Below are 121,354 nucleotides of genomic sequence, written 5' to 3'. Positions count from 1 at the left end.
AACTTTTTGTTTCTTCGCCTCCTTCCTCAGAATTTTCTTCTCCGCCCTCCAATACACAAAGTATGCTTCTACTGCTCCGCCCCCGGACCCTTGCCCGCGGGGCGATATTCCCACTTTGGGAAACGCTGTCACCGATGGATTTGTTTTTAAGGCTCATGTTATCAACTCAATCAGCCGCGATCCCTAGTTAATTGGCAAGCATTGAAATTTCCAGACGAGAAAAAATTTTGGGGCTTATATTAAGCAAATGAGGAACACTGGATGCTGTTATATGGCAAAAAAAAAAAATTACTGTCGCTATTCAAAAAATATATAGAACGTTGTACTTCAAGGAACACACTGTATTTATGATTTGCAACATAATACTCGTGTGCCTTCCCCCCCCCCCCCTCCCAGACGAAAAAAAAATATTTTTCATGTAAAAAACATTTTTAAAAATTTTAAATTTCGAAAGAAAATACCTTTATATGCTATTGTAATCGATTTCTGTTAATTCCAATGCTATTTGAAGAACTCAAAATTTCTCTTTAAGAAATTCATTGCGACCCACCCTTTAAGCCATATATGGTAAACCCTTGACCCGCGGACCAAATGTGGTCCTGAAGGTTATCTTGATGTGACTTTCCCCCCCCCCCCAAACCCAATTTTGTAAAAATGAACTACGCGGCACGTTTACAGATCTCTTAAATGACCCGTGGCGCATTTTCAGATCACTGAAGTAGGCCTCAAAGATCACTTTCACATTCAAAGGTCACTTAAGTTACCAGCGACACAGTTCCAAAAGACTTAAACGATCCGTGGCACATTTGGAGAAAACTTGAGTGACATGTGGCGCAGTTTTAGAGCACTTAAGCGGCCCCCAGTGCGGTTCTACGTATCTTTCAAGTTACCCGCGGAACATTCCGAGATTACTTAAGTGATCCGTTTCATAATTAAGAATCACTTGAGTGATGTGTGGCACAGTTCCACAGCACTTAAGCGGCCCGGACAGATTTCCAGAGCATCTAAGCTAGGCCCGGAAACATTTCCACAGCACTTAAGCGGCACGGACACATTTCCTGAGCAGTTGAAGGATCCTTGAAACATTTAGAGATTGCTGAAGTGGCTCTGCAAGGGACTTATCAATAGGTAGAATGTTAGTTCAGGTGCCCGCAAAATAGCGAAAGGTTTTCTCGTTTTTGGAGCACCGAGTAAGATGCCATCAAGAATATTTCCATATTTTCATAAAGGGAAAGGATATTTTCATAAAGGAAAGGTTGATGACGTAAGCATCATCCAAACCCCCCCCCCGCCCTTGTCATCAAAAGTCAGCAAATTGGAACCCCCCCCCCCCCATCGATGCTGACGTAATGCTTGAATGACTCCATATTACACAAAACCACAGCGAAGATAGGAAGCCGAAAACATGGCAGAGGTTCGCGGAGGATAGTGATCTAAGATGTGACTTTTCTCGCGCTCGTGTGTGTGTGTTGTTGTTGTTGTGGTTGTGATAAGTTATTATCGTTTTTTACGGAAACCTCACACACCCCCGACCATTCGCCCTTAGCACATTTCGCCTGCCGTGACCATATGAGTGACCAAGTGAGTGACATCCCACCCTGACATTTCGCCTGCCCTGACTGTATGAGTGATCGCATGAGTCAGCAAGTGACTTCCCTTCAAACCAAGTACAACTCCGGTCTGTCGCCATGGGCAATTTACTACGGATTGCGTTTTGGCGGAAGTGTGAGTATGTGTACCTAACAGTCTGAGTGCGTATATGGTGATGTGTGTGAATTTTTTGGGGATGTCATCTATACTACAAATTATTAAGTGAAGTGGGATGTTTGAATATTCCTACTGTTACTCTCTGTGGCGAGACTTTATAACGGGGAGATCGGCTCTCTCGCATTCGCGCCTCGAAGTTGGGAGCCACAGAAAACCAACTTCAGCTGACCACCACTCGACCATCACAGCATTTTTTTTCAACTTTAATATACGTTATTAGCGCTGGAATTGTCGCGGCTGCTGGCACCAGACTTGCCCTAAAATAGTCATTCACTCAACAATGCAGTCACTCACACTCACATACTCGTACGGTCAACCACTTGGTCATTCATACGGTCGCTCACTTTGTCATTCATAGGGTCCCTCACTCTGTCATTCATGCGGTCAATCACTTGGTCACTCTTCCGATAATTCGTTTAATCATTATACAGAACGGACCGAGCACGACCAGTACACTCGTACAGTTAATCGCACATTCACTTGATCACTCGCAGTCACTCACCCACTTATATGGTCACTCACTTGTTCACTCATACAGTCAGTCACTCATACGGTCATGGCAGGAGAAATTTCTGGGGACGAAAGGACCCCGGGACGAAATTTCCGGATCCCGTTATAACGCGGTGCTTTAAAGCTCCGTTTACATGTGGGAAATAAAATATCCCGGAAAGTTACTGGTAATAGGGATTTTTTTTTTTTCGCTACAACATGGCGTTTAGTTTATGCCGGTATTCCTTCTCCCCCGCCTCTTTACGGAAGTCGTCACGTGGGTTGAACGGAAGTGGTTGGCTCAAGATGGGCGACGAAGGAGCCAATAGCAGTTTTCGTGGCACAAAGGATTATGGGAGAGCAGGTCCGAGTCACCCGCCATTACGCCGCAGTAAACATGGGACTCTTTTGACGAATTTCATTCCCTCCCCTATTTTTTCCCCCATGAGGGAAAAAAAATGCCATGCAGGTAATAATAATAATAAGGCGACCTTATTCTAGTGGCTATAGATTAATCGAGTCTGATATCACACACACATCAGGCTCACCGAAACCGTCCATCCCTTTGGGAAAGTGACCATTCTTCCTTTGGGATGGTTTGCGCTCGATGGTCTCTCTGGACGGTCAACGGTCCTGTCTGTCTGCCTCTCACGCTGTTTTGAGCCTATTTCAAACGGGGGGAAATCCAGCTCCTAGTTTTTTCGACATGCTGACTTGTGTTCTGAAGATGTTTAACTCCGGTTGTGAAAAATCATGATTGTGTGCGTAGAAATACGAATAATGATTTCTCGAGTTTTTTTTTTCCAGCGTCGGCGGGAGCATCTGCACTCAGTCCAGGGCCTCAAGTGCCCAGTGAACACGCGTGGGGACCGTGGCACAAAGTGAGCCAATGCAGGACGTCTTGCCTTCACAACGGAAAAGGATTCCAGTTGGTTTCGAGAGAGTGCAATTCAGTGTAAGTGCAAATATATATAGATCATTCAGATACGTAAAATACGGCAATTTTCATGATTAATTGCATAACCTGCTGTATCATGTCTAGGGCTTCACGTTTTAGAGTTGGGAGCCCCTAGACTGAGGGACCTTTAGTGGCCATTCAGAACAAGATTGGTTATAACAGGTTATTTGCAATTCTTTAAAATGAAATTTTCGTTCGCCCGCAGTGCAATTAAAATTCGTAACCGGTGTCTGAAACGAGAAAAATTGAAAATTCTAGTTATCCAACTCACAATGATTTTTCAACGGTATATCGTGAGATTACTGAGATGATAACTGAACCAGATGCACCCAAGTTCCCACCTCTTATACGATTTCGAAACCCACAGATGCACCACAAGATGCAATAAAGTTATATATTGAATGTGGATAAAATCTGAGATTGCCTACCAGTATGCGTCATAGCAATTTAGGGTGCCACAAATTTAAAAAGTTATATGGCATCACTTTCTAAATCTCTAGGTCTTATAGTTTTGTAGGTTGTATGATAGACGATAGAAGTTAGGGCACAACATTCCATCCCGTGGAATGGCTCAAGATAAGGAAAGGCCTAAAAAATTTTCTGAGAAGCAGAACCGTAAGACAAGCCAAGTCCCACCACGAGGTCCACCCCCCCCCCCCCAAAAAAAAATGTTATAAATGTCTGATTATTATGAAATTATATAGTTAACTCTATTGTTCTGTCATTTTGGTTCCTCCTCCCTCAAAAAAAATCTCTCGTTGGCTATCCCAGGGCTGTATAATAAGGGTTGTTTCATGACGAGCCGGAATCGGTACCAGCTGACATCATTGCTCTGACAGAACCGAGTGCGGTGCGCCCGCTTTGCTATAGCTGTTATTACGTACCTTGTTAAATACGGTAGTTTGCACAATCACTGTACTGCCAATTTTACTGATACTTTCCAAAATTCTCTTTCCGATTATTGTCATTAGTATTTGTATATTCACTGGCGTTTACTCCGTTCAATCATTTAAATATTTAACACTAGAAAGGCCTTACCATACGTTATACCTAGAAGGGCCGCTGGCAGTCATTTCACTGCTGCTTCTTTTTTAATGCAATATATTTAATCATACTAAAAAAATTTCACAGTAAAAAATAACAAACATTAATCCCACATGGTTAATTTGTTAATTTTGAAGAAATTTTCGTTTCCTTAAGCATACAGGGCGACCATAAAGTGACTTTCCAACTACAAATATGAAAAAAATTAGAAGGCAGCTGTGGATTAGATTTACCATGAAAAAGATAGATGAACATTGCATCTACATCACATCGTTCATTGCTCCATTTTGGTGATGTACGCATTTTTATATGCGTATCACGATCTTTTTTATTCACTTAATTTAGTTAGCTTCGATGCATGTTGATAACATATACTATTATGCCACTGTAAATTCGAACTATCGAGGAAAAACTAGGGCATGATTAAAATTCCATACTACAAATTAACTTATGAAGAATATACAATTTTAAAAAAATACACACACATCTTTGTCTTTCTTTTTCGTTGGTATTATGTGATTCAGACCTAGTCACTTCCGGAATCACTACTTTCTGGTAGATATAGCATAAATCGTGATTTTCGTTGTCAGAGTTTGCATCGTAAGTCTCCTCAGCCTCCGATTTATTTTCCGAAATGTCATTCAGCACTGCTAAAATTAGACTATTTTGTTCTAATACATCCTTTTTCTAAGAGCCATTTCTACACACTGTGAATGAACTTGTGTGTTTCCTAGGAAGCTTTAAAGCAGACGGTGGCATGATGAGTTATGAAATGTCAAATCAAAATAAAAACTGAGCTTGCCATATGAACGATCGAAGAAAAAGTTTTCCCAACTTTGATAACAGAGGCTATAGCTCAATGAGATATAGAGTTTTCATTATGGATACATACTGTCCGTGTCAATAGACTCCTTAGATTGCCCAGTAACATGATGCAACGAATAGCACTATTTTATATTTCTTATCGGTGTGCAACACGTGAATATATGTGTTGTTGTGTGTGCCATCAGGGAATGATAGGGAATAAAACTAAAAGCAAAAGTACGAGTCAAGGCTCACCTCAAGGAGAAAACATATATAATTTATATACAGCAGTCAAAATGAGCTAGGAAAACCTTCAATGTCTTCAAATTTTTTGTACACAGAGATAAGTGCAGAAATAATAAAAATGAAGTATGTACGTCAAATATTGTCCAGAATAAGAAATAAGAAATTACGCATTTGTGTTTATGAGGTAACTTCCACTAAGAATATTTTTCTCGGATCTATTTCAGTTGAATCACGGACGTTTGTTAACTTTTCTTGGGTTGATTGAAAGCCAATTCGAGGCAGATAATTTCAGTTATCTTTTGAACTTTCTAGAATTTTTAGTTACCTTTTTGTTTTTATTTGAATCGGATGTAGCTTTTAAAAACGTCGGCAACATAGAAAAATGAAAAGCAAACACTGTATAAAAAAAAAATCCCAATATACAATGTTGGAAATTGTTATAATTATTATTTTGAATGCAGATATCAAAAGTCATTATAACTTTTCAACTATTTCTTAGATTTAATCCATTTCTTAGCTTAGAGATTATGAAAATACCGCACGCGCCTTACAGTGACACTAAAGCAATACTAAAGTATAATGAGAAATTTCTCAATTAAAACAGTAAAGTAAGCAACTGAAATTTAAAATAAAGCCGCATCAATACAGCAAGTTTTGTGTACTGATGTCATCTGCTAAAAAAGATTATCAGGGCCGCGACGTCACACAGCAGCTCCTAAACCACACCTACTCAACTAAGGCAGCAAGCGCGACTTCAAAGTGATTAAACAGCCCTAACTATACAGCCCTGCTGAATACAGCCCAGGGGTGGTCAACACCTCATCTATCAGACCGATACTTTTATCCTCTTTCCCTTAGGAGTGGCTGCAGTGGACAAAAGGATACTTTCAGGCTCTGTGACGCGCCAAGATCGGTAAGAAGCCAACGAAATACAATTTATTGCTCCAACACTGATTATTTTTGCCATAAATTTTTTCCCGGTATTACAGCGGTGTTGCTTATATTTCAGGCTTGCGGGACAATGAAGACGGTAGAGCAATACGCCGTGGACGTCTGTCAGAGGTATCGAACCAAATACCCGACCGTCCTCAGCGGGAAAGGGAGACAACTCAATCCGCAACCAGGTAAATCAACGGGTTGTTTTTTTTTGGAAACATTAAAAGGGGAAATGCAACACTGCAAAGGAGTGCATGAAATACATTAAGCGCAATTTGAAAAGCAGATTGAGGATTATATCGTTTTTGACTGAGCTAAGACAGCTTATGGTTGCACGACCTATACAATCACATCACTGACGCCCCAGAGTAACACCCCCTAAAGAAGAAAGCCTCCTCATCAAAGTTCTTTAGGGGGTGTCGGCCAGAGCCTGTCACAATATCTTACCTTCGGACCATACTAGTTTTCAACAAGATATTGTTCAAGACAGTACAAAATGCCCCCTCTCCCCACTAAAAATTACAATACCCAGACCCCTTGTTTAAATTACTATTTGTACGCAGGGCCGCAACTAGATGCTTGGTCAGTCGGGGTTAAGATGCATTTTGTTTCCCTTGTAATGTTGGAGGAGATGTTAAAGGGTGAAATTTGCGCTCCCTCTGGTCCGGCGCTCGGGACCCCGTACCCCCCCCCCCTCCCCCCGCGGAGTTGTGACCCTATTTGTTCGACACAATTCGTTACTGAATAAATGTTGTTCCCCGAATAGGCACCGGAACCAAAAGGTTCCGCTCAGCCTACTCAAGCTTTCCAGTCTTTCCCTGCGTACGCCCTTGAATGGGCGTCTAACAAACCTGACCCCAGGTTTCATTTTTATCACCAATTTTCGCTTTCTTATTCACAAAAACCAAGAAGTCCAGGGGAGTGGAATTTCAGGAATTGTTTCGGTGAGCAATACTTTTTCCTGCCACCAAAATCGGGAAGGACTGGATGAATAAATGAATGAACGCCGAAACTCTGTCGCCGGACCTATCCAGCCGCCGATATTTCTTCCAACACAGCTGCGATGAGTCTGGACCACTCTGTGCGGGATGAACTGTATAATCGCAATATATGGTCAGTACATTCTTTGATGGTATTGCATTTTCTCTTTTAATAAGTGTTCAATTAATTAAGACAGAGTAGCAGCCATTCTATAACAAGTGTTCAGCTTTTATAACAAGTGTATATTCGTCCTTTTTGATTCCAGGCAATCCTCACTCTGCGTGTATAGTCGCTTGTCAAGACAGAGTCTGGCCAGACACGCATTACCAGATGGACATATACGAGGACGGCAAATTCCCGTTCGGTACAGACTGCAGCGTCGACCGTCATTCCAAAGCATTCTGTCTGAACGGGAGGTGTCTGGTAAATCTTTACAATTTTTTTTTCCTACAATACTAATAACAGTAACCAAAAGCCAATAGTATTGACCTACAATATACCAATAACAAGTTTCTGGTCAGAATTTACCGGATTGAAATGGATTTCACGTAAAGCTCTATCAACCAGTACCAGAAGCTCAACTCGAGAAATATACAGGATGATTCTAATCCTTTGACCCATGGATTTAGAATCATCTTGTACAGTGATACCGTACAACAAGATACCGTACTCTATGTTGAAAGAAATGCCCGGACACACACCTGATGAATTATAGGAATTCGAGATTTGACTAGTGGCCTCGGTGGCTGGTAGCGCAAATACCGAAGGTTTACCTGGTCCTTTTGGACAAGTCACTGTTATCCACAACGTTCCAGTAGTCCACTATGGAGTAAGGCCATACTTACTAACATGATAAAGAGCTCTATCATACCGCCCGATCGGTTGCGGAATGCTATCAAAAACATGACAAGGAGAATAAAGAATGTATATGCAGTGAAAGATGGCCCTTGATCGTGCTGATTTTAAGCAAAATGCTCTCAAACACTCAAGTGTCTGAAGAATTCTCTCAACATAACGGCTACAATTTTGTATGTTTAATGTCGTCCAACATGATTTGCGTGATGTAATCACGTTGTAATTGCCTTTTCTCTGGTAATTTCAGAAATTCGATGATGATGACATACCAGTCACTTCAGGTACGTATACATGATTTTATACCTACGGTCATATTGCATGATTATTAGTTCTCGTATGCATTGATTCTTCTTTTTGCCATCAGTGATGAGGCGGCGCATAGTCTAAGATCACTCTGTGTGGGAAAAAGAAGGAAGTTACAGCTTCGACTCGCGCATACGACTAGTGTTCTGGTGTACGGTCGGTCTTTGTGGTCGTATGAACTGCAAGGGTCCCGGAGCAGGGATTTCAATTCTTCTATATCTTATTGCTTACATGATTCTTCCCTTAACCACGGGAAATGGGACATAGCACTGTTACCTCAGCTTGATTACGGCCTGTTTCGATCCCCACCAACGCATTGTGATGGCGTACTTAAGTTTGTTTTCAAACTTCGAGGCAGACAATACTGGACGCGTACTACTCCCTCCCCCTCCTCCGGACACCACCACTAGACCAGAACATGGCCACCACTTTATTCCTCCAAGGGAATTTGAGTAGTTGGATAGACCATGCTGGGAGAACTTTTCAGTATCAGTACGGCCAGGAATTCCTGCAGGCAAATTACATCACGACTCAAGGAACTAAACTGAGCGGGGAAATCTAAAAGAAATCCTTTAAAAAAAAAAAAAGAGATGAAAAATTCAAAGGCGTGATAAAGAACATTCATAAGAAGGTGCCCACCATTAACAACGATGTTCCTGTCCATTGTAGAGTTGAAACATAACATTGCGGTGGAAATCTTATAAACTTCGCTATTCGTATGCGATATGGAATGAATAGAAAAGCAATTGAGAGAGAATATGACAATATAGAAGTAAAGAATAAAAGAATGGTAAATTACACAGAAATTTTGAACATCGCCATTCAGTTTCAACTACCAACAATATAGCAGAAACCCTCAACATCACTGCTCGTTGAGAATATGTATCACATACAATAAAAATATGCAGTAAGTAATACAGTCGAATCCCGTTTTAACGAATAGCATTATAACGAAAATCTCGTTTTAACGAACACTTTTCTAATCCCCCAAATAAGTTTACATAGGAACAATGCTAGGTAACCTGGAATTCCTTTATAACGAAATTTCGTTTCAACGAAGTGATTCCTCCGGTTTCTTGGCGTTCGTTATAACGGAATTCGACCGTACATGAACTAAGGTATTCATCATATGAAGGTATAGTCAACACACTGAACATTGGACTTCACTGCCCAATAAATCGTATGCAAAGTTAACAGTTGCAAAAAAGAACATCACTGTTGATGGAATTTTAGGTATATTATGTGTGCAGAGTATGAAAAATCTGGCATCTGTTAAATTCAAATAAAAAATAAATTCAATGAGATGATATAGCAAACTAACGAGATGTCCACTATATTTGTAACAGGAATCTGAATGCAGCGGGAATCTGAACCTCACCTGTCCATTTTCGGGTTTAAACGAAACATACAGCGGAAAGCTCATGAACTTCACTGTTCAGAAATATGTGAAAATGAATAACAACAATGCAACTGAAATACAGGGTGTTCTGTTAATAGACCGACAAACTCAGGGGGTTGTTATCAAGAGGAACAAAAATTGCAATGAAACATGACGTCGCAAACCACGTTGACAGGGTGAAAATCGCGAAAAACGCATGCGGGCTTCAACGTCACGCTGGAACGACAAAAATTACAATTATTACAAGAGTTGTTGGAAGTGGAGGCCGCTGACGTCATTGTACAGTCTACAACGACGTAAAAAACGATTTCCCCCCCCCCTCGTCTCCCGTAGTAGTCGATCGGTCGTGGCGAAGGTAGTATGGTGAGGACAACGCCTCATCGGATGTTGCTGTTGGTACATCCGCTGTGCTAAGCGTCCATTGCCATCTGCTCGACTGTAAATCAGATGCATATCAGCGTATTCCTCGTTCGTGTTGTCAGCCATCACGATACTCATTGAAACAGACAACTAACTGCTACACGTGCTTACTACCGCAATAACGCTAATTTACGTCGTCCGCAGCGCGTGATCCTACCCCAGCGCATGCGTTTCGTGACCCTGCTTATATCAGATATGGTAAGCGAACCCACGAACGCATTCAGCGATCAACTTTAAGACCAGACATGACCCAAGCTCTGTCCCTTAGGGGATATAAGCCAGTTACCCCGAGAGGTTGGGCCGTGCTGGAGAGAACCAATTGCGCCTTGACACAAGCCCCGTGGCCCGGCGTCCCCGACCCTCAGTCCCTACGATTGGGGCTCCGGGCTGAATGGCCCGGGCACCCTACCCCCCCATTTTCCGGAGCAACCCGCAGCCCCCACTCAGAACAGGCCATGGGGGTCACAAACCCGAACAGACCCCGAGAGATGCCCCCAGCTACCGCCCCAGAGGCCCTACCCCAAAAATCCCCTGGATGCTTTATTTGAACACGTAAATAAAATCACATTCAGCGATCAACTGACATCCACCTTTCTTCTTCTCTGGACAAGGAGCCTGCATTGAGTTTTTTGTGATTTTTCACCCTCTCAACCTGGTTTGCGACACAATGTTCCATTGCAATTTTTGTTCCTCTTGATGCCTATCAACAACCCTCTGTCGGTCCATTAACAGAACACCCTGTATAACGATGTAGTGGAAATCAAATAGAACTTCCCTTTTCACTGTAAAATATGTCCTTCACCTCCCCTCCCTCCCCCCTCCCGACCGAATAATTTGACGCAATTTGTCTTTCAGGATGCAAAATGGTAGCAAATTGACTACTAGTTAGTGAATGATAAGGCATAGAGCTTATCTGCTCGCTCCGATCGGAGTCATACGGAGTTTTCTAAATCTACCGTTGCGACCTCAATTCCGATCCGTACTCATCAATCTTAATATTGCAATTAGAACGAACAATTACCATCCAAGACTGTAACTTTGAATAACAACGAAATTCTTAAAATTATACCGAAACGATAAGTCATGAATTTTAGTGAATGATAACCAATATATTCGTGTAATTTACTTTTCCAGAAAGTGGGCACATGTTCGAAGTACGCAGGTACGTCAGCCACGTCAGGCGGAGGGACACGTCCGGGGCAAACCACGTTATGAATCAAATAAAAAGCAACGGCGTGCCTTTGTACAAGAAGTGGGGCCCTTTTGTTTTCGCTCATTTTGGTGCTTTGAAGAGTCTCGTCCAGAAGAAGAACCCGATGGCGGATATCGAGAAACTACAGTACGGTTGGTCAGTAGAGATGTCCGAGTGTACCGTCCCGTGTGGAGGAGGTAAGCCATTCCTCTTGAGATATTTTACTGGTGAACCGTTTATTCTAGACACATATTTCCAGTGCAGAAAAGTACCCAAATAACGTGCATAACTCAGATATACGTCATTCATGCTGCACAGCTATCAAAATATAAAAATTAACTTTGTTCCGCTTAAGCCTCAATATTAAACCCCTTCCCCGTTTGAAATTAGGCTAAAGAAGGCCCACGAAAATTAGTTGAGATGGCCCTCGTGCCTATGATTCAATTGAGGACCATCCGGGTTTGGAATAAAATGAATTCGAACAATTTTTCCTTCGCGTTAAGACATTCTCTCTCCCCCGTTTATTCAATTCAAATATTTATCACGTTAATTGACTAATTACTCTACAATAACGATATTTTTCTGTATTTTGACATTAAAAGGCTTGAAAAACATCACAGTTGTGTGTCAAACGGGAGATACGATCGTTGATGACGGCTTCTGTGCAAACATCAACAAACCGGGTCAAACTGGCATCTGGCCTTGCAACATACATCCTTGTACCGGAAGGTATGTATGCAGTTATTTAAATTGAATTTATATGTCTTCAGCAAAGTAACCAATTCAATGTTGGGTTGACATTTCATCGTCCATCAGTCTGGATTTCAAATGAAAAGAACTGATACAGTGAAGTTAATTTTTTTGTTTGGCAGGTGGCAAGAAAGTGTTTGGAGCGCTTGTTCGGTGACCTGCGGAGATGGGGTCCGGACCAGGGACGTCGTTTGCCTACAGCAAGTTGCGCACAACATATTCTCTATGGTTCCCGAAAGTTACTGCCGTAGCCCTGCCCCACCGAAAAAGGAAATCTGTTTGAATTTACCGTGCAGTGAAATAACGTGAGTATTAAGTATCTCAATTTCGTCGGTGAAATTTTCATTAGAACCAAGATGTAGAGATGTGTTTCAGTCATGGGTATTATCAACTGCGTGAGGGGTGATCAGGTTTACCAAATTACGTAGTTCTGAACCTGGAACCTGTAAAGACGAAGTCTACGAGAAATAATTTGCGGTTAATTTAAATTAACTTTTCACGGTGTCCAAAAATTGGCCACATTTTCAATGAGAATAAGAAAGGCAATTTTTATTGATGAGCCATCAAGTTTTTTGAATTTTACTGACTTTCCACATTAGTTTTAACTTTCGCCAATAGATAGCGTTGCAGTAAACAAAACTAAATTACAAATACATGTATGAATATTAGAATTCGCAGATACCTGTGATAATGTGTCGCGACCAAAATGACCGCATGTACATTTTGGTGGCAAGTTCGATGATAGTTTGATGTTTTTTTGGTAGACCTGATGCCTAAGAAAGACGTAATAATTGGTCCTTACAGGAAATAATTACGTTGATGCAGATGCGTTAAATACGGGAGCCAAATTTCATTCCAGATTTCCTGTAGAATCATTAATCGACAAATTAGAGACTAATTTTAAAATTCCTCACGCTTTACTAAGATTTTCTTTTTTTTAATCTTAAAATATTCACTTTTCAAACATCCTGTACATTTACATCCCAAAATTTATATTCATAAGCACGAGAAATAATACAGTGTATGAACAGTTTTGCAAATCTTGCAACCTTAATTCATTTTTTCATTATAGGAACTTCATATGAATAGCATTTACAGGCGACCTACAGTAACTGCGTTACCCTCGATGCAAAGATCATCAAGAATCTTCAGATGACGCGCGACCTATCTATCTATCAGCCCACCTTCAACCAGCGGATGTGATTGGTGCAGCAAAACAAGTTGGATTCTCTGTCGAGAGTAAAAATTCCGATCGCTGATCATCGACCACTCTCTGGACACTCCTCTCTCCATGAAACAAAGTTGTGAATCAATCAGAATTCTAAGAATCTCTCTACTTTTAGTACTCGTACATTTTCTTCGCATATTGTACCGTATTGAGATGTTATAATGAGATTCCTCGGCAGGGTTTATAACCTATAATCGGTATAATTGAGTTATTACCGTTCGGTTGGAGACAACAAGAAGTGAGACTTGATGTCTAACAAGGAAAAGGTGTCAAGGTGTCCTAAAAAAATTATGAAAAAATTCAAGTACATTCATCTCACCTAGAAACAAATACAAAAATATCAGCGACGGAATGCAATTATTAAAGCCGCAAAAATTAGTAAAAATGACAACAGTTGGCCACTCATCGCTTCTCGCTCTTCTTGTCGATGTCTATAAAATACTGCTTTTCACTTTATTTTCGTTCCTTCCCTCTAGCTTCTCTGTGTTCTAGGGGGGGAAAATCTAGTTATTTTTCTTTTTCTTTTCTCTTTCCTTGCCTGTATTGGGTGCCCGACATGATTATACCTGACGATGCGTTGTTTGAATGACGTCACTCTAATACTCTAGGGTTGCAGGGTTTTAAATTCTTGGCCTCTATATATATTGGCATTCGAAATATTAATATTTACAATTTTTTGAGTGGCCATAATAATTCCACCGCATTTTTTTTATATACTTAGCACATTTAAAGGAGTAGAATCAGTTGTTAATATTTTCAAATTTTTTCGAAGACATCGCCTTGGGACCTTTTCCTTGTAAGAGCGATACAGTTCCTACCGAAACATCGCATCAAGGTATACGAGGCCAACATGTGCAAATGAATTACATAATCGGACTCTTAATAGCAACGCGTACCTTCATCATGTGTTAGGCCCACTTTTCTGTCAATAGCGTATAAATTTCAGCTGTACCATGTGTTTTATCTTTCTAGAAAGAGGAGGAGGTGGAGAGCCTTGCTCACGGATCATGTCGAAATATTTTACATGTACCACGCAATGTTTGCATGTTACAAGACTGTGATCATGATATATCTCTGGGTATATACATACATGTCAGGTTCAAGTTTTCTTCCGCCTTAATTTATTTACAGCAATATATATATATTATACATATGTACAAATAGTGTAAATAAATATTTTTGTTTTCAAATTGCAATTTTCGTGAACGTTTTTCTTGAAATCCTTGTGAAATATCTGTTCATGTTGTGTGTCATGAGACTGATAGGGACCGTAGAGTATCGACCAACATCCCTCAGCTGAAGGTGATTTCTAGGGAACTATGCCGAGCAGACAAGTGCAAGTGGTAAATTACGATAACCAATGCCAAACATGCCATGTGGTAGAAAGCTTGATAACAGTGGAGCCATCGCATGTAGGGACTGACAGATCTCAGAATCTACATTCATAATGGCATTACATAGCCGTACCATGTAACTATAATCACGTTACTATTGGTATTTCGTTGGTCGAACATGAAATTCTGATACATTGAATCTGGGTACGGTGCCCCAAATGGTATTAAAGGGCAGAGGCTGGATGATGGGGACTCGCTTGGCAAATTGGTTTTAATGAAGGAAACTATGAAAACACAGGCATATCTCGTGATGTTTCGGGCAATTCCACGCTGCTCTCATTTTCCACGAATAAGATGTGTCCCAAAATGGAAAACCCACATGCAATAATTGTTTCTGTTATTTATGTGTGCTGTACGAAATAATCCTATACGACCTCGAAAAGAAAGAAATACCCTTTCTCCCACTGCGCTCCTAATCCACAACCAGCTCACCCTTGTAATGTATAATGAACCAGCTCACCGTGTCTGTGGACCTGCTGCACTCTGCCGTAGCTGGATTTGTGACTCGTGGTGGTGGTCATGTGGAACACATACTGCTGTAATAAACGATTTGGAGGCATTCTATGGGTTATTTGACCTTAGCGATGCTAACCCTGAAAACCGTTTTTTATTTCGGCTATTTTTCCGGTTTTATTTAAATTCCGGAATTTTTAAAGTTTCTACGGACTCTTATCCCTAACCCCCTGTATAACTACTCAATTCCTTATGCCACAAAAAAAAATGGATCGTACAGTGGAATCACAAGTCCGTCCCAAAATGATGAAGTCATTTGGGGGGGGGGGGGTCTCCCACTTTTAACATGGTGAAAACTATGCCCTAGTGAAAAATATCATGAAAAATATTAATTAAGCATGATTTATTTCAAATTAGGTTCACATATTTTCGATTGTGCGTATGCCATCCTATGCCAGCACAAAATTTTACATATCTCTAAAACTTGTATATATTTTTGCAAAATTTAAAGAAGAAAGAATTGATAGCTTTTGTGCGCATAAATTAGTTTGACATCAATGTATTTGAATAAAAATCGATTCAAAATGAAGAAAGCTGTTCAGTTCACAAAATAATGGAAAAGATTCGAGATCCATTCACATATAAGTACTTGGGTTCTCAAAAAGTTCTATATTTATTTTTTCTCATTTTTAAATTTCAAATAAGATTGAATCAACGTTTGGCGACGTATTTACAGTTCGCCGTAGTACAGTTCCGCAGCACTTGAGTGCCCGACGGCGGTAAAGTTCCACATCGCTCAAGTGGCCAACGGTACATTCACAGATAGATCACTTGGGCGACCGACCTAACATTGAACAGGGCCGTAGCACACACATTTCCAAAACACTTACCCCGCACTATCTTGAAAAGTTGATCTCCCTTGTGCTAAATAGATGAGGCTTAACAAGACCAAGTCAAATAACATTCAGCAACACGTGAAGAAAAAAAATGTTCTTTTTTATTTTTCGCGGCAATTTTCTCATACATGTAATAAAGACATCAGCAAAAATGTTTCTAAATTAAACTCGTAATGCAACGATAGAAAAAACAAAACACATGAGATCTGACTAAAAGTTCTATAATGAATTCTCACCATCAAATATATATAAACTTGATTAAAAAAACAACTAAATTCATCTATAAAATATAACACGCGGAAGAAATGTTTTGGGAAAAGCAACCAAAAGAAGAAAATCATCGCGGCTACGAAAAAGAAGAGAAAACGCCTGAATTATGATGAATTCACTTCAAAATGCGACGGATCTTTTCGGGCGCCCATTCCCTTAAAATAAGCCTGATTCTTATTGTGTTTTTATGTAACTGTGATGCGACTTTAGATCCGAATCAGCGGTCGTCGCGTGAATCATCCGTTACAATGTTATCAATAGTTCAGTTTACAAAGATACTCACAACCAGTGGTGAGTACATTGGAAACAGTCTATATAGTCATGAGTAGAGCCCGGATTATATGCAATTATATTTTGGCCTTCTTTAGCATTAATGCATATAAATGCATAAAATCAAAGTATTTTCAGAATAAGTGCATATTTTTTTGAAGGTTTATTTTTAAGCTCGATCACTTTTTTTAAAAATAATTATACAAATACAACGCCACAACAGGCGAAATGCCCAACGAGGTGGCTGATAAGAATTGCTCAGAATATTTTCATAACATTTTTAGTTTTTTTCGCAGGTGGGATTTAGTGAATTTATAGAGATATGTTTGTATATACAAACAGTACTGTAATAAAAACTTGTAACCGATACGTTTATTGGTTGTATTTTCAAGTTTGATGAAAGTACTTTTTATCAAATTTTTATATTGTGATTCCCGCCTAAGGCTATTCCTAGAGATATGCCAAAAAGTGTTAAATTTTTTCAGAAAAATTCTTGAAATTGTTTTGTCGCTGGTATTTCGTTACCGAGCAGCTACAGCAAAGAAATAAAAAATATGTAGAGTTATTTGCATATGCAGTTATATATACTGTACATAAGTAGGTATATATTTTTTAAATGAATATGCACTAAGAAATGGAAAATATTCATTTTTAAAAACATATCTCCTTTCTTGCATGATTTTTAATGCATATATTTTCTCAGTTTTGATACATAACCTGGAATTTTTTTTCAATTTTCCGAATATGCTTTTTATGCACGTTTTGGGTTTTCTCCGCATTTTTTGCGGTTTTCATTGCATATTCTGGCATTTTTAGTGCATATTTTGACAGTTTTAAGTGCATATTTGCATATTTTTAGAGCATATTTCGCCACTATTTTAGTGCATATAATCCGGGCTCTAGTCATAAGTAAGTCAGTGTTTACTTTGGAGTTTAGAATCTTTTCTCCAATGTTTTTTTCGAATTTGTATAAAATACTTGCCGAATCGTTCTGTAATTTCGGACATGAAAACTCAATACTTGAACTCACACTTTTCAGCGAAGATTTGGACACGAGTGTTTTTAGGGGACCAAAAAAAAAAAATTAAGGAAAAAAATGTTTTTCATCAACCCTGTATTATAAAAAGCTGCAAATTGTTTGTCACTTCCTCAGAATATTTTTGAATTGCTTTGTTCAATGTTTGAATACATTTTCGTGAAAGTAGCGCGTATATTCACGAAGATACAAATGTTCTTTCCAAAAATTAAGATTTTCATCGCATGTTTTTTTTTTCCTTTTGCTTATAACATGCAGAGAGAGAAGTTTTAACCAATTTTTACAAAACTTACAGAAAATTTCACAGCATACTTGATACACACCGTAGAGGAGTTTTGAAATGAAAAAAATCGAATATTTTTTGATGAGATATTAGCATTTTAAGAAAAGGATTTTCACGTTCGCATGCGCAGAAAATTTCAATTTTATTTTTCCATAAATTAGTTGCCAGATATATATGGCAACTTACATGAAAATTTCAGTTGCATGTCGTGAAAATTTAGAAAGGTGTCGGTGTGAGCAGTAATTTGAGTTACTTGCTGAAAATAGCTGGATGATTTTTCCACAAATTGGTACTTTGATTTGATCATTTCGAGAATAAGCCTCCAGAATTATGCTAAAACGCGTGACTAACACTATATGAGAAATGCTAAAGCTCAACAGACGTGCTTGTTGCCAAAATGAACAAACTGGGGGAATATTCAAGTGACAGAAAATAATCAAATTACTTGTGGAAAATCCCTCAACACGCAGCTGCTTTCAGTGTAAATAACTTAAATTACAGCTCGCTATATTGTCGACACGCTTTGGAATTCCCACGATATTTAATTGCAATTTTCATATAAGTTGTCATATATATTTGGCAACTCGTAATTGTGCAAGAAAATTAAATTTTCTGCGCATGCGTACTTGAAAATCATTTTCTTGAAATGGTCAAATCTCATCGAAAATATTCTTTTTTTTTCAAGTGTCTATCATGTATGTGGTAAAAATTTCTGTAAGTTTCGTTAAAATTGTGGTTACATAAAAACTTTGCATTTAAAAAAAAGAAGCACGTGTGGAAAATTGGAATTTTTTTGGAAGGAACATTCATCTCTTGTGAATATACACGTATTATTTTCACGAAAATGCATACAAGTATCACACAAAGCACAATGGAAATATTCCGGGAAAGTGACAAATCATTTGCAGCTTTTTATAATACAGTGTGTTGATCAATTTTTTTCCCCTTTTATCATTTTCTCAATTCCCTAAAAACACTCGTGACCAAATCTTATTGCTTATCAACATCGTAAGTATTATGTTTATACACACATGCCCAAAATTACAAAAAACAGTTCACCCAGTATTTTTTTAGAAATTTAAAAACATGCCCGAACTGCAAATTGAACACTGACTCATGGCTATATAGTGCATAAGGTTGGTGATCATAACCCCAGGTGGTCATCGAATGACCGTCATACACTACAGAGATGCACGAAAGATATCCTTCCCCAGAAGCCCGCTGCGAAGTATACATCTCCTCGAAGCCTTCAGACGCATTCCTCTACAGTGAGATATAGATATAGCGTGTTATCATTACATTTTACTTAATTTAATTCTTTCTCATCCTGATTCTACTCCCAACCATGATGCAGCCGTTATCGGCTATTATTGAGATGGTGCATGGAGAAATGGTTGCTTGCCAAGCGGAGCAAAATGATAAATCAACCGAAAGACTTACAGAACAATAGAAATAACATCACTCGATGAAATCCGATACGATTCAAGTAGTTATGTTACTGCCCTTTTTATTTTCTGCAATCGGATGATACTGTATTGAATATCTCTCACCGCAGAGGAAAAAACATGCATAGCAATGGCACCATTTGACGAAGAAAAAAAATATCCAGTAAACTTGACAACCTTCCAGATTAGATGAGTCAAAATTCGAAGCTGGTACGAATGAGCTTAAGCCAACTTGTTCATTCGAATAGCGAACGACTTTCGACTCACCCGATACATGTAATCACAACTCTTCATGTACATATATTATGCATATATACACACACACACTTACAAATCACATGGCTTTTCTCCGGCACTTCCACAATCACATTTCAAACACAGTCCAGTTTTCTTTTATTAAGCACTGAAAAATATATGTAATATATAAACAGTATACTTTTTTTTTAGACGCACATCGATACACATATTTTTTCATTCGATCACTTTCACAAATATCACAAGCGGTGCTCACTCCGTACAATGCAAAATAAGAAAATCCACACACTTTACAAACACCAACACGCAACACACCACGTTGCTTTTTTCTAAACAGTCATTATTAACCGGGTTCAATTCATCACTGAGTCAAAAAAAATGACACTTCGGATTTGTGGCATTTTTGGGTGAACCCCCATGTATAGCAAACCTTATCTTTCTAACAGGTAGTACATAGTGTTTATTGTTTTATAATCCCTCAAAAACCGTCCAGATACGTCGCACTCACAGAACTAGAGACGCTTGTCTAGTGTTAGAAGAATCGACTATTGTTACAAGGTGATTCTAAATTCACGGGACAAACATCAAGAGGTGTGATATAAGACTCCTAAACAAGCATTCTTGGTCATACACAATGTATGGTCGAATAGCAATATCATAGACGGTAGAGAGTGCTCAAACAGCACTTCGCCGAAAACAAATATCCTATTTTTTCTGACGGATTTGCGTGTTATGTGCTATCAAACATTCGAAGGTACACACACGCACCTTTGGATTGGATTGGAGTTTGTATTTTATTGGTGCAAGGACCATAAGGATATGTTGTGCCAAACAATGTTCAAAGGGTATAATGATTTGTAATAGAATTTGCGCAGAAATTAGATGTTTGAACCCGGAATTGCACTATGAAAGTTTCGTAAAAGATATTTAAAAAAACTTGGAGAAAACAACCAATAAGCCTATTGATTACATTCGTAACCATATGTTGTGCCAAACTAAAACGTAACGGTTACATAATGATTATTAAAGGAGTTTTCATTCAACTTTTATAGCGTAATCCCGCCTGAGACATTTCGCAAACTATACTAACGGCACGAAACGACAATCGAATCGTCACAAGTTTTATCAAATACCCCGCTTTATGGGATGGTATGTACTGGAACCGTTGATATCTCTCTCCTTTTATAAGGGGCCGATGTATTTTAGTTGAATGGTTTCGACGGTCAGTTCGAGCTAAAGCTCGAAATCGTAGAGGTGAGCAGAAAAATATGATAATGAAGTAAGATAAGATAAAGGATGCACATCACATGAGGGGCCACCTTCCGGGCCACGTCAACAACCGAAAGAAAAATTTTCTTCTCATACGATACATACATTAAAATATAACAGAAACTATAATATAGACCCAAAATAGCACACGTACACACACAAAAAGCAAGAATGTTTCTCAACACGCGATTTTTCAAAATGCCCTATTACAAGTGTAATCAATTTTTTTCTCATAGATTTTCGTACATTCATTGGTAGAACTGGAAAAATTTTGATACGAAAAAAAAAATATACAGGGTATATATAGTAAGGAAAGGGCCACACTTTTACTGGCGAACCGTTGATCGTAAATGCATACTTCCATTTCCATGCTGTCCACAAAAACCAAATTAGACTGTTGCGGCGCTGAGATATTAAAGTTATAAAATTTGGGAAAGAACTTTCCTTATTTATATGTCATCCATTTCGTTTATTTGAAAACGTGTCGCGGGTCACTTAAATGATCTGGAACCGCGCCACGGGTCACTTGAGTAATCTGCGAATGTGCTACGGGCCACTTGAGTGATTTGAAACTGCATCGCACCGCGTAACATTGAAGTGGTCTCTGTAAACATACCACGGATCACTCAATAGATCTCTAAATATGCCGCGGGTCCCTTAAGTGATCTTTGAATGTGTATGCTACTAAGTTCATTTTTACAAAATTAGGTGCGAATTCAAGGGCCACATTTGGTCCGTGGACCATAGATTAAGCGAGCACGGTCTACGCGTTAGTTGGATCCTTTTTCTAATTATAAGTATACCTCTAGGTTCAACAGTTCGCCAGTAAAATGTGGCCTAGGGACATTCTCCTGAATATTCTGTATAATCAATAAACAAAACAAAAAATGGTGTTTTCGAATATTTTTGATTATTTAATAAAACTGGAAATTTTTTCAATTTTTTAGACCATGTCTTAGTCCCAATCTGAAAAACCAGGAAGTTTCATTCCACGGAATACAGATGGCAGGCGCATTTCCTCAACGACATTTAATTCGATATCAGCGCTAATGAATTACAAAAATGCTCCGTTTCCATCGACACAACATTGATAAACTATTTACACAGATTCCTAACATTTCGGAAAATTTTCTCATCCTCCCCAATCTCTCTTTTAATATACTCTCGATACTCTCAAGGCACGTTTCTGAAAAGAAAATTTAAATTTTCAGTAGTGATTATTCACTTTGTTGAGGAGAAAAGGTGGGTACAAATTTCATTTTAATATTAAAATGACAGTCGAACTCGGTTATAACAACATCGGAGATTCTGCGAGATTTTGTCGTTATAACCTAGCTATCGTTTTACCGAGGCTGACGTTTTCAAAACCATTTTTGATGAAAAATATATGATCAGATGCGATCAAATACCGAAGCATGAAGTCATTACGCTGACCATGATTGATCTAGAAAAGTGCGGGAAAAAAATTGGGATCTCCCATAAATACGAGACATCACCATTTCTTGCTAAAAATAATTTCCAAATGTAAATGAAGTCGCCAAATATTACTTATAAACAACCTTTGGCGAAAATACGGCGCAAATTTTCAGTGATTTTGAATGTTTTTACCGGGGAAAAAATTGAACATGTTAAACGTGGGAGAGATGAATGTTTATTATAGTCATATTCATTGTCTCATAATTTATAGATTATGCAAATCACCTTCGCCCGAGATCACAGGTGTATACGAAATAATCTGATCTCGAGGAAAGTGGGGAGGGAGGCCCTTTTGCGTACTCCAATATCTCCGATTCAAGTAAAGATTGAACATTAAAGTAGTAAAAGCACCGTTGAAAAAAAAAAAACGGAAAAATGGGGCATTTGTAGAGGAAAAGTCGGGAAGGACAAAATATCACGAGAAAATACAGTAAAATGTTCCGTGTATACGGTTCATATCAATGAGAGCAAGTCCGACCATCAAACACGTAATGGATCGGGTTTTTTTTCCAACATTAACAGGACAGCAGCCAAACATTGCCTTAATGTGGATGAGCTCTAATCCTAGAAATTTCTCGCAGAAAACCCATAAAAACAAAAGCAAGAGCGAAGAGAAATGTGTCGTTATATATGAGGTCGTTGCAATTTCATCGACATCATATATAAGCAAGGCTACTTTTAACATTATTCTCTATGGGAATCATCCCATACCATCAATAATTGACGTTACAACCGAGGTCGTTATAACCGAGTTTGACTGTGTTAATGGAATTTAGTTTCTGGGGAATGCATGTGTTTCGGCCGAAGCCCAGAATTAGCCGATTAGCTGAAGATCGCTGGAAAATAGACATCGATCTCCTCTAAGATATCGATATTCCGATTCGTTTTATCGTCAAGGTTGCACACAGCTAACCATATTTATAAATGGCCACAATTATCACAATGAAATACGCCAACTTGGAGATGACTCGAAATCACGCCTTTTCTTTGGCCAACGATCTCCAGGCCACTTCTCGAACACGCTGGCCAAAGCCCGAATTTCGGACATTAGTCGGGTCAATTGGCCGATTTCGAGCTTTGGCAGTAACACATCCGGTTTAATTCCCTGGTAGTTTATTCGGTTTCAATATCGGACAGGAGGAGATAATCATACTACAGATAATTTAGAAAACATACTAATGGCGCGTAAGTCCAAGCATAGCTTAACTATTCTTTCATTAAAAAAAATTTTTTCAATGTAATTATTTTTCAAACAATCACGGGAAAAGTTATTCAATCACAGAGAATTTTTTGATTCAATTTCAATCATTTTTTGTCTCGATCAGAAGATTCATACCAAGTATTTTATGGCAATTCGATAGTTAACGTGAACTGGATATTGAATTCAATAACAAAAAAATAGCTCCTAATAACTAAATATCTACATAATTCTATAGTAAATACCCTTGATTATTTTTCCTTACAGTTGAACGTTCACGTTCACACATTGATGCCATTATACAGAACAAATCGCTCTGTTGGGATATATAAGTACATATACATTCAATATTACAAACGATGTACATGAAGATACAGAATCAGAGAGAGGGGGAAATCTATACGAAAAAGCCTTGGATTTTGCCACGCGGATTCTAATTCTTAAGAACGAACGGGAAAGATAATAGGAAGCTTTAAATACGAATACATATTGGTTTTATAGCATTTATAAGAAAAGTTCTAGGACTGATGTTGCACAAAAATAGTGTATTTCACTTAATGCTTCTTGGTCAAATCCAGGGCTATACAATAAGAGACGTCTCATCCTTTTGAAGTTGCGCTTGCCGCCTTGGCTCCATTGGGCATGGTCTCTGAACGCGCCCGAATGGTGCAGTGGTAGGATGGTTGACTTCCACTATCAATGCTACTGTCAGGGTACATGTGTTTGAATCCGGGTGAAGAACATCGAAAACAAACCCTGGGTCAAATCAGGGTAGTCGTTCAATGTTCACAGCTACCAGCATTTAAGGCCAAACAGGAAAAGCTTCTTCTGGGCTGCTTCTCAGGATTTTCAATTACTGTGTTATAGCTCAGTACAATGGAGGATCTAGAAGTGTTCACATGTTGATCAGATATTCCAATAAGAAACAGTGGTATCCCCACCCCCCACATTGTCATGCAAGAAGAACAGTTGTCCAGATAAAAACAATTCTGGTTACCTAACAAACGTTTCCGTCTTCAGGGCAGAACTTTGTCCTTTCGTCAAAAACAACGTCTTTTCTGATGGATTCGTTTGCACTTTCTGAGAGACTAATGACCATAGGAAGTCATGCCAAACTTCTACCAAGTAACATCATTTTTACCTTTTCTTAAAATCCATAACATTTTTAAATTCCCTTGGAGCAGGAGTCTTTACGTTGCGGGCCAAATGTAGCCCTCAGATCTTTTTGCCGTGGCTCGCCGACCATTTTGAGGAAAATAGCTACTCCACATAGAAAAACGATTAAATTACGAAAAAAAAAAAAATTCGTTGAAAAGAGCGCTAATCACTAAAATCTATAATGCTGTGTTTAGAAGTGTGAAATACACTCTACAGATTCAATAGTAATGCTGTGCATTTGATACTTTAAAAGGGTCGCCTGACGAATTCGGGTGACATGGTACCAAAAATGTTTTTGGAACCAATGATTCCATATACATATTTCGAAAGGCAAAGTTCGGTATCTAAAACGAATACATTATTACGGAATTCACGGAAAGGCTTAAAACACCTCAATGAAAGAAGTAATTCCATAACTGTGATGAAAATTTGTAATTAATAAAACAAAATAGTTAAAAAATTGCTGAATGAAAGACTGTATACCACGGTATGGCTGGGAGCCCGTCGGGTCAATGGTAGGTTTTCATTTGACCCACAATATCTGGAAGGTGAAAGATACTGCGCCTTGGATGAATGTTTACGAAGTGCATGTACACTTGAGAAGCAAATAACATTGCGAATGTTCTGGTCATGTTAGAGATAGTGGCAAGGGCGTGTGACGAGGTTGTGACAGAGTCGTTAAGGCGGTGGACTGCTAATCCATCGGGCTCTGCCCGCGTGGGTTCGAATCCCATCCTCGTCGTGTGGAAAGTGGTGTTTTTTTTCGTAGCGCTTGAGTGGCGTGGTGGTAAGATGCTCGTCTACCACCGTGACGGTTGCTGTCACGGTCTCAAACCTGAGGGAGGATAAAGATAAGATGTTTTTTCATAACGAGTTTGAAGCGACCACTGATAGACAGCGCCTTCACTTTCATCTCATTAATGGCAGTAAATTGCAATATAGCGACGTGAGAATTGGTGTTTGGTGAAGTAGTAGCAAGAGGCATTCAGGAAAGGAGGCAGCTGCGTATAAAATAACAAAGGTAACTAACTACTTTGACAGGACCATGAATCGTTATTCCATTTATAAGTTAAATATATTACTTTTGAGACTACATCAGTCTTGGAGTAGGATTTACTCGTATTTATCCTGGATTCAAAAGGTTCGACGTTATCCTCAGTAAACCGCAAAGTAAGAGCTCGTCAGAATTATCACAGCGCGGTAAAACGCACGAAAGAGGATCATAATAACATCAAAAATAGCATATATTTCGCATTACAAGCTTCCTATTAGCATTCAATCAAAATATAAAGAGCGTCCATCTACTGTAATCAAGTTGAAATTATTAGACGCAAGTTCTTTGACTTAATATCGCACTAAGGAATGGTGGATACACACATACATGGAATTTCACGAGAGGAAAAATATGTAATAGTAATTGTCGTGGAAAGAGGGGGGAAAAATGAACAAGGAACGCAAAACTGAATTATATGTTTCAAAAAAGAAGAAAACTATACTCTAGGTATTCGAAAAAAAACACTCGAGCTGTTCGTCCGGTAAATTGTAGAACACTTGACTTATGCTGAAGGACTTCCTGATGGCCAACAGATCTTCGATGCCCCCGATAGGATTCGCTTTCGTCGACCAGACGCACAACGCACTGTTCGGAACTTGGAACATCAGTCTCTGCATCTCCGGAATGGAATATTTCAATATGGAGGCGTGCACAGGGAACATAACCGGTTGCATCAGGGTGTACTCCTTGACCAAGGCGACCATTCTGTCGACCAGTTCTCTAGTATACCTTGGAAATGATACAATTTTCAACTGGTCAGAACCATAACAAATAACATTGAATTTTTACGGAGCACTTTAAAAAAGAAAACTTTAGACACGAGTTGATCATATTTGTTCGAGATCAATACTGGACATTGAGGAAGGGGCATCGGCAACTGTTAGCAAGATCATTTGAAAAGTTGCAATTACCTGGTAAAATGCCAATGTATTGCTAAAATTGCCTATGCGTTTAAAATGAAGAGCTAATGCAAAAATCTGCAGTGAAAAGATGAACTGTGAAAATAAGGGATAGTGTATGTTAGATTGTCATTCATTGTCATTATTATCGCACTTGGAAACTTGGAATTTTTGTGATTGCCTCAGGAGAGACGGGGCTACGAGGAAATAATTCTAATTTCAAATTAAAAATTGTATACATAAAAATTAATTTTTATAATGATTTTAAAAATTCCTCATATTATAAAAAAAGTCTAGCTTCGACTCTAGATTTCCGATATTTGCACAAAAATTCTTCCCTACGCAAACAATTGAATTCAAATCTAACGTTTCTACATGTTAATAGATGACAGCACCTCTTTTCCCCCGATCAAATTCTAAGAATAACAAAAAAAAAATACTTAGATTTTTCAATAAAATATTACTTCTGATTGGTGTGATTGTTGCTGTCAGAGAATCTATAAACTCTTCAGCTATTTATATTTAAAGGCATAAAGTTCAAAATATAGGGTTACCAGAGGTGCACATTTTCGAGGTCTGTTCTGGTCCGTATCATCTTACAAATACAAATACAACGCCACAACAGGCAAATTGCCCAACGAGGCGGCTGACTTAAGAACATCATGGATCCCCTAGCCCCTACCTACTACTGCTACACCACACATCCACCCCCCCCCCCCGCGGAACCCCCCAACGAATCGGTATATGCGGCAATGTGCGTGTACGTGTAGTGCAACCTGACGTAAAGTTTGTTTCTGTGTAATGCTTGTTATGTGTAGTGCTGTCATCTGCCCCCAGTTTTACTAACTATGAGTGAAGTGTTATGGTTGAATGATTTACCGTTGTAGGACTGTTGCTCTCTGTGGCGAGACTTTTTAACGGGGAGATCGGCTCGCATTTGCGCCTTGAAGTTGGGAACCACAGAAAACCAACTTCAGCCGACCACCGCTGTGGGGTTCGAACCCGGATCCTCGCATCACGAGTCCGGCACTATAACCACTCGACCACCACAGCGGCCCTTATATATAAATGTGAAAGTATGTATGTATGTATGTATGTATGTATGTATGTATGTATGTATGTATGTATGTATGTATGTATGTATGTATGTATGTATGTATGTATGTATGTATGTATGTATGTATGTATGTATGTATGTATGCTCTTTATACAAATCTACAGTTTTAGACCGATTGTCGCCAGATTTTGCATATATACCAAACAGGTCCGGGATTGAGCCGTAGGCTGCTTTAAAACTTCGTCAGAGCTGGGCAAATGCCCGAAATGGGCAAAAAACTGTCGGGCAACAATGGTATTGGGGCCTCAACAATTACTTTCTCGGAACGTTTACTTTTGTTACCGTGGTTTCCAACAATGCGTTTCAGACGTGAATATATGCCTTTACAATGGTTTGTCACACCTTTAATTCTGTTATTATAACAGTTTATTCTTTTATAACGGTTTGTCACTTTTCCAATTTAATTGCAGAAAACCCGGGAAGCGCCGGGTATTTCTGCTAGCCTATATACAGGTTGTTCTGTAATCCTGTAAGTGATAATGCGGCCTTTATCTCATCAACCGCCCATCGTATAGGTATAGTTTCAATTTAAAAAATGCGTAAAAGGCGTTTGAATAATATTCGCTGCACAAGCTGGACGTATGACGTCGCTAACAACAGAGAACAACAACTACGACGACAAAACTCAGAATAAAAATGTTCAACGCCAGCTGATGAACTCAATTCTTGCCTCAAATCATCAGCACTCTGGCACGAAGTTAAAAAATTATCATTATCCACCAACATGCGAGTTCAACTGCAAAATGACTCAACACTGCTATCATTTTCACATCAGTTGACCAACCAGTAGACCCAAGCATTGGACCGATTACGTTCCCAAATGGATTTTGCCAGTTGTTAAACTCAGTTCAAGAACTTGCAGACAAAGTCTTCCCAAAAATTCAACAAAATGACCAAAACCATGAGTGGCTTTCTGAGAGCGATTCTGGCACCGAAAAATGACAGCGTGAACAAGATCAACGAAAAAATCCTAAAAATTATTCCAGGAGACTCCACATCTTACAAATCGGTTGACACTGTCACAGACACGGCACAGACATTTAGTTCTATATCCTGCAGAATTTCTGAACTCCTTTGGATATTCCGGGTGTGCCACCACACAATTTGACCCTCAAAGTCGGAGCACCTATAATGCTTTTAAGAAATTTGGACACACCGAGACTCTGCAATGGCACCAGACTCTGCGTGAAGAAACTGCACAATTGCATCATTGAAGCGACGATTCTAACTGGATGTGCCAAAGGAGAGAAGACGTCTTCGTTCCACGTATCCCAATTATCACCGAAGAAATGCCATTCACTTTCAAGCGATCACAGTTCCCGATTCATTTAGCTTTTGCCATGACAATCAACAAAGCGCAAGGCCAGTCGTTAGCGGTGGCAGGTATAAACTTACTTGAGCCCTGTTTTTCACACGGACACCTTTTCGTCACCTGTTCACGTGTTGATAATAGCAAAAATTTGTACATCTACACACCAGATGGACAAACAAAAATATTGTGTATCCACAAGCGATTGCCTGAAGATTTTCATTAGATTTTTGAGTAAGAAATAATTAATAAGCTATACATATATAAATTTTTTACGGGGCGGGCAACGTCGCCGGGTATCAGCTAGTCTTATATATAAATGTGAAAGTATGTATGTATGTATGTATGCTCTTTATACAAATCTACAGTTTTAGGCCGATCGTCGCCAGATTTTGCATATATACCAAACAGGTCCGGGATTGAACCGTAGGCTACTTTAAAAGTTCGTCAGAGCTGGGCAAATGCCCGAAATGGGCAAAAAACCGTCGGGCAACAATGGTTTTGGGGGCCTAACAATCACTTTCGGAACGTTTACTTTGGTTACCGTGGTTTCCAACAATGCGTTTCAGACGTGTATATATGCCTTTACAATGGTTTTTCACACCTTTAATTCTGTTATTATAACAGTTTATTCCTTTGTAGCGGTTTGTCACTTTTCCAATCCTCCCAGTAATTGAAGAAAACCCGGGAAGCGCCGGGTATTTCTGCTAGCCTATATACAGGGTGTCCTGTAAGTGATAATGCGCCCTTTATCTCATCAACCGCCCATCGTATAGGTATAGTTTCAATTTAAAAAATGCGTAAAAGGCGTTTGAATAATATTCGCTGCACAAGCTGGACGTATGACGTCGCTAACAACAGAGAACAACAACTACGCTGACAAAACTGGGAATAAAAATGTTCAAAAACGCCAACTGATGAACTCAATGCTTGCCTCGAATCATCAACACTCTAGCACGAAGTTAAAAAATTATCATTATCCACCAACATGCGAGTTCAACTGCAAAATGACTCAGCACTGCTATCATTTTCACATCAGTTGACCAACCAGTAGACCTAAGCACTGGACCGATTACGTTCCCAAATGGATTTTACCAGTTGTTAAACTCAGTTCAAGAACTTGCAGACAAAGTCTTCCCAAAAATTCAACAAAATGACCAAAACCATGAGTGGCTTTCTGAGAGCGATTCTGGCACCGAAAAATGACAGTGTTAACATGATCAACGAAAAAATCCTAAAAATTATTCCAGGAGACTCCACATCTTACAAATCAGTTGACACTGTCACAGACACAGCGCAGACAGTTCTGTATCCTGCAGAATTTCTGAACTCCTTTGGATATTCCGGGTGTGCCACCACACAATTTGACCCTCAAAGTCGGAGCACCTATAATGCTTTTAAGAAATTTGGACACACCGAGACTCTGCAATGGCACCAGACTCTGCGTGAAAAAATTGCACAATTGCATCATTGAAGCGACGATTCTAACTGGATGTGCCAAAGGAGAGAAGACGTCTTCGTTCCACGTATCCCAATTATCACCGAAGAAATGCCATTCACTTTCAAGCGATCACAGTTCCCGATTCATTTAGCTTTTGCCATGACAATCAACAAAGCGCAAGGCCAGTCGTTAGCGGTGGCAGGTATAAACTTACTTGAGCCCTGTTTTTCACACGGACACCTTTTCGTCACCTGTTCACGTGTTGGTAATAGCAAAAATTTTTACATCTACACACCAAATGGACAAACAAAAATATTGTGTATCCACAAGCGATTGCCTGAAGATTTTAATTAAAATATTTAAAAATAAATAAAAGTAATTTTTTCTTACTTGATGCAGAAATTTTTTTGAGTAAGAAATAATTAATAAGCTATACATATATACATTTTTTACGGGGCGGGAAACGTCGCCGGGTATCAGCTAGTCTTATATATAAATGTGAAAGTATGTATGTATGTATGTATGCTCTTTATACAAATCTACAGTTTTAGACCGATCGTCGCCAGATTTTGCATATATACCAAACAGGTCCGGGATTGAACCGTAGGCTACTTTAAAAGTTCGTTAGAGCTGGGCAAATGCCCGAAATGGGCGAAAAACTGCCGGGCAACAATGGTTTTGGGGCCTCAACAATCACTTTCGGAACGTTTACTTTGGTTACCGTGGTTCCCAACAATGCGTTTCAGACGTGAATATATGCCTTTACAATAGTTTGTCACACCTTCAATTCTGTTATTATAACAGTTTATTCCTTTATAACGGTTTGTCACTTTTCCAATCCTCCCAGTAATTGAAGAAAACCCGGGAAGAGCGCCGGGTATTTCTGCTTGCATGTATACAGGGTGTCCTGTAAGTGCTAATGTGGCCTTTATCTCATCAACCACCCATCGTTGAGGTATAGTTTCAATTTAAAAAATGCTTAAAAGGAGTTTGAATAATATTCGCTGCAGAAGCTGGACATCTGACGTCACTAACAACAGAGAACAACAACTACGACGATAAAACAGGGAATAAAAATGTTCTACGCCAGCTGATGAACTCAATGCTTGCCTCAAATCATCAGCACTCTACTTCACCAAACACCATCTCTGGCCATATCGCTACATTGCAATTTACTGCCATTAGTGAGATGGGTTGGAAGTGAAGGTTCTGTCTATCGGTGGTCGCCTCGAGTTTGTTAGGACATCAACACTCTGGCACGAAGCTAAAAAATTATCATTATCCACCAACATGCGAGTTCAACTGCAAAATGACTCAGCACTGCTATCATTTTCGCATCAGTTGATCAAACTTGGCAATGGAAGAATTCCCGTAGACCCAAGCACTGGACTGATAACGTTCCCAAATGGATTTTGCCAGTTATTATATATATAAACTCAGTTTAAGAACTTGCAGACAAAGTCTTCCCAAAAATTCAACAAAATCACCGAAACCATGAGTGACTTTGTGAGAGTGCGATTCTGGCACCGAAAAATGAGTGTGAACAAGATCAACGGAAAAATCCTAAAAATTATTCCGGGAGACTCCACATCTTACAAATCGGTTGACACTGTCACAGACACAGCGCAGACAGTTCTGTATCCTGCAGAATTTTTGAACTCTTTGGATATTCCGGGTGTGCCACCACACAATTTGACCCTCAAAGTCGGAGCACCTATAATGCTTTTAAGAAATTTGGACACACCGAGACTCTGCAATGGCACCAGACTCTGCGTGAAGAAACTGCACAATTGCATCATTGAAGCGACGATTCTAACTGGATGTGCCAAAGGAGAGAAGACGTGTTCGTTCCACGTATCCCAATTATCACCGAAGAAATGCCATTCACTTTCAAGCGATCACAGTTCCCGATTCATTTAGCTTTTGCCATGACAATCAACAAAGCGCAAGGCCAGTCGTTAGCAGTGGCAGGTATCAACTTACTTGAGCCCTATTTTTCACACCTTTTCGTCACCTGTTCGCGTGTTGGTAATAGCAAAAATTTGTACATCTACACACCAGATGGAAAAAGAAAAAAATATTGTGTATCCACAAGCGATTGCCTGAAGATTTTAATTAAAATATTTAAATATAAAAGTAATTTTCTCTTACTTGATGCAGAAATTTTTTTGATTAAGAAGTAATTAATAAGCTATATATATATATAAATTTTTTACGGGGCGGGCAACGTCGCCGGGTATCAGCTAGTACTTTTATAAAATGAGGATATGTCCGAATTTTTCATAGCTTCATGAACATGATAGATTTCAAATGAGAAAAAACATCAATTGTCGTATAAGTACATTATATAGCGCATAGGGGCTTGGCGCTAGTTATGACCTAGCTGGCCATACATCCAGTTTTCACCCTGAATCACCTACGTTTTGTGGCAATGACAGAAAATTATAAAAATTTCCGTGACAATTAGCTTGATGCCCACTTGGGATTTCGATAGTCAGCTAAAGGAGCCCGGATTAATTAATCAATAATTCTAGAATAATTCTGTTTCATTAATTCTAAAATATTTTTTTCATTAATTACAGAATTAATCGTCTTTCAATGTTTTCAACCATTATCGTAGAAAGAAAAAAAAAAAGAGTGCTTTATATCTTTTCTTTTAACACTTTCAAAAACTTTTGATGTTGCTGCCATCTTCTGGTAGAAATTTGAAAGTTTAGTTTTGAAATTATCATTTTGCCGTGAGATGGCAGCACATTACCACAGAATTAATTGTTTTATTATACGCAATAGTTAAATACGGGTATCCCTCGCTTTATGCAATTTCGGCTATAACGCGATTTTTAAGAGTTGATGTTAGGAATTCCAACCTGTGAAATTGCAGTCTGAAGATATGTACATATGACATAGTTAAATCCTCTGACGATGAAATACGTTGGATTTGATGATACAGCTGAGACAAAATATGAGCAAAATTCTTAGATACAACTCACCAGATCTCATTGATGAACAGTTGATAATACATTGACTATGCCGTGAGAAATTCGATTGAAAAAAAGCAGTTCCACCGAGACTAGTATTTTCATATTAAAGCAAGTTATGCAGAATTCTCTCTGGCTGTGCTACTAAAGTTTTCTAAGGAGACGAAAAATGCTGCTGTCAGCCGCATCTCGAGTGTTTCATTGAAAAAAATTATCAGCCCAGTCTCATCTTAAACACCTGTTGTTCGCGAGCACCACGGTGTTCCCTGAAGCATCTTGAGTGTTCGATGCTTGTGTCCGATTTCGTGCTCGCGAGCACATGGTCAACGTTTCAATTTAACCACCTTACGCAAATTGCATTCAAGAATTGAAATCATCCTGATTTTTTTCATGTACATTCGTACGTCAAACTTTCCGTAAGGGTGCCCTTCTTTTGATGATGGGTGCAGGCAGTTCTCGCGACTAGCAGAAGACTTCTGTATCAGAGCCTGTCTCATATTCAGAAAAGAAACATCTTTGATCGTCTGGGGGGGGGGAGGGAGAGAATGCACGAGCCCCCTATGCTCTCCCCACCCCCCGCGTATATTTCTCTGATCCCACCAATATGCGTTAGGAGGTAGGGGGCAGAGCTGACGAAATTCTGCTGACGGGGGGGGGGGTCACAAATGGCTAAAAAATTGCTGACGTAACACTTGAGCCGCCCCTAATTAGAATTTTTATGCTTAGAAGTGAAGCACCGCAGCTTCTTCGGTGGGCCGAATACATGGAAGGAGATATGGGAGGGGGGGCATTGCCCCCTAGCATCAAAAGTGGCTTGGGTAGATCTGTATTGTGTATTCTGTGTGTATATTAATTGACATCATCATCATCGTGCCCCCCCCCCCAGCAGTAATGACCTTGCTCCCCCCGACTTCCAAGTCTATATCCGCCTATGGCCGGATAGAACATCTAAGCGAGTCGTAGTGGTTTTCCCATCACTACCTTATCCCTATCTTTCCCATGTTAAATTCAACTCACTTTACTCGATTCCATTTTAGGCGACTATTTTGAGGAACCAATTAATCGTGTAAAACGGGGATGCCTGTACAGTGTGAAGTACATATTTTTTTACACACTCGTTGACACCCTTCCGATGTCACTAGAATATCGGTGATTGAAAAAACCATTTCTGTCAACCATTTTTGTGCAAATTTATTGATTGATTTGACTTCCGGGTTTGAATTTGTGGGTTGCAAAATCTGGTGATCCCTATGAGTGAATGAATAAAGTAAGAGAAAGATGGACGTTACCCAATCTTCATGTAGTTACTGCCAGGTATAACGTCAGTCGTCCAACCGATGGATATAATGGAACGAGGAAATCGTGTCCTGCACAACGTGAGAAAAGTCCATGCATCAACTGGAAACACCGGCGAGCTGTGAGGTCCTGGCAGAATGTCCGCATTCAGTATAATGGGTCCTCTGAGCTGCAATTGAAAAGTAATGCGCACCATCCACACGTAGAAAAACACACGTTAGTGACTCATATACAATTAACATTCGACATGTCAAAATATAACCTTATACCAAAAGTGACCGAAAGATGCTTAGCAAAACGGTCGTTATAATTTGGGTATTTTTAGGTGCGTGCGTGCGTGTGTGTGTGTGTGTTATGTCACTGGAACTAATGTCTCATGTAAGCAATGTTGCTTCACTTAATTAACATAACAATACTACGAATGTCTAATGTCTCACGTGATCTGCGATCCTTGCTAGGACCCTACAGGCCGGCTCAACAACTTCAGTCGATCGGAAATCGAGTTGAATCCCCTTGTTGTTGAAACGTAGCACTTCCTGCAGCCATTCCTCCAGGGTTACGTCGCTACCCACCGTAGGAGACTGCGCCATTAGTGGTACGGGGTACCTGCTGTTACTTGACATGCTGAGGTCTCCTTCCAAAATGCTCGCTGGACCTGAAAAATTTGAATCACCAAAAAAAAATACTGCACAAGATATATTACCCATCAACTTTGGTCGTTCATTCTCAAGGATAGGAGGATAGTATAATACTCAGGGTAAGTGCTAATGCGGCCTTTATCTCGCCAACCGTCTGTTGTAGATGAGATAGAGGTCGCATTAGCACTTACAGGACACCCTATATAAATGTTGGCAATGGATACATGAACATGTGATTCAGGCTTTGACAGCAATTTCTTCTTTCTGAACAAATTTCGTTTGAGCGAAGCAGCCAGTTGTATTTTTGTCAACTGACAAGCTCTTCAACTGAACTATACTACATAGCCACTGTCTGTGTCCACTTAGGACATTTTTTCTTGAATTTCTAGAAAAATACTGAACAAATCGCTCTGAAAATTCGGTGTACCCTATGTTAGTACTCAGCATTTCCTTTGAAAATTTAGTCTCACTGGTGCATTCAGGGGACCAATTAATACACAAAAGCGCTGTGCAGTAAATCATTTAATAGTATGGAAGTTTCCGGTGGTCCATGGTCACAGGGCCGTAAGTGTGGGGTGGGCCGTAACAAGTGGGTCTTTCTTACCTCGGACCAGAAGGTGGCACAAATTTCAACTTGCAACATCTCGTTGAACATTAAATGGGAGTGATAAAATGTGTGCTTGCCTCAGGATCAAGCATATAGTTGCGGCCCCTAGTGGTCGGTATTCAATGTCAAAGTCTTTCGATTAACGATAACCGCTCTACTATGACATTTTTCTTCGTCCACAGAATGTCGTTTTATATCGAGATTTCATTTTTTTTATTATGAATAAGCACAGTGTAAAATTTATCCTTAGTTTCTCTCAGATAAGATATCCACCGCATCTAATCAGTTTCTTTGCTCATCAAGCAAGTATGCTCGTACTATTCTGCAATATTGTTGGAAATAATGCAATTTTATTTTTTTTTAAAATATTTAGAAAAATTTGCTTAACTACAGAAAAAAATCTATTTCTTTCCCTTTCGGAGTAATTTCAATATTTATAGAACAATCCTTCAAACAATTTGAGCTAGGTACAGTGATCTCTCACTTATACGTTTCTCTCGGTTATAAGAGGATTTTCTGCACTCCCGGTCAAAGATATGCTATTCATTATACGCTTCTCTCACTTTTGTGTCTTTTTTTTTTCTTCTTATTCCCTTGTACCGACACTTAAGTGAGAGATCACTGCACATTTTATGTTTAAAACTTTAAAAAAAAATTATTGACTCAGTTTTGAAACAGATTTGCCGTATCCAAATAGGTTTCACGTCATGAATTTACGGTGGCCCCCACTTGTTAATGAATGAATTCAAATGAATGAAAAATAAAGACCTAATTCAAGTTACTTATTTATTCCAGATTCTTACTGCCCGTCAAATTGATGGAATTTTTTTTTCGACATTTCAAAATGTCCGGACTTGTCAATGCTAAAATAAGGGGAAAGAGAGAGATTCACTAGACATCTCGTCAATGTGAAAAAAGGGGTTAAACACACTGTGCGTCGGTATGCAAGAGGGCCCAACCCGCAAGGGTAAAAGCTTATATCCCTGGAGGGACAGAGCCTGGGCCGTGACTGGTTTGTCGGTATGCAAGAGGGCCTGGGTTGGGTCCCCGGTGGGGACAAGAGGACTTTTCTTTACAAGTTCGCCTCAGCATAATATCCAGAAAATATATTTCTTTGATATCTTGGGCTGAGAAAATCTGACTATCTCTTGCTACCGTCCCACCTGAGGGAGGAGGGGCGTTTCCTGAAGTTTCGAGAGGCTGCTAATGATTCTACTTCACGCCACAGAGCGTGAAATAAGGAAGGCAGGGTCGTGTCTCCAGTGGTGCAGATGGTAGCATGCTTTACCAGTATGCAAGAGGGCCTGGGTTCGAGTCCTGGTGGAGACAATATGAATTTTCTTTCCGAGTTCATCTCATCATAATATCCAGAAGATTTTTCCCTGAAACTCTTAGCACTTTTTCGGGTAAAACGAAGCGATTCCGTTATGCCAGGCGATTCCCTACAATCGTCCAAAAAAAAAAGAAGAAGAAATGAGTTCATTGAATTAAAGAGTAAATGGCAGGGCTGGAGCAATCGGGACACTGGCCCTGGACCCTGAGCCCCGGGGCCTCGAGAAAGCACACTACGGCTCTGGTAAATGGGAACAATAATACTGAATAACTATTTTCATTGGACTACAAAATGGAACTGAAATAATTCAAATATTGTTATGTTCACTCTACCTATTAAACTAAGCACTAGCATCTTGACAATTCTGTTAATTTGTAGACACGGCCTATTAAAAATAAATGTTTTACACTTTATGAAACACACAGGGCCGCAAATAGATGCTTGGTCAGTGGGGACAAGAACGCATTTTGGTGCGCCCTTAAAACGTTGAAGAAGAGATTAAGGTGTCAAATTTGCGCCTCCTTTGGTCCACCACCAGGGGCACCAGACCCCAACTGCTCATATACCCCCCCCCCCCGAAGTTGTGCCGCTGGAAACACAATTCACCCACCCTTCAGCCGTAGATTTATATTACTAGATAGATTATTTAATTATTTAATTATTTTTTATTATAATTATTTTTTATTATAATTATTTTTTATTATAATTATTTTTTATTATAATTATTTTTTATTATAATTATTTTCATTATAATAATAACTATTAATTATTATTCATTTATTATTTATTATTTTCAGCCGTAGATTTATTATAACTAGAGATTCTCAAAATAAAATTTATCAAAAATGTATATTATTTGCAGTATTGCTTACCGTTCCTTTGGGTTAGAAGAAACCGCCTACGAGAGTGGGTTGACGGAGCTCTAGCCCCGGGGCCTGGAGCCATACTCATCATTTTTTTGTTTTTCCATGCTATGGATTCCACAAAGGGGTGTCCCCTATTCCAGGATTGGGGAAGGGGGGGGGGGTCGTAATATGATTTATCGGCACCAATAGGCATTTCACTGTGGACATCTGTGTTGATGGAAATTTTCATTTCATTCAGACATTATGGTCTTCTCATGGCCCCCACATCCCGGAGCAGGGCCCCCAGGCCAGGATCTTATGCGGACCCCCGACCAGATTTTCATGGGCCCCCTTTATGATGAATTTACAGCGTGAAAAAACAAAAAAAAGTGGATGATTTTCACCTTGAGGATGGGTTTGTTACTTATAAGTACAGTCGTGTATTGTTAAAAAAATTGAAGGGAAAAGAATAGAAATACTTAGTTCAAGATATACAATATATACGCATACAAATTGATACGACTGATGTTAAAATGTTCTGTTTTCTCCTATGGGACATTCTGAAAGGAAAAAAAGAAATAAAAAGGACATCTCACGGACCCCCCCCCCCCTGACTCCCGGCTCCAAGGCTGGGGGCCATGGGTTTGAACCCGGATCCTCGCGATGCGAGTCCGTCACTATGACCACTCGACCACCACAGCGGCAGAATGTGAGGACTGTAAAAGGGCCTTTAACAACGACAGGCCTCATAAAGCTTGTTCAGTGCTTTGAGGAAACTGTAACGCTGGAGGATCGTGTAAGAGCCGGACGAATGTTTAAGGAAGGCGCGTTTGCCGCGTGTTGCAGCCGAAATTGAATCGTTAGCGCCCGAATCAGCTGCAGGGACCAGCAGTGCTCGTGAAGCTGCCAGACGCTTGGGCTTACCACCATCCTCGGTTCGCAATATTCTTCATGGAATTCTTGATCTGTACCCACACAGATTGCAGTCGTGCTATTAACTTTTACCAGCGGATACCGTTCAGAAGGAAGCATTTGCGACGTGGTCTTTCTCTAAAATCGAACAGAATCCCACCTGGCTCTTTAACATCTTGTGGACAGATGAAGCTCACTTTTCGCTTCATGGCGACGTTAATACCCATAACTGTCGCATCTGGGCGACGTCTAATCCACGTGAGTACACGCGAAACCATTGCATTCCCCAAAAGCCACAGTGTGGTGTGGGTTCACACGTTCGTTCATCATAGGACCCTTCTCCTTTGGAACGCAGTACTCAGTAAACGAGTGGAAAACGGCTACGGTGAATGCGCAGCGTTATTTAGCGCTTCTGCGCGAGAAGCCATGTTTGCGTGAAAGAGATGCGCTTTCTACCGTCACGTTTATGCAAGATAGAGCAACTAGTCACACTGCTACTCCGGTCAAGGCATTCCTGACACAGACGTTCGGGGAAGACAAAATCATTAGCAGGCGTTACAGGTTCCCATGGCCTCCTCGATCTCCAGATTTGACACCGGCAGACTTCTGGTTATGGGGATATTTGAAATCCCGGTTGTATCAATCCGGTCCGTCCAATCTGTCGGAACCGAAAGATGCGATCCGCCGAGAGGTGTCATGTGTACATCCGGACCTGCTGCACTCTGCCGTTGCCGGATTTGTGACTTACCTGCAATGCGTTATCCCCTGTGGTGGTGGTCATTTGATTACATACTGCTGTAATAAATTATTTGGAGGCATTCTGTTCGTTATTTGCATATATTTTCTCTGACTTGTGTACGTCAGCGCGACCTATCAGCTGTTTTTGAGTCATTTTTTTCCTGTCTTAAAAGAATTCCTGTGACCTAAAGCGTTACTAACCCTACTAACCGTTTTTTATTTCGGTAATTTTTCCGGTTTTTATGAATTTTTACAGTTTCTACGGACTTTTTGAACACCCTATATAACGTATAAATAAATAAATGTGAATTTCAGAAATAAAAGCGTCAAAGTTTTGCAAAAAAAATTTGGAATCGGAAATTTCTCATGTATTCGTAAAAAAAAAAATTCCAATTATAATTAAGGCTGTTTTTTAATCATGGCAGATTTGTTATGTAAATTAGTAGCCGCTCTTTTTTTTGAAAAGTTAAAACTTTTTTTTTTCTATTTGGAGTCTACTACAACGTAGATCGTTGGATCGTTCCGCATTGTCGATTAGTTTCACAATTTTCTTATAGAAGCAAAAGTAAACTGATTTACGTATTTTACGAATCAGAACTTCATTTTAAAACCCGATGGAAGATTATTTGCCTATACCAGGCACATATTTTGAAAAAACGATCGCATCTAACAAAGGAGCCATTATTAAGCAAAATGACAACCAATTGAGGCTACAAAGTGTTTGTTTCCAATATGTGTACATCCATTTTTTTTTTTTTTTTTGTGTATTATATGTTTGTATTTGTGTAACACATGTCTGAATTTGTGTATTACATGCTTGCATTTGTGAAATGAATAAAAAAAAAACTTTTTTGCCTTTTTATAACTACAAATCATAGATTTCATGAAAAATTAGTAAAAAATTGAGTTTTCGCATTTATCGCATCTATTTCGTCAATACGAAATTCCCGTATCCCTAGTGATGATTTTATTGCATACGCAACACTTAAATACGATGTGAAATACACATTTTTTTTTTTTTACATACTCGTGTCTACTCGTTGACACACTTCAGATATGACGAAAATATCTATGATTGGTATACCATTTCTGTCAATTTTGTATAAATTGATTGATTTAACTTCCGGCATGAACGGGGGAGGACGATAGCCCGAAGAGCACAAAATAAATCGTTCTGTCTCATAAAATACGGGACGCATCATCACCGTACGAACTTAATCATGAATTCGATTTTTCATGTATTTCATGAAATTATATTTCAATGGAAAATGATCTCACCTCGAAGTGCAGCAGCCAGACGAGCCTTGCTGTTGAGAGCTCGAGCCCATGACACTCGTAGACCATCTCCCTCGGCTTCGGGGAAATAGTCCAGTAGACTCGTTGGCATTTATCTCTGTGTTAAAGACATCAAATAAAACATTATTAAATTTTTTTGTTTCTTTTAAAATATGAATATAACTAGCTGATACCCGGCGACGTTGCTCGCCCCGTATAAAATGTATATACGATATACATATACTAGCTCAGGGGCGTAGCCAGAAATTTCGTTCGGGGGGGGGGACCACTTTCATTTCGGGGGGGGGACCAAAGTGACAGAACAATGGATTTGGCCATCTTTTTCCCTTTTTTCGGTCATTTTCTCACATTTCGGATTTCCCCCCCCCTCGCTACGCCCTTGTACTAGCTTATTATATAATTATCTCTTAATCAAAAAAAATTCTGCATCAAGTAAGAAAAAACTACTTTTATTTTCAAATATCTGAATTAAAAACTTCAGGCAATCGCTTGTGTATACACAATATTTTTTGTTTTTGCATCTGGTGTGTAGATGTACAAGGTTTTGGGATTACCAACACGCGACGTAAAGCTGTCAGTGTGAAAGACAGGGCTCAAGTAGGTTGATACCTGCCACTGCTAACAACTGGCCTTGCGCTTTGTTGATTGTCATGGCAAAAGCTAAACGAATCGGGAACTGTAATCGCTTGAAAGTGAATGGCATTTCTTCAGTGATAATTGGGATACGTGGAATGAAGACGTCTTCTTTTGGCACATCCAGTTAGAATCGTTGCTTTAATGATGTAATTGTGCAATTTCTTCACGCAGAGTCTGGTGTCATTGCAGAGTCTCCGTGTCCCCAAATTTCTTAAAAGAATTATAGGTGCTCCGACTTTGAGGGTCAAGTTGTGTGGTGGCGGACCTTTAATATCCGAAGAGTTCAGAAATTTTGCAGGATACAGAACTGCCTGCGCTGTGTCTGTGACAGTGTCAACTGATTTGTAAGATGCGGAATCTCTTGAAATAATTTTTAGGATTTTTTCGTTGATCATGTTAACACTGTCATTTTTCGGTGCCAGAATCGTTCTCTCACAAAGCAACTCATGGTTTCGGTGATTTTGTTGAATGCTTGGAAAGATTTTGTCTGCAAGTTCTTGAACTGCGTTTAACAACTGGCAAAATCTATTTGGGAACATAATCAGTTACACTTCCGGCACAGCTCACTAGGTAGTAATCGCCCATAGATGGTGATAGACCCGAGTTGTGCTCGGATTGAAAGAAAGACAGTCCATTGCTTGGGTCTGCGGAAATTCTTTCATTGCCAAGTTTGATCAACTGATGTGAAAATGATCGCAGTGCCGAGTCATTTTGTAGTTGAACTCGCATGTTGGTGGATAATGATAATTTTTTAACTTCGTGATAGAATGTTGATGATTTGAGGCAAGCATTGAGTTCATAAGCTGGCGTTGAACGCGGAACTACAGGCAGAGTCTGACGAAAATCTCCAGCCAACAAAACAACCTCTTTTACCATGAGCCGCTGATTTCCTCGTAGATCTTTAAGTACCATGTTGACAGCTTGCAGGGCCCGTTTGTGAGACATTGTACACTCATCCCAAACTATGAGATTGCACTCTTGCAACGCTTTTGCTGGGCCTGTTCCCTTGGCAATGTTGCAAACTGGAGATTCGTTACAGTTCACGTCCAGTGGTAATTTGAAGGCGGCATGTGCCGTACGACCTCCATTTAGTAGTGTTGCGGCGATGCCAGAAGAGGTCACTGCTACTGCAATTTTCTTTTGCTGCCTCACCTTTGCCAAAAGTGAATTGATAAGGAACGTTTTGCCAGTGTCACCGGGAGCCTCGACGCAATAGATGCCGCCATTTCCATTATTAATCGTTTGCTGAATTCTATTGTAGGCTTGTCTTTGGTCGAAAGTTAAAAGGGGTTCTTTCGCTGCAATATGTGACTGTAATTCATTAACATCGTAATTTCTCTCCTGCATAATTTCATGAGTGAGTTTGTTGGTGTTAGTCCGTTGCGGTGAAAGAAGCAAACAGCACTGTCTGAGGTCTTTCCCAGCCATTGACAAAAAAAGGTCTTCTAGATGGATGAGAGCTTGATTGTACATGTCTGGTGAAAATTTAATTTCTAAATTTGGATTTTCCCGTCTGATTCTCATAAGAATGTCTTCACTGAGATCATCTTTGTATTTTTCCCACAATTGAAGTGGATTTGACACATATTGGGTAGATAAAAGAATGCCAAAAAGATGTCTTAGGCGAATGGCAGATTGAGTGATTTTAGCTTCAGTCATTTCCAAATCCCAGTGGTCATCGTTTTCCAGCAATCCTCGCTTTTGGCATGCTTCTTGCATGGTTGCATAAACTTGACCATTAAATGTTTTCAAATCAACGAATGATGTTGGTCCTTTGATGATGTGAAGCAACATACGCAGAAAGAAGCATTCGCCACTTGACGGATGAACGACATAAACGCGGCCAAGTGTTTCTGATGATTTAACCACAGGATGCCCTGCAATATCAGCTCCTTATTTGCGTCGCTGCCATTTTTTGCCAGATGCATTCCATGTGTAGAACCATGTGTTCTGGCAAATGCGTCGGTTTTACATAATTCAAAGAATTCGGTCAGTGTTGTCCTTGGTGGCTGTTGCAAGTTATTTGCTTGGAGGTTTTCCGGAATATACCCTCTATCCATTTTCAAGGTGAACACGCAGATGTTGAACCGATGGGCAGCGTTCGTGAATTTGGAAGCTGAAGACTCCTCAAATCGCTTCGTTGCTGCAAATGTATCTTCCCAATCGGAATGTTGAAATCTCACCGTTCGTTTGTTGGCCCAATCCAAAAATTGCTTGGTCATTTCCTTTGTTGACATACTTGCGAATGTACTTGATGGCTTTTACAGACTAGCAAGACTATACATTAATGTGTGCCTGGAACATTTTTGACAATATTGAGGAATATGGAACTACCCATCTATTGTCAACGTTAGCGTCTACATGGCGTATTTTCAATGTAGTGGTGAATCCTCCATCTTCGGGCTTTCGTCTCCTGTACAAAGGATAGCCATCTTGGCCAGTCTGTGTTTCTTAGCATTGTGCGTGGATATTTCTTGGAGCATTGCCCATTCATCATGCAAGGAGCGTTCGTGTTTAGTGCTCCACAGGGTCCGTGAATCATATTTTTGGTGATGATCTGAAACAATGATGGATCTTGATTTGGATTACGCAATTCGTCAGAAATGACGTTGTCGATATCAGTTGGCCGGATTCTTTCTCGCAACTAGATGAGGATGTGGGCATACGAGAAACTTCTTTTTTGCCATTCGATTGAATACATCCAGCATCTCGTTTCTCCGAAAATATGAAATTTCTTCACGACGTTCATCAGTGTGGTTCATTTTCTCTTGAACACTCTGGCAATCGGGTCATGTCGATCTGTAGCTTTCTGACCAGGCAGAAGAGCCTCTTGTATTTCAGACAAAAGTGGATTGCATGTGAAGGTGGTGAACAGCACAGGTCAGGGTGACCATAACTCCTGACATAAGTCATTGCATCCTGGGTCATAAGTCATGCATGTGTTTTGGACCGCCACAGTAAAGACTGCTGGTAAAATCACCATTCTCCCGAATTCATTTGAATTCGCGTCATTGGCCATAGCATCTCTAAGATGAATGTAATCATCTACTTTCAGTTTTTCTTGGTTTATTCGGATGTAGAGTAGAGTAGCCGTTCACTTTCGATTTTGGCGTACATATCCACCAGAAACTGATGGAGTAGCTGCCAGAATTTTAATAAATGATTTTCATCTCCTACCCTTCTCATCATTCTGAATTCATAAAGGTCCATAGCAGATGCCTTCTTTCCCAGTAGCGGGTAACCTGTGGTTGGATTGATCTGAGGAATTCCAAAGTTGCCATCAATGCCTTGCCAAAAGATGATCGGGTATTGGAGATCATCGTACGATCTCTCTGTGAGCCTCCGTTACTCTCTGTAGCCTGTTATTTCTTTTCTGCAGAACAATATCGCGGCTTTAAAATTCATTCCCCACAATAACAACCGCTACCTCATCAATTGTTGGTGCACTAATGTCCGTGGATGGGCACCTACTGGAGTCTTATCGGCTCTGGGGTAATTATTTGGTAATCATCTCTTGGCATAGCTCCAGCGCAGTCTTGAACAAATTCACGTAGGAATTGAGTTCGTGGAGGAATTGTTGTAGCGCCAGGACGATATGCTGTTTGGTGGTTGGAATATTGGAGCATCGTTGTCGGACTTCTGCATGTTGGTCTCCCATGAAGAAAATCTGCAGGAATTTCGGCTCTTCGTTCGTTCCTAGGAGCAGTGGCCCTGAACGATGGTAGATTTATCGCTGTACTTTGAATGTGGGCATGAATCCAGGCTCCCAATTTCTTTTGTCCGGAAGAGGTCATTTGGAAGCAAGAGTTGTACTTTCTGATGTTTTGCAGAAAGTGTTTGGAATCTGGTGTGGTTCCAGGCATCAAAGTGTGAAGGGTTGAAAGGGTTGAGAAGAGTTGGAGGAGTGTTTTAAGTGTTTCTGATCGACGGAATCGAAACAAACATCTCATAAACTACGAGGCTTCCGCCAAGGATATTGACTTATTAAACAGATAAATTGATTGATATAAACAAAAATAAAAGTACCCGTAATCTTTAACCGAAATTCGGGACACACTCTTAAAGTAGTAAAACTTAATCCATTATTTTCAATTAATTTTATTGCAGCGTCCGTGTATAAAAATGATTATAATGCTTGCCCAAAAATTGAGAGAGAGAAAATTTAATATTTATTTTATATACGTGTGTGATTCATTTTTAATGGACTTTCCTGTTCGCGTATCTCATCGTGTCACGAAGAAAATGACCTCAGAGCCAAGTTTTCCCTTTCGCTCATCATTATGTGTTTTCGATTTCTTTCCATTTCTCTTTGCAGTATTTTATCCACTAGTACGTTGAAAGAACAGGAAAACCACGTTATCCAATTATCCTGGAAGATTTTGCGTTCGGATCAAAAAGGCCGGCCATGAGAGGTCATCAACCTGAGTTATATACCCGAATGGTCAAGTCTATGAACAGAAGAAACAAAAAAAAAAAACCTAACTGGACCTTCGTCTTTTTTTCCCATCATTACAGTCACTGGCCCAGATTTTCGTTATATGAGTGTGAAAAAAATGAAATACTACAAAAAATAAATAAATAAACAAGAACTTCTTGCTCTTCCATACGTGTATATAGCGTAGGTTGAATGCAAGTTAGTAAAAAAAAAAAAATTGTGATAGAGTATGTTGTGTGTGAGTAAATGAGGTCAGATGCGTAACCGGTTTTGACGCTACTGTTGATACTCCAGGTATGGAATTGTTATTCAAATTAGAATACGTTTTGATGCGGGGTTTTATTTGCTTTTCATTTTTCTTGTTTTGTACATGAATCATCCTTAATCGGGGATCTATCTTGTGTCTGGTCTCTGGCAATGGAACGGTAAAAGATAATTTTTCATGCAAAACACGTCCTTACTTTTTCTTTCTACGGAACTTTTCGTTACTGAACTTGCGCAAACTGAACGAAAGAGAATTCTGCGCCGTTAACTTTCGACGACCCGAACACACGAGCACATATATTTTACGAAGCACCTGGCCTCGTCCTGTGGTGATTATTCAGCTGTGCAGTCCCAGGATATTTAAGTACCAAAGATGTTTCCTAAAAATATCTCGTAGGTAAACGAGTAATTAATATTAAACGCAAAATTAAACACACTAATCAGACAAGGGTATTATCTCCGGAGCCGTCCTTAGGGGTGTGCAACAGGTGCGGACGCACCGGGTTCCCGCAGTTTTGGGGGCCCCGCTCTTACGGTAATAGAAGTGAAAAAATATGCATACATGAACTGATTTGACTAAAATTTTCACCAACTCTGGAGTTATTTCTTTCATCGATTCCGGTATTATGCCTCTTATTAACTGTGAATTTCTATCGTATTCTGGAATTTTATCTCTTCCATAAATTCTTAATTTCGTCTTTCTCAATTCTGGGATTTTTCTCACATTATTTCTGAATTTCAGCCAATTCTGAGATTTTTTTCTTCCATCAATTCTGGAATTTCTTTTTTTAACTCTGAATTTTCATCAAAAAATTCTTGGATTTCATTCCCTCGTTAATTTTGAATTTTCATTGGTGAGTAGATATTTTTCAGCATTCCTGTATGAGCAAATGCTATCCGATCTCCCCATTAAAAAATTGGGGTAGGTAGTTGTCATAGACACTGCCACAAGTTTCGACGTCAAGGACGTAGCGAGGGGGGACTTGTCGGTCTGGTACCCCCCCCCCCCCGAAATGTGAGGAAATGACCAAAAAAAGGGGGAAAAAGATGGTCAAATCTATTGTTCTATCAATTTGGTCCCCCCCCCCCCGAACGAAATTTCTGGCTACGCCTCTGTTCGACGTGAATACGTTTTTTGGACCTTGAATCGCGTGGTTTTAATGAACTTACATAACTCACAAAATGAAATCATGTCATTATCATCGGCTTTGTCTTTGGAATAGCTAACAAACGATATACCAGTGTCGTCTATTTTCATTGTGAACTGCTCAAGATATAGCGGAAAACAATTTGTTACGAATCAGGACAGCGGGCCTGGTGCCCAGACGGGAAGATATATTAAAGCCAGAGTGATAGCATTGAATGCACCTTTGACATCTTTGTGCATCTGACGATGTCATTGCTTTTGACTTGCGTTAGGTACTCCATGATATATGAGCGTAAAAAGAATTTCGCCACGCAACTTTTTGCGAATGCTCCCAGTATCGTCAGATGATTTAAAAGAGGTATTCATGTCAAAACCATGCCCTTCCCCCCACAAGGGCGGTTCTGACAGGGCTCTAGCCCTAGGGCCCGGGACAATTCTCGTCATTTTTTGGCTTTTTCACTCTATAAATCTGTATATATAAAATTGATTTTCTGTGTGTGTGTGTGTGTGCGTGCGTGTTCTCTATACAAATCTACAATTTTAGACTGATCGATGCCAAACTTTGCATATATGTACCAGCAGTACCCGACTTGAATGATAGGCTACTCTCTTTATAGGCTGGTTTTCTAATAGGCCAAGTTTTTTGTCCATTTCGAGCATTTTCCCTGCCCGAAATGGGCAAAAAACTGTCGGGTAACAATGGTTACTGGGCCTCAACAATCACTTTCGGAATGTTTACTTTGGTTACTGTGGTTCCCTAGGAAATGCGTTTCAGGCATGTATATGCCTTTATAATGGTTTTCCACTTCTTTAATCTGTGTCTTTATATGTATAATAGTCTATATATACCTTTATAATGGTTTGTCACTTTTCAATACTCCCAGTAATTTGAAGAAAACCCGGGCAACCCCGTCTATTATATCTAGTTAACTATAAAAGGGCCCGTGAAAAGTCTGACCGGGAAGACCGTAAAAGATCCAGCCTAGCTCTAGGCCCTGCAGTAGGATGTGAGAGCCAGGATGACAGAGATGCCAGCACTACGCATAACAAGCATTACACAGAAACAAACTTCATAGTAGGTTCACAACACATACACGCACATTCCGACGTGACCAACTCGTTAGAAATTCCGTAGAGCAGCGGTTCTCAACCTTTTTGGACTCGCGGAGCCCTTTTCAGTACATAATTTCTTCTCGAGGAGCCCTTTTTGCATATAATTTTTATGGTGGAACCCTGTAGGCCTCTTATTTTTTATTTATTTATCAAAGTTACTGATTTGTGTTACTTTCCTCGAGTCGCCGCGGAGCCCCTGGGAAGTGTACACGGAGCATCAAGGGCTCCGCGGAGCACAGGTTGAGAACCGCTGCCGTAGAGGAATGTGTACGAGGTGCATGTACAGTAGCACATGCATTCCTGCATATTATGTAGTAATATGCATAAATCTATGGATGCCGATCCCCCCCCCACCCCCAAAAAAAAATATATATATATAAAATCGGGACCTAAGGAGCACCGAAAGTTATTTCTGCCCCGTGCGATAAAGGAGGCCCTGATAATTTCGATGATCCATTGTTTGGCGTACACTGTTGAAACCACTGAAGGAGTTGAATAATTGTCATATTTTTCAATTTCAGTAACTTCTGAGATATGCTGAAATTTTACATGTTCAAAAATTTATAAAATTGCAATAAATTGAGGGGATAGAGGTAGAAATTATTCAACTTTGCTTATGAGCAAGAATTCATCTGTCCAGAGAGAAGAGAGTGCTGTCTTAACAGGCATACGGTTAAGACGTGTCCAGTTTGGCTCTCTATACGATAGCTCCCCCATTCTCCCTGCCGCGCGTATGTGTCCCCCATAGAGGGTTAAGTGTAAATGAAAGATATTTGACAAAACGAAGTACGATATTTGGCAACGTATCAGTGACAAACTGCGTCATCGGAATTGTGGGTACTAGAGATGCTCGAACACCCAAAGTATGTTGTAGAACTGGGACGTGAATTCCACAGTAATATAATTCAGAAATTATAATACCAATACGCCTCATGAAGGTCAAGTTGAGCAACCGTGGGTCAAAATACACTTTCTAAGATGGTTGATAACTGACAATTGTAAATCATACAACTTATCACGTGCTCAACCCTTAAAGTAGAGCTGCACAACCTTTTCAGTAAGCGGATATTTACGCAGATATGCTGTATTTTTGCCGCCCGCGAGACAGAAACAAACATGAGTGCCGGGATTAGTCACGATTGATCAAAACAGAACGCAAAAGGCGTTTCAAAAGAGAGAATTTCTCAATTTTGCCTCATAACCCTTAAGACTATCGGCATCGATTTTTGGCTGTGGGTGAAACACGTATTTACTGTATACACCAGACTCAAAACAACAATCAAAGCAGTGGATGGAGAGTGGTGAAAAGGCACCAAAAACCAATGGCTGTTTTGTCTACCAAAAAAGTGATAGCCACATTTTTTGGGGATTCTCAGTTCGTTTTCTGTATAGAATATCTCTAGGAGTCAACTGGATGTCTAAGGCATCAGACAAAATGGGATAATTTAGAGGAGACCTCCATCCAGCAGTGGATTGAAAATGGTTGTTGATGATGTGATGATGATGATTTTGATCTAAGTAGATTCAACGAAAACTGGTGATTTCAGTTTCAAATTGAGTTTGATGGGAGTTTTATAAGACGACCAAAATTTATTGTCTCCACTATGAACAGTTTTTCGTATTCTTAGAAACATCAGCTCATCTCCTCACAAGTTCCACTCATCTCCTCACAAGTTTGAGGAGCTTCCTTGCCATTTTCCTTCCTTTTCCTTGCCATTCGAGAGGACTTTCCAGGAAAACAAGCAACAGTATAATCGAAAGTAGTTTCGAAATCAGTGAATAATTTACCAAAATATAACCGATTTTTTTTTTTTTTTTTAAACGATAAGATCCAAGTGAATAAATTACAGGTTTTGGCAATTATGTTCAGCATATTAAATTGCTTTAATCTGATAACCTTAATTTCTTAACCTATTCCTATATTCGCTAACATCTGCCGAATAGTTGAGTGAAAAATGAATAAAACATATTTTTATAGCATCTATTAATATTACGTGGTCACAAAAGATATTCGATTAATCGATTAAAAATTTTGATTAACCAGTTATAAATTTTAATCGATTCCCAGCCCTAGTTGTTTTTTTTTACATCAATCAAACGAAGATAACGCAACCGTCGAAAAATTAATTTATCGAATTCATTAAAAAAAAAGCTGATGCATCTATAACCAAAATCAAGAGAGAGAGAAAAAAAATGATTTATTATACCATTATATTATATCGATGATAAACATGAACTCATTCCCCAAGAGTGTTGTTATCCGTAACCCTGGTGCAAATGATAGTGAACTTCGACAAAAGGAAGGAAAAAAGGGTTATCGGTCAATGACCCTACCATAGAATATTACATGTAAAAAAAAAATACGAGACAATTTCAAAAATCCCCACCTCTATTTTTTCTTCTCCCTTAAAGAATTACAAAAAAAAAGGAAGGGGTTGGTACCAGAACACGGGAAGGTACACCGAAACATATCTAGGCTTACCCCAGCTTACGTAATTTCCTCGGGGTCGTGGGAGAATGAAATCTTCTCGTCGCCCCGTTCGGCACTAAATTACTATATATTTGACCCACTTTTTATACCACCGGGGTTTTCTTGTCTCTCTTCTTTTTTTTATTCGGTAACATGAAGAACTAGGTGTAGCAGTCGTTGTTGTTCTGGTACATGAATGCGTATAATAGTGGCTATATATAAGAGTCACGTTCGCGTATAACGGCCGGCACGCTCTGTGTAGTCTCCTTTGCAAGATATAGGAACAATACATAGTCAGTTTTTTTTTTTTCTTTTTTTTGCTTGGATCTTTATTGACTGAACTAGCAATGCAGGAATTTTATATTACGGCAGTCTTATGGGATTTATTTATTTTGTTCTTCGAATTAACATACGAATGAGTGTGCTTTTTTACACAGTTTTTTTCGTGCCAGGTTGCCGTATCCACTGTCATTGAGAAATAAATCTTGCCTTACCGGGTACATCACGCGATTGCCGTGGTATTTTGCTATTGCATCGACAATGTAAGAAAGTTCAGAAGTTCACACGCGTATCCCTGGCCATTTCTGCGCTGTTGGATACTTCGGAAGTTTTATTTGTTCCTCGGAAGTTCCGTTAAAAATGAGCTACAGGATATACAGATTTCTGGTAACGTCGTCGTTGGGAATGAAAATGGACTCGAGAGACAAAACACAAAATTTGTCCATATCGTGATCAGTGGAGCCCACAGAATTCCAAAATGAAACATCAATTTCTGCATCGCATTTACTCACTGATAATTTGAAAGACAGATGGCGATACCTATTAACGCGTATTGCTATCCAGGGCCTGTTCCTCATAAGTTCGGGCCCCGGGAAAACACGATTTTTTGAAGGTCCTTTATGCATAACATTCTTTGAGGCACAGGCGTACGCACGAGTAAAGGGGCATTGAGGAGGTTCCGTGCTCACCCCCTTCAATGCGATCAAAAATTACAAATATCGGTTAATTTTTTGTAAAAAAATTAAATATTGAAAGAAGATGCCAATTTTTTCGTTCGACCGGGCCCTGGGCACGTGCCCCGTTTATCCACATGAGAAACGGGCCCTGCGCACATCCCACTTCCAATCTGCTACAATCTAACAGAGCTCATTCCTCTTCAGGGTAAAACGACAACATAAGCGTAATTTAGCAGTGTGGGTTACTTGTACCCGGCCCATGGGCCATATCCATCCCCCAATATTTGTCATCATATCCATCCATTTCTATAGAAATATTGTCTTTGAGCTCTCCCAATATTTCCGATAACTTAGCGTCTATGAATGCCAATAAATTGCCCAGTGGCTGTCATAAAGCAATGGGGAGGATGGGGTTGAATTCCCCACTCCCCCCAGCCGAATTTATGAGCATGTTTTGAGTAAGAAACGGAAAAAAAACCTTTGAGGGGGGGGGGGAAAGTTGAATCCCCCCCCCTTCCCCCCATAGACAGAATCCTGGGTACACTACAATGTAGTGCTGCACTGGAGTTTCACGTGGTTACGCCCAAACGTACATACCCCAATTGTACATTGATTTATTGATTTTTTTTTATAACATGATCCTCACGTTATAAAAAAAGGATCTAAGAATCCCGTATGATCTGTCCAGGGAATTTGCCAGTATTAGTAGACATCTCCATGCCCGAACCGGAATTCGAACCCAAACCTTCGCAATGAAAGGCTAGCATGCCAATCACTCGACTACCAGGCGGCAGCGTGAAAATAGTTATTAAATTATATTTGAAAACAATTATTGGATTCCTTTTTAATATTTAAGTCTCAAATATTTTAATCACGATAGAAGAATAACTGGGAGACGATTCAAGAAAGCAGAGCAACGACTGCCATGAGGTCGTTCACGGGTACCGCGAGAGTGCAAATGTTCTATGTGTAATTTGCATACAAGGGACTCACTGAAGCTTAAACTCCCAGTTGTCTCAGCATATAGTTATAATCCTATATTCGAGTTATCCTAACCGTTGTCCTCCTAGAAGATGATATTTTTCCGATATAGCCGACACTAGTAATAACGATCCACGTCGTTCCACGGAAAACGGTCGTTATATTGGATGGTCGTTATACCGAAAGTTTTGAAGAAAAAAAAGAAAATTCAGCTACTTAAAAGAAAATTTCACATTTCCACACGGAAAAAATCATACAGTAATTAATATTGAATTTAGTATAATGTAAGCCAGAAGCCAGGGGTTCTTAACCTGTTGGTCATGACCCAAACTTGAGTTGCAGCTCGCAGGGGCTTCCGAGATGGTTCGTACTGTTCCACCCGTTATCCGTTGATTCTTGAATTATAGGCCACGACCTAAACTTGATTCGCAGGGGGAATCCAAGATGGGTCGTACGAATCCACTCACAGCCAGGGGATTCTTGAGCTGTGGATCACGATCCAAACTTGATTATCATAGGTTCCCTAAATAAATCATATGAATTCCCTTACAGTCTGTTATAAATGCACTTACAGCACCACCGGTTTCGCTAGTTTCGAAGAACAAACAGTTCCATGGGTGGCAAAACCTGATCTTGTTGTTGATTTTGGGTCACGTCTGAAAAATGTTGAGAACCCCTGATGTAAGCAGTGTCAATACAAATGTATCAGGTTAGAAAATTATAATGAGACTGAAATTAATTTAAGCTTCAGATACAATAGGTCAAACCCTGCTAAGAAAGGATTTTGTTCATTTCTTTGAAGACTGGACAGAGCTGAGTTCGGACGTTGTAATGGATGGAATGACATTTTCAGATCGTTGTATTGGAATGAAAATAACATGGCGCGTATAGGGGAATATTTTGGATTTATTGCACTGGTCGTTATCATGGAACGGTCGCTATAATGGATATCGTTATAACGAGCGTCGACTGTAATATAATTCTACCATGAAAAATTTCATTTCCGCATTATCAAGTCATCTTTAATGAGCTCTTCTTTATCATATAACCTATATCAATTATATTCATATGCCGTAACATGAATTTTTTTTGAATAAGTTATTTGATACATATAGATATGTATCAAATAATATATTTGTATATATATATGTATCATATATATATTTGATACAGTAATATTGCATATCAAATGCAGGGTACAGAGTCGTACCAGAGAGAGAGAGACACTGTACCTTTTCCAATTTCAATTTAAAAAAAGGAAAAGGTTTTTTCGATGAAACATTGAATCTAATTTCCAGTAAAAAAATTCAAAAAAAATTATAATAAAGGTATTGTAAAATTCTGAATGAATAAATGTCTTCAAGTCTTCAATAGTTCAAGGGAGGGGACACCGTGGGTGGAGATACGCCCCCGCCCCCCAGCGTCAAAGGCGGATTATAGTAACTATAACTTCATTTAATATTTAATTTATAAATTAATATAATCGAACGATAGAAACGTTCAACCTTTAGAGAGATCAAGGGTGCTCAACCTTTAGGAGAGGGCGGGCGACTTCGTTGGTTCAAATACGCGTCGCGGGGGCCACTTGAATGATTTGGAACAGCGACGCAGCCACTGACGTATAATTGGAGGGTGGTCGCTCCTTCACCACCTCCCAGAGCAAAATAATAAAATTGAATATTCTCTGGGGAGCTATCCCATACCCCCCCCCCCCTCATGGTTTGTTGCATCTTCCAACCAACCGTCCTCCTGCACCATCAAAATTTTATTAATCCGTCACTGGTCGCAGGTCAGTTAAGCGATTTGGAAATGTGCCACGGGTTCGCTTAAGTGTTCTGGAACTGATCCGCGGGTCCCTTAAGTGATCTGGAGCTGTGCCGCGTGCATAGGCGGAGATAGACTTGGAAGTCTGGGGGAGCATGGTCATTATTGCTGGGGGGGGCACGATGATGATGATGTCCCGTATCTCCGCTCCCATGGCAGCGTGTCATTTAAGTGATCTGTAAATGTGCCACTTAGTTCATTTTCCCAAAATTAGGTTTGAGACCATGGGCCACATCAGAAAACTCCTAGGGTCCCATTTGGCCCGCGGTAGATGGGTCGATCTGTATGATCTAAATCTCAAATCTCATGAACAAAGACTGAAATCTCGGAAATTTCATAATTCGAGGACAAATCCCGGAAGTATTCAACTAAAGGCCCTTTTGCATACAATCCTTTCTCTGCCTCATTCAATACAATGTCCATAAAGGGCAGAAGACCCAAAGATAAATAGTAACAACAATTTCATAAATTCTCAAATAGAAATTCTTACAAAAGATGTACTTTTCCTCCCCGGAACTACAAAAATTATTTTCATAATTTCTGGAAGTATGATATACTGTATATATAAGCGAAATATCTAACTAATTCCAATCCATCCTCATCTAAACACATTTCTACGACATGACTATTGGAAAAAAAGGTTGAGAAATCCAAGTCGGGACTTGAAACAGCAACCTTGCCGGGACATGGCTCCCATATATATAGATGGGGGGGGGGCTCCAGCCTGGGGGACCGGGATGACTGTTACCTTTTTTTTGTTTTTCGTTTGTGTTTTTCAAATTAAAATTCACTCTAGAGGGGCCCACCAAAGATCCCAGCGTAGGGACCCAGCTGCAAGATGTGGGGGAGGGGGCATGTACCGGGACACCATATCAGCAAGGGTCATGGACCTCCATAAAATCCGATTCGAATTTCCCATCATCCATCGACTATATAAATATATCGATTGAAATTAAATTATACGCTGTAATTTCTATGGGGGAGGGGGGGGGATAAGTGATTGTTTTCCTGAAGATCCCCACTATTTTAGGACTTCAAATTTACACCATAATCTCCGACTAACCACAAGCCGTCTCAAGAGCATTATGGACCTCGCGAGCAGAGTTATTTTTCTGAGGCCCCTGCCTGGCTAAGAAATTCCCGCCTACCATTTCATATGCTTACTCTCCAAAATTTTTACAACATCCCACTTTCATGATGCCACTCTGCACTTGAGGGCCCCCAGGCCGTGCCTGGTGGACCCATGCGTAAAGACGGCACTAACTAATCAAACATCTCGGGAATAAGGGCAACTTTTAATATCTGTCTTGCTCAGGTACCCCCCCCCCCAGCCCTGCGTTAAAAAATTTCTTCACTGAACGTAATTCACAGTATACATTAATAATCAATAAATAATTAAAGCATAATTAAAACCATTAATAGTCCAGCGATCATTAATTAAACATCAAACCATTTCGTAATTCAGAGCCTGCCCCGGAAGTATTGTCTCTTTTTTACAACCCTTTCTCTCTCACGTGCATGCTATTTCCATCAGGGACAGAGACTATCTTTGATAATAACAATAATGATAACAACAACTATTCCATAATTCACAAAAAAATTATCTAAACTCATAATTATAACAATCATTCAAAACAATAGAATTTTTTCAGGAATAATGAATAATCATTACTTTTCTCTTAGAGGTCATTCACACCAATGTGCAAAAAACAAAACAAAAAAAAAACGGCAAAGTTAAATACGGACTTTTACTATAACGTAAGCGTTTTTCACAAATTGTTTAATTTTCTAAATTAATTTATTAATTTGTGAATTTTTAATAAATTTATAAATCTTACCTATATTGAAGAAAATATATATTTCTCAGCTGAGCTTCTCTCTTCTCTTTTAACTTTGGTAGATTGTGGAGGTGTTAGGATGAGAAAAAAAAATTAATTTCACATTTGATTAATAATAATAATTATTTATTATTATTATTCTGAATTAATCTCCATTATTATGATACTGATGAAATGGAGGAGGGGGAAGCACCGTTATGAAGGCACCTCTCACCATGCGGAGATACCCGTTATAAACTGATCCTGTCTGAGAGAGTGAGAGAGAGAGCTAGAGAGAGAGAGAGGTCGTTGACATTGGAACGGTCATAGAACCCAGATGATTATATACAACACGCTGTCTCTAGCTTAGGAATAGAAATGCTTATCTTCTTTGGAAGATTCATGAATAAAAAAAAAATTATTTAAAGTACTTAATATACAATAAACAAAAAGTAAACAATGACTGATTTTTTGTCTGCTTCTTATCATATTTCAAAAAATTTTAATATATCGTAATTTTGGATTTTTGTTTCGGTATTTCTGCTTTTTTCCGTTTCAGTCAAGAAGGGTTTCCAGGAAATAGAGTTTATATATTGAGCTTGTGGTTGCTGCGACGGCCGATAGATGGCGTTTCGCTCTCTCTCTTTTTTTTTTATTTACTCCTCACACCCTTTTTTTTTTTTCTCACCACGATGTGTCTACCGTGACAGTTGCGTAATGGACCGGGTAGATGTTTTTATATTGTTATTATTACTTTAATATTTATTAATTCGGTTGCGTAATTTTGAATGTTTTATTTTTCATTATTGATTTATTCTCTTGATAAACGTTTTTTTTATTTTTTTCGGTAGGTTGGATTTGGTCATCGGCGCAGTTCCGCGATCACCGGATAGGCCTAAACAACATTGTTTTTAATTTTCCTATGTCTGTGTTGTGAGAGATTGAATATTTGGAAATTTCCGTCATGGAGGACCTGAGGGCTCAGTTTACTGTTGAAAATATCGAGAAGGTACTCCCCTTTTTTTGTGCGTGTTATTTGTAGTGTGTATATGGTTGTAGTATGGCAACCATCGAAATGTAAACAAATGATTTACAATGTTTACTAACCCTCCCCCCCCCCCACCCATGTACAAAATTGTATGGGTGCAGAGGCGGTTTTGCCGCCCATTCATGTGTAATTTTCGTGGCTGCTCATTCCCCATAATTACAGCCCTTTCCCCCCCCCCCTTTGGTCCTGTAAATATGCCTCTGGCACTAAGGTCACTCTTTTGGTCACTCCCATACTCGTGCACACGCTCTAGGTTACTGATTCCCAACGTGGGCGTTGACGCCCACTTGGGGCAATGGAATGTTCCAGGGGGTGGTAGAAGCTACAGGTATAACATAGGATCCTATGGGTTAGATTGCGTTGGGGGGGGGGGCGATGGGAGAAATTTTTTTTCTGAAGGGGGCAATGTTCTAGGTCATTAACATGCTTTCACACTGTTTTGGTGACACATTTTTGTCCATGTACTTTCCAAGGTGGGTGTTGCTTTCGGAACCCTTGATGGTTATAAGGCTGTTCAGTGAAACCCTTGATCATAATGAGGCTGTTCCTCAGAAGAAATTTTTGAATATTTATCCAAAAAAAACTTGTTCCACTACTGCCGTCTCAACAGCATCATAGCCCCAGGACAAAATGAAAAGGCTCAGGCACCACCACTTAGTCAGGGGCATATGCACGATCAACCTTTGGTGGCAGGGAGGGGAGGCATAAAAGGCTTGGAGGGTACGAAAATTGTCTTCCCAAGAAATTTTAAGTTATCATCCTTCAAAAAGCATAAAAACTAACAAAGTAATTAAAAATAGCACAAGTATTTTCTTTGGTTACACTAATTTTTTTTTTAAGTCTTGGTCGGCTAAGGAGGGGGCATCGTCCTCCTATTCCCCCACATGCATAAGGGATCCCTCTGCTCTTAATACACATATTTATTGTCATAAATCATCGTGCCATATTTTATCATGGATCACCTATTACCATTATCACCGAAACTGAGGTTTCGTACAGGAAGAGAAGTAGTAGAAAGAAGGCTGTGGCAAATATACACAACATGTTTCTGCATGAACTTGACTTGGTCAACTTGATCATTCACCCGGTCACTCACACAGCCACTTTTGTAATCAGGGTGGGCAAAATGTACTTGGGGGAACAAAATACCAGGGGAAAAATTTCCGGATCAATGCCATGGGGCCAGCTGGAGAGACGGAGATCGGGTCCATAGGAGGACTCTATAATAGGATCTGGTGATGTGATTTTGAAAAATGTATAGATTGGCATTTTCAGTCAGGTACAATTCTGGAATGCTACTTTGCCTGATGGACAGGGCCTTAACGTACCTTCTCTGGGGGAAGGGGAGGGGGCCTGTGGCAGAACTTTTTTGCCCCCTCCCCCTTCTGAAAGGGTTATTATTATGCACAATAAGTATATTTTTCTGGGTATCTCATTCAGCTCTGGCCCCAGGGCAATAGGCCCTTGGCCCCTGGTTGCCCTAGCCTAATTACGGCCCTGCCCATGGACCATGATAATCTTCAATCATCACACTTTATGTGCAATTAGAAAATTGATGTGTGCCAGCACCACACATGATTCACAACACGCGTATGATCCAATGCTTGTAGTGACGACATAAAACGTAATGAAAACTTAACGATTTAATATACGAAAGAAACATAACGAGAAGGATGACACGTGTATACAAATCGGTGGTATAATTTCAACTGACATTTTTTCTTTTTTTTACAATCACCAGGAGCGTGAGGAGGGTGCGCCATCTATACAGATAAGAACGCACTACATCACTCCCCCTCCAGTCGAAGACGAAACATTTAAGAGAAGAAAATTTGAATAATAATCATACAAATAATAAAAAAAAATTGCAATATATATATATACCATACATAATTACGAATCATATAGCTAATTTCGAAGGATCAATACGAAATCGCACTCTTCGGCCAGACCTGGAAATATACTGATTTTTGAACGTGTCACATAAATTATTATTTAACATAAAACATGGCTTAAGGCGATCTATGGATACATTTTTATGATTGCCATTAATGTTCAACATAAAATACTTATCAGTTCTTGAAATAACTTCAAATGGTCCGGTGTATGGTTGTAGAGGTTTGCGTACACAGTCTTGTCGGACGAATACTGATGGAGAAGTTAGCAAGTCTGTCGAGACGAAGGGCTTAGACGAATTGTGATGAGAGGTTGGTACTGGTCTCACACGGGAGAAATGGTCTCTATATTGGGTAGAAACGAGTAGGCTTGGCTTGAAAAAAAATATATATAGTATATCCAAAAGACTAGGAGATTAGAAAAGTTTCATCTTTGAAGAGCGTACGAACGGAAAGCACAAGGCGCGAAAACGAAATTTAAACGATGGAGAAATTAACTTCAATGTCCAAAATCAGATGCGTCCTATAGGTCACCAGTGATCCAATGCTTGTAGTGACGACATAAAACGTAATGAAAACTTAACGATTTAATATACGAAAGAAACATAACGAGAAGGATGACACGTGTATACAAATCGGTGGTATAATTTCAACTGACATTTTTTCTTTTTTTTACAATCACCAGGAGCGTGAGGAGGGTGCGCCATCTATACAGATAAGAACGCACTACACGTACACATCAGGGTTTAAGCTACGGTGGCATTTTTTGCAAAATGCGAAAGAAGAAGTAGCCACTTTCGCAAAAATGCCTACAGGAGGTACGAAATGAGTAAGACATCCAACCATCAATCATTACATAGCATTGTAGCATTTTGCTAAAGCTTTTCCCGAAATTTTCGCTTTTTTGCGAAAGGAATTTTTTTATCCAGGTTAAACCCTGGCACACATGCATGCCAGCATGTACCAATTCGTTAGAAATTCGACAGGGGGATATACACCACAATAAAATATAATCAGTGAATTTTTAATTCACAGGAAAAATTTTGATCAACATAATTTTTTTAATTAGTTTTATGTACATAGGTGTTTGGCAAAGGGTCAAATACCAAATAGTAACAGAATATTCATGTCATCTCTACAAGCCAACACATGGTTAGTTAGAAGCATAAACAATCTTTACAAAGCTCTGCAAATAGCTAGAAATGAAAGCGTCTCATTTGTCAATAATGAACATGCTGGCATTGTGGGCAGTAAAATGTAAGCAAAGCCCTTTTAAAAAGAATGGACAGCACAATGAACCCTTCCGGTCCCTTATTTATATTGGACCTTGTAATTTACACATTGTGCACTGTGCTTTTAGAAGTGCTCTTGAAGGAACGCCATTCTTAAAGAACTTGCATGTCTTCATAATTTGCTGTGCATCGAGGAAGAGAGTTGACAAACTGAACTTTGGAAGGTTCAAAAACCTACTGTGGGAGTTATGGAAGTAGCAGTAGCAGATTTTTTTCTGCAATCATCGGAAGTCAGTGATGGTAATCTCTGAGAAAAATTTTCCTTTTAAGTTTATCATATAAATTTAGAACAAATGTGAAAAATTACAACTAAGTCTTTTGGTAAAAATATTCAGTCAAGTATATATTTATTAGGAAAAAAAAGCAAACTTGGAAAGCGTTTTGCTAAGTTCAGAATAACATTCAAAAATATCAAATTATTTTTTTTGTTGGTTGTAAAATTTAAATATTACATTTTGCGAAGTAACATTCCCCGCTCTGGTGAGAGCGTTAACATTCATACTTTGCTGAAAGAAAAGAAAGATGAACAACTTCTTTGCAATTATTCATTAATAATTATACTTAGTAATTAATTAAATGAAAAATTCAGTTAATTAATTGATTCCCGCATCAAAAAATGTTTGAGGCCTGCAGTGCCACAGCAGGCAATCATACTGTTTTTTATATACCAGAGTCTTGTCCCTGGTGGGACCAGCGACTCTGCATCTGACCCTTATGTTGGCCCTCGAACAGAGACAAGGTGGTAATCCTGAAATATATTGTGAGGAGAAAGAGAATTATCTGTGGTTGCTATAGTAACTGATTTGACCCAAAACTGTTTTTCTTACCAAGTCATTTCTGTCATTTTGCTTTGGCTCGAGTCAATCTTATAGGGTACTGAAATAATGCTATGAAAAATTTTTGATTTTTAAATGTAAAAGGTATATTTTTGAGTGATTTTTCTATTATGCTGTCTTAGGGCAGTGATACCCCCACCCCTTGTCCTACTATTTTAAATTTTTTAGTGGGAGCCCTGTCTGCTACTGTGCATAAAATGACCATGGTGCAACCAAATAGTGATTAAATGGTGGAATTAGATTTTTTTCCCCCTGTAGCTTTGAGAAAAAAATGTCAAATGTTTCTTTTACCTCAGGTTCTGCATCAGTTTTACAACGATGTGCAGAGTCAAGCGCAAGCCAATCAGTTTCTTATGTTGGCTCAGCTCTCGCCGGAGGCTTGGAATTTCGCCTGGACGTTGCTGCATCCTTCTAAAGTGAGTGAAGACAGTTTTCTAAAAAGAAATAGAAAATTTTTAACGTAAAAAAATGATATATTCCTTTGTACAAATTTTAGTTTGTTGACAATCCATGTTTCTTACCAACTATTAGCAAAACTCGTGTTCAGACACTTGTATTTTTGTGATAAGTTCAGGGTTATTCCAAAATTTTGTTTATTTGGCGGCCTATACCACATCATTGACATACTTTACTGATGACGTGTGATTATATGATGTGCAACATTCCATGCTTATTCATTTAAATCTTTGTTAAATATTTAAGTTTAACAATTAAACTCTATCTCAATATTCATGAAACAGAAATTATATATGGATCATGATTAGGATGGAAATTTCTTATCAGATGAAGTCTGGATTCGTTGCTTCATGTTCAATGTGTGTCCGTTGACCATGAAATCATCTGACTGGTCGACTTCCTCAGCTTTATTATTATAAAGCAATATTCAGCAATATTCATCTTTGCATATTGAAATCTTAATTCCAGTCACTAACAGCGTTACAGAGGGTGGGGAGAAGACCATCATTAGCCCTTCTGAGAAATGACTGACGTCAATGAAGCAGAGCAAGCAAAAAGAAATCCCTCTTAGATTTTGCCAATCTGAATCAATGGTGCCATCATTTTCAACCCAACTCGTAAACTGAAGTAAATTACAGTGAAGCAATATGTCTGAAGTTGGTGTATGGCTGAAGTAGCCAAAATGATTAGGTGCCCAGCCATTAAATATTAAGACTAAAACTTCATGTTAATTCATGAGATTAGCAGCAGTAAATGAGTGAGAAACTCAACCACAAGCTTTATATAAACAGATTTAAACAAAGAAATTTTCAGAGTTGATTAACAGAATCTACCGTCTTCACATGAAAAATATGATGTCGCAAAGAAATTTACATAATTAAACAATATACAAAAATAACCACTATTATACACATCACAATGGTAACATTTAACAATACACGGCAAACTGGCCAGTTCTGTCCAATAGCATGATAAAACTATTACAGGATGAAAACAATTAAATACCAAATTTCTCGAGAGGATTTCTGCAGTCTGTGAAGCAAGGTATTTTTGTATTATTTATTACAACTCAATTAAACAAAGTAATAATGCTGATCAGCCATGATCACTGATTATGCAGTCGATTAAGGCTGAACCTCAGACTCTTATGCTAGCCCGTAACAAGTATTGTCACAGATGCTCATTCAGATCAATGTTTTTGATTTTGATTAAGAATTTCAATCAACATAATCAAAAATAATATTTCTCCTAATTTCAATACCAATATATTTTATGTACTTGTTTTGTAAAATCATGTTGATAAGAATATGATTTTGACTTGACTTCCACTACTTCTCTCTTCAAGCCTCATGAAGCTCAGTTTTTTGGAGCGAACACTCTTCAAACGAAAATCTCTAGGCACTGGTGTGAGGTTCCTGGTGACCAGTATGAAGCTCTCCGAACAAAATTACTACAGGCTATCGTAAGCTATGCAACTGGACCAAAAGTCATCCTTACAAGGCTGTGCATTGCGCTGTCAACTTTCGTCATACAAACCATAACCAATTTTTGGCCAACAGCTGTCACTGATCTCATGTCTGCGTTGCAGCCCCAAAATGTCCCGAATGTTAACGTGAGCTTTGTTTTATTTATGTATTGTATCAGTTTTAAGGTCCATCTACAGTAGAATCCTGTTTTAATGAATACTGTTATAGCAAAAAAATCTCATTTTAACGAACGCTTTTCTAATCCCCCAGATATGGCTGCAAATTGATTGCAGATGGCAGCACTTCACATAACCAGCATTACACAGAAACAAACTTCACGGAAGGTTCACTCACACACACGTTCCAAAGTGTACCAATTCGTTAGAAGTTCCGCAGAGGAATATGGACGAGGTGCATGTCTGGTTTAGTAATAATCCCCCAGATAACATTTCATAGGAACAATGCAAACACCTGGAATTCCTTTGTAACAAAATTTTGTTATAGCAAAGTGATTAGTCCAGTCTCTTGGAGCTCGTTATAATGGGATTCGACTGTATATGTGCAGGGCTTCCACTCATCTTACTTTTCCTACTTTTTAATGAAATGTCTTACTTTCTTGGTTTTGCCGTGCATTCTAGTTTTTGTCCTACTTTTCCTACCAACTCCTAAAAAAATTTGTTTAATTGATTTTAATTGAGCAGGGAATCATCTATAGATTGCAATTAACGATTTTGCCAAAGCAGAAATCGAATTGTTTTTAAATTCATTTTTTTGGAGGTTGGGGGGCGTTGTATGGGGAACATTTGGCTTATTTTGCAATTGCTTAGTTTAATGGTTCAATGAATAGAGCAGCCATTAAAAACTTCTATCTGAATGGAAGAAATAATTTTGTATTTACTACTCCATGGGCTTGGACAGTAACTAACATATATTCAAAATTACAGTCCATATTTTATGTATAGGTGAAACAACAGTTTGCATTACAAAGCAGTTGGACACACAGACACAGGCCTATTCTAGGTTTACTGATTCTGATGCTAGCCGCTGTGGTGGTCGAGTGGTCATAGCGATGGACTCGCATCGCAAGGATCCGGGTTCGAACCCCACCGGCGCCGCAGTGGCGGTCGGCTGAAGTTGGTTTTCTGTGGTTTCCAACTTCAAGGCGTGAATGCGAGCCAATCTCCCCGTTAAAAAGTCTCGCCACAGAAAGCAACAGTCCTACAACGATAAATCATTCAATCATAACACTTCACTCATAGTTAGAAAAACTGGTGGCAGATGACAGCACTACACATAACAAGCATTACAGAGAAACAAAAAACTTCACGTCAGGTTTCACTACACGTACACGCACATTCCCACATGTACCGAAGTATAGATGGCAGCACTGAACTAGCTACAACAACAGTACAACACTAGCTACACACTCAGACTGTTAGGTGCACTCACTTTGTTCCAGACTCTGCCACGAAGCTGGGCTGGAAGAGATCTTGGCAACGGGATAAGTCCGGTGGCAGAGCCCCTGGCATTCATTCATTGATTCTGATGCTACCCAATAGCATTCAATTGTCTTCTGTATTTGCAAGGCATGAAGAGGCATAAATAATAGTTACAATGCTCAGCAAAGAACAAGAAATGAAAGTCCTTCATTTGTCAAAAACGATTACACTGGTATTAAACAGTAAAATGCAAAGAAATTCCTTTAAATAAAGTATGGACAGTGCAGTAAAACCATCCAGTTCACCTTGCCTTCTTTACATCTTATCTTATAATTTACACATTTTGCACTGTGCTTTTGAAAGTGGTCTCAAAGGAGCATCATTCTTAAATAGTGCTATGAAAATTTTTTTTTATGAATATTTTCATTATATGCTATGATTATGTATGTTGTCTGGGGAGTGGGGGGGGGAGGGAGAGAGGTACCCTCCACATCCTATTTTTTAGATCTGCTTTTTCTTATGTTTTATAATTTTTTTCGTGGGAGCCCTGTATGTGGTTGTCCTTAAATGGTTTGTTGAGATTTCTCTTATGACAGCATCCACCACTGGATGGCACTGTCTTCATAATAGGGAAAGAACGCACCTGTGCGATGGAGAAACTGGACTTTCATTTGCCACTCAAACCAGACAGACATGCTGCCTGCTCGTATCGATGTAATACGTTCTTGTAGATTCTGTTGCGCTAGTTGTATAAGAAGTGTTTAATTATGTTTGAATTGAGGAGGCTGTGTGGCACTGTGATCAGACCTGGGTTGTGCATGGGGCGGGGGAAATGGAAGGAAAGGAAATGCATAGCAAAAATAAAAGTCAAAGCGAGTAAACCTATGTAGATGCATTTTTATTATTCATTATTATTTATCAGTACTTTATATTTCACACACAATTTGTGAAAACATTATAGTAACCTCATTCAGTAGTATTGTTAGCTGATCGTGTTTTTTTCTAATTGAAGTAGTTCTGATAACCTTAAATGTTTTAAAGGCCTCTCTAAAAATGTGGTAAATACGTCTGCAGGGTGAATGTGGCCTGTTCTGCCAAATGAAAGTGGATGATAGATGATGAGCCCAAGTGGAGCATGAAACACCTTACCAACCCGGTCTTATCTTGGACCGTGTTCGAGTTATGATGTATAATAGTCGATTATGGGAAAAAAAAATGAAGTCTAAAAAAAACTGCATTCGTGAAGTTTTTGAAAGACTGACATGTAAACTACGCTCATATAAAAGAGGAGAAAAAGCCTATAATGTAACACCATCTCCATCGAAATATCTTTATTTAATGGCAAGCTACAAGCGCTGAGAGATTGGGGAAGTGAAAAATCAAATTGTCACCAAAACTACTAAAATTTCTACTTCGACAAATGCTGATTTGTCGTACTAAAAACAAAAGGCTGAATTTCTCCTGACCCAGAACAATATGATTTACTGAATGAATGAACGCCAGGGTCTCTGCCACCGGACTTATCCCATTCCCGAGATCTCTTCCAGCCCAGCTTCATGGCAGAGTCTGGAACAAAGTGAGTGCACCTAACAGTCTGAGTGTGTAGCTAGTGTTGTACTGTTGTTGTAGCTAGTTCAGTGCTGCCATCTATACTTCAAATTGTGAGTGATTAACGAGTGAGTGAGTGTAATGATTGAATATTTGTAACATTGTAGGCCTGTTGCTCTCTGTGGCAAGACTTTTTAACTGGGAGATCGGCTCGCATTTGCGCCTTGAAGTTGGGAACCCAATATGATTTACTGTACGCTTTTTCGAAAGCTGGTGCAATGGACAAGTTTTTTGCAAATTTTACCCTATATTAGCTAGAAGGGTATATGCAGAATTGGGAATTAAAAGTTTTGGCAACAATTTTATTTTGACTTCACCAATCTTTCAGGGCTTTTAGCTTACCAAAAAATCCAGATATTTTGATGGAAATAATGTCGTTTATAGAATTGTTCTGCTCTTTCCAATATTGTGCTTAGTTTGCGTGTCTCTGAGAAACTTCACACATTAAAGTTTTTGGCACGTGTTTTTCCATAATTTATCTACCATTACTTGAAAATGGTTCAAAATAGGACAAGGTTGGCAGGATGTTTTATGTTTCACTTGTGCTCGTTAATCACTCCCTTTTTTTGGCAGAAAGGGTCATGTTTCCCTTCTAGAGAAAGAATTATGTCCCAGCGATATACTGCCTGCTTTCTTATTCAACATGGAGCTGTATCCATTGCCATCAGTAATTGTAAGCCAAAAATACTCATTTGATTGAACTTGTTAAAATTCATTTGGTTATGATATACTTCATTCTAAAATCAACCCTTCAAAAATATTGAAAACAGATGACAGCGTCAACAGAATGCAAAATATGCATAACTCTCATCAGATCTCTGTAGTGAAAATCTTTTGGAAAACACATCGGACCATCACACCACATTTGGTACCATCAGGATTTTAATAAAAATTGATCCAAATGAATCTAGAACTGTTGTGTTTGCGAGGAATATTTACAATACTCTAGCTTTGCTTCTAAAGCTTTTATGAAGAGACAAAGAATGCTGTGCTTGTCAGCTAAGTCTTGACTGCTTTCATTAAAAATGTTATCAGCCTACCTTATCAGGCTCGCCATCAGAAAAAACATCCACACTCACTAGAATCAATATGTAGTCGTGAAGACAGAAGCAAAACGTATTACTCAAATTTGTTCATATATCCAAAATTAAAGAGATTTATTTATAAGTTATGATAATTAATTCATTTAAAAAATTTTATTTTGCTGTTGGAAGTTTTTTGGGTTTACTTTTTCTTACACTTCTTATGACAGGGGTTCTTAACCTTTTTCAGCCGCGACCTGAAATCAACAACAAGATCAACCTCCCGACCATCAGACTTTGTTTTTAAAATTAGTGGAATTTGTGACAGCAATATATGCATTTATAACGGGACTGTAAGTGGATTTTTTACAACCCATATCAGAAGTCCCAAACAATCAAGTTTGGGACATAATCCATAGCTCAAGAGCCCCTGGCTGTTTTAGTGATTTGCACGACAAATCGCGGAAGCCCTTGTGAATGAAGTTTGGTTGTGACTAATAGTTTAAGATCCCCTGGCTTTTCGTGGATTTTTATGACCCATCATGGAAGCCCTTGCCAATCAAATCTTGGTCATGAGCCATAGCTCAAGATATGGCTGTTAGTGAATTTTCATGACCCATCTCGGAAGCCCCTGAAAATCAAGTCTGGGTCATGCCCCACAGCTTCTGCTTTAGGATTTTTACGACTCATCTTGGAAGCCCCTGTGAATGAAGTTTGGATGACGATTCATAGCTTAAGAATCCCTTGGCTGTTAGGGAATTTTTATTACCCATCTCCGAAGTCCCTGCGAATGAAAGTTGGGGCATGATTAGGGATACGTAAATTTCACAAAAAAAAATTTTGAATCATAAATTTCGCATTTATTCACAAAAAAATTCAGGTCAGAAATTTCGTATTTGTTCACAAAAAAAAAAAATAAATAAAAAAAATAAAAAATATATGAATGTATTTTTAAAAAATAGCATATTGTAGGCCCTCGGGTAAAATTATTTTTTTCTGAGCCCCCCACCTTGCTAGAAATGCTTACTCTTGATAATTTGAACCAGATCTCATTTTCATGAGGTCCCCCCCCCCCCCCTCTGCACTTGAGGTTTCTGGGCACATGCAGTAAAACGACACTGGTTGAATATCACGTGTTGAAGTCAATTTCTTTTAACTCTCTTCTGCTGCTGTGTCTTCAACAGAATACTATGCCGTTCATCAATTCCAACATACTGTAGATTCGTTGATTAGCATAATTAACTCTGAAACGAAAGTCAATTGAACTCATGTTTTAGGAGCTAGAATTTCATTGTCAAAACTTATTTTTAAGAAACTTATGCTGGTGTAATCGTTCTCATATTTATTGAGAAAAGCAGCAATATATATATATAGTCAAAATTGGCAAATTTTGCATTTATCGCATTTTGTGAATTTCATATTTATCGCAGTTATTTCGTAAATACGAAATTTACGTATATCTCTTGTTATAGCTCAAAAATCCCTATCTGCAAGTGGATTCGTACAACCCTTGTCTGAAGCCTCTGTGAATCAAGCTTGAGTTGGGACCCATAGCTCAGAGTCCCTAGTTGTTAGTAGATTCCGACTGTTTGGATTTGGACAATGACCAATCTCTGAAGCCCCTGCGACCCTCAGGTTAAGAACCTGTCTTAAGAAAACCCATCCTTATGTTAAATTTAACTCTTTTTATGTGATTTTCTCTTGCACTTATTTTGTGGAACCGATTAATCATGTAAAGCAGGGGTATTGCTATACCTTGTAGTACGCCTGTAGAAGAAAAATCAGCTGTCTGAAATTATGTTGTGTTTAATAGAAAAATTAAATACCAATGTTTTTGTTTACCTATTTTTAGGAGCATCAAGTGACACATGTTTTATTAGAGGTGCTCATGGTTCTGTGTGAAGAGGTAAAAATGCATATTTTGTTTGTTTCATTGAATACTTTCTTTGTTTAGATCAAGTGTCACAATCTATAAAAAGACCTAACTAAGCTTCTGAAGGGTTATGTACCCTTCTGTGCATGTCCTAGTTTGCAATAGATTTTTTGTCATGTGAGTGATGCTAGATTAATTTTTAAATCAAAAACCATACTGCAAAATGTGTTGATAAATAATTTCTGATAATGCATTCTTTGCGTACTCTTGCAGCTTCACACTTCTAATTTGTCACAGTCCAAAAGTCACGCGATCCACCATGCTCTTCAGTCATCTTTCGAAACTGTGATGAGCCTTATTGAATCCGTTTTGTCTAAGAATACAGCTCCCATGGACGTCTGTGAGATGGCGCTGAAGTGCTACTGCAGCTGGTCTCAGCTAGGGTCTGCTGCTTTAGAGAACGAAGCCCTCCTTGTTCTGACTTTCGATGCCATCTATAGGGATGAACTGTATCAAACTGCTTTGGAGACACTGAGTAACATAGCGACGCTTCCCATAGCTCACAAGTAAATATAAATTTATCTTGATTGTAAAAAAATGTTTTTTTTTCCTTTAAAGTAGGGAAAACTGGGACTAGTTTTGACAGAAGGGTAAGCTGACATTCAGCTTCTCTTTTCTATCATTATGGGCACTTAGTGCTAGAATCGCCACTGTCAAACCACCCGAGAGTTGTATCATCCATTGTTTCAGTGTGATGGGAGCTCCTGGACAACAAGTTTCTTGATTTCCTGCCAGGAAAATGTTTTTTTTTTCCATTCAAAGTTTCTTTCCATCCGTGAATTCCATGGCTATGCTGAGACATTTTCACCAGTTGTAATGGGTAGAGTGATCAATAACGATTACACAGCTCTACAAAAAACAATTTTTTTATTTGGTGCCTGGAATTTTCTAGCTGCTGTGGTGGTTGAGTCATCATAGTGACAGACTTGCGTCACGAGGATCTGGGTTCCAGCCACAGTGGTTGGCTGAAGTTGGTTTTCCATGGTTCCCAATTTTAGACGTGAATGCAAGCCAATCTCCGCTTTAAAAAGTCTCTCTCCAAAGAGCAACAGGCCTACAATGCTACACATATTCAATCATTGCACTTCACTCACAATTTGATACTTTGTTCCAGACTCTGCCACGAAGCTGCTTGAAGAGATCTTGGCAACGGGATGATTCTGGTGGCAGAGCCCCTGGCGTTCATTTAGCTCATTTTGGTATGCTGGTTTCAAATATGAAAACAGTTTTTCATCTATCAGCTCTACTTTTTGAGATTCAGCGTAACTAAATTATGCAATATTTCACTACAACACTCATTGTGCAAAGGGTTGAGTTTTTACATGTATTGGTTCCTGTTTTTTTCTTCCTTCTCTGTACTGCTATTTGTATGAAGCTGTATCAGCTGATTGCATAAAGCCATATTTATTGACATAACCTACTGGTAACATCTGACACAACTTATAAAAGTTCTTAGTTTTCTTTCAACTCCAGTCTATCACCATGAACAATGTACCTAACAGTCTGAGTGCGTATGTAGTGTTGCGTTTGATTTTTCAGTGTCGCCATCTATATTTCAGAAGTGAAGTGAGTGACGTGTTATGATTGAATTACATTTGTACTGTTTGTAGGTCTGTTGCTCTCTGTGGCGAGACTAGGGGAGATCGGCTCACACTCGCACCTTGAAGTTGGGAACCACAGTAAACCAACTTCAGCCGACCACCACTGTGGTGATGGTGGGGTTTGAAACGGGACCTCACAATGCAAGTCTGTCACTACAATCCACAGTGGTGGTCGGCTGAAGTTAGCTTTCTGTGGTTTCCAACTTCAAGGTGTGAATGTGAGCCGATCTCTTCTATAAAAAGTTTCCCAACAGAGAGCAACAAACGTACAAACAGTACAAATGTAATTCAATCATAAAACATCAGTCACTTCACTTCTGAAATATAGATGATGACACTGAAAAATCAAACACAACACTACATACGCACTGACTCAGACTGTTCGGTACACACAGTTACACTTCTGGTACAACTCACTAGATAGAGTAAATCACCCATAGATGGTGATAGACCTGAGTTATACTCAGTTTTAAAAAAAAGAAAGAAAAATTACAATTTACCACCAAATGAGTTGTGCTCAGAAGTGGCTCTTTATTTTGAATGTTGATGAAAAGAAAGAATGACGTCCAGTCGAAGCTGTGATTTCTTTTGCTACATATGTGGTGAGTACACCATAAAAATAGAACAGAAAAGCCATTCCTGATTTTGTTAAAAAAGCTTACTTACCGTATATACTCGTGTATAAGCAGACTTTTTTTGTGGAAAAAAAGTTGGGGGGTCGGCTTATACTCGGGTCAATTTTTGATCGAAAACATCATTGGCATTGATACTAGGTGAGCTAACGTTGATTGTACAGCCTTTAGAGATGTGAGCATCAACAAGCCTTTATTTGAAGACCATTTGAGGCATTTGTGGGTCGAATGGATGAGTTCCAATGATAAAGAAACTACAAAAAGTGGTGCCTTGAAGGAACTTGGCATTGGCCTAGTGTGCCAATGGGTTTATATGAGGCCTGGAATTCTGTTTCCGCCGAAATTATCTGATCCTTCAAAAAGTGTTGCATCAGCAATGTGATGGACGAAACTGAAGATATCCTCTTTGAAAGTGACAATGGCGATGACAGCCCAGATGAGGATGAAAACGAAGATGCCGCACCCCCTATGATGATCTGATGGATAGCCGCTGTGGTGGTCGAGTGGTTATAGTGCCGGACTCGTGATGCAAGGATCCGGGTTCGAACCCCACAGTGGTGGTCGGCTGAAGTTGGTTTTCTGTGGTTCCCAACTTCAAGGCGCAAATGCGAGCCGATCTCCCCGTTAAAAGGTCTCGCCACAGAGAGCAACAGTCCTACAACGGTAAATCATTCAACCATAACACTTCACTCATAGTTAGTAAAACTGGGGGCAGATGACAGCATTACACAGAAACAAACTTTACGTCAGGTTGCACTACACGTACACGCACATTCCCGCATGTACCGATTCGTTGGGGGGGTTCCGCGGGGGGGGGGGGTGCATGTGTGGTGTAGCAGTAGTAGGTAGGGGCTCGGGGATCCATGATGTTCTTAAGTCAGCCACCTCGTTGGGCAATTTGCCTGTTGTGGCGTTGTATTTGTATTTGTATAACGATGAGCTTGGAGACTCAGAAGAAATGGATTAAAAATTTTGAATCATTTTCTATTGTAAATTTCCGCAAGCTATTTATTTTGCATGAAAATATAAGAATTTTTTTTCTCTAAAATGCTCTGATTTTTTCGAGTCGGCTTATACACGGGTTTTCAATTTATTGCGGTTTTTGTGATCCTCAAGTGGGGGTGTCGGCTTATACACGAGTATATACGGTACCTTGAGTACTTTAGTGTTAGGCTTGGTGACCAAGGTAAAGTTTGGACTACACACATTGTGCATGAAACTTGTATAGAACACGTAAGACAATGGACTAATGGGAAGAGAAGGGGGTCTAAAACTCTTAGTGTTTATATACAGGGGTTGGACAAAATAATATACACACCTGTGAAATGAGACAAAATCTTTATTAATAGGCTGTTGGCCCTCCTTTTGCGTTAATTACAGCTTGTATCTGTCGTGGGATGGACAAATACAAGTCATGCACAACAGTCGCAGGAATATGTAGCCACTCCTCCTGCAAAAAGGTCACTGATTCAGAACGTGTCTTTGGAGGTGGAAACCTATTGCGCAGTTTGGCCTCCAAAATACCTCACATAGCTTCAATCAGGTTAAGATCAGGAGACTGAGCGGGCCACACGAAGTGTTGCAGTTCCTCGTGTTCATCAAGCCAGTCTCCGACAATTCCAGCAGTGTGAACTGGCGAATTATCATCTTGGAACAGGTCGAGAATCAGGGAACAAATATTGCACCATTGGATGAAGATGGTCAGCCAGAATACTGACATAAACCAATGCATTAAGCCGCCCATTCAGGGCAACAAATGGGCAGAGACTAGGGCGAGACATCATGCCCCACAGCATCACTGATCCCCCTCCATGCTTAACAGTAGAAAGGAGACAGTCGACATCATAGGCTTGTGCTGGTTTTCTCCAAACGTGAACACGTCCGTTAGTCTGGAATAATGTGTATGACGATTTGTCTGACTAGATGGCATTCTACCATTGTTGTCCAATTCTTATGTTCGTGACACCATGTTCGTCGTTTCAAGGCAATGCATATAGTGTCACCAATTGTTTTGGAATATCTGGTCTACCGTGTATGTTTGCTGCATGCTGTTCACGGCAGATAGTTTTTGTCGATACACCTTCCTGTAGATGTGTGTTCATCTCAGATGTTATCTGAGATGCTGTTGTCTTGTGCTTTCTGGCCACAATCCGCTTCAAACCCCTTCTGTCTCTATCAATCATCTTCAACTTTCAGCCACTGTTATGCTTGGCAGTTGTCTTCTCCTGTTTGCTATAGGCTGTCATTACCATCGACACAGTACTTCTCCCGACACCAACAAGGGTGGTCGTTTTCATTGCTGTGGCCCCGGCAAGATGGCTCCAACAATCATGTCTCTTTCGAAATCTGTGAGGTCAGCCATAACAAAGTTTTTTCGCCCCAATATACATCGCATCCGAATGCTATCACTGCTATGACTAGACTGATGTGTGCACATTCTTGCCTGCTAGGTTGCACTCTTCCACACTAGAGGGCGGGAGTATACACTATCTACCAATAAGTATTTAGACACCTGTGATAGAAAAGAAAAACTAACTTTATTCAAAGTCAATAGTTGGTAGAGCCTCCACGAGAGGCAATTACAGCGTGAACCCTCCGGGGCATACTTTCCACAAGTCCTTGTGTGACGGCTAGTGGTATTTTCTTCCACTCGGCTTGGAGAAGACATGTCAGTTCCTTCACCGATTTTGGACGGGTAAGGCACCCCTTAATTCGGCAATCCAACTCGTTCCAGAGGTTCTCGATAGGGTTTAGGTCTAGGCTCTGGGCAGGCCAGTCCATTCGATGAACCCCATTAGCACCATACCAAGCCTTGGTTAACCTCGCAGTATGACAGCTGGCATTGTCGTCCTGGAAGTAACAGGGGTCCACCCCATAAAACTGCCACAACGTAGGAAGCACATTGTCATTCAAAATAGTTCAGTAGGCATCAGCGTTGAGCTTACCATGAATGGGGACCAAAGGTCCCAGTCCATACCAGGAGAAACACCCCCAGACCATAATTCCACCTCCGCCGAACTTGACTGTTGGCACAATGCATTCTGGCAGGAGACGTTCTCCAGGCAGACGCCAGACCCAGACCCTGCCATCCGAACGGTAGAGGGCGAACCTTGATTCGTTGCTCCAAAGAACCCGTTTCCACTGATCTACGGTCCAATTTCGATGTGCTTTGCACCACATTAACCGAGCAACGCGGTTGGACTTTGTGATCAAAGGCTTATGGGCAGCAGCACGACCATGAAAACCAATCAGATGTGCTTCCTTACGGATGGTATTCATTGAAACAATACTCGCGGATGAGGGCCATCGGTTGGGTGCAGTTCTTCCGAATTTCTCTGGACAGCACCCGTCGGTCTCTATCTCCCAGTTTCGTTGGTCTGCCGACTCGGGGCAAATTCCGACAATCACATAGGCCACTGTCAATTTTTGGTACTTCAGCTCACTAGATATGTCCCTTAAGGATCTGTCATTTTTGTGATACCCGATAATTATACCTTTCTCGAAATCAGAGAGCTCCGAACTGCGCGGCATCTTGCATGCGACTAATGCCGATGTTGTTTCCTACACGATATATACCGGCTGAGGGTGGGACGTATCTCAGGACCGCAGATATCGTCATTTGCATAGGTGTCCAAATACTTATTGGTAGATAGTGTACGACGGGTTCCCTCGAGTATTGTTTTTTTCACAGGTGTTAATATTATTTTGTTCAACCCCTGTAGTTTGGAGGGAATCCATAAACCACTTTGATGACTATAATTTTTGTATTGTGAATATTACTGGCATACCAAAACAACCAGAGCAAGTGGGCATATCCTGATTCAGCCTGTTCAAGACCCATTGCTTACTCCACTAAAATGAAAGAATAATATGATGCCATAGCATTTTGGTCATGGATAAGATTAGGTTTCACGAACATCAATGGGTAATTTGTGTGGACTTACAAAATGGTCAACTTTTTACTTCGTCAACAAGGAGTGTACATAAAATATCCTTGTTGCCTGTGAGATAGCAGAGCCACGTTATACCACTGGGTAAAAAAAAAGTAGCCTATGAGAGACAAAACATGGTTATTATACAAAGAAATGCCGTTTGTGAACCCTTAGTCGGACGAGACAGAATCATCTTGCCTCTGCTGCATTTCAAAAACTAGCGTTAATGAAACATTTCATGAAAGTTTTTGCCCAGGATAGCCCTTGCTTTGCAAGGACAAAAAATATAAAATATAAGATAGGACAAAAAATTCCTGGAATAATACAGAAAAACTCAAAGCTGATGCTTTCTATGGTTCTTGCATCCAAAAGCTCATAAATGACCTTCATTTCGTGAATTCAGGACGAAAAGCTTCGGCAAATTACATGCTCTTTAGAGAAATAGTCTTCTTGTCTAAAGAGTCATGTTGGGGATAAGGATAAGTTGGCATCCCAGCTGAGGGGCATGTTGGCATAGAACACTTGTCATATGCCAACTCAGGAATTCAGTATAAATGCCACAAAATATTGAAAATTGTGTGAAAATTACGACCACCAGTTCAAATTATCAATAAACCTACTCTCTTGGTGGACATGAAGCTATGAATGATGACTTCCTTGTGGTGGTGGTGTTTTTTTGCATTTGTTCTCTACTTCAAAATATTTAAAATCGGAAACTAAACCCCAGTCATCAACTAACCCCAGTCTTCCCCTATGTTAAGTCAGAGACTTATCAACACAATTTACCAAACGTTTCTACTGTTCAATATGTTTTAAACATACAGTATATAAATCACATTTGAAATTCATAAAATATTGCGTGAAATATTAATTTGATCGATACAAATTTTACTCACTACAGGTGATACAAATAAGTTCTCGTGCACCTTGAAATTGCTATTCTCTTTTTGTCTAGGTATCCTACTGTGATAATGATGATGGTGGAAAATATAGCTAGGTTCGACACTTTGTTGATGGAAGCAACTCGAGAAAAAGATATGGTAAGACTTATACACTGAAACCTGTATGAAACGGAATCTCAAGAGACTGAAATAATATTCTGTTTTAGATAAATTTCTGTTTTGTAAAAGGTGCAAATGTGAACACTAATCATTGAACAGCCTATATTTTAATTCCATCTACAGGTAAGACAGGTTTCCATCTCGTACAGTGTCCATCTTTGGTTTCACTGTATCTGTATGTAGGAAGTAAAGAGCACTATATCCATTTTTATCAATATTAGGATAATGCTATTATTTTGCAGTACTTCCATTACACTACACGTAGGTATTTCACACTCAATAAGTCCTTTTTCAGTAAATAACAGATACTCACTTTATAAAAAAGCGAGCTCCATAAAAAGCCATACTAAAAAAATCTTTTAATCGCTCTCCTGTAAAATTTCCCTTGGGTGCCCCTTTATCTCCGGCACACAGATATGAAAAATACACTCATGTGCAAAATTAAGAGAATTTGCACATTATGTCTATTTTCACAAAAAGTACTGAACCAAGGGTACTAATAATGCCACCAAAAAAGTATGCAAATATTCAGTGTCGAATACGAAGCGTACACATGCGTGTGGGCGAGCTGTGATCATGGAGGGATGATGAGGGCATGAGGCGTTTTCCACAATTCGTGTGCTCGTACTCCTTGGCGACATTCGCTGTGTTTCTTGCAAGAATTTCGTAAATTTTATAAGCTATCTGGTAAAATGAGTAGCCACAAATATATGGATGACAGAATGTGATGGAGAATCGTCGGTAGATTGGAGGCAGAACAATCACAAGTGCAGGTGGCTACAGAGCTGGATCTAATGCCCAGTGTCATCTGCAACAGTCTGAAAACAGTTTCAAGACATTGGATTCATATCAAGAAGACCTGGACAAGGTCGTCGAAGAGTCACAACGACAAATAAGGATTGTTATTTGGCACTTTCAGCACAGTGCCACAGGACTGCTACAGCATCACAGCTGTCATGTGAGCTGCATGCTGCCACTGGAACTCAAGTTTCATGATTTACTGTTGCCCGAAGGCCTCATGAGAGTGGGCTTTATGCCAGAAGACCCGCTTCTTGCGTCCCACTCACTGCAGCACACAAAAGATCATATTTAGCATGGTGCAGACATCAGCCTTGAACCAGAGTTCATTGGAGCACCATGCTCTTCACAGATGAGTCTAAGATCCAGCCTGGACACTGATTCTCTATGCACCAGGGTTTAAGCTAGATAAAAAATTCCTTTTGTAAAAAAGTGAAAAGGGAGAGAAAAGCTTTAGCAAAATGCTACGATGCGAATGTAATGATTCATGGTTGGATGTCTACTCGGTCCGTACCTCCTGTACGTATTTTTGTGAAAGTGGCTACCACTTCTTTTGCATTTTGCACAAAATGAGACCGTAGCTTAAACCCTGCTATGTACCCTCATCGGTGCCCCGTTCACATGTGTAAGATTGGGGGTCACTTTGGTGATAATTACCGGCATGGCAATTTTTTTTCGCCCCCCTCGTAGGGAAAAAAATGTGGGAGAAAAGCTCATAAAAAAAAGCCCATCTTTCTTGGGGTGGATTGGTGGTTGACACCGACCTTCTCTCCCTCCCATAATCCTTTGCACCGCAAAAACTACTGTAAGCTCCTTCGTCAGCCATATTGAATCAAGCACTTCTGTTCAACCTACGTAACCAGTGACGACTTCTGGAAAGAAGAGGGGATTACCGCCATAAACTAAACATCATGTGAATGGTTTGTAGCAAGAATCCCCATTACCAGGAACTTCCCAGGATGTTTTATTTCACATGTGAACAGGGCTCTGGAGATCCTGGTACCTGATACCATCTTTCCCACATCAGGAAAATGGACCACTATGGAGGTGGAGGTGTCATGGTCTGGACAGGCATCATGTTGGATGGCCGCACACCCCTCCATGTGTTTGGCAGAGGATCCATGACTGCTAGAAAGATAGAGAGGAGATCTTAGAGTCCTATGTTTGACTTTTCAGGGGCGCAGTTGGCCTTCAGTTCCTGTTCATTGACGACAACGCTCATCTACATTGAGCTCACCTGGTCAACGATTATCTAGAAAGTGAGGATATTCGGTGTATAGATTGACCAGCCAGATCTCCTGACCTAAACCCTATAGAGCATATCTGGGACTATCTTGGGAGGGCAATTGCATCTCGCCATCCCTCTCAGAGAACCATCCCGGAGCTGAAAACTGTGTTGCTGCAGAAGTTGGACCAATTGCCACAGGGACTCCTCAATGCGTCATGTCCAGTATTCCGCCGCGCTGTGCGACCTGTCTGACTGAGAGGGAACCATCTGTGTTGTGTGTCCACTGACTTTTTATATTTATATTTATTTAAATATGCCAAGCTACAGAAACAATCCAATTACAGCAAGGTAAGACATAAAAATGTAAATACAATAAAATAAAACAGGATAAAATGCAGTACACAGATATAAAATACAAAAAATAAAAACAAACAAGTCAATACAAAATAAGTAAAATAAAAGCCCATATAAAATCCCCGGATCAATTAAAAAAATAAATAGTAAAAAAAATTGCTCGTCATTCGGGGAGAAGTTCTTTGAATTTACCAATAGGTGTGGCAAATATATCGAATTCATTGGGTAAACTATTATATAAAATAAAAATTTGTTAATTTCACAAGAAAGACCAATCTAGGTCCTGAATTATATGAAATAATTTATTTGACCTGGTGCATGACCAAGAATCCTATTTTGGATAACAGAAAAGAACAATCAATATTACCATTGAGTAACCACCAGAAAAATTTCAAAATAATGAAATTTCTTCTCTTTTAGAGTTTGGTAATTAAAGACGTTTGAGGAAGGAAAGTTGAAATTCTTCTGTCATATGTTCCAAATTTCTTAAAATACAAATATCACGTAAATGAATTTTTCATTATTTCAATATCATCTATAGCATTATCATAATGAGCATACATACAGGCTTTTCTGTTATCTTATACGGTGAAACCTCCCAAAAACAACCACAAACTGGACCGAGAAAATGTGGCCTTAACCCAGCATCCTCTTGTGAAACAGTGTAAAAACTGAGGACTCCCTGCACAAAATCATTCACTATAATTCAATTTCTGCCTTGTTCTTTTCAAAAATGCATACATGCCAATCAGGGTCTCTACTGACTTTTTTTTATAATAACGTACGTGATTCTGGCGTATTCCCAAGAGATCCATAAGATCTGTCCAGAGAATTTGTAGTATTGGTAGACTACTATGCCCGAACCAAGATTTGAACCCAGACATGCACAGTCAGAGGCTTACCACTGGACTGCCAGGTGGCAGTTTTTATCAATTGCAGCAATTTAGCTAATCAGATGAAAAAAGTTGTAGCCAAATAAGAACCTCAGTCAAATTGAAGCGTCATAAAATGTGGATTCCAAAACAACTTATTTCAAGTTGGGAAAATAAAATAAAAATTCAAATCTTGTATATATAAAAATTGTTCAATATGAAATATAAATTTTACACTACAAAAATATTTTAATTCTCAAGAATTCGCCAAGATTTTTTTTTCGGCAATTCAAAAGCATTTTCAAAATTGAATTGTTGCCTGCTGGAACCATTAACAGAAATACTGTTGTTTGTATTTTTTACATCCATTCTGTTCCGCAATGGTGTTTCAATGATCATGATATTGAGGGAAGAACTATCATCGAGTGAATAGTTCAAACAATAGGATGTTTTTAACATGTAGGCTCTTGGGAGTGCAGTCAACTAGTCACGCTTCCAGACTAGGTTGATCACCCCTGTCAACCCCACCCTCCTCTGGAACTGTTCCGAAAGTCATTGAGCATTGTTCATGATTGGCCAGCAAACATTTCACTTCCAGACTTTAGCACGTGCATCAAATGGCTGATTTGACTATCAAGAGGCTGAATGAACACTCACGATTCGGCAAATTCAATTTTTTATTTATTCCCCAAATGAAATAATTTGTCACAATTTGACATAATGGCGATCGGCAGTGTGAATCCTGGCAATGCCATCTATAGCAGAAGGCCTCCGCTTGAAGCTCATGGTACATAAATGAGAAGAAGGTCATCTCACTTATAGCTATTACGTATAGCAGGCTGACTCATGAGTGATCCTTACCCTTTTTGCAGTATATCCAGTGGATATATATACAGGCAAGATCACCTTCAGTGACGTCAGAAGCTTCGTGCAGAGGCCTTCTGCTATAGATTGGTTAGGTTTGTCTTTCCCTTTAAAATATCATTACAGCATGATTGCAAGAAAAATTGATTTGCCAAGTAAATATTTCCCAATGTTAAATGCCGTGAAGTACATAAAATTTAATTTAAACTTGATTTGATTCCATTTTAAATTTCAGTGGTAATTTTCATTTGTTATTATTTGAGAGATTAGAGCTTGAAGTTTTCATGAACAAATATATTTATTACAGGACAAATGCTGTAATATATATTCCTTCATCCTTGCTGTTGCTGAAACCCATTGTTCATTGCTGCTGGAAACTATCCTTCAAAAACCAGAGAAGCAAGAAGCCATTTTAAAAACTGTGAATTTCATTTTGGTATGTGCTTTCTTGTGGTATGGGGACATTTAAATTGTTTTTTTTCCACCCAATTTCTCTATCATTCCACACTGAATGAACACCAGAACTCTGCTGCTGGACTTATCCTATTGCAGAGTTCTCTTCCAGCCCAGCTTTATCATAGAGTCTGGAACACTTTATTATTGAATAAAATAAAAATTATGGTAATAATGACAAATTGACAAATATACAAACTTATATTACAATATACAGGGTTTGCACAAATGAATGACTAAATTTTAAAACTTAATACTTTCAAAAAACGATTACACATAAAATAATCTGTGATACATGAAGAAAACATAAAAATGAAGAAAACACTCAAAGTTTCTTTTATTTTGAACATACTCAATAGATGGCTGCACTTCCATAAAACGTAGCTACTGAAATTGACTGATAGGATTCATCATCATTCTGTGGTGTCCCATACGGGGAAAGCTTAGACAAATTTTGCCCATTGCTCTAACACCAAGTAGTGCAACATGAGTTGTGGATCATGTCGATATGAAGAAATATCATTTTGTAGAAAGTTCCCAGAGTTTTGCAACAGGGTTGGGTACAAACGACATAGTATCTGTTACCATTTTACTGAACCCCTGTATGTGGGATATTAGGAAACTGCAACCGTGCGTGCGATAAAGGCCATATCTAAATAAATGAGGAGGCTGCTCCTGTTTGCAATACCCATTTTTAAAAAAAGGGGCAGAGGAGATCCTCAGGGATATGGCCAGGAACTCCACATGAGGTTATTGAAAAATAACACATGAGAGTTCGAATTAGAGCAGAACATTGATACTCACCATAAATTCAGGTGTTAAGTATAATTAAGAAAATTTATCGAGTTGTAAATACTGTCTGCATTTACTACTTCACTTAGTGTCATCTGATGATCACCAAAGTAGTTTCTTCTCAGGATAGAGAAGGCGGGACATCGTCCTACATAGCAGAGTGGAGTTTCGTCTTCCTCTCCACACTCAGGACAAATAAGTGAATCTGCATAGCCACAGTTGTGTAGGTGTTTCGCTAGGTCAGCATGACCAGGGATGATCTGTGTAACCTGTCAAATCTGTTTTCTATTCAGTGAAGGGCAATATTCGGTTGGGTTGCCAAGGCCAGCTTGGCCTGTTTGCAGTCCTGCTTTGAGTTCCATTGCCGATGATGCTTATTTTCAATCCATTGTTTGACATCTCCTTTTCATGGTTGACATCGAAATGGACGATCGACTGATTGGGTTACCAGACGTCCTCCTTTTTGATGTCACTTCAAGTGTCCTACGTTTCAGAAAATTCTCCATTTTGTCCTCCCTTTCAGGTTTCCAGAATTATTTTTTCTTTTTTTTTTCTATGGAATTTTTTTTCCACTGAAAAATATCTCTTCATTGGTATGATGTGTTTTTCATGTTTGTTTTTTTCTTTCCATGCTTTGCCCTCGAAATTCCCAGAATACAAGAATCCAAGTTGCCTCGCCAGATGTCCTCCTTTTCGATGTCATTTCAAGCATCCTCTTACATTATGGGTTTTGTTTTTTTCAGGTTTCCGAAATGTTTTTTTTTTTCATATGAAAAAGAAATTTCCCCACTTTAAAACAAATATTTTTTCATTGATATGAGTGTTTTGTGGTTTTTTCCATTGACCAACAGCCATAAAAATTCCCAGAATTTTTTCTGTTTTGATTCTTTTTTAGCTGCTATGTTTTAGTTTGGAAAAATTATTGTTGTGACAGGTTTTATTGGTCAGAATAGTGACGCCATCTGTTTTGAAAATTGGGAAAAGTGTCATTATACTAAGGGCGTTGCACGTGTAGACATCCTTCTTCTTCAGTTTTTGAATCTGGTAACCCTAAACTGAAACTTTTTTTTTTTTTCAGTTAAAAATTTCTACATGCATGCCAAACTAAAGTCGAAACAACCCTTGTGCATATTCTAACACACAACTTTTTTCTCTGTCACATTTTAATTTCAGACACTTGGATTTACAGAAATACTGTCATCTATTGAATGGTGGTTTAAAAAAACATTGTTTTTCTTTATTTTTGTTTCACAGATTATATTATGTGTAATAGTTTTTAAGACAAATTTTGTCATTCATTTGTGCAAACCCCGTATTTCCTCTGCCAATTTTCTGATGCCTAGATTTTTTTTCTGATTTGTCAAGCCCCTGATGTACAGTGTATGTTCTAATTATAGTTTGGAAGGTCAGTATGTTATTTTGATCCACTTATTTGTTTTTGATTTCATAGCAATGTAGTGGATATCCTGGCCAGTATCCAGTCGATGAAATATGCAGTGAGTTTCCCTTCACTTTTTGGTATAGTCTTCAGGTAAGAACTTGATAAGTTGAAGTTATTGCCTTTTTGTTTTGGTCTTAAATTCAAATTCTATTGCTTTGGAAAAAGTGACATCTGTTGCTGTTTTTTTTTTTTAACAGGATGGTATTGTGTCGTCCGAAAAACAAATTTTCGAGAAATTGTTGTTGATATTCCATCCCGTATTCCAGTCTCTTTTAGATACTTACCTCACGAAACTCAGATATCCATCAGATAATGCTTATCAGCAGTGGAACACTGGTGAGATTATTAGCAAAATATGTTCAGAAATATTGTTATCAGTCTTTGTGTTCATATTACTGAAAAGTGAAAATTATATAACTTCAGTGAAAAAAAATACATTTCGAATTCTAAGATGGAAAAAAAACTTTAAGAGGTGATAGTACACACCAATATAAACAATTATCATCAAAGAGGGAATGCGTGGTCTAACATATAGCACTAGCGTATTTTTAAATGGCCGCATTTTTAATTTGGTATTTTAGAAATATATGACATCTATATTTGTTATGGGCGTCCTTTTCTCAGTCACTTCATTGCTCATTTTGCCTGTTGTGGCCTTGTATTTCGGAATTTTTTTTTTTGTGGGTAGGTGGGAGGGAGGTACATCTTTCTAACCTAACTTGGATCCATTTATTATACTAACTCAGGGTTTGCACATCCTTAAAAACTCCTAACTTTTCATTTCCCTCTGGAAGGGCCCTTATAACTCCTTACTTTTTGCAGCCACGCCTGAAAAACCTTTTTTTTTCTCTGAAGGGGTGATCTTTCTTAGAATAGGCATTCCCCATGGTGATGAATAGCATTGCCTAGAAAAATAAGAGGAAGCTTCCCCCGAATATAAAGAGGAAGAAAAGAGAAAAAAAAAACGCTCTCTCCCTTTGTAATAGGAAATGTGAAAGCAGGGGATGGGATCGGAACATCCAATAGTTGTGCATACCTGCCAACCATTACGATTTTGTCGTATTTAGTAAATTAATACGATTATACGCTTTTGCTTCTAAAAATGTGATTTTTTTACCGAATCGCTAGTTTTGGCGTGTTTTCCTGCCTATGTCGCAAACTGGTCAGCATTGGAAACCGATTGTTCGTAGAACGACATCACTCCGCTGAACCAGTAGCCGAAAATTCCCCCATGCCCAGTGATGAGAAAGTTTTTTTAAGTTTTTACTTATGCGGCGAAACAATGTCTCGAACCTCCTATATTATGCAGTATACTGAGTGCAGACCTCCCAGCTTTCCTATTTTTCCTACTATTTTCCTACTTTCGCCGCAATCGTCTTTTTTTTTACTGAAATTCTCTCCTACTGTTCCTATTTTATCCCTCTTTCCCATTTGCTTACAGCCAATATCTCACTACGAAAATTCCGAGAAACCGCAAAATGTCACTGCTTTCCGCAGTTTTTTTGACGTGTTTTATTCACATTACAACTCGCTACTGAAAAGGAAGAAAGGAAAAAAAATTTCAGTTCCACTGGAGTAAGGGACGACGACAAGCGTATCTTTTCGTCGCCGTGCCTTAAAGTGCTAAAAACTGAAGTCCAGTGGGGAAAGCGAATCTATTTCGCAGATTGGTTGCCGTAAATAAAAATGCAAAAAAAAAAGGAACAGGATATATCCACACACAAGAGATTCCATGAGAGACACAATGTGTTTATCTCTCCTGGGATCCCATAACGAGCGTTCATCCCTGAAGCCAGGTTTTCCTAGGAGTAGGCTTTTTGTGCCGCGTGAACCTAACTGGATCATTTCGCGTCGGCAGAAGAGTTACATAATGACGTTACGCATTTGCGTTTTCCAAGCGTGGCGCATCGGCTCAGGACGGCTATATAGTATATGACCCTGGCGTCATCTACTCTATCGGCTGCATGCTCCGGTTTAAAGGGAAGAGACACAACACGAAAATGAAGGGAAGAGACACAACACGAAAATGAAGGGAAGATCGCTGAAACGCGTGGCACACGACGCTTAACTCCTCCAGCAGCAGTCTGCCAATCAAGCCCGACGTAAAACGCTGTCATGAGCCGTATTGTTCTCTGTAGGAAAACAGTAGTACTGCTTTTCATATTGATGAATAGACGGCGTGTCGCGCTGGGTGATTCACGTTTCGTGCGGCATAGAAAACCCGGCTTTCAAAAGTGACAGCCGAGCCACGTCTGGTTTTACAGGAGGGGGGGGGGAATGACGAGCCGATCAGCCGCTATAGCTGAACCAACTTTTTTTAACCTTCAGAAAATAACTTTCGGGTATCTTTATATTAGGGGTGATTCAAGTATTACGTCAGCATGGATGGGGATTTTCGATTTGATGACGGGGAGTGGGGGGGGGATTGGATGATTCTTACGTCATCAACCACCCTTTATAAAAAAATATGAAATATTCTTAATGGCGTCTTACTCGGTGCGCGAAAAACGAGTAAAACTTTTCACTAGTTTGTGGGCACCTGAACTAACATTCTTCCTATTGAGGCCCCTACAGAGCCACTCTAGTGATCTTCAAATACTTAGCGGATCCAAATGCTCTGGAGCTGTGCCGCGCATCATATAAGTGATCCATGATTATGCCACAGATCACTTGAGTAATCTGGGAATGTGCCGCGGATAACTTGAGTGATGTAGAACCACACTGGTGGCAGGACCAATGCTCTAAAACTTTGTGACATGTCACTCAAGGGATCGCTTAATGTGCCACAGATCGCTTAAATGGTCTGGAATTGTGCCACGAGTCACTTAAGCGATCTGTAAATGTGTCACTTGGTTCATTGTTACAAAAATAGATTTAGGGGCAGGCCACATCATAACGCCAGGGCCACATTTGGTCTGCATAGGCCGAATGTTTACCGCGGGTCAAGGATTACCAAGGGCTTAGAGAGGTAGGGTCGCAATGAATTTCTTGAGCTGTTTCGAGTTCTTAGCCTTCAAATAGCATTGAAATTAACAAAAATTGATTATAATAACATATAAAGATATTTTGTTTCGAAATTGTAAAAATATTTTTACAATTCTTTTAAAAAATATTTTGTGGATTAAAAAAATAAATTTTTGATCATTTGGGGGGGGGAAGCCCCCAATTCAGATTCAGATTCCACGAATAAGCGTTAGGAGGAAGGGGGGCAGAGCGCTGACAGGGGGAGGACGCTGAGAGTTTTGCTGAATTTTTCTGACGAGGGGTGAGTCAAAAATTGCTGAAAATTTGCTGACGTAATACTTGAACAGCCCCTTATTTTAAAGCATACATGTGCTCAACACATGGCCTAAATGTGGCCTGCCTCAAGTGGCTCCTGGCAAATTCTTACTTCAATTGAGTGGCCCGCGGCACATTCCCAGATTGTTTGAGTGAGTGATTTCCGGGGGGGGGGGGCTTTCTTTCTTTCAAACCAAGCACAACTCAGGTCTATTGCCATCTATGGGCAATTTACTATCTAGGAAGTTGTGCTGGAAGTGGGTGTGCGTGCCTAGAGTTGCTGCAAATATAAATAATTTTGTAAGAAAAATCTTTGTCTGCTGTGGTTTTTATTTTGAATAATTGGAGGGGGAATGAATATCACTTTTAGAATTTTTATAATTTATGTGATACTGTTATGAATTATATTTTTGACTGAAACTTGAAGGTTTTAGAACACTTTGGTGACAACAGAAAGCATTCATGTGGATTGATTATTTTATGAATTCTTATGATGCTGGGTAACAAATCAAAACTTGTAATTTTTGAACCACTTCTACATCTATATTTTTGAGAAGTGGGAAAGTTTGTTTGCAAATTAAAAATAAATTTGCATATGTGCCCCGCCCTTTTTTTTGCTGTAAAACTTGTAAGTTATGAAGTTTGCCATGACTCCTTAAAAACAGCTTGGAACTCCTTAAAAACTCCTTACTTTTCATTTTGAAAATTTTGTATGAACCCTGTAACTACATGGCAATCACAGCTTCTAACGATAACTTATTGGGAAAAAATTAGTCTGACTCAATTTTAAATGCAAAATTTGCAAAACGGATAAAACTGTAGATGATAAACATTGATCGCTTAAAAACCAAAGTCCTGATAACTATGAACAAGTTTTTTCCTATGTACTGTTTGTTGATAATAGTCTGTTTCATACTTTGCGAAAGTGATAATATCCAAATGATGATAACATCCATGATTCTAATAAACAGCAGTTACTGTATTTTTGATAATTGCATTTTGCATTTACAGTTGAACTGCTTATGAAAAAGCTGAATGCCAATATAGTATTTAGCATATACTATCATTTATATTTAATTCAATCCACAGAGTGACTTGAAAAGAGCCAGGCTTTCACTGGTTAAAGGATATGTAAGCTGCATAATTTTTAGTCGAGTGAGCATGCTCAAAAGAAAACAAATTAAAAGCACAAATAGGATAGTTTATACTGTAAGTTTTCTCAACTTCTTGTTCCATTGACCCCCTTCTTCAGAATTTTTTTCTCCCATCTCCCCGACTCAAGCGAACCCATAGGATTCTATGCTATACTCGTAGCTTCCATCACTCCCTGGACCATTCCATCACCCACTTTGGGAAACACTGATGTATACTAATATCTTGGGTAAATTTCTTATTCAGAAGAAATCTTTTTAAGGTGACATGATTATAATTGTTTGCGTTTACTCCATTAAAACTTTCTTAATTTTGTCAACACCTGGGTGAAAATGCAAATACAATGATTATGGTTTTTTCCCTATGTAATCTCATAAAAAAAATACTTTGGTTTGTCTCTTCTAGATGAAAAAGAATCATTTCGCTGCTATCGTCAAGATATAGGCGATTCCATTGTAAGTGCTTGTCTTAGAAAATATTTTTTTTAGTTACTCAATTTTTATGGTATTTTTTTCATATGTTCTTCATACTGTTTTGTTTCATGCATTTTGGCACTCTATAATATTTCATGAATGCATAATCAGATTTTTTGTCTTTCCAGATGTATTGTTACAGTGTGTTGAGGCAGAGTGCTTTAGCCAATTTAGTTAGTCATTTGCAAATATCAACTGCAGTAGCCAATAGCGATGCTTCAAAGTGGCAAGTGAGTGGGGACTTATTTAGTTTCTGATATTGATTGCAGTTGCTATTCTCACTTCTTAAAGGCTTCCTCCCCCCTTTTTTTTTTTAAGTTTTTAAAACAGATTTTTTTTTTTTTTTTTTTTTTTGTATGCAGTCAAGGCTTCTCACATAACAAAATTGTTTCATTCCACCAAAAAGTTTTGTTTCAGCATTGACAAGAATTAAGAATTTGACTGTTTCCCCCGTAAATTGGGAAAATAAATGGAAGCAACCCAGTGTTACCTGGAAAGATCTATTTCTTAAAAATTTAGAAATCTTAAAAACTGTGAGCTCTTCCTCTAAGATAAAAAAAAGTGATGTTTGCTATGCCTTCAACCTTAGATATAGCGGGAGTCACATCTGTATAGCATAAATGCTATACTAAACACACCCATGTTGTCAAGTGTCATGGGACTTGTTCCTTGAGATGCATCAGTAGATGCTACTGCGACTGTGTGATTGAGTGGACATCGTGCTAGACTCACATCGCAAGGATCCAGATTCGAACCACAGTGTTGGCCAGCTGAAGTTGTTTTCCTGCAATTTTACAACTCTGAGGTGTGAATGTGAGACACTTTCCCATTTGAAAAAGTCTCCCTGTATAGAGCAGGCAAACCTTCAACGCAATACAGTGAAACCCCTCATAATGGTTGCCCCAATTTTATGGCGAAATAAAAAAAATTCCCCTGTATATTAGGAGTATGTCTTTCAAATTCCTGGTTAACGTAAAAATTTTTTGTTGTACTTGTGTCTGCAAAAGAATGGTTTTATTGTACTTACATAACACAAAAACTCTGACATTGGCCATTTTCATTTCAAAAATATGATAGATGGATAGCATTATTAGAGCACAAAACTTGCGTAACTCTGACAACTTAAATATGTTAGGGCCACACACACACACCCCAATACATTCTGGTAAGAACGAATTTGTTAAAAAATTCCAGAGAGGAATGGTTATGAGGTGGATCAGAGATGCCACTGTACTTTAATTTGCCTGTGTCCCTTCCCAAAAAAATGAAAAATTGCAGAAAATTGAAATATATTGGAAAAAATAGCCCTATAACTATGGGCGTATTCAAGTATTAAGTCAGCATCGTTTGGGGGGGGGGGGTCCAATGTGCTGCTTGTGATGACAAGGGAGAGGGTGGTTTTGATGATGCTTACGTCATCAACCACCCTTTATGAAAATATGAAATATTCGTAATGGCATCCTGAACTAACAATCTCCCTATTGATAAGTCTCCTAGAGAGCCACTTTAGTGATCTCTAAATGCTTGGTGGATCCTTCAAGTGATCTAGAAATATGTTTGGGTCGCTTTAGTGCTCTCGAACTTTGCCACGCATCATTCAAGTGATCCATAACTATGCCGCAGATCACTTAAGTAATCTGGGAATATGCCGCAGGTAACTTGAGTGATGTAGAGCTTCACTGGCGGTTGCTTAAGTGCTCTAAAACTGTGCCAACTGTCATTCAAGAGATTTCTAAATGTGCTATGGATCGCTTAAGTGTTCTGGAAGTGTGACACTGGTCTCTTAAGTGATCTGTGAATGCGCCACAGGCCTACTTGTGTGCCACTATGGTGGTCGAATGGCCATAGTGACGGACTCTCATTGCGAGGATCCGGGTTTGAACCCCACTGTTTCCACAGTGGTGGTCGGCTGAAGTTGGTTTCCTGTGGTTCCCAACTTGGAGGCACAAATGCAAGCCGATCTCCCCATTAAAAAGTCTCGCCACAACAGGCCTACAACAATAAATTATTCAATCATTACACTTCATTCATAGTTAGAAAAGCTGGTGGTAGATGGCAGCACTACACAAGCATTACACAGAAACAAACTTCATGTCGGGTTTCACTACACATACATGCATGTTCAAACATGTACCAATTCGTTAGAGGTTCTACAGAGGAATATAGATGAGGTGCACATCTGGTTTAGTAGTAGTAGGCCTACTTCTGTGGGTAGAGAGGTTTGACTGTATCCAATTTTTTTTTATATGAAAAAACATCAAGTGGCTATCTTGGAGGGGTATTGCTGTATTTTAAATTATTACCATGATTTCCGCAATTTAGATTCAACTCATCTTTCTTTCAGTATCTGGAGGCTTGCTTATTTGCTTTTAAGGAGGTAGCTCAGAGCATCGATCTAAAAGAGCAGCTGTACATTCCACAGTTCATGGCTTTCTTACCAAACATCCCATTGCATCATCTGAAGGTCATCTCGGCTTGCATGGATGCCCTGGGTAAAATATAATCCCAGTTCAAATATATCCTGGTATATGCTAGTATGTTTTAGTTATTTATAATTTGTAGTTTAGATTTGTTTTGAAGAGGGTGACTATAATGGTTCATGATTAAAAACTATATTTTGATGATTTTTCCATTTTAAACTATTGGTTGAAGCTTTAATTTACATTTAATTTTTTTTTTAGTTATAGAAATTACGAATTTTCAGTTTTCTTCTGCAGGTTTTTCGTTTGATTGATTTATGATTTTTAGGTGCTTACGCAGAATGGATCAATGCACATCCGAATGTATTGGGTTTCGTTGTACCATTAATGCTGATGGGACTTCAGAATACAGATGTTGCTCCTTCAGCTACATTTGCTCTCAAAGATATTACGGGAGACTGTCATGTATCTATGAGACCATACGCTGAACAAATACTCCTTGCTAGTCAAGTATGATATATTTGATATTTCTCAACTATCCTTATCTTGAAACTTTAGCTTTATGATCTGTGTGAGTGTGTTTTCGAAGGTATTCACGATTGTCTCTTTATATGCATTAAACAGGGTTCATACGGTGCTTAAAAACTCCTTAAAAGGTCATTAATTTTCATTTCCTTTTTAAGGACCCTTAAAAACTCCTTCCAGCTGTTTCTAAAAAAGTCTACTTATCCCCCATCATGGAATATTTCCTGCACAGGTTGGTGAATGGTTGAGGATGAGTAGTACTTGATGCTGAAAGTCCCTGAAAAAAACAAAGAAAAAGAAAACAAGGCGTGTCTGGGACAGGGATAGAGATTTCAAGGTCACCCTGTAGCGGGTGGGAACAGCTCTGCCGACGACTAGCGCAGCTAAGAGATAATGGCACCTGATTGGTTGGACTATGGTGGCCACACCCGCTTCTGATATGCTGAGAAAAACGAGAAAAGAAGATAGTTGTGCTTGAAAAATTGACAATGAAATCACGTTTTCATTTTTTTTTTTTTTTTCTTTTTTTGTGTACTTGGAAACTCCTCGAAATACTTTTATACCTGCCTTGTATACCTTAGGCTGGGATTACACTATAAAAGTTTGATAAAATTCCTTTTATAAAACTTGGAAAATCTAACCAATAAAGCTCATAGATTACATTTGTGCAAATGCAACCGATAATCTTATTGGTTGAATTTTTGAAATTTAAAAAAATCTTTTAAAAAACTTATAGTGTAATCCCTGCCTTAGAGCAGTGTTTCTCAACCGCCGGGCCCTGATATCATTCATACCGGCCACGAGTGATTAGCCATTTCATTTTCCCTCATTCATTTTCCTTTTGTCGTGTGTTTGGCCAGGCCTTCAACTCACAAAAATGAATGAAACCGGGCCGCAGGCTTGAAAAGGTTGAGAACCACTGCCTTGAAGGCAAAAGAAATACTTATATTTCTGCTCTATAGTGTGTACAATGATGCGCTCCGCGCATTAAATTCCCAGATTTTCAGAAGGCCACAAAAAAGTTTTGTTTTCGCTTTCCACAAAACGATTCTTTCCCAGGGAGTGTGTTTTATTCCTTCATACTTCACCCCTTACTCCCATCTTCCATAGTCGCACTTAGAATTATCCAAGAAAATAATTTTGAAAAGTGATTTTACTCCTGTTCAAAATTTTAAGGAGAGGTATTTAAAAAAAAAATTATTAATTTAATTTTTTTTTAAGTGGTATTCTATTTTATGAAGAAAAAAAAAAAGAAATTACGCAAAATTTTTGAAAGAGTATTTTCAGTCCTCTACAAAATTTGGAAGATTGAAATTGAATTTAGATGCGTATTGGATTTTCCCTACAAGTTCCCGCTCACGATTTTGTCCCCAAAAATCGGATTGTGGTAACTGCAGCTCCTTATTCAAATTATTGGCCACTCATTTGGTTTCTCATCGTGAAACCCCGATCATATCCTTGATTGAACAGCTGAAGATGGTTTACTCTAGTCCAGTCAACGCGGTTTCCGTTTTCAAAAAAAAGAAAAGAAAGTCGCCACTGCAAGCAGCAGAAATTACTATGGTCAATCATCATTGCATGAAATCCCGATATTTTGTAAAAAAAAATGTTCATATCATGAATTAGAGCTAGTCCGCCGAATTACGAGTTAATTTGTAAATTTCGCCAAATAACGAGTGTTAAATCGCCAATTTCGCAAAGTAATGAGTGCTAAATCGCCAAACATCGTGTTGCATGTTTTGAAATTTGCTCCTATTTTGCAATAATTTCTTTCTGAGTATAACTGAAAAACAAGAAGTAAAATTGAAAAACTTAATTAAAGAATTTGTGTATGTGTTGATCCATTTTAAGTGAGAGGTGAAATAAAGAGTTGCCGCAAATATAAATAATTTTGTAAGAAAAATCTTTGTCAGCTGTGGTTTTTATTTTGAGTAATTGGAGAGGGAATGAATATCACTTTTAGAATTTATGTGATACTGTTATCAGTTATATTTTTGATCGAAACTTGAAGGTTTTAGAACACTTTGGTGACAACAGAAAAGTATGTATGTGGATTGATTATATTATGAATTCTTATGATGCTGGGTAACAAATCAAAAGTTGTAATTTCTGAACCACTTCGTCTATATTTGTGAGAAGAGGGAAAATTTGTTTGGCAAATTAAAAATATAAATTCGCATATGCGCCCCGCCCTTTTGTTTTTTGTAAAACTTGTAAGTTATGAATTTTCCCATCACTCCTTAAAAACTGCTTGAAACTCCTTGAAAAGTCCTTAATTTTTATTTAGGAAATATTGTATGAACTGTGTTAAAATTTGTATTTATTCATTGTTGAGGATATTTTTGCCAGTGTTTCTCAAAGTTTTGTCTTCCATGAATTCGCAGAATAGTCTGACAATGAATCCCTTCATGGTATTTAATAGGCACACATTAATAAGGACAGCTCACTGTGATGCCCTTAGGAGCCACACTTTTGGAACCACTGGTATATGCTACTAGCTATAATACCCGGCGTCACCCGGGTTTTCTTCAATGAGGTTTTTTGGATCATGCGATACCTCCCTCTTTCTTTGAGGAACATGCAAACCCTGTCTAAGTTAACCAATATGGCGACTTCCAGCGTGACTCATGAAAGAAACAAATCTAGATTTAAAGAAACGTAGAAATTAATATATATATTTTTCCCCCTTTTTTTAATGGCGCTAAGTATTTCGATCCCCCCCCCCCCTTCAACCCCCTTAACTTCAAGTTATCCATCTCTGCCTGTTTCAGCTTCCAAAAATGCTTAGTTAAAGCTGTGGAATTTCTTCGATGCACTTTATGGGCCCATAATTAATTTTAAAACATCCTAAACTATATGAATTGATGCAGTAGAATATTAAAAGACACAATGCGTAGACATTAATTTTCATGCTTGAGAAGATGTAAATAAAAAGTTGAAATCAATTTTATTGCATAATATCCAACTCAAAAGTAGGTCCGGTGCTAATTACTTCCTATTTAATCTCCTGGGCTTCGTATATCTCTAAGTGAACTGAATATTTCAAAAATCTAGAATTCAATAAAATTTTTTAAATTATTGATGTGGCGGAAAACCCCACCGAATTTCCACATTTCTACAGTAAAATCGGCAATTTTAACACTGATTTCTATGGGGATCATCCTTTGCCTGACCCTCAAAGCGATGCTGGTGATCATTATGACGTCTATTCAAAAAGCCTCATTACTGAGAGTATTGAAAATGGGGCAAACTATTATAAAGGCATATAAACTATTACACATAATACGGGCAACATTAAAGAAGTGACAAACCATTGTGAAGGCATATGAAAGTCTGAAACGCATTGCTAGGGAACCACTGTAACCAAAGTAAATGTTCGGAAAGTGATTGTTGAGGCCCAAAAACCATTGTTGCACGACAGTTTTTTGCCCATTTGGGACATTTGCCCTGCTCTGACGAAAGTTTAAAGTAGCCTATCGTTCAAATCGGGTCCCATTTGGTATATATACAAGATTTGGCGACGATCGATCTAAAATTGTAGATTTGTATAGAGAACATACGTACACACAGACAGACAAAGTCAATTTTATATATATAGATTAATACAATATAAATTAATTATCTTGTTGTCAATGGGATGGATGCTGTGCAGCCGAGTGGCTATAGTAACAGATTCGCATCGCGCGATCGGATCTCCCCTTTAAAAAAAATCTTGCCACAGAGAGCAATAGGCCTACAATGATGCAATTATTCAATCATCACACTTCAGCCATCGTTAGAAAAATTGGTAACAGGTGGCAGCACCATGAATAGCAAGTATTTCACAGAAACAAATTTCATGTCGGGTTCATTACATGTGCACACACACACACACACACATTCCAACATGTACTAGTTCATTAGAAGTTCCGCCGAGGATGTGGACAAAGTGCATGTGGGGTTTAGTAGTAGTTAATAGGGATGTCATTGTACCTATTCAAATCCAAAATTGCCTTCGATTATTGATCTACAAAAAAAATTTCATGTTCTCAAATTTTCAACTGTTTCAGGATATTTTTGTGCTGCTGATATCAAAACTCGTGTTACTTTTGCTGAATTGGCTTTATTTTTTGAGAAATAATGCATATTCTTCACTATTTTAATGTAGTCTTTGATATTACATGTATTGAAATTTAATTTTAACTTTATATCAAAAACTAGAGCCAATCTGACAGAACTAAAGGCAGATTCAGCGCCCCAAAATCATCTTAAAATTACTGAAATATCTTTGAGAACAAAGTTAGTGTTGTGCAGTGTTATTGTATGCTACTGGGAAAATTAATAACCACTACAGTGGAACCTCCCTTAACGCACACTCCCCGTTAGTGGACACCCCCCCCTAACTGGCATGTTTATTATCTCCGGTCCCATGGAATAGGGCTTTAATGAATTTCACTCCCCATTAGTGGACACTCTCGATAGCAGACAGTAAAATCTGGTAAACATTTTTTTTCCAAACTCTGAATTTTTGTTCATTAATCGAGCATTTATCATATTCAATGGTTATTTTGTATAATCTCAAGTTCGTATTGGTAAATATGATAGTCGATCAATTACTTGATTAACTGAACACAATTATGGTCCAGGGGATGCTGATTCCGAATGGTAATGGTGGTTTTGTTTTCACATATTGATACGTGTGGTGAAAGCCAACATAACTGATAATGTTGTTATGAACGTTTATTTCTCTTCACACTTATTTTGATTTAATTTTTATTGCAAAATATGTGTAGTGCACATATCGAGTAAAAATAATTAGTTCGTTTAATGAAGACAAGAAAGGTTATAAATTTTTCTGTATTTATCAGACTTTCCAACTTTATTTGGGAATTATAAATAATCGCCGGTAAAGGTGATAAATGTAATGTAGTGAAATTTAATGAAACTTTCTTTATCTCTAGACGATTGATGATTATGCATAACCACTGGTGTATCACTTTTACACACAGTAACATAGGAACCGATTGCGACCAGAGCCAAACATCATATAAATGTGGAAGTCGTATAAATGAGGTTCTACTATGTATCTTACCTCCCCAATAGCAAACACTCCCTGTTAGCGGACAAAAGTTTTGGTCCCATGGGTGTCCGTTATCAAGAGGTTCTACTGTATAATAATCTATTATACAGTAGTCTATCTTAGTAGTAGTCTAGGTAGAGTAGACTATCTTAGCTATTACTAATCATCTTCAACTTAATGGGCTTGTTTGATCAGTATTGTAGTGAGTGAATGAATGACGGTTAACTTTTGTAGTTTTTTAATGCAATTTTCATGATTAAAATATGAACAGATATGATTAAAATATACTCAAAAAATGAAATTTACAAATTAGTAATATTTAGCATATTTTTGCAAGCACTAAAGTTAGTCTTATTCAAAGTAGGAAACACAGTCCTTGCAAGCAACACCACAACATGTTGATCACACAGCGATCTTACATCTAAGAGCACTGTCCTCATGCTTAGCCTCAGATATCCAACTTCATGACTAATTTGTAACCATTATCAAGAAAACTGACACTTTTCCGAGACTCTATTTCAATTTGAACACTCCAGGTGTCAGACAAAATAAGATTTATGAAAGTGGTGTGGTGGGGTTATTTTGATGCCACAGAAACTTTGATCAATGATATAGAGCAGTGATTCCCAATGTGAGCATTAACACCCCCTTGGGGGCAATGGAATGTTCCAGGGGGGTGGTAGAAGCTACGGGTATAACATAGGATCCTATGGGTGAGATTGCGTTGGGGGGCAAGGGGTGAAAAAATTTCTGAAGAAGGGGGCGATGGGACAAAAAAGGTTGGGGAAACTATGATATAGAGGGAGGAAAGATTTGAACAAAACATAAATTTATCAAACATGTGTAAACAACTAGCTTGAAAAGTACTGAAAATAAGATGGTCCAGATGCATTTCTTTCTCAAGGAGTGGCAAGATGAGCAGGAGTGGCCATTTAAGGGTTAATTAATAGATGGCCACAAAAATATTTGGTAATTGTTTTCAATTGTAAATTGAAGTGTGATTGGAGAAAAAAGGACATTTTGAGTTTTATTTATTATGGTTTCGTCATATTTAAGCAACTGGAATGAAACGTATGGACTGATGAAGAGTATATTGTGTGTCCAGGTCAATAGAAATTGTTTTGGGCAGATGTGTTTGTTTACATATAAGTGAGAATTTCCTAAAAAAATTTCTGCTTCCATTTTCATGTAGGAGGCCTTGAAAGGTAGTACGTTGAAGTCAAGAGAGAAAGTTCGCCTCATGTCTACCATAGGCCATGTGTTGTCCATTATGCCCTATTCATACATCATGTCATTCCTCAATTCCCTCCTCACACCTGTCATTGATAATCTCAATGAATTAGTTAATGAAGTAAGTATTTGAATATATAAAATCTTTTCTCCTAGTAGTTTTTCATATGAACATCAACTCAGTTCGAAATTTCTTGTGTAGTTTTCTCTTTGCTTTGCAGCACTTTCTTCCTAGATAATTAATCAATTTATGAGTTAATATCTATTATATTTAATATTGTACTAATTCAAGTTTATTTTTACTGATAAGACCAATACAAATAACAGGGCAGCTATTGTTCACCATCTACACATGCTCTCAATGTTATTTGCGTCACTGGATCTAGAACCTGATGAAAGACCTAACAGTGATGGCCAGAATGATTCTCAGGATAAGAATGCCGAACTCATTCAGCCAGTCTATTTGATTCTCGAAAAAGTCATGCCTATCTTCACGACTCTGGGCACCAATTGGGAATCCAATGAACAGGTCACTGAGGTAAAATCACAATTTTGCGGTATCTGTTTTCATTCAATTTTGTACAAATTGTACTTGTTATGTAAGATAATAATCTCAAAAGATTACAAAACTATTACTGATAACTGCTTACTTTACATAAACATCCAGTGTCAGGGGTGAGGCAGTCCAAGTCGATGTAATACCTGATCAGACCTTGTCAGAATACTTCTTGACACAGAGGTATGACGGAAACAGAGCCAAGGTGACAGCAGTACACATTGCAAATATGGGAAGTATCTACCTGAAAATAAAACATAGCGCATTGATGTTCAAAATCTGCAATAAACTGCAGGTCCTAGTCAGAGCGTTCATTTGGTCAAGTGTTCATAGTGACGGACTCGCATCGCGAGGACCCGAGTTTTAACCCCACCATCACCACAGTGATGGTTGATTGTGATTTTCTGTGATTCCCAACTTTGAGTTGCAAATGCGTGCCAATCTCCCCATTAAAAAGTCTCACCACAGAGAGCAACAGGCCTACAATGGTATAAATATTCAATCATTAAACTTCACACATAGAAGAATTTATGGTGGATGGCATCACTACACATAACAAGCATTACACAGAAATAAACTTCACAATGTTCACTACACGTACATGCACATTCCAACATGTACCAGTTTATTAGAAGTTCCGCAAAGGAATATGGATACAGTGCATACGTGGTTTAGTAGTAGGTCCTAGTCAAAAAATTACCTTGGTGTGGCAAAAATGAGCATAGTGTGATATATATATATATGTGTGTATACACTGATATCGAGGGATGTTGACATGAAGGAAGCATTGGTGGCATTGCATTCGTATACTCACAAAATTTATTTGGGGATGGGGGGGGGCTCAAATAGCCTGAATTCTGACACCTATTCTGATATCATTATTATCGTACATTTCATATTTTTTCTTTATTTTTTTTGTATATATGAGATCAAACATACTACAGTCAACGCTCGTTATTACGACCCTTCCATTATACTTACCGATATGATGAGTCCCAAATCGTTATTTCCCCAAGTTATTTTTCATCTAGTATAATCACCCACAAAGACATTCTATCCAATACAATGTCCGAACCTAGTTTTTTTTTTGCTGAGAAATGTACAACATTTTTTTTTTTTATTTGCCAAAATTGGGTTAATGTCACTTTCACCCTTAACATAAGAGAATTTTGTACATAAGTATGTGCATGTAATTGATTGTTACAATTATATTATTTTCTAAACATGTATTTTCACTACAACTGTTTGTATTATTGCAAAATAAATACTATAATTATTTTATATCATCCAAATATGGACTCTCTTAAGAAGCTCATTTTTTTCAAACATTTGATATAATGACTTCCCAATATAACATCAATTTCCCATAGAACAAAAGTGGTCATTATAACGAACTTATACTGTATCAGCAATATGACTTTTGTGAGATTTCCTCCTTTATACTGATTCATCTAGGCACTCTGCGAAGCACTTAAGAAGGCATTATCAACGTTGATGGATCATTGTCGACCATTCGTTCCAGAAATGATTCGTCTTATGCTTCATTTATATAAACAGTGTCCTCATGCATCAGTGTTAGATATGACCAAACAGGTAAGTAGTTTTAAATGAAGGGCTGTTATTTGTTATTTTTTGTTCATTCATTTACATACATCCAAAAGTACTTATTATACGGGCAAAACATGATTGTGTGTGCACTTTCTATATTTTTTTTTACATTAAACCAATCACCATTTGTAGAATATATAACCTCAAAATAATTATTTATGAACAATTTTTATTAAGAAAACATCGTTTTTGACACACTTATTATTTCAGATAACATTAGAAAGACAGGCGAGGTCTGTGTGACCCCATTCCTGTTTCTGGCTATTTTTGAACATTTTAACATTTTACAGCATGGATACAATATTTTTATGACATTATGAGTTATAACACAAAGAATTACTGGGTGAAATCATTGATCTATTAATATATTTTTATTATGTAGTTTTTGAGAGGTCGTCTGTGCAAACGACCTCTCTTGATCAGTGTCAGTATGAGGAAACTCAAGACGAGACTGGGGATTTGTATGTTCTATATTTTTGATAGGATTTCAGTGTTGCATCGCTTCTAGATTGTGAATATGATCACCGAATGTGTGTGTGTGTGTGTGTGTGTGTGTGTGCGCGCTAAATTTTCACGCCAGGTTGCTATCACTCACAGTCATGCTGTCATGAGTTTGTTGTAGTTGGTTACCTGTGCTGTCCAACTTCAAGGTGCAAATGGGAGAATCTTCCTGTTTAAATGTCTTGCCGCAGAAAGCAACAAACCCCCCACAACAGTATAAATGTCCAATTATTACATTCTTCTTACAATTTGAAATATAGATTGTATTGCACGCTCTTGGCACAACTCATTTACTCCTAAAAATGGAGTAAATTAATATTAAATTGCCTATAATGGTGATTTGCTTGGTTAAGACGATATCCGTAACATATAAACATTATCTAAATGTTCATTTTCTATCTTGAGTATCTATTACAATATAACTAAGCTTTTTTTCTTCAGTTTCATTGTTTGATGTTTCTTCAAAGTATAATGACTAGAGAAGAAAAAAAATTTTTAATTAATATATAATCAAGTTTTTAACTTTCATTTAATTTCATTCATTTTTCTTAAATTTTAAAGATCCTGATTTTGTTTTCCAATGATGAGGATCAGAGGTCACATCTTTCGTCCTTCTTTACTGAAATATGTAATCACACCATGCTACTTACTCAAGCTGGTAAGTTGCACTCATTCTCACTCCACTCTCTGTTCTTTTTGTAAAATCTGGTATTCAGTAATAAGTACATATATTGATGATATTTTAGATTTTTTTTCCTTACAATTAAATTACAAGCACAGTTGTAAAGAAAGTTTTATTCAAATTTATTTAGCACAAGTAATTTGTAGTATTTCAGGAATTTAACAAAGCAAAAACAAATAATGTACAGTAAAATAAATGGTAAGTGGCTATCAACAATCAACAGAATCTAGCATTTACATCTATTGAAGAGTAGAAAATTTTCTCAAGGAAACAGATATTTTCTGGATATTATGCCGAGGTGAACTCAGAAAGAGAAAAGTCATCTCTGTGTGTGTGGTTTCTGCCAGGACTCAAACCTAGGCCCTCTTGCATTGGGCAAGCATGCTATCATCTATACCAGGGGTGGCCAACAGCTGGCTCACAGGCCGCATGTGGCCTGCTGGGTGATTTTATGCAACCCATGACAAGATGAAAAGCGATTGTAATTTTTATATCATTTCCGACTGATGAAATCAGTGACACCCTCATGGTAACCTCGTCGAGCAAAATTTCTCTCAAAAATTTGCTTTTTCAGTACATTTTCCTATAAAAATGCTTAACTAATATGCTGTCATCTATCTGTGCAAGTATCTAGTCAAGTGTTTAGCGGGGAAAAAAGAAAACTAGAAAAGCATTGCACGAAATTCAGAAAAACTAATTTTAAAATTTTAAATTATTTTTCTCTGATAAATTTTTGAAGTTTTATGAAGTAACATGTTCTACTCTAAACTCTAGTCACAGCATTAACATTAGTTTTCTAAAAGTAAATATTGATGAGAAGGTTTGCTTTTTTATTACAGGTGTTGAAGGTTGCATTTTCTTTCAGTTTTTGCTGTTTGGTTTTTTTTCCAGTTTTTGTTGTGTTTTCTTTCAATCGTTGTTAGTCATGAGTAAGAAAAGGAAAATCTGTGAAGAAAATAGATCATTCCAGGACAAATGGGAGAACAATTTTTTGTTTATGAACAACAAGGATAACAAACTGCAGTGCCTAGCGTGTTTGCAGGTATTGGCTGTGCATGAGGAATATAATCTCAAATGCCATTACACACAGTACCATGCTGCTAAATACCATGAATATATTGGACAAGCTCGTACCACAATTATAGATGATTTGAAGAGAAAGGTTAGTGCCCAAAAATCTATCTTTACATCAACTTTGAGACAAAAAATACCCTCTTGGCATCATTTTTAAGTGCAAAAATAGCAAAAGCGAAAAAATGGTTTTGTGAGGGTGAATTTGTGAAAAATTGTTCTGTACACATGCATTTGGGAAAGTGAAAATTTCCTGTCTTTTTGCAAATGTTTCACTATCAAAACAAACTGTCTCACTGTCTCAAGAAGGGAAGTGGATGCGGGAGATGGGAAGCAGGGTGCGTCCGGTCCTTCAATGTTCAATGTCTCAAGAAGGGTTTAAGAAATTGGTTGTCACATATCGAATAAATTGAAACATGTTATTGCAGATTCAGTTTACTTTTCACTGGCAATTGATGAATCAACTGACATTTCAGACACCATTCAACTTCTCATTTCCATTAGAACTGCATCCAAAGATTTTGTCATCAGTGGAGAGTTTAGCGTTAGAGCCACTACACAACACAGCCAAAGGGCAAGGCATTTATGATGCAGTGATGAAGGTTTTAAATTCTATTGGTAACATAAGCAGTCTCTCTGCTATCGTGACGGATAGTGCCAAATCAATGCATGGTGCTCAATCTGGTTTAGTTGGCTTACTAAGGAAGGCTGGAGTCAATTGCCCAGCACTGCGCTGTATTATTCATCAGGAGGTTTTGTGTAGTAAAATTTTGGAGAGAACTGTAATGAAGTGTGTGAATTTTTAATTAAAGGTGGGAATCAGGCTGTAGCACACCGCAAGTTCCTTTTCTGAAAGAGATGGAGGCAGAATATAATGATTTGGTCTTGTACATGCAGGTTCGGTGGCTGAGCAGAGGAGACTGTTTGAAACGTTTTTTTTGCTTTGAGAAATGAAATCAAACTGTTTTTAGAAGAACATGAGATGGCTAAAAAAGGAAATTATCTCACAATAATCGGATCCTCATTTCAACAGCTTGCTTGCTTGCTTTTCTAACGGACATCATGCACCACCTGAATGAGCTCAACATGAAATTACAAGGACAAAACCAAACTATTTCAAATTTAGTTGGACACCTAGATGGGTTTATAAGCCAACTGAATGTTTTCAAAATCACCTTAGCCAAAGGAAACATGACACATTTCCCTTGCAGGAAAATAGCGGAAGAGAATCATGACACTGATTTTGAAATTTTGGTGGGAATGTTAAACTTTTGGAACAATTCAATGAGTGATTTTCTGACTTTGATGACATGTGGCCACAACTGACATTGTTTAACAACCCTTTGAAATGTATAATTCCAGAACAGCAAGACAGCATTCAACTAGAATTATGTGATCTTCAAAATGACCCCTTCTTCCAGTCAAGAGAAAGGCATAGACTTTTTTTTAGAGACTGGTTCCTTGAGAAAGATATCCTTTGCTGAATGATTTTAGCACAAGAATCACATCCATGTTTGGAAGCACATACATATGTGAATGCGCTTTTTCAACTGAAAGCTGTAAAATCGTCACAAAGAAGCACATTAACTGCTCATTTACAAGATTTGTTAATAATAGTATCTTCATTCAAAATAGACTTTAAATTATCTTGTAGATGGCCATGAATGTCCACAGTGTTCTCATTAAGATGTGTTATGTACTTTACTTAATTCATGAGAACTCTTCATTCTTGTGATTTTTATTTAGTATATTTATTTACTTTTTGGATCAAACTCTGTGACGTTTTTCTAGATTGTGAGTTTAATTATTCTCTATAGTTGTCTTCTCTCTTTTGTCACTGAATTTTTAGACTTCAATGGTTGAATTTGTGATTAATTAAGCTGTTCTAATTGTGCTGCTCATTCATGCATTTTATATTGTTATCTGAGTAGTGAAAATATTCTATTATAACTATTTGAATTTACTCGTGTACAATAAAATTCACTCTAACTATGGTTTTGTTGTTGTGTGCAACCAATGGAATCAGCAGCTTAGCATCTTGATCATTTGCAAATGTATTTTTGTTTTCTGGGATAGACAAAGTTAAGTGAATAATGAATAAACTCATATATGCTCAGTAGGGTGAGTGGGACATCCTCAGTAACTCGAGCTGTGTGCAGACAACCATTCGGTTGTAATTAAACCTAGAATCCCAGCCACAAACGGGAGCACATGGGCCATAGAAATTTGTCCGCATACTACCCAGCAGTTAGCCATTCTGCTCTTGCGGGAAAACACTATCATTTGCTGTGGCTTCACAACCCATATTGTTTGTAGTAAGAAAAATGTTATCATTCAGTAGTGTGTTACTATGCAGGCTACTGTTGCAGGGGCACACACAGGATTTTTGAGCAGACACAAAAGGCTTGGGGGGGAGCATAAAAATTTCCTTTATGAGAAATTTTGAGTTACCTCCCATCAAAAAACATTTAAATTAACAGAAATTGATAAAAATAGCATATGAAAGGTATTTTTTTTATTTTTTAAGAAGGGGTATGAGCCCTTGTGCCCCCTTCTCATTGTGTACGCCTCTATACTATTGACCAAGGATCTTTCACAACATGAGACGATTGGTTAAAAAAAAGTCATTCATCGCTAAACATCATTACCACAAGTTACTCCATCTGGCATAGTTTCAAATGCAATCACCAATGGCAGAAGAAAGCAGAACACAAAATAGAATAACAGATTCTGTTCCGTGTAGCTAACGGAACAGATTCACAGATGCGCATATTGGACTTTCTACAGATATGTAATCATACACAATCCGATCCACCTATAAAAAAACAAACCAGTCCGGTCTGCCTCAAATGGGGGGGGGGGGGCGCCTTCCTCTTTCAGAGAGTATGATGAAACAATCCATGTAAGGGCTTTTATCATATTTCCACACTTTTCTTCTGTCTGTCAATGATGTCTGTCATGGGGGACACAATTCGAGCCTTATTAATTGGCACCTATTCTGTATTCTAATTACTGTATTCCTCTCTCTTGCTAGTGCCAACTGGTAGTTTTTGCATTCATGAGTAATTGAGTAGACACCAGTTCACAAGGCTGTCAGTTCATAGGTGCATGTTCCACTGCACGGGTGAGCGATTATACATCATCTTACTAAAAGAAATTAGATATCATTTGCATACCAATCCACACTGCAGCTATTTATGCAGTTTCTTTCTAAGCTCATTTCACTGCCCATGAGTGTACAAATAAATACTCTTCTCCAGAAAAGAGTTCAGTTAATAGTTCATTAATAATTAGTATTGCAACAAATCAGTATGGACAATTTTACTAACCCTCTGTGGCATTATATCACATAATGTGCTTTGTTTTACGCATTTTAACAGAAAGTGAGAGAAAAAAAATTGTCTTCACATGAGAAAAGAGTGAGAGTTGGAATGTGACTTCTGCCCTGAAAGGTTGTGTTTTAAGAGTTTTCCGTGAAATAGTATTTTTCTTATGGGTCCATAGTTTTGTGAGTTAACTAAAGATCCCTCCAATATTAAGTGTCTAGGGATCATCTACCACCGCTGCGGGAAGGGATATCACCCTTGAATGTTGTTGTTACAAATTGGTGCCCAACGTGGGGCTTGGGAATGTGTGTTTGATTCCAGTGAGTGTAACAGCATCATCGACATTTTACATTATTTAATTTAAAATTTTTTTATTAAATAACAAATTAATCAATAAATCCTATTTAAAAGAGTGGCCTGCAATGTCATTCGCTATCGTTTTACTGGTGCGGCTTATATGCTGGAGTTTCACAATTGGTGCGGCCCGCGATCAGAGAGAAGTTAACCACCCCTGATCTATACCACTGGAGACATGACCATGTCTACCTTATTTCATAAACTGTGGCGTAAGGCACTGAAGTATATAGAGATAGAGACGGTAGTAGCCTCTCTTAACTTCAGCAAATGGGCCCAGGTGGGACGGTAGAGATATAGACTGCTTTTTCTCAGCCCAATATATCAAGGAAACAGATATTTTCTAGAATTTATGCCGAGGTGAACTCCGAAAATTTTCTGTTTTAAAAAAAAATTAAGTCTCTGTAACTTGAACCTTGTTAAAGTTATAGAAATGTCTTTAAACACTGTTATAAAAAAAGTCTCTAAATATACTGATGATCTACTGATTCGAAACTTTTTACACATTTCATTTTGTGAATGGAATTTTGTCTCATGAGAGAATTAAAGTGACATTTTCTTTTCTTCAGATTTTCATGAATGTACATCTGTTCTCGAAATATTTTTTCAGTTATTAACACAGGTAAGATCATGATTTTTCTTCAAATCCATTTCTATATTGTTGAATTTTCAGATTGTATTGGATACTCTTAATATGAATTCCACCACAAATCTTTTGATATTTTTATTAGTATGCTATATTCATGTATTGTGCAGACACACAGAATTTTGTTCTCTTCAATAGTTTTATTTTCTCATCAGTGTATTATTTCAGATGAATGAATTGTAATTTTCAATTGTATTTCAGAATTAATGAGAATATTGGGAGTGGGAGATTTGTGTGTGCTCTCTCTCATTTATAAAATAATTTAGATTTCGATTCAAATTCATGAGATATCACATTGACTTAGTCAAATTTCAATGAGTCAAATGTGCAGTGGCTGACAAAAAAACCTAGTTCAACTTATCGGAAATTCAGATTTCAGAGTGGGAAAAATATTTACTAAAATAACAGCACTGTTTATGAATACTGTATTAGTTATATATTAGTAATACGTGAAACTACTAGAGATGAAGAAATTTGAAAACATAAGTTATTCTAATTTAATAATATTTAATTATTGAATGAAAATATATATTTAGAAATAAACTAGACGTACATATATATACTGTATCATGGAAAGTGACACATACTGATACTCATATAAATGAAACAAATTATAAATAAAGTGTATGTAATATGGTCTTGCAAACGCAACAAAAAAATTCAGTGTTTTTTTGACTGTATCTCGCTCTTTCTTGTCCATCTTTCATGAGAAAGTCTTTTAATGTTTGCAAGCAGGCAAATGAAATTCGCTAAATGAATGCTAAATTATATTTTAAATACTGAGTTCTATTGCTAAATGCTTTTTTTTTTCATTTCTCTCATTTCCAAAAACTTCCGCTTAAAGAAAGAAAACCAAGTTATGAGGGAAAATTTTAATACTAAAATATAGAGAAAGAGTTCTGGGCAGAGTGAAAACTTCAATTTAAAACCAATCAGGCCCACAACTAGGGGGTACAGGCGGGTCAGGTGCCCTGGGCCCCAGACTAGAGGGAGCAAAAATTTCCTCTCCTTACCTCTTTTTAACCTCTCCTTCAACATTATGAGGGGGCGCCAAAATGTGTGCTTGCATCTGGTTGCGTCCCTGAAACCAATATTGAAGGTATCAGAGTTTGACTTATCGTTCATGAAGTTAATATATTCGAAAATTGATAATATCAAACTAAGTTCAGGAAATAATAAGTTCAAAATAACGAATAAATGATGTTAACTGTACCTATATATATAACATTGATTTATTTCATGAATACTAGTTCGGAAAATCTAATTCATTTCTACTTTACCTTTTTTTCTTTACATTGTTTTTTTTAGATAAATGCATTTTTTTTTTACTTTTTTAGGTGATGAAGAAAGCGTTTATCTTCTTCAGGAATGACTCGTTGAATCTCCTGGTTGTGTTCCAATGTGGTGAGCATCTTTGACATCCATGGTCGTAGAAACCATAAGATTCATATAACAACTCTATTTTGATACTTAAACTTTTTATTATAATAGAAAGGGAATTACCTCCAAAATAATTGGAATGGTGATGGTTTATTTAGATCAGTGGTAACTAGGGTCATAGCGTGCCAGCTTGGGGCCCTGGGGCAGACATGTTCTTGAGGGGGGCCCCCTAAAAAAGAAGAAATTATGCAAAATAAGTGTGCATTATTCGTGAGGCCCCCATTCGACTCGGGGCCTGGGGCAGTGCCCCGGCTTAGTTACCACCCTGGTGATAACCAATCTTTTTCTTAATCAGTATAATATCAAGACTAAAAATTTCACTCACACTATTTTATAAATATAGTCTAATCTTGTTTTAACGAATACTGTTGTAGCGAAAATTCCCCGATCTTACATAGAAACACTGCTATTACTACTAATCCACACATGCACCTCGTCCATATTCCTTTGCGGAACCTCTAACGAATTGGTAAATGTTGGAACATGCATGTACGTGTAGTGAAACCTGACGTGAAGTTTGTTTCTGTGTAATGTTTGTTATGTGTATTGCTGCCACCAGCTTTTCTAAGTATGAGTGAAGTGTAATGATTGAATAATTTATCCTTGTAGGCCTGTTTCTCTCTGGCGAGACTTTTTAATGGGGAGATCGGCTTGCATTTGCACCTTGAAGTTGGGAACCACAGGAAACCAACTTCAGTCGACCACAATTGTGGCGACGGTGGGATTCAAACCCAGATCCTCCTGATGTGAGTCCGTCACTATGACCACTCAACCACCTACATAAGAACACTGCAAAAACCTGGAATTTTCTTATAACAATTTTGTTGTAGCAAAGTGATTTCTCTGATCTCTTGGAGTTCGTTATAATGAGATTCTACTGTATTGAACATGTCATTGTATCGATGCTTGTTATTATGAACATGTACAGACTTGAAAAATTAGTTTAAAAAAAAAAAAATCAAATTTATAAATAAGAGAGACATTCAAAGGAATAGTATATTGTTTGGGACCAGGAGATTAGTTTAAAAAAGTCTGCAGTTCATAAATTGGAGGTTTGTAAAATTAAGCGTTGACTGTATTTTGCTATTGCTCACATTCAGAGGCAAAAACTTTTCTAGACTAAGTTAATGAGACTGAGGCCTGAAAACTCTGATTATCCAAAAAGGATAAAAAGAAATTAATTTTTTTAAGGGTGTGTGTGTGTGAGAGAGAGTGGGAGGTTACCTACTCCTGATTTTGCGTTAAATTCATTATATAACCAAGAATTTTATAGTCCTTCAAAATCCTCAGAAGTCCTTGAAAAAAAAAAAAGAGTTCACCTTCGAGTCTCTAAAAATCATTGAAAAATAATTGCAGTGGAAATTATGAAAACTCATGCATTTCGACACGCTATGTGTGTGTCTTCAGAGGATAAACTCTCTCACTGACCGAGGATCTTGCTTGAATTGAATACCAAACCTTAACTCTCTGTTGCTCAGCGGAACAAAAAATATACGTCTGCTCACGTCAAACATCATGATCAAAATGAAGCTGGGTGCCCACATGTAGGTCTTCTCTACCGTCCTGATTTGCTGCTTGTGAAATGGAGCTATCTGATTGGTCTATTTGAATTTTCTTATGATTCCTGCTCGTAATGAACTTTAGCCATGGCGTTATGATCTGGGGTGTTGATTTATTGTTGTTTACAAATATATTTTTGAAAGCCAGAATATATGTACCTTCGTAGAAGTCTAAATCAGTTGTTTACTGTATGGAAAACTACCTCTTCCTGAAATTTGAATCTATGGTTCTCTTGCCAGCAGTAGTCAATTTTTCTCATTCTTGATTTTTAACACAATGAGTGTGCTCATTTAATCTAGTTTTTATAGGTCTCCTTGTCTGTCCTATATAACCCAGAGGACAATTGCTGCATGGAATGTAATAAATGCCCTATTGTTTATTCTGTGGTGTAGCATCTTTGGGGGATTTGAAACTAAAGTTTTTAGTAGGTCTCCTTGTATAGTAAATAGGTTAAACTTTTTGAGAATCGGTTTTGATCTTGAGTGAGACTATTGTAACGTATGGTACAACTACACTTTCTTTGAGTGGTCTCTCTGTGATATTTCCCAAAGTAGTTCCTCTTGTAGGTTTCATGAATTTTCCTACTCATTTCGTCAACAATTTTGGTGTTGAACACTCTGTCTTTAGCAGTCGCTCTGATGGTTTCGTTGGTGAATTTTTTTGTGTTATTAGGCAGAGTTTATCTCTTCCTCCAGAATTATAATTACTTTAAAAAATTATATATCTTTAATAAATTAGCATTTCACACTCAAAATTAAAAATAATTAAATGTCGAATATATAAATTTAAAAAATCCAATTTCATTTTTTTCAAAAAATCATAATTTTTATTATCAACCGCGATATGAATGTCCTTGAATTTTAAAATTTCGCCTGGAAAAGTGCTTGATAAGTCCTTGATTTTTTATTTTTTTATTTTTTTGCTTTTGTCGCAGATTAAACAACATTTACAAATGTTGCGGGTTAAATGATACCACATGTCTTAAATGCGACCTCATGTCGAAGATGCAAACGAACTAGTTTCTTTAGCGCGACATATATAATACAAGGAAATTATGAACAGGACATTGCGAAAATAATATTACTTCACTTTCACTTGGAGAATTACAAGTTAATTTTATTTATTCGTGGTAATCCTTAGTGGTGGTGCATTACACCAAACACAATACAGAATATAATCAAACAAGGGCACTCTCACTCAATTTCCATGAATTATACAGAAAAGGTCACACAATAATAATATATTAAAGTTTGAATCACTCACCGTCATCTCAGTGAAAAGGTCATAACATACTCTACATTTGGGGCTCTCGATCCGGGGTTACGGGGAGAAAGAGAGTGAGTTAACGCATACTTCAACCGTGACATGTTGGTCGACCAACTCCCAGAATCTCTGGCAAAAAGCCTTGTGTGTTCACACACCAAGTTGAAGACTCCTGCTATTGGTCAAAGGCAATCGCCTGATAATCTGTAAGGGGTTTTCTTTGGTTCAGAGGCACAGTCTGAAGTGACAAGAAGATTGTGTTATGTAATAAGTACTTATTTCAGTACTCAAGTGCGGCGTCGTGGAATTCCCTGGCAGGGGAAAGGTGAACACAGGTGTTGCTTCCCATGTATTGATGTGTGTTTTGTGGTTTCTCTATGGGAAGAAGAGAGGGGTAGATTGAGTGTTGGTGCACTCGTGACACTTTCAAAGAGTATGAACCATGTATGATAACTGCCCTTGGACTTTTTGCATAAGACCCATGGATTCGGCTTAAAAGTGACCCAATATGAATGCCTTTTTTTTTTCATGTATTATAAATTCACTATAGAGGGACCTGTGGAAAATACTGGCCTAGAGAGCACAGTCTAGGAGGGGGGTTACTATAATGTTTGCTTTTATTTCCATGGTTTCCCAAATAAAACTTTGAACGTGGTTATCCCTTTACAGTTAATTGTTTGTAATTTGTAATGTTAATTAGTGACTGTTAATTCTAATTAGTCAAATATTTGTCACAAATTTGGTAGTTATGCATTATAAAGTGATAATTTTCTGCATTCACCAAAATTAATATGAATTATGTAATCAAACATGAGAAACATGCTATTCATTATGTTCGTTTCTAATCATGAAATTTTTTCCTCACATAGGCATTGCTGCTTTGAGTCTGCCAGAGAAACAGACTGTCAAATCAGCTGCATTGTTTATTGTGAGTATTCGTTTTACATAGTTTTGTGGTAGCTAGACGTACATGTGTCTTGGCCTGCAATTAACCCATTCACATTTTTCCTAAAAATTTGTTACCCGTTTCATATTATCGTGCAAATAAATAAGTACTCTGTTACACACCATAAAGGCAGATTATTTCATGCTCAGATATAGGCCTCCTACCACGAGATGAGATTTAGCTATGGCACGTCATGTCACGTCAAACGATTCTATTTTATCCTAGAAGGACATGCCAATCATGAAAGCTCAGTCACTGATGAACTTTTCTCGATGCGCAATCGTTTTACCAAAAAAAAATTGAATAAAATCATCCGATGTGACATGACGCAGCGAAAATTCTTCTCGTGGTCGGCGGACTATGGCAGAAGTAGACTATTCCGCTCACGGATGCAAATGAGTTAATTTCAAGTTATAGGGGAAAAAGAAAAAACATAATTTAAAGTCATTGTATATATATCAAATACTTGACTAAAAAAAGCATGAAATGTAAAAAATATGTTTTATTTAATGATGGAAGTTCGACTGCTAGAGCTAATCAGACCAGTGGCATTTTGAGACTACTATATCCTAATTCATTGATATTAGAACAGTGATTTCCGAAGGGCATGTGTTGCTTGATTGATCAGGAGTGCTGCTTGGTATCTTAGGGATAAAATTATTTTGAAATTAGTGATAGGGGGCTGTAGTTTTTAATGTGTATCAAAGCACTTTAGGCCACCACCAAAGATACTGCAAGATATGGAAAAAAAACAAGATTTGACATTTCCATGGGTGTCACAACCTTACCTTTAAAAAGTTTTGAAAATCCCTGCTTTCAAGTATTAATTTTTTTTAACCCTATGAAGTCAATTTGCAGGATCTTCATTATTTTATACTGGGAATTTTGATTAAAGATATTAAATTCTTATTTTTCTTAATGATAAAAGTAATTTTTAGGAATTAACTTCATAAATTGAAGATACTACTTTTGTTACATTTTATTTTTATTTCTGAATCAATGTATTTCATTTCATATAGCTAATTTTATTCCATTATTATTATATATTCTAGACTGAATTCATTACCCACAGTCGTGAGGCTCCTAGTATGTCTGATGTTGTAAATAGTCAAGGAGAAATGCTTGTTGTCCGAGTCATGAAAGTGAGTTTACTTCAAATGCAGTGATCTCTCACGTATAATGTTTCTCTCACTTCTTTTCATGAGACAATTTTCTGTACTCCCAGTCAAACATATAGGTAAATAATGTTATCCTCTTTATACGCCACACTCACGTATGCGTCTTTTTTTCTTGTTCCTTTGCACCGACCTATAAGTGAGAGGTGAGTGTCATATACCAGAGGTCGGCAAACCGCGGCTCTTTGGCCCCTAGAGTGTGGCTCTTCCACAAAGTACCATGTGTGAGCTCACAAAAACTCCAGATTTTTGAAAAATCATGTTTAAAGACACGCATATTGGCCATTTTGTTCTCGCTCATTTCCTCCCCCTAGTGAGTCATCTTTTTTGCAGGCTTTTGCCGAAAGCCTGACGCTGCTATCATGTGACACTTCCGCGACCAATCAGGTGGGTCGAAACTAGGAAGTTCAGGGAAAAGTTCTCGAAAACGAGGCTTTTTTCTTAAGGTACTGGGAGGCAGATAGATGCAAAAGACGAGTCTCCTCTCAGAACATGGCGGGGGGGGGGGGTGCATGCAATTTTATCTTTATGGCATGCATAACCTTTATCTCTCATGATGGCTCCCGTGGCCATCCTTTTCCAACATCGGTCATATTCAAGACGAGTATGAATGGGAGGGTGAAAGGGTCGACCTCAGCAAACGTATCTCAATCAGATTGAGGACGCTTTTAGCAAACGCCAGCTTAGGAGTACCCTAATTAAGTTAATAACAATGTACCTACCTATATAGTTTTAGTTTAGAAAAATTTGGCTCTCGAAAGAAATTTCAATCGTTGTACTGTTGATATTTGGCTCTGTTGACTAATGAGTTTGCAGACCACTGTCATATACAATATAGTCTGTTCTGCTTAAAAGGATATCAAAGGTTCCAGCATACAATATCTGATTAAGCAGGGAATTACATAATGCTGAGAAGAATTCAAAATTCCCATTTTACACTGTTAGTATAGTTTGTATATTAGAAACTCTGATGAAGGATCAGTATTAATGAAGCTTCTGGAATAAATCAGCTTGAACACTCTGAGGCCAGTACCTATCTCCAAGTCGAAGTTTTTTTTATAAGTTTTAATTGGCAACATATTTGTTACAGTTCCCAAATGTTTTATCTAAGAAAAATATGTACATAGTGGTTAATATACATTTACAGTTGTGGTTTGAATCACATTAAGTGAAAAACTTTAACATTGCTTCTATGGGGAAATTTTGGTCCGAGAGAATCTGTATAAATACTCCACATATTGTATTCATTACCAGATTAAACAGGGCCAACTATATGTTTTTAATTATATAAACCAGTGGTCTCCAACCCAGTGTTGCTATGTTTTTCCTTGGCAACTACGAAGCAAGTTTTCTGTTAGTTTCGAGGAAATTTTTTTTTTTTTGACAAGCAAAAACAGCTTATAATGAGAGCCTTGTTATAACAGGTGGTTGTCAAAGAGCTAATGTTATAGATACAGAAAATATTCTATCTCAAGTTTAAATTGCCTGAAGTATTTGCTGTAAAGCCAGTTTTTTTATTCCTTTTTCTTCAAGAATTGAACTAAAAGAATGGATCATTATCACATGCACATGTTCTCTCTGTAAACCAAGGCTTGGAGAATCTAAAAAATATTTAGGCAGCAGCCCAATTTCTTAGGAGCCAAGCATGGTATTTTGTTCAAGAAAACGGTCATAAGTAATGTTTTATTTTACTTGTTCCATGTTAAAAGACGAGCATAATGAAGTCTGAAAATTTTGTGTTGTCCTTAGACTCCAATTTAGCAACCACATTTAGAAAATTTTAGGTGCCAACACCGGTTTTCTAGTCGACATGAGATTTGTTCAACCTTGCTGTAAACAGTCTGAGATACTTCTAGTGAAGGATGGACACAGTGAAGTCACATTTTTCAATTCCCTCTTTAAATTTTTAGGCTTTTCCAGTATACACACAGGATATGTGATTATTTTCTTCGACTTTAGTCCCTTCAAGTGACTAAGATACCACAGTCTTGCACGCACGCACAATGCCAGGGCCAAGAACTGAGTTTCTGATTACAAAATTAACTGAGTCCAAAAACTAGTTTCGCTCATTTGCTAATATTAGAAAGAATTATTTAAAATATAATGCAGATAAAGCAGAAATGAAATTTTTTTACAATTTATAAACCTGACAGAGCAATAAAATTAAATTTGTTTATAATGAGAAGTCTTATAAGAACAATTTTCTTCCATGATTGTGAGCTCTCATTAAAGTAGACTTTATTGTACTTATGGACAAATGTGTGCCAGCCATCTTTACAAGAAATCACCCATTTATCCTTAACCCTCCAGCCATTGGCGGTTCTTGAATTTTTCTGTACAAAATCGTAGGGTATTTTTATCCGTTATGTATATAGATCACGAAAATAGCATGCTCTCATGAAATTTTACGGAATACATGAAACATGAAATTTGCATTGCCACTGCTAAAGTGTTAAACAAAAATTGGAACTACCAGTCCAAATTATCTTAAGAGAAACAAATGATTGTTATTTAAGTTGTAACACTTTTGTAAAATTTTTTAATATTTAAAGTTAAACATGTCTGGTACTCTATCAAGAGAAAATATAAAATGTAAGAAAAAGGAAATTGATGCTGCATTGATAGATATTGATGTTTTATATTCCTAGGTTATTGGTGGAGAATCCCCGAGAAGTGTGGTGGAGTTCATGCCAGATATATTGAATGCTCTCAACAAGAAATATTTTGATAATTTGTGCCGGTGGATGTCTTCCTTTTCTCAAGACGACAGCTTCTTACCTTCAACAGTCACGAGGCAGCAAAGGGAACAGTTCACTCGTCTTGTTTTGAAGTAAGAGCATTAGTTCTTGTTATTTGAAATACGTGATTCTTATTATACCATGTGCATAATTTGGATTCTTACTGTTCATGCAATCAAGTACTCTTTTGGAAGGGAGGCCTCTCATATTTGTGGATGAATTTTCATTTCTTTTGTTGCTGTGTGCACATCATGCTCTAATGCTGAATTTCACCTGGCACAAAAAATATTCTATATTTTTTCTGAAACAACACACATTTTTCTTTCAAATTTACCCTATTTATCTTGGTGGGCCTTGGGAATTAGTGGCAATACTTTGAGGGGAAATATACAATTTCACAGCTGAAAAGTAGTATCCAAATAAAATGCAGAAGCATTCTAGATTTGAGCAAATACAAGATGCATAATCAAGTTTTTTCTTCCTGAAATGACTATCAAATGAAGAGAGAGCTACAGTTGTGCAATTTGATAATGAAATGGTAAATAAACTAAGTTTGATCAGATATAATAAATGTTCATATTGCATTGAGTCAGAGACATAAATTTTAATTTTTATCTGATGCCCAATTCAAAAAAAATCAGCAATTTGTGCCTTTTATACCAAAATATTTGCATGTTGCATAGATACCAGCACACACTGCAAATTATTGGTGAACCGTTGATCCTAGAGGTATAGTTCCAGTATGAAAAAAGGATCCAAATAACATGTAGAACTCAGATATATCATTCATGTAAGAGGTTATAGTTATTGAAATAAAAATAATTAACTTTTTTATACAGACACTGTGTTTAAAACTCCAATTACAGGCATCCCTCAATTTACATGATTAATTTGTTTCACAAAATAGTCGCATAAAATTAAATATCGTAAAGGGAGTTGAATTTAATGTGGGAAAGATAGGAGGTTAGTTTTGTTCAGAAAAATTTAAAAAATTTAACCCAACAGCAAAGTAACTTGTTTTTTGATGAATTATTCAATCGTATGAATAAATACAGTGAATTTAGGCAATATGATTAAATTAAATTAATACTTTCTTTGTCTTCATTACCTTCTGATTCCTTCTAGTGAGTGTGGATGTCTTCTTTCCTGAAGAGCCTGGTATTATATAGGTTGATAACACTTTTTAATGAAATAGTTGAGATTCAGCTGGCAAGCCGCATTTTTCGTCTCCTTAGAAAACTTTAGTCTCAAAGCCAGAAAATTCTGCATATCTTTTGCAAATATGAAAATTCTAGTTTCACTGGAACTGATTTTTTCAATCAAATTTCTCATGGCATTGTTAATGTGTTACCAGACGTTGTTCACTAGTGAAATCTGGTGGGTTGTATCTCAGAATTTCACTCATATTTATCTCAGCCACATCGTCAAATCCAATGCATTTCATAGTGAAAAGATTTTACTATTACAATAACACCTTCAATTTGCAAGCCCATTTTCAGAATTAAAGTTGAACTGCGAAGCCAAATTTTGCTGGTTCAAATTCCTAAAATCAACTTTTAAAAATTGTACTGAGAAATTAAATTTTCTGGATGTTAGTGCCGAAAATTCAATTTCTCAGTATATTTCAGCCCAAAAAAATACCATCTCTTCATTTAAAAATTGTGTTATAGTGAAGTAGTTTAAAGTGAGGGATACCTGCACAACGTTGTTGTTCCGTCTCTCCTGAGGATAACAAAAAAAAAAACATTTCTAAGGTCAATATTCACTAAGATATTTAAATATTTAAATTCAAAATGCATAGAGTTAGGGGGGGGGGGAAAGGATAAATATGGGTATTACCCAGTAGTACGTGTTGATAGCTATGCACCCTCTATACACATATCCCATTACAGCATGTACCAATTCGTTAGAAATTCCCCAGAGGAATGTGCACAAGCTGCGTGTATTGTCAAGTATTTTAGCACACAAACCTTCTAATTGGCAGGGAATGTTGCCTGCATGTGCAATACAAATGTTGCAGTGGTTGATCGTAAAACTTTAAACAAGGATTTCAAAGTAAATGAAACCTGTAATTACCAAGTACTCTGTTCTATAAAATATCCTCAAGACGTCATAATCAAAAACATTCAAGCAATCATTTGGCTCATACTGTGCATAAAATATTTTGGTACATGGCCCTGTGACTTTCCCTACAATATGGCTTTAGTTGTGATATTTTTTGCCCGCTCTTTTCCAAGGTTTTTTGTTATCCCAATTTGATGAAGTTACTTTTGAGTTATATTGAATGACTTGATACCATGTATTTCAATTATAGTCAAATCCCATTATAACAAATTCCAAGAGACCAGAGAAATCACTTCATTATAACAAAATTTTGTTATAAAGGAATTCCAAATTTTTACACTGTTCCTATATGTATCTGGGGATTAAAAAAGTTTTTGTTAACGATTTTTGCTATAACAGTATTCGTTAAAATAGTATTAGACTGTAATACTAAATCATTGAATAATAATGTTTGGGCAGTAACTTTATTTATTTGCTGTGGATTCCATTTAATCTTTTGTATTTTATTACAGGGAAAGAGCAAACAAGAGAAAACTCAAAGAAACCGTCAACGAGTTCAGCTTGTTGTGTAGAGGACTAATTGGTACCGAATATGCTTCACAGTCGACATCATTACCATGAGTTCAGTTTATTATTTATTATCTTATATGGAATTCCCAACAATGTTTTTGTTGTATATATATAATTTGATTTTTCTAGTTCAATCAAACTTTTCAATGTTTGTTAAATATATAAATATTTATACTGCAAAGGTGTTATAAATGTTCAGCACATTCATTATTAATTCGAAGAATCAGAATTCCTTTTATATTTTGTCATGTAAATGTTTATAGAGAGTAAATATAGAAAGAAAATCATATATTATGTGCAGTATTGATACAGGGCCCAGTCACATCGCGATTACCTGCACTATTTATCGAGAAATGTCATCCACTGGACAAATGCACTACGAAATAATTATGTTCAATTAATTTTGATGCTGGAATTTAATACTTTTTTGGGCGGCATTGGAGAATCTGTCCATGCGGTACAGTAACAGACACCCTCCTTCCCCCAGATGCAGTCACCCTTCTTTTAAAAAATACAGCCAAATAATATTTTCCCCTGTATAACAAAAATATGAATTTCAAACCCCTGATTAGTGGTCACTTCTTTTTTACGGACAAGTATTTTTCTGTCCCATCGATGACCGCTAGAGAGAGATTTTACTGTATATTGATCAAAGTTTGTTTTCTGAATCAGGAAAATTCTGAGAAACTAGAAAGCCATTCATATGTTTGCATGGACAGCATTTGATGAATATCTAGAAAGGCAGATTGCAGTATTTCATTTTTTGTCGTAGCGTCTCAGCTTATGACAACAAATATCTCCAGAAGTGACATTATCAACAAGTTTTGATGAGACTATTTTTTAACTTTCCATGTCTGCAACAAGTCACTAATATCACCTCCAAAAATATCTGCTTCAGCAATGGGGAAAATGCTGGGGGGAAAAGTGAAGACCTTGGCCGAATTGCCCAGTAAATTCTAGCTTGATCTGAGATGCTTTCTAATGAGTAGATGTGAATATGTAGTAGTCCTTGTGTGCCTTGCACCACCACTCATAGATATTGCAACATGCCACTTCCTGCAATTGGCTAATATCATTGCATCCATGAATAGACTAAATTCCAAACAATGCTTTTAAGAAGTAAAAATGGACTTTGAAATAAAAAAAAGAAACATTTTTAAGGCCATGCCAGAACCATCATTACTTCTAATCCCCAAAAGGAAAATTGTCCCAGATTATTTGATCCTGAAGGTTTTAAGTCATTTCCTTAACTATCCACTCTAGTTTTTACCAGCGAATGTCATTCATCTCTGTGACTAGTCATATGGTGTAATCCAAAATACAGTCGACACGCTCGTTATAATGACCCATGTTATAGTGACCATTCCATTACAATGACCAGTAGGATAAGTTCCAAGTGTTTTCAGAGAACTATCATATATGCTTTACTTCTGATAAAACAACCCTCCCAATATAATGTCCATTGTCAACTGGGACGAACAGGGTCATTATATCGAGCGTCTACTGTTGTTTTGTTCATGCACAGTATACTTCAATCATAACTAATAAATGTTTTGGATATTCTGCTACAAATCCTGAGCTAATTACCATATTGATTTTTTTTTTTTTTGAAAATCTGATTATTACCATGTTTTTCTCATTTTGATAAAATACCAACAAAGTATGAAATTCTGCACTGTATAGAATGCCTAATAGTTTTAGGTAAAGTATGAAAAATAAGGGCTTGTGTTTACAATATGTGATTTACATATCACAATTCATGCATGTACAAGGTGATTCGCTGTGTGGAAACTTCTAAATCGGAGACTCAAAAGCAAAGCAGAATTACATAGCAATGCAGGGTTGGGAATGCTTTCCTTGACATGGTAAATGGTATTGTGGAAACGAGGGAGTTCTGAGCATTTGGGTTCATTAGCCTAGCCAGATCAATTACAGGATTTTCTATGCTTCACCTCTTCTGTGGTCCCCAAACTGGTGCATATCAAAACACTAGTATAACACCCCCCCCCCCCCCACCTTCCCCATTGGCAGTACTGAGCAAACAACTTGCATGCATAGTAGAGAAGTTTGAGACATGCCCTGAATGTTTAGAATTCAGTGTGTTGGAGATTTGAGGTCTGCATTAAAGCTCATGGATGACACTTGAAACACCTTTTTTTTACCTTTGTTGATGTGCATTTTTTATTGAAACACATATTTACTTCTGTTGTGTGTTACTGCGACACAAAAGCATTTCAGACCTTGCAATAATGTGATCCTGATTCAGCTTTGAGTGACTTACTCCTCCCAGAAGTTAGTGCATGCGGTAGCAAATCACCCTGTATAAACATATGTCTAATAGATTGTTAATCATTCTTTAATTATAACATTATAAACCTTTTTGTTCCGTATTTTGACTAAAACTAGGCTTTCTGTAGAATGCTAGATTTTATACTTTGTAGCATATACAAGCATTGCTTGATCCAATTATACGCATACTTATGTCTCAGTAGAAGGTGGTCTCACGTAATTTAAAATAATTTGTGTGTTCATGTACGATTTCTTTCATTCAACCAAAATTTTAGATTCCACCTGGTACAAAAATAGCAATAAATAGTTTGTATATTTTTTATGCTTGGAAATTCTTTTAGCTGCTTGATTACAGATTTCTATTTAAGTTTTTGGAGAGCTCATTTTCTTTTAAAACAGAAATCCCCTTAGCTGCCTCTCATTGTCTGTTGGAGATTTCACAGTATTACGCTTTCATGGCTCCCACTCAAAAAATTGGAAAAACAACAGGATGAATGTACCCCCCTCCCAGACAGCATATTCA

At 38.1% G+C, this 121,354-nt stretch overlaps 3 protein-coding genes and 1 non-coding gene across 6 annotated transcripts; 3 read left to right on the top strand and 1 right to left on the bottom strand.

The window, feature by feature from the left end:
• The first annotated feature begins 3,057 nt into the window (after nucleotides 1-3,057).
• LOC149063824 (A disintegrin and metalloproteinase with thrombospondin motifs 2-like) lies at nucleotides 3,058-14,568 on the top strand. Its single transcript, XM_089255646.1, has 9 exons — nucleotides 3,058-3,211; nucleotides 6,167-6,221; nucleotides 6,318-6,432; nucleotides 7,491-7,648; nucleotides 8,328-8,361; nucleotides 11,337-11,591; nucleotides 11,997-12,123; nucleotides 12,267-12,449; nucleotides 13,217-14,568. Exons 3-9 carry the CDS (start codon nucleotides 6,330-6,332, stop codon nucleotides 13,227-13,229), a joined length of 873 nt encoding a protein of 290 aa, XP_089111772.1. The 5' UTR covers nucleotides 3,058-3,211; nucleotides 6,167-6,221; nucleotides 6,318-6,329; the 3' UTR covers nucleotides 13,230-14,568.
• A 3,698-nt stretch (nucleotides 14,569-18,266) lies between these two features.
• LOC149063822 (protein FAM151B-like) lies at nucleotides 18,267-57,143 on the bottom strand. Its single transcript, XM_089255616.1, has 5 exons — nucleotides 56,903-57,143; nucleotides 41,221-41,335; nucleotides 35,307-35,524; nucleotides 34,863-35,038; nucleotides 18,267-26,558 (listed from the first exon to the last, which is right to left on the bottom strand). The coding sequence occupies exons 2-5, from the start codon at nucleotides 41,327-41,329 to the stop codon at nucleotides 26,273-26,275; spliced, it is 789 nt and encodes a 262-aa protein (XP_089111742.1). The 5' UTR covers nucleotides 41,330-41,335; nucleotides 56,903-57,143; the 3' UTR covers nucleotides 18,267-26,272.
• On the top strand, nucleotides 25,433-25,517 carry TRNAS-GCU (transfer RNA serine (anticodon GCU)). The gene has a single exon. It is a non-coding gene; the product is annotated as a tRNA-Ser (tRNA).
• Nucleotides 57,144-57,515: 372 nt separating the features above from the next.
• cdm (importin-13-like protein cdm) lies at nucleotides 57,516-121,151 on the top strand. Of its 3 annotated transcripts, XM_089255654.1 has the most exons (24): nucleotides 57,516-57,607; nucleotides 57,733-57,890; nucleotides 62,249-62,368; nucleotides 63,754-64,020; nucleotides 69,796-69,849; nucleotides 70,090-70,382; nucleotides 76,997-77,081; nucleotides 81,526-81,654; nucleotides 83,914-83,994; nucleotides 84,102-84,240; nucleotides 88,741-88,790; nucleotides 88,937-89,038; nucleotides 91,153-91,300; nucleotides 91,557-91,738; nucleotides 98,005-98,163; nucleotides 98,353-98,580; nucleotides 100,054-100,191; nucleotides 101,269-101,365; nucleotides 106,710-106,762; nucleotides 108,124-108,190; nucleotides 111,919-111,977; nucleotides 113,048-113,137; nucleotides 115,819-116,000; nucleotides 118,485-121,151. In XM_089255654.1, exons 2-24 carry the CDS (start codon nucleotides 57,846-57,848, stop codon nucleotides 118,591-118,593), a joined length of 2,877 nt encoding a protein of 958 aa, XP_089111780.1. In that variant the 5' UTR covers nucleotides 57,516-57,607; nucleotides 57,733-57,845; the 3' UTR covers nucleotides 118,594-121,151. The 3 variants fall into 3 exon arrangements, 2 of the variants coding, with proteins under 2 accessions (XP_089111780.1, XP_089111781.1); XR_016196100.1 differs by lacking the exons at nucleotides 108,124-108,190; nucleotides 111,919-111,977; nucleotides 113,048-113,137; nucleotides 115,819-116,000; nucleotides 118,485-121,151 and adding an exon at nucleotides 105,495-105,584 and having other exon boundaries at nucleotides 57,526-57,607; nucleotides 106,710-106,753; XM_089255655.1 differs by lacking the exons at nucleotides 106,710-106,762; nucleotides 108,124-108,190; nucleotides 111,919-111,977; ... (1 more) ...; nucleotides 115,819-116,000; nucleotides 118,485-121,151 and adding an exon at nucleotides 103,823-104,043 and having other exon boundaries at nucleotides 57,526-57,607.
• Nucleotides 121,152-121,354: the final 203 nt, after the last annotated feature.

This window comes from Pholcus phalangioides, unplaced genomic scaffold (genome assembly GCF_987345545.1).
Source record: "Pholcus phalangioides strain wild (caught in Gottingen) unplaced genomic scaffold, Ppha-v1.0 ptg000043l_1, whole genome shotgun sequence".
NCBI classification, from domain to species: Eukaryota; Metazoa; Arthropoda; class Arachnida; order Araneae; family Pholcidae; genus Pholcus; species Pholcus phalangioides.
This window is presented reverse-complemented; position numbering and strand designations above follow the sequence as displayed.

What these genes read in the sequence shown, in the direction of transcription:
- LOC149063824 (XM_089255646.1), top strand. Translation starts at nt 6,330, where the DNA reads ATGAAGACGGTAGAGCAATACGCCGTGGACGTCTGTCAGAGGTATCGA. An exon ending in ACAACTCAATCCGCAACCAG is followed by an intron (nt 6,433 to 7,490) that starts GTAAATCAACGG and finishes TTTTGATTCCAG; the next exon opens with GCAATCCTCACTCTGCGTGT. An exon ending in TGACATACCAGTCACTTCAG is followed by an intron (nt 8,362 to 11,336) that starts GTACGTATACAT and finishes TTACTTTTCCAG; the next exon opens with AAAGTGGGCACATGTTCGAA.
- LOC149063822 (XM_089255616.1), bottom strand. Translation starts at nt 41,329, where the DNA reads ATGCCAACGAGTCTACTGGACTATTTCCCCGAAGCCGAGGGAGATGGT. An exon ending in TAGCAAGGATCGCAGATCAC is followed by an intron (nt 35,039 to 35,306) that starts GTGAGACATTAG and finishes TTTCAATTGCAG; the next exon opens with CTCAGAGGACCCATTATACT. An exon ending in AGTAACTACATGAAGATTGG is followed by an intron (nt 26,559 to 34,862) that starts GTAACGTCCATC and finishes ATCATTTCCAAG; the next exon opens with GTATACTAGAGAACTGGTCG.
- cdm (XM_089255654.1), top strand. Translation starts at nt 57,846, where the DNA reads ATGGAGGACCTGAGGGCTCAGTTTACTGTTGAAAATATCGAGAAG. An exon ending in AATCAGCTGCATTGTTTATT is followed by an intron (nt 111,978 to 113,047) that starts GTGAGTATTCGT and finishes TATATATTCTAG; the next exon opens with ACTGAATTCATTACCCACAG. An exon ending in TTGTTGTCCGAGTCATGAAA is followed by an intron (nt 113,138 to 115,818) that starts GTGAGTTTACTT and finishes TTATATTCCTAG; the next exon opens with GTTATTGGTGGAGAATCCCC.